The sequence below is a fragment of the Kogia breviceps genome, chromosome 3 (assembly GCF_026419965.1).
Source record: "Kogia breviceps isolate mKogBre1 chromosome 3, mKogBre1 haplotype 1, whole genome shotgun sequence".
Classification (NCBI taxonomy): Eukaryota; Metazoa; Chordata; class Mammalia; order Artiodactyla; family Physeteridae; genus Kogia; species Kogia breviceps.
In genome coordinates this window covers 64333537-64477715 of record NC_081312.1, presented here as the reverse complement: position 1 = coordinate 64477715, position 144179 = coordinate 64333537, and the positions used below count along the sequence as shown (strand labels likewise).

The 144179-nt window shown below is 38.4% G+C and overlaps 2 protein-coding genes and 1 pseudogene across 2 annotated transcripts; 1 reads left to right on the top strand and 2 right to left on the bottom strand.

The window, feature by feature from the left end:
• Window positions 1–25068: 25068 nt before the first annotated feature.
• On the bottom strand, window positions 25069–28077 carry CFL2 (cofilin 2). The gene is made up of 4 exons (XM_059056541.2): window positions 27675–28077; window positions 26313–26620; window positions 26119–26195; window positions 25069–26037 (listed from the first exon to the last, which is right to left on the bottom strand). The coding sequence occupies exons 1-4, from the start codon at window positions 27675–27677 to the stop codon at window positions 25925–25927; spliced, it is 501 nt and encodes a 166-aa protein (XP_058912524.1). The 5' UTR covers window positions 27678–28077; the 3' UTR covers window positions 25069–25924.
• A 5358-nt stretch (window positions 28078–33435) lies between these two features.
• Window positions 33436–35451, top strand: LOC131752820 (nuclear receptor coactivator 4 pseudogene; annotated as a pseudogene).
• A 9493-nt stretch (window positions 35452–44944) lies between these two features.
• Window positions 44945–143979, bottom strand: BAZ1A (bromodomain adjacent to zinc finger domain 1A). The gene is made up of 26 exons (XM_059056544.2): window positions 143852–143979; window positions 132106–132384; window positions 102450–102593; window positions 99816–99917; window positions 93113–93200; window positions 88970–89104; window positions 88069–88165; window positions 87109–87275; window positions 85088–85183; window positions 84261–84399; window positions 82799–82945; window positions 78484–78579; window positions 78143–78367; window positions 76323–76488; window positions 75977–76090; window positions 72444–72568; window positions 69049–69645; window positions 67148–67311; window positions 66276–66430; window positions 64061–64209; window positions 52530–52777; window positions 52211–52437; window positions 50244–50713; window positions 48443–48585; window positions 46387–46474; window positions 44945–45935 (listed from the first exon to the last, which is right to left on the bottom strand). Exons 1-26 carry the CDS (start codon window positions 143962–143964, stop codon window positions 45739–45741), a joined length of 4671 nt encoding a protein of 1556 aa, XP_058912527.1. The 5' UTR covers window positions 143965–143979; the 3' UTR covers window positions 44945–45738.
• Between the last annotated feature and the right edge of the window lie 200 nt (window positions 143980–144179).

The following is a 144179-nucleotide window of genomic DNA, read 5'->3' as shown; positions in this document are numbered from 1 at the left end:
TTCTTCTGCAAGATACTTTCATCCTATTATGAGCTTGCCTGTTGGATGACTGCAGAGTAGTTTTTGTGTGTGTGCATGTGATGAAAATAAAAAATTATGAACTCCCAAATAACCATGTTAATATTACACAAATAATTTTTTTTTAGATCCAATGTTCTTGCATCAGTGTTCCCTAATTATTCAACTTGGTTTTTGAATCAGTTACTTTTATGATACAGGATTCCTGGAGATAACCTACCCACGATTATCAGGATTTCATAACCCTGAACACTCTTGCCTGAATCCATATACATTGCTTGAACCTAAGTACAATGCAGATTTATTTCTACGACAGCTTTTAATTAACCTATAAAACACTGGCGTGCTCCCAGCAGTTTGGCAGGGGAGCAAAGCGTGTTTTTTCACCTTTTATAAACAGTGTATAAAATAGGATTGTAACTTCCCCATGAACATGCAGATACAACTAGAACTTCACCAGAAACAAACCAGCGTGTACTTTAGATGCATCAAATTTCCTCTGGAGGGCTTCCCTGGTGGCGCAGTGGTTGAGAATCCGCCTGCCGATGCAGGGGACACGGGTTCGTGCCCCGGTCCGGGAAGATCCCACATGCCGCAGAGCGGCTAGGCCCGTGAGCCACGGCTGCTGAGCCTGCGCGTCCGGAGCCTGTGCTCCGCAACGGGAGAGGCCACAACAGTGAGAGGCCCGCCTACCACACACACAAACACACACACACACACAAATTTCCTCTGGAAGTGGGAGGAAAACTAATATTTGCCAAAGATCTAGCATACATTAGGCGCTTGCTAGGTGTTTCCTGCACATGAGCTCATTTCAGGCTCCTATTGTCGTGCCTACTTTACAGCTGGGGAAACAAAGGTGCTCAAGGACATCCAGTTAGCTAGTGGCAGGGGGAGAAGCAAACCCAGATGTTTCTGGCCTTGTGTGCCTTTTTTTCCCCCGGGGAGCTACCCTGGTCTCTGTTCAGCCACTCTGCCACCATTTTCCCTGTCACTTTCTGGGACTGTACTTCATAGGCAGGTTCATTTTCAGTGATTCCTGGTTGTCTATATTTCGGAATTTGCCTGTTGATTGAATATGCCATCTGTTGTTATGAAACTGATGAAACTGCCCCAAACAAGGGTAATAGAGGTTTAAAAAGAAAAATGAACTTTTTTGTAGGGGTTGAATGTTGGGAGAGGGGGGTTGGGCAAGGGTGGTGAAGGGAGACTTTTGTTTTTCAGTCTTTCTGTAACGTTTGAATATTTTATGATTCGTACATATTCATGCAGTATATTTTTTAATAGAGAAGGAAAAAAAGAAACTTTCCGGGAAAATATGAAAAACCAAGGTAGGAAGGCCCACAATGCAGTGTATGTTCTATTTTTATGATATATTTATAGTAACTTGAAGATAAAGACCTCTTTTGAGAGAGCAAAAAAGAAGACCAAAGTTTCATTATATGGCTCTTCTCTTCTCTTCATCCCTCACACCCTATACTCAGAAACACAAACAAAAGCCTCTTATTGTTTCCTCTGATGGAACAATGATGACTAAGTGAATAAATCATCCAGTCACCAAAACTTCATTCCCAGTCATTTGACACCATTTAGGGACTACTATGTTGGAAATGTGCAGCTGTTCGAATCCCCACCAGCACCACCCTTTCCCATGAGCACATCTGAGGCATAGGAAAGAAGTAGTCAATACTACAGTTTCTAAATGAGCCGTGGATGTTCCATTTAAACAGTTATACTGTTAATTTGAAGGTGAAAAGGGTGGAAATATGTTCCCTTCTTTCTTCTCCTTAACTCCAGCACAGATTATTTTCATAATAAATTGAAGGAAATTAAGTTAAATTTTTTAGGGTTAAATTTACAAACTACAGCTTGTTAAATTCATTCACGGTCCTGTAAACAACTCTAAAGTAAGGTTTGTACCAGGAAACTGAAGTACGATGGTGTTAAATTTTAGACACGAAAAGGGTTAATCTCCCCCTGTTGATTCAGTATCTGCTGAGAAGAGTTTACCGCAGAGAAACTCGACAATAGGAATAGTGTCACCACACTTCTCCCTTCTCTGTTACTCATACTGCTTTGAAACCTTATTGAAGCTGGTGCATTGTGAAAGCACTATTTATTCTAGTTATTCTGGCAAAAATTCCCTTGTTAGGTAGCAAGAGCACCTCAAACCTCTTTTCAACTTTCAGCAGTCAGTATCCTACTTTCCCTCGTTCTCACCACCTGAATAACCTGGAATGTTTATGTATTCAGCAGTGCTTCCTGGGTGAGGCAAATTTTGTACATATATATTATTATATATACACATGTATACATATTGCGTGTGTACACACACGTGTATATGCATAAGCATTACACATATATGTATATATGTGTGTGTATGTTCATATGTCTATCTTAAGAAACTGAGGGCCTACAGAGCAGATTTTCCTTTTGCCTGCCTTTACTGGTTTTCTCTCTGATCCTTTTAAAATCACTGAGTTTCTTTTTATGGCTGAGTAATATTCCATTGTACATATGTGCCACATTTGTAGTGAGGTGGATAGACCTAGAGTCTGTCATACAGAGTGAAGTAAGTCAGAAAGAGAAAAACAAATACCATATGCTAACACATATATATGGAATCTAAGAAAAAAAAAAAGGTCATGAAGAACCTAGGGGCAAGACGGGAATAAAGACACAGACCTACTAGAGAATGGACTTGAGGATATGGGGAGGGGGAAGGGTAAGCTGTGACAAAGTGAGAGAGTGGCATGGACATATATACACTACCAAATGTAAAATAGATAGCTAGTGGGAAGCAGCCTCATGGCACAGGGAGATCAGCTCGTGCTTTGTGATCACCTAGAGGGGTGGGATAGGGAGGGTGGAAGGGAGGGAGATGCAAGAGGGAAGATATATGGGAACATATGTATAACTGATTCACTTTGTTATAAAGCAGAAACTAACACACCATTGTGAAGCAATTATACTCCAATAAAAATGTTAAAATAAATAAATAAAATAAAATAAAATCACTGAGTTACTGGTGGATAGATTTGTTCTCAAACTTTTCAAGGTAATCATATGTGTAAGATCTAGCTAACAAGCTGAGTGGATTTGCTGCAGTCATTGTGACTATGTTATGTTCACCTATTTGATATTTTTACTTCATTCTCTTGGTTCTCAAGATTTCTTGGCAAATATGCTTTTCAGAGAGCTTCTTCATTCATCAATTTAGGTGGCCTTTTGTTTTTAATAGTATGAACATTTATTATTTTACGTAACAAGAAGTCCAGAGGTGGGGCAGCTTCGGCGTTGGTTAACTCAGTGGCTCAGTGCTGTCAAGGACACAGATTCTTTCCACTTGCTCCCTGGCCGTCTCAACTGAATTGGTCTTTGTCCTCCCATTTGTTCCTTCATGGTCTCCTCGGCAACTTCTCTTCCTGATAATTATTCTGCATTCTCTCTCCCGTTTCCTTACCTGAAGCACTTTTGCATCAGGAGATCTGAGGTCTGGGGTTTTGCACCTCTAGCCTGGCCACCACCCTCCCCTCCAGAAGGTTACCTGATCTGACTCCAGCTGGTATAGCTCTGGGTCCCAAGGTCCCACTCCTGGCCTGGTCTTGAGAATTAATTTGCACCTTGAATTTAAAACCAGACGCAGCTAAGGGGTGGGACTCATTGTTTCTTCCTCATTACCTGGGCACCCCACCACCTGGTTCTTCTGGATCCCCAGCGTGTCCTGCTGCTTCTCTGACCTGAAAGTCTTCCAGGGTTCAGACTGGTCCTCCTCACAGAATGGTCTCTCCCCTGGGAAAGTCACCATTCGGTGGCTTCCCCTCTCTTCACCTTACCTAGGGAGAGATGCCGGTTCCCTTCTCCAATCATGGCATGTTGGTCTTGTCACCTGCATGTTCTGTCATTAGTGTGACTTGAACGTGTCCCAAGCTGAATGCCTCATTCCTTCCCCATCCAGACTTGTCACTGTGTAGCTGCTGTTAACATTTATTATTCTATTTCAATATGGTTTAAAGCTAAGATCTGAAAAATAGTGGGATTATATTCACTACAAGCCACTTCTTTAAGAAGTACATGGGCCAAAAGTGAAGATGAAAAATTGCTGCATTTAGTTATGAGGTCCACTGATGTAAATGAAAATTAAGAAAACAATAGCTCTAGCTCCAAAGGGGGAAGGCCTGAATTTCAGAGTGACTGGATGAGACATGACAATTAAATGCAAAGTGTGATTTTTTTCCCTTTTTTTCTTTTTGAAATCTAGATTAAAAGAAAAAAAAACCTACAAAGTTGGGACAACTGGGAATATTGGAATACGGACTGTATTTTAGATTACACTAGTGCATTAATGTTAAATTTCCTGAGTGAGATTCTTATCCCATGTAGGAGGAATGTCCTTGTTCTTAGGAAATACATGCTAAAGTATTTTGGGATGAAGTGTCAGTGTCTATAATTAACTCTTTTTTTTTTTAACCATAAGCTCTTTTTAAAAAAAAATTTATTTAATTTATTTTATTTTTGGCTGCATTGGGTCTTTGCTGCTGCACGCAGGCTTTCTCTAGTCGCAGCAAGAGAGGGCTACTTTTCGTTGTGATGCGCGGGCTTCTAGTTGTGGTGGCTTCTCTTGTTACGGAGCACGGGCTCTAGGTGTGTGGGCTTCAGCAGCTGCGGCTCGCGGGCTCCAGAGTGCAGGCTCAGCAGTTGTGGCACACGGGCTTAGTTGCTCCGTGGCATGTGGGATCTTCCCGGACCAGGGCTCAAACCCGTGTCCCCTGCATTGGCAGGCAGATTCTTAACCACTGCGCCACCATGGAAGCCCTATAATTAACTCTTAAATGGTTCAGCTGAAAATAAAAAATTAAAAAGCAGAAAGAGAGAATGCAAACGCAGTGAAATTCAGTTGATAAATTAAATGAACAGCATATGGTGTTCATTGTACTACTTGTAACTTTTCTGTTTGCAATTTGAAATTTTTCAGAATAAAAAGTTGGGGACAAGCAGTGACTGGTGGAGAAAATCACTCTTCTGATTCAAGGACTCTGCGTGTGTGTGTGTGTGTGTGTGTGTGTAGGGGGTATCAAGGTTTAAGTTTATATTTAGAAATGTCGGAGGTATAATCATTCAAGAAACAGATGTGATCATTGACTGTTTAAAACCAATAACAGGGCTTCCCTGGTGGCGCAGTGGTTGAGAATCCGCCTGCCAATTCAGGGGACACGGGTTCGTGCCCCGGTCCGGGAAGATCCCACATGCCACGGAGCGGCTGGGCCCGTGAGCCATGGCCGCTGAGCTTGCACGTCCGGAGCCTGTGCTCCGCAATGGGAGAGGCCACAGCAGTGAGAGGCCCGCGTACCACCAAAAAAATAAATAAAAAAAAAAAAAATAATAATAAAAAATAAAACCAATAACAGTTTGACCTGTTCTAATGCGTGGAAGGGCTGCTTAGGAATGCTTCCTGAAGACAGAGGTTGAGTCAGTCTGCTCTCTGAAGGCCTCTACTACTTGGCAGACAGCCCTGTTCTCTGGACATATGCCCCATGAAGGAATTGGGCTGCATATCTCAACTGCAGTAGCCGTGCTCAGATACAGGAATGGTCGACTGGCTCTGTCCCATGGATTGGGTCACCATGGGAGGTGGGAAGTAATGCATTGATCCTGTTAGTTGTCAGGCTCTGTTCTAGGCTTTCACGTACATCATCTCTTACCATTGCACAGCTTCCTGGTGGGGTAGGAATGATCATTCCCGGCTACGAAGGAGAAAACTTTTTTTTCTTTTTGAAAATACAGTTGAAACTAGATATGTTTTTTATTTTTTTTTTTCTTTCCAGAAGAAAGGTTTTTTTTTTTAAAATTTTAAAAGTAATATTTTTACCAGATCAAAATCTGTAACAAGAGCTGCTAGCTGTTGATACGGCATGAAGTAGTCTGATTTATGTATATTATGTCACTTGCCTCTTGCTGCAACCTTGTAGGTAGGTATTTCTCTGAAGGGAGTTTAAGTAATTCACCCAGCTCACTCAGCTACTAGGTGACAGAGGTAGAGCTGGAACTGGAACTCAGATCAGGCTAACACCAAAGCCCAAGTTCTTACTTACAGATGCCTTCTAATTATAAAAACGTATGTGTTTATTGTAAAAATATTTGAAAAATACAGAGTCTGAAGAAGAAATAAATTCCCCTGAAATCCTGTCTACCAAAAGAAATCGCCAGTAACATTGTTTTCAATCTTTTTCTCTGCATATATATCTGCACATATCTTTTGCATATATAATATATATTTGCATAAATATTAAGTGAAAAGCAAGAGACAAAACTACACTGAATAATTCTACTTTTCAAAAATATGTGGGGCACTTCCCTGGTGATCCAGTGGTTAAGAATGCATGCTTCCAATGCAGGGGGTGTGGGTTTGATCCCCGGTCAGGGAACTAAAATCCCACATGCTACAGGGCATGGACAAAAAAATAAAATAAAATTTAAAGTCTTATTAAAAAAATGTGCAAATGATAAATAAGACTCTTACTCCACATTCATTTTTAATCTAACATTATGTAATGAATGTTTCCCAATATCATTAAATATTATTCAGAAGCATGATTTTTTAATGGCTACATATTTCATTGTGTAAATTTTCTGTAATTTAGCCTTTATATTGATTCTTTTTTTCCATCAAAAAATTGTGGGAAATAACTACATAAATTTTTGTTCTATTCTCATGAACAATCAGATATATACTGAGCTCCTACTGTGTGCCAGGTACCTCTGTGCTCGGCACAAGCGACAATGGTGAGCAAAAGAAGCACGGTTCCGTCCTTCAGGGAGTTAGCAATCTAGTGGGGGAAATTTAATAAACATTAATCCACTGATCATACACAAAGTTGTAAATACATCCTGTGATGAAAAGGGAAGGCACATGTTGCTGGACGGCACACACCACCAGAAAAACCTGCCCTAGTGTGCGGGATCATGGAAGGTCTCCCCAAGGAAATAATATTGGGCTTGAGATCTGAGTGAAAAGTAGGAGCTAGCTGAGCAAGGAAGCTGGACAAGAGCATTCTAGGCAGTAGAAACAGTGGATGCAAAGTCCCTTTGACAGGAAGCAGCACAGGGCATTGGAGGAAGAGTCAGTGTGGCAAGTTTACAGGAGGGGGTACAATCCTGAAGCTGGGTTAGGAAATCTCTCTTTTTCTTTTATAAAGAACCAATTTTTACAATCTTGGTTTAACTGAAAATTTAAAATTTAGGAGTTGTTTAATTTCCACATATTTGTGAATTTCCTAAATTTCTTTCCATTACTAATTTCTAATTCCACTCCATTGTGATCAGAGAACATACTTTGTTTCAATCCACTGATTCAAACTAGAGAAGCAAAGATAATTTTTTATTTGTTTTGTTTCCCTTTAATCTCCCAAGTCTTGGCATGGCACATGGTGGCAGTAAATAGAAGGACCAAAGTATCACCCCACAGATTCGCTTACTGGTTATAGGGAAAAACACAGCTTTGTAATGAGAAGGATCAGAGTGCAATCGTATGACTGCACTGATTGATCTTGGCCTCAGTATTGGTGGGGCAACCAGATATTGTGTGCATCTGACATGATGTAGTATAAAGGACACAGCATTACCTATGAAGTATTCTCACCAAATATGTTTAACCTGAATCTAACCAACCTTGTATATCCAACTACCAGCTTACAAGGAATAGAGGAACAAGGGAAATGACATCCCAAGGAAACCATCATACAAAGTGAGAAGGTAGGACATTCTTCAGGACATACTGAGTTCAACAAGTCAATGGCATTAAAAAAAAAAAAGTGTTGGGGGCTTCCCTGGTGGCGCAGTGGTTGAGAATCCGCCTGCCAATGCAGGGGACACGGGTTCGTGCCCCGGTCCGGGAAGATCCCACATGCCGCGGAGCGGCTGGGCCCGTGAGCCATGGCCGCTGAGCCTGCGCGTCCGGAGCCTGTGCTCCGCAACAGGAGAGGCCACGACAGTGAGAGGCCCATGTACCACAAAAAAAAAAAAAAAAAAAAAAAAAAAAAAAAAAAATTGTTGGAGACTATTCTAGATTACAAGAGACTTCTGAGGAATAAAATGAAATGCAACATGTGGATTTTGTTGGATGGTGGTTTGAACACACCAGCTGTAAATGACATTTTGGGGAAAATTGGGGAAATTTTAATATAGATCAGGTATTAGATTATATTAAGAAATTGTTAATTTTGTTAGGTGTGATAAAGGTCTCTCTCTGATGCACAGCCACGGCTCAGAATCTCAGGTTCAGGCTCAGTGAGACTCAGGCAGCAGACCTGGGTGTCCACAAGACCAATAGTAGTCCTAATCTCCCTGGATTTACCTCAGCAGGGAGAGAAAACCACTGCTACAGGAATATCTCTGGATAAAAAGAAGTGGTTGCTAAACGTCTGATATCTGAAAAGTATGGATGGCAGGTCTGTAATACATAAAAATTCCAGTAAGTCCAATAGATTCTTGGGAAGCAAGTGGATTTCACTGGAGTGAAAATTGTTCTGGAGCCCCCAAGGATCCAATATTATGACTGATTCTTCAGAATGAATCAATAATAAGTAGAGTCATGCGCTGCTCTATTTTTCACCTGTTCTATGTCACTGTCCAGGAAGAAACTAACACTTCCTGTTGAAATTTTTGGTAAAACTTCAGCTTTGGTCAGTTCTCTCTCATAACTCCTTCCTCATGTCCACACACAAAATGTGGGGATGTGAAAAAGCCTGCATTAGTAAATGGGATTTCTTATTTTGCCTTAGAATAGGCTTGTTTGTGCATCATATGAGCTGAAGTTCATGCTACCTTAAAAAAAAAGTTGTGATGGTTAAAACTGTCTGTTTTGTTTCCTGTTAATTTAACTGTTCATAGAATCCATCACCCTAATAAAGTTAACCACAAATTGGACAGCTGGATCACCACAGTTTGGATGGCCACCTACCTAGTTCCACTGACTTCGGTCCAGGAATACTGCAGAAAGTAAGGTCCATGAATCTTTATTTTAGATCTCACTCCTCTTATCTTGATGTAGAGCTTGCAGCCCCAGATTCTACATAATGTTTCTAAGTATTGGGAAAAGGAGAAAAGGAGGAAATTCACATTTACTGAATAGCTATTATTGGTCAGGCATTATACTAACTCCGTAATCTATTTTCAATCATTTAATTGGGGATGAATATAAAGTAATAGTTAAGAAGGTTGACTCTAAAAAAATGAAATGAGAGAGAAAGAAGGATGGAGGGAAGAAGCAGGGATGTAATAAAACTGGTAAAATATTAACAATTATTGAATCTAAATGGAGGGTATACAAGTACTATGTACTATTCTTTCAACTTTTGAAATTTTTCACAATAAAAAAAAGAATGTCTTTAAATAGTTAAACATAGTTGTCATGTGACCTGGCATATGACTGCTAGATATCTAACCAAGAGAAATGAAAGCCTGCATCTGCACACAAAAGAACTTGTACACAAATGCTCACTGTCTCATTACTCATGATAGCCAAAAAGTGGAAACAACCCAAAAGTTGATGAATAGATAAACAAAAGTGGTATATCCATACAATGGAATATTATTTGGCAATAAAGAGGAATGAAGTCCTGATATATGCAAAAACATGGATAACTTTTGAAAGCATTAGGCAAAGTAAAAGAAGCCAATCATAAAAAAACACATATTTTATGATTCTATTTACATAAAATGTTTAGAATAGGCAAATCTATAGAAACATGAATTAAATTAATAGCTGCCTAGGGCTGGAAGTAGGGGATTGGAGGTGGAGTGGCTGTTAATGGATATGAGATTTCTTTTAGGAGGGATGAAAATATTTTAAAATTAGATTGTGGTGATGGCTGCACAACTTTGAATATAATAAAAACCACTGAATTTGGGCTTCCCTGGTGGCGCAGTGGTTGAGAGTCTGCCTGCCGATGCAGGGGACACGGGTTCGTGCCCCGGTCCAGGAGGATCCCGCATGAAGCGGAGCGGCTGGGCCCGTGAGCCATGGCCGCTGAGCCTGCGCGTCCGGAGCCTGTGCTCCGCAACGGGAGAGGCCACAACAGTGAGAGGCCCGCGTACCGCAAAAAAAAAAAAAAAGTTTGTACCTTGGGCTTCCTTGGTGGCACAGTGGTTGAGAGTCCGCCTGCCAATGCAGGGAACACGCGTTTGTGCCCCGGTCCGGGAGGATTTCACATGAAGCGGAGCGGCTGGGCCCGTGAGCCATGGCCGCTGAGCCTGCGCGTCCGGAGCCTGTGCTCCGCAACGGGAGAGGACACAACAATGAGAGGCCCGCGTACCGCAAAAAAAAAACCAAAAAAAACCCAAAAACGTTTGTACCTTGGGCTTCCTTGGTGGCGCAGTGGTTGAGAGTCCGCCTGCCAATGCAGGGAACACGCGTTTGTGCCCCGGTCCGGAAGGATCTCACATGAAGCGGAGCGGCTGGGCCCGTGAGCCATGGCCGCTGAGCCTGCGCGTCCGGAGCCTGTGCTCCGCAACGGGAGAGGCCACAACAATGAGAGGCCCGCGTACCGCAAAAAAAAACCCAAAAAACCAAAAACGTTTGTACCTTGGGCTTCCTTGGTGGCGCAGTGGTTGAGAGTCCGCCTGCCAATGCAGGGAACATGCGTTCGTGCCCCGGTCCGGGAGTATCTCACATGAGGCGGAGCGGATGGGCCCGTGAGCCATGGCCGCTGAGCCTGCGCTCCGCAACGGGAGAGGCCACAACAATGAGAGGCCCGCGTACCGCAAAAACAAACAAACAAACAAAAAAAACGTTTGTACCTTGGGCTTCCTTGGTGGCACAGTGGTTGAGAGTCCGCCTGCCAATGCAGGGAACACGCGTTCGTGCCCCGGTCCGGGAGGATCTCACATGAGGCGGAGTGGCTGGGCCCGTGAGCCATGGCCGCTGCGCCTGCGCGCCCGGAGCCTGTGCTCCGCAACGGGAGAGGCCACAACAGTGAGAGGCCCGCGTACAGCCAAAAAAAAAAAAAAAAAAAAACCCCACTGAATTTTACACTTTAACTGGGTGAATTGTATGACATGTGAATTATATCTCAATAAAGCTGTTTTTTTAAACAAAGAATGACAAGTCTGGAGTCAAGACTGCCTGAGTTTGGATCCTGCCTCCACCACTTCCTTTGTCATGTGACCTTGGGCAAGTTATTTAACCTCTAAGCAGCAGTTTCTAACCTATAGAGAAGTACTAGCACCACTACTAGCCTTGTTTGGGGGGATAATCTATAAGAAAGTGTATGTGAAGTGCCCACAATAAATGCTCAGTAAAAATTAGCTATTATCAATATTACTGGTTATCCAACAACCCTAGAGGTTAGTATTAATCCCATTTTTCAGATGAGGACTCTGAGTCCCAAAAAAGTTAATAATTTGCCTATGGTTACACATCTAATAGAAAGTAAGAGTGGTAATTCTGATGACACATGACTGCAAAAGCCAGGTTTTTCCACCATGTAATTTTGCCTGCCAGAGTAGATGTATCTTTTGTGGTATAATATGCATTTACAGAAAGTGCTTTAAGAGTCATGTAACTCATGTGAGAAATCAATATGCTGAAAAAAAACCCACTTCTAATTTTGACATAACCTTTTATGCCAAAGTGATATTATTTAATATTCCCCAGACTTCTCTAGCTTGATTATCCGATATAAAGGGGATCATTAAGACCACAATATGTCTTTGTGAGAAACAAGCAGACTTTCCCTGTATTCATGTGGTATTTCTGAATGACCCTGGGCTATTTTTACAGCCAGGTTAATGGAATTAATAACATATTATCTAAGCACAGCACTGAACACTTTCCACCTGTGTTAAAGCTATTGAATATTTCTTCTCTTTCCCTTCTCAGCCAAGCTCCTTTAGGGCAGTTAAGAATTTTATTTTATTTTATTTATTTATTTTTTGGCTGTGTTGGGTCTTCATTGCTGCACATGGGCTTTTCTCTAGTTGCAGTGAGCAGGGGCTACTCTTTGTTGCCGTGCACGGGCTTCTCACTGTAGTGGTTTCTCTTGCTGCAGAGCACGGGCTCAGTAGTTGTGGCACACAGGCTTAGTTGCTCCGCGGCATGTGGGTTCTTCCCGGACCAGGGATCGAACCCGTGTCCCCTGCATTGGCAGGCGGATTCTTACCCACTGTGCAACCAGGAAAATCCCTGGGCAGTTAAGGATTTTAAACATGGAATGTATTCAGTAAATTGTTTTTGAATGAATGAATAAATGAATGAAAGAACAAATACATGCAAGCCACACCCTTAGCAGTCATTGGCTCTAATGTGGCAATAGATTTTCCTACAGATTGGGTACTTCATACTAAGGACCAGATGGAGAATAGGATTTACAACTAAAGAGTCAAGGTCCTCCTCATCCCAGAAATGGGCAAAAAGCCATAATAATCCATATTAAGCTGTAAATTCAACTACCACTTATTTCTGAAAAATACTAAAAGTTCCCTTTAATCATCTCCCTCTCTACCCCACTCCTAAAACCAAACACATGTATACAGCTGGGATTTTCCTGTTTCCTCCTTAAACCTGTTAAACAATGTCTGATTAAGGTTAACAATCTAGAATAGGATGTACTTGAGTGGCATAAGTGGTCTATACTATGGAAAGCCTTCCAGCTACCATAGGAAACAAGTCTGTGTGAATACTTAAATACAGAAGTCTAGCCTGCTACACCAATTAGACCTGAGTTTTACACCTCCTCAGAGGGAAATTATATACCTGGCACATGTGTGTGTGGCACATACTATGCATTCAGCAGTAAATGTCTGCTGCCTGAATGACAGAAATAGTCCGCTTTTCTTTGGTTCCTATTCATATTGCCCATATTTTAGATCAGAATTCTCATTTTTCCAGAACAAATTTGAGTTCCACTGTGCGGGTTAGGGGCAATGCTATAGATGAGAAAATAAGAGGAGGTTTGAAGATCAGTCCCATTAGAAAAAGAGGGAAGTGAAGAGGTTTACGGAAAACCAGAGTCCTTTATATACTAGATTATTTTCTCAGGTTTTAACTCTCTGCCAGTCATTTCAGTTCTCCTTATTCTGTGGTCATGGTATGGCCTCAAACCTGTCTAGACTTTTGTTAATGAATGCCCACAAAGAGGGGAGAGGAGGCAAAGCAAGAGGCAAATCCACTCCCAATTTTGAAAAAACAGAAAAACAGAACAAAAAACCCTTCAAAGCACAGGTCTTACTAAGTAAAAGTCAGTGATGTCATCTTTGAAAACAGAGGGCAATGATTTAGTGCACTCAAAGACTGTGAAGATTGTGGGCCTCCCTGATAATTCCCTGACCACAGGCAAAATAAATATCCAGAGATAAATGAGGCAGGATATTCTACTGTAAAATCTGGAAACACAGGACCACTAAGATCCTCCCCAGTTCATATGAAATTTCATTCAATTGTTCAACAACCTTTTAATTAATTAATTAATTATTTTTTTTGGCCATGCCATGTGGCTTATGGGATTTCAGTTCCCCGACTGGGGATCAAACCTGGGCCCTTGGCCATGAAAGTGCCGGGTCCTAACCACTGGACCGCCAGGGAATTCCCAGCAATCTTTTAATTTAAATGCTTTCTATGTACCAGGGAACTATTTTAGGTGTTGAAGATCCAAATTAGGGGCTGAAAAGAATGTGAAACATGAAGAACATTAGGAGACAGTTGTAAGAAATAATATTGGAAGAAACCTCTCAACCCTAGGCCCCATAGAGTACTGGCTATTCTCCCTCTTCTTTTTTTTTTTTTTTTTTTTTTTTTTTTTCGGTATGCGGGCCTCTCACTGCTGTGGCCTCTCCCGTTGCGGAGCACAGGCTCCAGACGCGCAGGCCTAGCGGCCATGACTCACGGGCTTAGTTGCTCCGCGGCATGTGGGATCTTCCCGGACCAGGGCACGAACCCGTGTCCCCTGCATCGGCAGGCGGATTCTCAACCTCTGCGCCACCAGGGAAGCCCTCTCCCTCTTCTTTGACAGGTAAGCATCTTGAAAGAATAGTCTGTACCTATGTTACTGTATAGAATTATGAATAAGCATTTAGAAGCTTGTACAGCAATGTGAGACAGTCATGACACCCAAGCCTGTCATCAGTGGACCTGTCTTGTTGAAAAGAGTCTAGACCAGTTTGGCCGTCACCCAACCCTTAGGGTACCTTACACCTTGTGCAAACAGCATGCTAATCACGCACAGCCATCAGTCTACAACAGGTTAGAAATTACAGATACTGTGCTTCACCACAGACATTTGAAAAGCACAGGTTTATACCACACAGTCTCCACATCATCTCTCATTCAGTCTTCAGGCCCTTTCAATCTGGCATCTGCCCTCCTCACTCTGCTGAAAATGCCATAGGAAAGGTCACTCTCCTCTTTATGGACAGGTTTGGTGGATTCTTTTTTGTCACCATCTGTGACATCTCAGCAGCACTGACATTTTTTTAAAAATTAATTAATTAATTAATTTATTTTTGGCTGTGTTGGGTCTTTGTTGCTGTGCACAGGCTCTTCTCTAGTTGGGGCGAGTGGGGACTACTCTTCATTGTGGTGCGCCGGCTTCTCATTGTAGTCGCTTCTCTCGTTGCAGAGCATGGGCTCTAGGCACACGGGTTTCAGTAGTTGTGGCACACTGGCTCAGTAGCTGTGGCACGTGGGTTCTAGAGCGCAAGCTCAGTAGTTGTGGTGTACGGGCTTAGTTGCTCCGCGGCATGTGTGATCTTCCCGGACCAGGGCTCGAACCCGTGTCCCCTGCATTGGCAGGCGGATTCTTAATCAGTGTGACACCAGGAAAGCCCCCCCTTTGCTTCTTTAACATTGCAGAAATTGTGTTCTCCTCCTACCCCTCTGACAACTCCTTCTCTTTTTCTTCTTTCCAGGCTTCTCTTCTTCTGGCTACTCCTTGGCCTGTTCCTCATCTCAGGCTACATGCACACACATTATTGCTGGGCAATCTTATTGATGTTCCATGCCTTCCACTATATCCTGCTGACTTCTAAATCTCTATTTATAAACTTGATGGTATACTAATGTGCTGAGAATGTTTACAAAAAAATAAGTTTTAAGTTAAAAAAGCAAGATAATCAAGTTTTTTGTTTACAATTGTTTTCAAAATTACACTTTAGCCCCAGAAACCATTTTTATTACAAATGAAATTTTATATGAAATTCTAATATATAAAACAAAATAAAAGCAGTTTCTTTGAAATGGAGGTGAGCCCTATTCACTCAGTCTTTTACTTTCCTGGGGCTTCTCAGTAATCACTAACCTACAAGGTTTCTTAACCAGAGGTCTTTGGACCCCCAAGGGATCCATGGAAAGAATTCAGAGGAACCATGAAAAATTACACCTTCACTTTAACTAATCACTATTTGAAAGCTACCAGTTCCTTCAATTATAAATATAGGCCATAAACCACAGTATTATCAACAGTATCTATGTGTTCATCACCAATAGAAATCACAGACACATACAAGTCATCCTGTGTTGTTGCAGATATCTCAGAGTATCATTTACCTTCTTCACTACATATTATGGTAGTTATTACTGCCCTAGATATTGTTGTACAATGTGTTTTAAAAAGCATACATATGCAGGTATCACTTTTGATTGATACATAAGAGGTATATTATTAAAACATTATTCAGAGAAGGGATTCATGGGCTTTACCAGACTGCCAAAGGGATTAATGGCCCAAGAAAATGTTTAGAACCCCTGTGGAAACTCCGGGCTCCACGACAACTTACCCACATGGAACACAGGGCTTCCAGAGTAAGGTCTCTACTTTCACCCTAGTCCTTCTCCAAACTGATTTAATGGAAGTGGTGATAAAAAGGCCCTTTTTGTTCTTGATGTTAAGGAGATATTCTCAGTGAAGAGCCTCTTGGAACCTCATTTTAAATAATAATTTTATATTTGAAAATATCTTGATTTTAAAAAAATATTTACTCCCAGTGCTGTTTAAAACTCACTTCTAGGAAATCTTTTCTCTTTTGATCCTTCCTTTTTGCTGCATTCCCTCAATGTTTATTCAATTGGTTATCACTGAATACTTATTAGTTCACAGGTCTATTTTGTCTCTCCAGCGGGATAATAAAAGTGCCCTTGAGGGGCTTCCCTGGTGGCGCAGTGGTTCAGAATCCGCCTGTCGATGCAGGGGTCACGGTTCGTGCCCCGGTCTGGGAAGATCCCACATGCCGTGGAGCAGCTGGGCCCGTGAGCCATGGCCGCTGAGCCTGTGTGTCCGGAGCCTGTGCTCCTCAACGGGAGAGAAAAGTGCCCTTGAGAAGTTTCGTTTATTTCTCAGGATGGCCAGAATACAATTCTACAAATAGACAATAAATACTTCCTGATGAGTGTAAGGCTTCTTTTTTTTTTAAATATATATATTTTTTGATGTTGGGGGTAGGAGTTTATTAATTAATTAATTTATTTATGCTGTGTTGGGTCTTCGTTTCTGTGCGAGGGCTTCCTCTAGTTGTGGCAAGCGAGGGCCACTCTTCATCGCGGTGCGCAGGCCTCTCGCTATCGCGGCCTCTCTGGTGGCGGAGCACAGGCTCCAGACGCGCAGGCTCAGTAGTTGTGGCTCACGGGCCCAGTTGCTCCGCGGCATGTGGGATCTTCCCGGACCAGGGCTCGAACCCGTGTCCCCTGCATTAGCAGGCAGACTCTCAACCACTGCGCCAACAGGGAAGCCCGAGTGTAAGGCTTTTCAGAAAGTGAACTTACTTGCCATAAAAGCAACATTAAAAACCAATATGGCTGAGTAATTTTATTACAAGGTGGTAAAAAAAGAGGAATCTCAGATTCTGGACAGTACCTGTGAAAGGAATTAAGACACTATGTTTATATATAACTTTTATTTACTAATAAGGATTAAAAGTCTTCTTTAACAGAAAGTGATCCCTCGGATGACCTGAAAATTCCATTTTCTTTCACCAGCAGAGTGGGCCAGGCTTCCTCTAATGAGCAGATTATGTGATGAAGAACATTGCTAAATTCTTTCTAAAGTTTTTGATCCAGGAATTCAGCCATGGCTTATATGTGGACGGATACGAGTTTTACAATCAAAGCTCAAGCACAGAATAATAGAAAATACAACCATGATTTTTAAAACTATAGGATATTCCATTTCAAAGATGCTATAGCTATGGTAGATTTAAATTTTCCTTATCTATTGAAACCACTGTTGTACGAAAATTACTGCAAATCAGGCTTGTAAATCTAAATTCAAATAGCAGACCTATGACATTTCAGTTATATGATTTATTTCATGCTTTCAAAATGTTACCTTCATTAAAAATGTATTTAATATTTTTTTCTTTCCAAATTACAAATTTCCTGTTAAGTCTTTTCTGAGCCAATCTGATGCTTAAATGATCTCAAATGTCAACGATACTAAAAACACAGCTAACATTTTTCTAAACGACGATTAAAGCCTTGCACCCTCTCATTTAATTATGAAATTAATCAAGTCCTGTCAATTCTCCTACATACCTCTCAAACATACCCACCCCAAATGCACTTGCCACTGCCTCAATCCAGGCCTAATTGCCTCCAATTTCTTCACTCTCCCATACATTCTCAACATGGTCACAAAGTAATCAGATTTGTGTTTCAGAAAGATCACACCACCCTTCTGCTGAAAACCCTGCCCTGGCTCATCACCATGCACAGGTCTCTGTTTGTTAGCTCGGTAACCATGGCCCTCAGTGATCTAGCTCATACCCACCTCTCCTGCACTTCTGTTGTCACAGTGCTTCACACTAAACTAATCAGTTATAAAGAACTATCTGCAGGGCCCTGTACAGCTTTCCTTTCTCCAGGACCATCCTTTCATACTGAGTTCTGGTGAAGTCCATCATCCTTCACAACCCAGCTCAAACATGACTTCTTCTAAAGGCCTTCTTGAAGCCCATCCAACTCCAAAATTAATCACTCCCTCTTCTAAATCTTGTAACATATCATTGTACATACCATGTTGTATTGTAATTGTTTATATGCTGGGCTTTTCTACATTACTGTAAACTTTTTGAGACCATGAAAGGTATTTCATGTTTGTTAAATAGAACTGAATTAGATCTAACGATCTAACTGGGAAACAGAGATGGGATGTTTCCAGAGTGATTCATAGTGGCCAGGATGATCATGTTTCTCCACAGCAAACATAAATCTTACGTTTCTTTAATCACAGGGATTACCAGACCCTCTTGGAATGGCATACAAAACAGAAACTCTTAAATATAGATTATTTCTGGCTTAGTGTAAAATATATACATTACGTTTTATCTTAAATCTTTTGGCAGGGTACATAGTAAAGGATGGTTTACTTACACTGTGCACTAGGAACTGGCATCTATTAAACTTTATCATACACATATCAGCAAAAAGTAGACTCCTAACGATATTGGAAACTATTTTGTAAAATAATTCATTTGGGGAAGAGTAAAAATTATGCAAAGGGTGCCTATTATCACATCCCAATGGAACAAAAGTAGGTGGCATGAGAAATACAGGGACATTTTGTGGCTTCAGATATTTACAGTGGATGGCCCCAAGTCATACAGCAAGTATTCAGGTAGGTGCAATGCATAATTTTCAAGATCTAAATCCACTCCTCTGTACCTAGAGCCATGGCAAATTTCTTTCTGGGGTGAAAAATACTAAGAAATGTACACAAATAATATTTAAGGATAAAACCTCCCCTTTTACCAGCATATACTAATAACTTAAAACTAGTTTTAAATACAGGAATCTCCCAATTAGTCGTAATAATTTTATTTATTATTATTATTTTTAAATTTTATTTATTTTTGGCTGCGTTGGGTCTTTGTTGCTGACCGCGGGTGTTCTCTGGTTGCGGCGAGCAGGGGCTGCTCTTCCTTGTGGTGCACAGGCTTCACATTGAGGTGGCTTCTCTTGTTGCGGAGCATGGGCTCTATGCACGCGGGCTTTGGTAGTTGCAGCATGTGGGCTCAGTAGTTGTGGTTCATAGGTTCTAGAGTGCAGGCTCAATAGTTGTGGCGCACAGGCTTAGTTCCTCTGCCGCATGTGGGATCTTCCCGGGCCGGGGCTCGAACCCGTGTCCCCTGCATTGTCAGGCGGATTCTTAACCACTGTGCCATCAGGGAATCCCAGTCGTAATAATTTAACATAAGAAATTAACTCATGATTAACTTCCTTATTTGTTCTTTTCTGTATTTTGCAAAGGTTCTACACTGAACATGTTATTTTTGAAATACAATTATTTTAAAGAGTTACCCAGAAGAATATCAAACATATTACCTTTGCCCAATTTTTAGGGTTTTCCTGTGAGAATATCATTAGATTTTCTTTGTTTCACCTAAGGCTTAGTTGCAAAAATTCTATTCATTTCTTTTACATATTGCCAAGAGAAAATCTGAGTGAAATAAAATATCTAGCTCAGAGAAGGAAACTTTTCATTACAGTGGCAAGGACACTTCAACTAATCCCAAAACTTTTTTCTATAGCCAGGGCACAAGATATCTAATTCAGTCACCCGGTATTTCTTAAGAACTGCTATACTGTGATAGCCATAAAGCATTTTTTTTTAGCAGGTAGATAAAACAAAACTAAAATAAGGAGTGAAGTATTGCTAAATCAACAAATATAATTCTAATGCAGCAATTATTCAAAGTGTACATATTACTCAATATGGAATAGCATTAAAAATGGTAAATCAACAATTTTATTTTTTTTTTACTTTAAAACTCAGTTGAGCCTTAAAAACAAAATGAAACACACAAACAAAAACCTGGATACATTCTAAAACCTAAATATATTTCAAATTAGGAAAATGGCTAACACCAGTTTTGCTAGCTCCTCATCCCCTTCTCCCTCATGTAAAAGACTTTGAAATGGAAACTATAAAATTTCTACACATTCCTTCATAACACAGTTATCAATAAGCAGTAATGAGTAAAGGGACTATCTTTTTCTATCCTTGACTCACAGCTATTTTACACACAAAAGGTTTAATTAATTTAATCTTCACATACGATTATTTTCTACTTATTTCATAAAGTTTGCATCTCTTTCATATATTATTTCTTGTGTGCTATAGCAGAATTTTATGATCTCTAGAACAAAATACTCTGCTGTCATTTTTACATTTTATAAAACTGTGCCTAATTATGCCAATTTGGGAACTGCCTTTCTTTTTATCTGGTGATTTAGTTTGCAGCTAATAAAAAATAGCCCCATCAGCTCACAGGAACACACCGAAAGCTTTGGGCCACATGCCCAGGAATTTTGTGATTCACTCAGTAACTATCATCTTCCCAAAGGAAATATTTGAAATTCTCCTATTAAACAAGAAAAAATATGCTACTAGAAAATATACTGTTAACATAAGTGCTTTTTCATTTCTATGAGAAAATTATACATTTGAAAAAATCTGTTCCAAATTTTTGTTATGCCAAATAAAATACCAAAATATTGTACATGCATAATCAAATGAGCTGACAGAAAAAAGAAAATGAAAAATATTTATATACCTAGATGAAAAATAATCAAAGCTACTTCCAAGTGAACACGTCTAAGGTACATGTAAGAAAAATCTAATAAACTAAAAAAATGTCAACTGGCGTTTTATATTTTTAAAGATTTATCAAATGTTTGTTCTCAGATCCTACTGTTTCAATACTCTAAAAAAGCTGGATCAAGAATAAACCTTTCTCTTAATAATGGGAACAAATTCTTTTGTGTGCCTTTAATGACACAAGTACAATCAAAAGTAAATATGACTTCTTTTAATATTAATGAAATTTTAGACACCTCACTGGTTTACAGTAATATCTCTTACCTATAGCTCAGCTATTTTACAAACCTTACTGAGAAAAAAAAATAAAACCAAAACTCTGAGTCTATTCAATTCCTTCTACACAATTCTAACAAACGTAGCTTTACAAGTCACATGAGATGAAAAGTAACAATGAGAAGCTGCTATAGGCAAAGCATACTGATAACAGCAAAATGCAGTATCTGAGAATTTACAAGTATGAAAATCAAAAGGAAAGCAAAACAAACAAACAAAAAAGGCATAAAAAGCCAAAATTGACCTTTCTGAGGTTAATTACTTAAGAGCAATCATATACTTCAGCAGACTCTCAAGTTAGTGTGCTAGCACATTGTATAATTGAAATGATGACCTTGAGTCTTCAATACAATTCCTTCTATTTAATTATCACATGTTGATATCAGCCTGCTTTTTGATAGGGAAACTGGTTTGCTTGGGACTGTACCAGCTTAAGCCAAGCATAATTATTATATAATTATCTCCAGGCATAATTATTACTAGCTCTCCTTCTCACTCTCAGAAAGAATGGTTTGGACTGTAAATTTTAGAGTCATCCTACTGAATGCTTACTATGTGCCAAGAGCTATTCCAATGGCTTTCATTTATCCTCACATGGGGTATTAATTATTATCCCCTTTTTTAGATGAACTAAGGCTCTGAGAGGTTAAGTGATTTTCCTAATCACTAAGATCATTCAATTAGGAAGTATTAAAGGCCTATATTTGAACAACCCAGACAGTCTGATACCAAAGTCCTAGTGTTTAACCACCATAAGACACTGTACTATTTCTCTTTAGAAAGATGGGTAGAGGAACAGCAAGAGGGAGATATCCAAGTTTTTGGAAAAGGATTGAGAGGTATCAGCTTTCTAGAAAATGTGTGTATACAATCTGTCCCATAAACGGATTTCACAGTCCCATAAACATACAATACTGAAACATCCCATAAACGTACAATACTGAAACATCTAAGAAAAACTTTGAAGTGTAAAAATATTTCAGATTTTTATGAGCGTGGGCTTTCTTAGAAAACAAAAATTCCAAGACTATTTTTCAAGAATTCTTGAGATGCTACTTTAAACACATACTAAATAATTAGTTATGTCCTGCTCAAAAAGTCAGATTATTCCATCTTTTAAAAAAGAAAATTAGTAACTCATTGTATGTTACTCTATGAAGGCAGAATGAAAAGTCTATTGGACTGCAATCTGTTTTGCTACTCAACAGCTGGGATGTCCCTTAACTTCTCCAAACTTCAGTTTCTTCATGTGCAGCAGAGAAATATGGTTTAGCTTGTTAAGAGGACCTAAGGAGATAAAACGGATTTCAAGTGCCTTGAGAACTATAAAGGTTTACCTAAATTCAGAGTATTAGTTAATTAACTAATATACAGTCATAGATTTTCAACAACGTGGATCATAAATTTATGCCACATATTCCAAAATGATAATATTTATCTCCTCTTTTATTTTTTACTTCAAAATTTGGGGAAAAAAACTATAGCCTTTGACTGGTCACATGTGAAAAAGAAAATTACACTAAAAAGATTAAGAGCAGCCATGAACAACAACTCAGGGGCTACACTTTATACTTCATTCTGTTAAACAGACCCTGTTTACCAGGTAGTCCTTAAACAACCTATGAGATTAAGTAAAATAGTTACAATAATAAAATAAAGAGGTTCAAAGACTTACAATAAATCTTATTGTTAATGTGGTTCTTAACTATATTTACTTAGAGTGAAGTTTAAATAATTACATTTACATAGTATTTTCCTGTCTTCCAAAAAGCATTTCCATATCTGATCCTCAGCAACCAGGTATGGTAGATAGATATCATCATTCTCATATAAAGAAGAAACTGAGGTTCAGAGAGATTAATTTGCACGATTGCTTTCTGACAGGAAACTGAAGTGGAAGGATGACTCCTGATCTACATGGAAAGAAAGCAGTTATTTGGATGCTCTAGAGCAAAAGAAAAGCCTCAGACCTATTTATTGGCTGAGATGAGACACAGAACATTTATAAATTCATGCTGTCTCAAAAGCAATATCCATTGGAGCCTGCCTGCACATCTCTAGTAGCTTTAATGTTCAAAGAAAAATGAATATTCATGTTTGTTTGGGATCTCAAACTATTATTAAATTTGCAAGCAAAAACAGGACCAATGAAGAACTGAACCAGATTATTTTTTCAGAGTGGCAAACCTAATGAAAAGTACCCCAACCCCTCTATGATTTACCATTGCTGAGATGATTCCTTACCAAGGAAACACTTAAAAAATTTTTCTCCCAGAGCTCATTTGTTAGATTCCATAAATTAGCTGTTACAAAGAATCTGTATCAGAGAAATTCAAACCTACTAAGAGGCTTTTCTTCCAACCTACTAAAAAGGCACATTAAATACACAACATTGGCCACATTATTTTAGATAATGATGGAAAACAACAGCTGATAGCCAGTTTGGGACAAATGCCAACTGTTTCCATTTGTCTGAAAATGTCAAAATTAATTGCTACAACACTCAGTTTTCAAAGAATATTGATATCTCTAAATGAGAAAGTATGTCAACCAAAAATCCTAAAAAACAGATTAAAGATAATAGTGCCTTCCTGATCTGCAATATTAGTTAAAAAAAAATCTTAGTGTCCCAAAGTAAACACATCTCAACAGCTTTACATATTTTCATACACTTTATTTTTTAAACACTTATAATTTTGCAAGCTAGCCATAAAATATTGTCCTCAATATTTTACTAATTAGCACCGTATACCTTTTAAAGCTAACTGGAACATTGTTTTATTTAAATGATTGTGAAGTAAAATGATCATTTCAAATACCTGATTAGTCTCAACACATGAACCATTAATTATCATTATTTTTGGCTTTATGCACAAAGATGTATTTCAAAGATGAACTTAATATTAGTATCAGTTCTGTCAATCTAACAAATCAAAGTACCACAGTTGAAAGCAATATTTAACCTCTGAAATTATTATATAATAAAGAGGCATATAATAAAGTTGAGAAATCACTATAAAAACAAAAGATACTGCATAACTTTAAATTTAGAGTCCCTTATTTTTTAGAAGAATGAGGAAAATAATGAAAAATTTCATGGTACAAGTATCGGTTACACATATGGTTTAGTATATATATATCAGTATTCTCATGCTCTGCTTATGAGTTTGGCCTTACCAAAAAGCCATCAAAATGTCCAGGATAATTCACAGGGACAGCTGGAAGCCTGAAATAAAATCGCTCAGTGCAAAAGATCCCAAGCCATTCATATAATTTTAGACAGAAACCTGGACATTTAACTCCTATTTTTGTTTCCATCTGAAAACCCTGTTGAAAATATGGAAAAAAATTTAACTAAACTCAAATTACTTCCACATATTAAAACAAGGGTGATTTTTCATTTCCTGTTTTCTAATAAGAGCATTCTTCAGAGCTACGGGTTTAAGTTCTAAGCTACAATCCACTACTTACTAGCATGCCTGTTTTGCATACCAGTAGAATCAAGTCCAGTTTTGCCATTTGTGGATAACTATGACAAGATACAAAAGCATGTGTTTGCCATAAATAGCTCTGGCTAACAGCAAACTGCTCACACTGAACAGATCAAATTCTCTATAAGGAGAGCTGCCTGGACCACAGCCAAATCCCACTACTAATGTTTAAGACTGCTGTAACAATTTTTTTTCAAATTTGTGAAATATATTAAGAAATAGTAGCTGAAAGTTCCTAAACATGAGAAGTATTATTAAACTTTTGAAGGACATTTTACAATTATTTTCATTATGACCAAATGTGCAATAAGAGCTTCCTGTGCTTCTTCTACTACTAGTCAACTAATTAGAAATGTAAACGTGAATTAAAAAATAACTACCCTAATTTATCCAGAGAACAAATCAGATATTGAAGAGTATTTATGTCAAAGTGCAAAAAAATAATTCCTGATCATCATATTAACACATAAGGAAATAAAGCTTACAACAGTACACCTCTATAACATTAATATTTTGTATTAGTTGGCTTTAGGATAGAATATTTTTTAAACCAAATAAACACAACAAACTGGAAAATATCATGCAAGAATGTTGTACAAAAAAATTATTAAATGACCAGTGCAGAGATTAATAATAGCTGTTTACCCTAGGAGTTGCTTCACATGGTATTTTGCAAAATATCCAAGGAAAACAAGGCAACGTTCTGTAATATGCCACAATTTTTATTGCAACGTGGCCATTTTTGTGAGGGTGGGGTTTGATCTCAAAAACAATGTTCCATTTAAGGCTCTTTTATACAGAAACTGCCATCATGACTGATATTCAAAATATCTTTAGTGTCGCAAGACTTACATGGTAAACATAAAACTCCTACACTTATTCAGTAGTGTACACTCAATGTAAAACAAAAAGGCATTAATAACGCTATTCCTTTTAGGAAGATACGCAGGTTACAGGAATGAACACTGAGGTACTAGGATAAGCTGATGACACAGTTAACTTAATTGGCATTCCTTTTGGGGTGGGGGATTAAACTCATTACAAAAAAAGTGCTTTCAATGCATAGTATTATATCTGTGCTGCCATGTCACAAAAAATAGGCTTGCCAAGGCAGGTGAGGTGTATGAATGCTCAAGCCTCACAGAACTGCAATCAAGTGCAACTATAAATAATACTGAATAAAGTTTACCATCTCACCAGTGGATAATACTTTCAAGGCATTCAATTAGCTTAACCCTTTGTAGTGTTCTAAGCTATTCACATTGACATTCACATTCATTGTAGTGCTTGCTGCAAGGGAGGCATATAACCAGTTGTTTTGGCTAAAATATGATGGGAAGGCATTCCTTGGGTTCTACATAAAAGTAACAGTATTAAACAGTCTAATGGCAATCACTGATAGGCTGCTTACACGAATGATATTTCCTTCATTCATTGTGTTGGAAGGACCCAGTGGGAAGAGGAAGAAAAAAAAAAACCAGAACCTAATACTATTCCAATTGACTGAGCTGGAGAAATGGAAGCTCCTTAAGATCCAGATGGCACTTGACTGTCATTTTATAAGGGTTTTCCTTCAAGTGAAACTACTACGTTGCCTCCCAATTTCTCTCCAAGTGTTGAACGGTCCTTTATATCATCCAAGCCATTTACTTGCCACTCATGTTTAATACCTAAAAAGAAAAAACATTAACCCGTTACTTTATTATAAGTAAGAGGGCAATTCTTCTGCGCAAAATATTCAGTGTTTATACCTGTAAATTTCTTTTTAATGGCATCTTTAGAGCTAGCATAAATCATCTTGCTTTTTAAAGGTGCACTTTCAGGAGCCCTACAGGGGGAAAAAAAATTGTTGAATCCTATTTAGAAGAAAAAGAAAGGCAAAACTGACTATGTTAATAATAATCCTTGCATTTTAAAAGTACTTTTTTCTTTTGTTTTTACACACCAGAATATAAATACTAGGTCTTCTTTCTTAGACTCTTTTGTTTCGTATGTGGCATCGTACAAAGCATATCGGCAATCATTCAGAGGTAGCAACTTCACAAAAGATGTGTAGGGGTCCTCTACAGTATCACCAATGTCACCCACCAAGATCTGCTTTGCTTCCTCTACAATTATTTGTCTTTTGTCATCGCTTAAACAGAAGAGAACTGCTTTCTTTCTTTTTTTGATCTCCTCTTGCGTAGAAGATTTCCTTACTTTCATATCATTAAAAACTTTGATGACTTCATCATTCACTGTAACTCCAGAAGCCTGAAAATAAAGAAAGAACAGTAATTTAGAACAAGTATTTTGGTTTTAGCCAAAATTACTGTTTGCCTAGAGAGGATTCACTTTAGTCTGGATATCAAAAGTTGCATCATACCATGCAAGGAGTCCAATCAGATTTGCCACATTTTAAGTATCAGTATATGATGCACCTAAGGATTCTAACTCATCCTGCCCCATTCATCCTTTTTTAAAAAGGGGTTTGGAGGGTGAAGTAATTGGCAGGTAGAGGGAAAGGGACAAATACAGGCTGTCCCATCCCTGAAATGTTTCCTATTTCACTGGGTGATGTCAGAGCTTCAGGAGCAGCAGCAAAAATACCTTCTGTATTGTGTCAACCCGGCAGGCCTTAAAAAAACACTTTCGGATTTCAGTTAATGCTTCTACTATTTTTTTCTTTAAAGTCATCCTAGCCAGGGCCCTTTCCTCATAAGGAAAGAGAATCAAGTGTGAACTCCAAACCGCCCACGGCTACAACATAATTGCCTCACAGCTCAAATGCAGACGCTTCAAAACTAACGGATCGCGTGTAAAAGCTTTTTACAGCGAGAAACCGTGTTCAAGAGTTTTCCCACCTCCTTAATCTCCCCCTAAGGGTTTTACGACAGGCCCTCAAGACCCCCACCGAAAGCGTCCAGTAAGGGCTTTACAGTACGTACCAATCTGAGAGCGCGCGTGGGAATAAAATTAGCAAGGGGAGGGCAAAGGCGGCGAGCGGGGAGGGGGCAAAGCTCCACGGACCCTCCCGCGCCCCCGGCCGCCGCTCGCCCCACTTAGGCCCCGACCCTCGCCCCGCGCCCGGGCCCTCCCCGCCCCCAGGAATCCGAAGAGAGGCCGGGCCGGGCCTGACGGCGGGAGGACAGGCCGGCCGGTGGAGAGAGAGCAGCGGGGCCGCAGCGCAGAAGTGCCCACCTTGGAGGCCAAAATCAGGTTAAAATGGCGGCCTCAGGCCCAGGGCCCCGCGGTGCCGCGCGGGGGGCTGTGCTCGCCGCGCCCCGGCCCCCCGCCCCCCGCCCCCCGGTCGGCGCGCCCGCCTTACCATAGCGCCCGCGGCTGAGGCTGCGGCGGCGGCTCGGGCTCCGGCTGTGTGGCGCTGTGAAGGGAAGGAGGGGCGGCCGGGAGGCAGCGAGTGCGAGGCACGCCGGGAGTGCGGCCCAAAAGGCGGCGACCGCTCGGGGGGCTGCGGCGAGGGCGGGGCGGTCACGTGGGCACGCCCCGGGCAGGCGCTCCAGCCCGCCGGCCCCCCCGCGTTCTCGGCCTGACTCCGCGCGCGGGCGCGCGCAGCAGCCCCCACGGGTTGTGCGGCCGTGGTCCGAACCCGGGCCCCAACGCGAAGGCCTTCAGCGCCGGGGCACCACCCGTCCCGTCCGCCGGCTCCCACGGCGGGCGTTTCCACACCGCCTCCCGAGGGCCAGGGCGCAGCTCCAGGGGTTGGGTGCGTGTGAGGCGAATGGCGCTCCAAGGTGTCTCTTTTATTCGCTTGTGGTTTCCACTGAAAGGGGCTGGATTCCTACGTTGTGGGTCTTTTTGGAAACCCCCCATCAGAGATGGCGCGAATTATTTAGATCTCCTTCCATCAATTCAACGAGAATAAACACTGGTGGGGGGAGGGGGTTACCCTAGTTGATTGAATTACTCAGCAAAAACAAAATGATAAACAGAGGTGGGAAATCGCTTTCTAAAAGTCTGTGGTTGGAATAATAATAGGGGGAAATCTGGGGTAGTAATATCCCCTGGTAATATCCTTTTATAGATTAGACTTGGTAGGAAATGGATTGCACTCTCTGCTAGTAGTCTTTTCCCCAGGAGGCCCCAGCTATAACAGCTGCCATCAAATAAGTGGACCCAAGAGTAGAGTCCTCCCTCTGGCAACCACAACCTCTTCTAGCAAAACCCATATAACTGAGCCAAGGCTTTTCTCAAACTAAACCTTTTTTACACTTGTTACGAGTATCCATTGCATTTATCATAGAAAAAATTGGCACCGTATACTTTGAGGAAGTTTTTCATGAAGAGTCAATGCTTTGTGAGTGTATAATGAAAATGTTTTAAATGAAACACTTTATGTGGTTATGTTTAATAAAAGGAAGGTTTAATGAAGTATTTCATTCATCAGTGTTTGGGCTAATTTATGCTACCTTTTTTCCTGAACATTTATCATTTCTACCTTTCTTCATTTGTAAAATTGGTAATATGAATTTAAAACTCTGATTAATAGTTGAACTGATTTTGTGAAGAAGACTTGCACTAAAAAAGTAGAATTGTTGAGTGACTAAAACTGTTGGAAACAAAATAGTAAGTGAGTGCAGATAAACCTTAAGGTGAACTAAGCCAGAAGTGCAGTGTAACGGCAAGAACTTTGGGATGGGAGTTGGGAAACGAGTATTAATCTTTTTTTTTTTTTTTTTTTTTTCCGGTACGCGGGCCTCTCATTGTTGTGGCCTCTCCCGTTGCGGAGCACAGGCTCTGGACGCGCAGGCCCACAGCGGCCATGGCTCACGGGCCCAGCCGCTCCGCGGCACGCAGGATCTTTCCCGGACCGGGGCACGAACCCGTGTCCCCTGCATCAGCAGGCGGACTCTCAACCACTGCGTCACCAGGGAAGCCCCAGACCTATTTTTTATGTCCATAGTTTGTGCTTATTTTCTTAATGGGATGATTGACTTAGTTTATTTTTATTTTATTTTTATATATTTATTTATTTTTGGCAGTGTTGGGTCTTCGTTGCTGTGTGTGGGCTTCCTCTAGTTGCAGCGAGCGGCATGTGAGATCATCCTGGACGAGGGCTCGAACCTGTATCCCCTGCATTGGCAGGTGGATTCTTTACCACTGCGCCACCAGGGAAGTCCCTTGACTTAGTTTAGAGGCAAAAATTGAGAAGAAATGTCCAGTGTCTGAGCATGAATCTTAAGCAAGTAGATAATAATACTTTACATTAGGTGGTACATTACAGTTTATGAAACCTTTCCCTTTCTTGATGTCTCTTGAGGCTCCGAGAGGATCATGGAGAATGCATCTCCAGGGCTCCAGACATTTGCTCTGTATGGGTATCAGCAGTTTTCCTTCTTGAACTCTTCCTCTTAGGGTCCCCCTCCCTTCTCAGCCTTGAATTTTGCATCAAAGAGGCTACAGCCCCGGCAGAGACCAGGTCTGGGGACACGGGGAGCTAGATTAGGTGTTAGAACCTTGCCTACCAAAGCTGGGATTCTGAAGATGTTAATCCCCTCCACCACAGCTGTGATATCAACCCTTCTCCAAGCCTCCCTGTCCCTCTCCCCTTCCCCAGAGTTCACACTTCCCATTTACTAGGATTCTTTTCCTGAAGATGTTTTCTTGTCTTTGCACATATTTCACTGCCTTGTAATCACTTGTTTACATGTTCTGCCACCCCAGTAGACTGGAAGCTCCTTCCAGGATCTGAGTCCTACTCATCTTTGGATTTCTGGAATCTGGTACATAGTAGGTGCTCAATAGATGATAAAGTAACAACTTTAAGGTGCTTTAGTGCTATAAAGAGAACAAAAAGGAAGCTCCCGAAGACTGCGAGGCCTTTCTACATGCCCTTGTGAGGCCAGATCTTAGAACGTCAGAGCCAGTAACAACTCTTCACACCCGTTGTTTAAAACCAGAACTTACCGCCACTTGGTAAAGCGACAGCATTACCAAGCATTACTGCATGAATTTTGGCCTCTGTGTGGTGGAGGGATCTGAGCGTCAGACATCATGTGTATCAGTTTCCTGTGGCTGCTGTAACAAATTACCACACATTTAGTGGCTTAAAACAACACAAACTTATTGTCTTACAGTTCTGGAGGTCAGATGTGAGAAATGACTCATGGGGCTAAAAGCAGCACTTCATTGCTTTTGGAGGCTGTAGGAGGAAAATCTGCTTCCTTGCCTTTTCCAGCTTCTAGAGGCTGCCCACATTCCTTGGTTTGTGGCCCCCTGAGAGCACCTCTGCTTCAGTCATCACATCTCTGATTCTCTCTTGCCTTCCTCTTTCACTGCTAAGGACCACTGAGATTACCACTGGGTAATTTAGGATAATCTCACATCTCAAAAATCATTTACTTAACCACATCCACAAAGTCCCTTTTGCTGGACTTCCCTGGTGGCGCAGTGGTTAAGAATCTGCCTGCCAATGCAGGGGACATGGGATTGAGCCCTGGTCCGGGAAAATCCCACATGCCACGGAGCAACTAAGCCCATGTGCCACGACGACTGAGCCTGTGCTTTAGAGCCTGCGAGCCACAACTACTGAGCCCGCGTGCTGCAACTACTGAAGCCCGTGTGCCTAGAGCCCATGCTCCGCAACAAGAGAAGCCACTGCAATGAGAAGCCTGCGCACCGCAACAAAGCGTAGCTCCCGCTCACCGCAACCAGAGAAAACCCGTGCGCAGCAATGAAGACCCAACGCAGCCAAAAATAAATACATAAATAAATTTATTTTTGAAAAAGTCCCTTTTGCTATGTAGGGTAACATATTCACAGGACAGGGACATCTTTTGGGGGGTCATTATTCTGCCTACCATACCACATCTGTTCTCTTTAGCAGTTTCAAGCCCAAGGAAATGATTAACGGGTGAGACAGAAGGACCCTAAACAATCCTGTACGAGAAGGCACACGTCTAAACTCTAATTTTCCATTTGCTGGACCACACATGGTTGACGGCAACAAAAAACCATTAGGAACTAAGTGAGAGTAACCTCAAAGAGGATGGATCAGCTCTGACACAGCCGTGGTGCAATCTCGGGCCGTTTCCATTTAGTTAACTGCTCCACGGCTATTTTCTCAAGTGTAAAATGGAGCTTATGTTACCTCCTCCCTCTCAGGGTTGTGGTGAGGATCAAGAGAGATAATGTACGTAAAGCTCCTTCCAGCACAGGAAAAGGTACCCTGGGGCCATTACCATCAGTGCAGAGTGAAGGGGAGAGCGTGATTTTTCACAGGCAACAGTCATAAAGCAATCCCAAGTCTCACTGGTATTGTTTTGTAAGACTCAGCTAAAGTTTTTGCTCAAGATTTCTTAGAAAATTGGAAAAGTGAATACCCGTAATGCGTATTCTCCCACAAAACAGACTAGATGGAGTTTCTGTGGCATGTAAAATTTCAGAATCATTTTTCAAGTCTTAAGTAAAACAGTGAATCTGGAAGATTATGTAGATAAATTCTGTTCAAGCCCCACTCCCTGTCAAGACACATCATACTCAGCTCCCACAGCCACTTCCCGACAAAGACAAGTGTAAACGTAAAGATGCTCATCACTTCCAAATGTACTTTTCTACCCACATACCTGCTTCATCTGACATCTCTTTCCTAGCCCACGCCTGAGCTAAAAGACAGGTCAGGAGGAAAGTCATGCATTTTTCTAAATCCAAGTCTGAACTTAGAACTAGAAAATAAACATTGTGGGAGATGTGTGTTGGAGTCTGATCTCTATGACTCACTCCCTGATCCACAAAACTCACTTTGTGTCTTCCATGTCTCATCCTTAGTTCTTTCTAATTTAGGAAGATGACCTCACAATAAAGGAACTTAGCAGTCTATGTCAAGGGAAGAGGGGATGAGGTAGAGGGTAGCAGCAGTGAAATGTAGTAAGTAGTAAAATGTAATTCAAAATGGTCTCAAACTCTACATTTATAAATGCTAGTTTCAATTTATTTACTCACAAACACATATATCAGATTCACCTATCAGTTGTTTCTGATATTAATTGAATTTGTGATAAGTAGCAACTGGTTACCTAAATTACACAAACCATACAAAAACAGAATCTGAGAAAAGAAACTTGCTAGTAATTTATTTAAGGTGGAGAGCCTTTGTTTAGCTTACTTTATTGCGAAAGCTGTAGATTTTTATATCCCAGAAAATCATACAGACATGAAAAATGTAACATACTAAAACTGTATGTTAACAGACATGAATAAGAGTAGGCAAGAGATCGAAAACCAAATCAAGAATGAGAAGAGTTTATTCATTTCATTCATTCATTCATTCCTTTATATCATTCATTGAGCATCTCTGCTAGGGTAAAGAATGCAAGGATAAGAATAACACAGTCCCTGCCTTGAAGAAAGTCAGTTCTGTGAGAATACATCAAGGAGGCCAGTATCTATGGGACAATCCCACGCATGCTCCAGTGGGGTATGTACTCCAGTGGGGTATGTACAGGATGCCTTGGGAGCAGCAGGAAGGCCAGCTCAGTTTGAAGTGAGTTGGGTCTTTTTTTTTTTGGCTGCGTTGGGTTTTCGTTGCTGTGCCTGGGCTTTCTCTAGTTGCGGTGAGCGGGGGCTACTCTTAGTGAGTGTGCGGGCTTCTCATTGCTGTGGCTTCTCTTATTGCGGAGCATGAGCTCTAGGCATTCAGGCTTCAGTAGTAGTGGCACGTGGGCTCAGTAGTTGTGGCTCACGGGCTTAGTTGCTCCGCAGCATGTGGGATCTTCCCGGACCAGGGCTCGAACCCGTGTCCCCTGCATTGGCAGGTGGATTCTTAACCACTGCACCACCAGGGAAGTCCCACGAGTTGGGTCTTAAGGGATAAGTGGAAGTTAACTAGGCAGATAGGGACAGGACATTCAAAGCAGAGGGAACCAAATGTACAAAGCCTCAGCAGTACCAGTATAAAGCACAAGAAACCCCAAGTTGCTAGCTACGACTGGAGCCTATGAGCTTGGTAGAGAATGAAGATGGAGTGGTAGGAGGTACCAGTTCTTGTGAGCTTTGTATACAACCGTACAGTCAGAATTGTATTCTGCAGGGCATAAGGGAGACAATAAAGACTTTTCAAAGGTGTTTTTTTAATGCGCGCTCCGGCCCGCCCGTCGGACGCTGCCAGGCTCACGGGCGGGGCGCAGCCTGCGGGTTCGGGGAAACTTTGTCATCCTGGTACCGGAGAAAGTAGCGTCCTGCTTGCTGGGCAGCTTGCAGGGCAGGGACCTGGCCTGCAAGGAGGAACAGGGAGCAGGAGTACCTCACAGGACCAGAGTGGCTGCTCCAGTAATAAAGAACCCCTTTTGAGGTGTTGTGATGCATGGAGGGTCTTGGTGGAGTTCTTGGGCCTGAACAGCAAATGAAAGATAACTTGCGAGAGGTCAAAGCCCAGATTCACAGCTGCATAAGTCATCACCGGGAATGCCTTGGAAGCCATGAGGTGTGGCTGTATGAACAGGTAGATCTCATCTATCAGCTTAAAGAGGAGATGCTTCAGCAGCAGGTCCAACAACTCTACTGGTTACGGGGCCAGTTCAACTGTCTTAATCATCAGATAGAGTGCACCCAAAACAAAGATCTAGCCAATCAAGTCTCCGTGTGCCCAGAGAGACTGGGCAGTTTGACCCTCAAACCTGAAGATTCGATTGTCTTACTCTTTGAAGCCGATAATAACTGTCCTGCACCAGGCAATCACCACGTTTGGGTCTCTCGAGACCATTCAAATTCCTGAGCACCTGATGGCTCATGTTAGCTCATCAAATATTGGGCCCTTCCTGGAGAAAAGAGGCTATATCGCATTGCCAGAGCAGAAGTCAGCATCCAGCACCACAGCGGTCCCTCTCAGCGAATGGCTCCTTGGAAGCAAAACTGCCAGCGGTTGCCAGGCTCCTTACATACTCAGTTCCAATCTGCAGGACTGGGTCACCCAAAAGCAGACCTCGGAGAATAGTCAGACTTCTGCTAGAGCCTGCAATTTCTTCAATAATGTCTTAGGCAACCTAAAGGGCTTGGAAAACTGGCTCCACGAGAGTCAGCAACAAGAAGTTTCTGTTGCTGGTAAACAAGTTACCAAAAGTGTAACAGCTATTCTCCTACCAGTTCTTACTCCAGTGAAATTGAAAAGGTTGGAGATCTAGTGCTTCTTGATCAAGATGAGGTGGAGCATTCTGATTGGCTGGTGACTCCCCAGGAATCCCATAAGCTTGAGAAGCCTGGGAATGGCAGCTGTGAAACCAGTGAGAAGTTTAAGCTCTTGTTCCAGGTGTTCCAGGAGTCCTATGGTGTGAATGATTGGCTCTTCAAGACTGATTCCTGTACCAATTGTCAGGGTAAATAAACAGCCCAAAGGTGTGGAGATTGAGAACCTGGGCAATCTGAAGTGCCTGAATGACCACTTGGAGGCCAAGAAGCCCTTGTCCACTCCCAGCATGATTACTGAGGATTGGCTTGTCCAGAATCATCAAGACCCATGTAAAGTAGAGGAGGTCTGCAAAGCCAAAGAGCCCTGTACAAGCTTTGCAGAGTGCGTGTGTGATGAAAATTTTGAGAAGGAAACTCTGTGTAAATGGCTTCTGAAGAAAGAAGGAAAGGATAAAAATGGTATGCCTGTGGAACCAAAACCTGTGAACCTGAGAAACATAAAGATTCCCTGAATATGTGGCTCTGTCCATCCAGAAGAAACAGAACAAGCTAAGGCACCAAAGGCAATGGCTTCTTCTAGAATTGCTGATTCCTTCCAAGTCGTAAGGAACAGTCCCTTGTCAGAGTGGCTTATTACCCCCTCATGCAAAGAAGGATGTCCCAAGGAAGTGCCTCTTACAGAGGACAGAGCTGGCATACCAAAGCTTACAAGCCACTTGGCCACCTCCTGGCGTCCCTTTAACACAACTGACTGGGTCTTGCCAGGAAAGAAGACGGGAAATCTTAGCTAGTTATCCTCAGGAGAAGACAAGTGGCTACTTCAAAAGAAGGCCAAGGAAGTATTACTTAATTTGCTCCTACAGGAGGAACACAACTTTCCCCCAGACCTTTACGGCCTCCCAGCAGTTTGTGATCTCTTTGCCTGTATGCAGCTTAAAGTTGATAAAGAAAAATGGTTGTATTGAACTCTACAGATGTGAAGGAATGGAGTACTAGAGTCAAGCAAATTTTCTGCAGATTATCACAAATCCATGAGCTGAGTGACTGCGGCTTGCCAAATCATTGCGTTTCTGGGTCTGATGTAGTTCCTTTTCTGCCTAATTTTGAACTAGTGAAGAGACATAATAAGTCATCAAATTATGAGTTACTGTGTAAAAGAAAAAGGCTGTTTGTTGACGCTGAGGTGATTCAGTTTCTTCTTACAGAAGTATTAATTCACCCCTACACTAGAAACACAGCATCGTAGTGGGTAGGTCTTTTTCATAAGCCTCCACGGCGCCTTAGTTTGGGTTGTTGTTAGAAGTACATTAACGCACTGTAGTTTTAAAAATGAGGGCTTCCCTGGTGGCGCAGTGGTTGAGAGTCCGCCTGACAATGCAGGGGACACGGGTTCGTGCCCCGGTCCGGGAAGATCCCACATGCCGCGGAGCGGCTGGGCCCGTGAGCCATGGCCGCTGAGCCTGCGCGTCCGGAGCCTGTGCTCCGCAACGGGAGAGGCCACAACAGTGAGAGGCCCGCGTACCGCAAAAAAAAAAAAAACAAAAAACTAAAGGTGGTGGGTAAAAACTTAAGGAGCTTTTCCATTATCTTAGGTTGTAGGAAACTTTGTAGTTTTTGAGGTTTAACACATTGTGTATCACTCAATTAACATTAATCATTATGCTAATGAGTATGTAAAACACTGTTTTACAGGTGATACATTTTGTGCCTCCCTCCATTAAAAGCATAACAGCCAAAAAAAAAAAACACGTGTTTTTTTAATAGCAGCTATGTTGAGATATTGTTCCCATACCATAAAATTCATCATTTTAAAGTGCACCATTCAATGTTTTTGAGTATATTCACAGTTGGGCAACCATCACCACAATCTAATTTTAGAACATTTTAATCACCCCCCAAAAGGAAACCCCATATCCATTAGCAGTCCCTCCACATTCCCTTCTCCCCTCAGTCCCTGGCCACTAATCTAGACTTTTGTAGATTTTCCTGTTGTGAACATTTCAGATGAATGGAATCATATGTAGTCCTTTGTGGCTGACTTCTTTCACTCAGCATAATGTTTTCAAGGTTCATCCATGTTGTAGTATATGTCAGTAATTCATTCTTTTTTATGGTCAAATATTCTGTTGCATGGATATACCACATTTGCTTTATCCATTCATCAGTTGATGGGCATTTCAGTTGTTTGCACTTTTTGTCTACTGTGAATATTGCTACCATGAACATTTGTGTACAAATTTTTGTGTGAACATATATTTTCATTTCTTTGGGATATACACCTAGGAGTGGAATTACTGGGTCATATGGTAACTTCATTTTTAACCATCTGTCAAACATTTCCAAAGTGGCCACACCATTTTACAATCTCACCCACAATGTACAAGGGTTCCAATTTCTCTATATCCTTACCAACACTTGCGATTGTTTGTCTTTTCTATTTTAGCCATCCCTGTGTGTGTGAAGTGGTATCTTATTGTGGTTTTGACGTGGATTACCCTAATGGTTAATGTTGAGCATCTTTTCATGTGCTTATTGGCCATTTGTACACCTTCTTTGGAGAAATGTCTATTAATATCCTTAGTCCATTTTTTTCATTGTTATTTGTCTTTTTATTGAGTTGTAAGAGATTTTTAAAATATATTCTGGATATGTCCCTTATTAGACATATGATTTGCAGAAACATTCTGTGGATTGTGGGCTGTCTTTTCACTTTCCTAATGGTGTCCTTTTTTAAAATTGAAGTATAGTTGATATAGAATATTATATTTCTTAATGGTGTCCTTTGAAGCTGAAAACTGAAATTTTGATAAAGTCAAGTTTATCTAGTTTTTCTTCTGCTGCTTGTACTTTTGGTGTTGTAAGAAACCATTGCCTAATCTAGGTTTATAAAGTTTACTCCCAAGCTTTTTGTTTTTTGTTTTTTCTAAGAATTTTATAGTTTCAGCTTCACAGATAGGTCTATGATCTATTTTGAGTTAATTTTTTAGTATGTCAATGTAGGGGGTCCAACTTCATTCTTTTGCATGTGGATATCCAGTTGTCTCAGAACCATTTGCTGAAAAAATTATTCTTTCCCTTAAATTTGTTTTTTAAATGCTGTTATAGGTATGCTGGCAATGACATTCTAAAATGCTATTAACTCAGATTTATGATTGCTTGCTGATGAATTAAATTGACAACAAGAAAGGAATTTCTCTTGTATTTCACAAGTAGATTACTTGTGCGCCTGAAAATTAATTTCTCAATAAGCATGTCAGGACTGTAGTTTTGTTTTCTAAGTATTGAGTTTCTACTGTGCGCCAGAAAATGTGCTTGGCGCTGAGTATAAAATGAACAAAACAGACACAGTCCTTGCCTTCATGGATCCTGTAGTCTAGTGAGAAATTAACAGGGGGTCCTGATATAGTTTAGGGATAAAAGAAGACTGAGCAAGGAAGGAGCTTGACCTTTGGGGGAAAATAAAAGGCCACTGGAGCTACAATGTTCCAGACAAGGAGAGAGATACAAGATGAGGCTGAATAAGTGGTCAGGGCCGGTGAATGGAGGACCTGTAAATCATTTCCCAAACCGTCCGTGAAGGCTCCCCGGTGTCCCTGCAAACTCTCATGGGCGCCTAGCTGGCTTTGAATTTTAAGGGAAACATAGCGCCATCTGTCGGACACAAAGGGAACTACTCAGTCGTGCTGGTTTACACTTCAATTTCAGATTCCTCTACGTTCCATCCGAGGGGTTCTCCGCAGTTGGTGTGATAAAAAGCAAGTCCCTCGGGAAAATCAGTGTGGAGCTGGAAATGAGGGTGATTGTGTCCAGCCCGATTCCAAGGTTTGAGAACTTAAGCAGTCCCCAGCAGGTGCATAGCTGCTGAGACATAAATATTGTTTGGACCTAATTACTTAATAAACAGAACTGGTAGGTATTTCTTCTGGCCCACGAATGCCCTGAAAAAACTATTATGATATTAAGGCCACCGTGAACGGAGAGAAGTTGGGAGCCTCTACTGTTAAGGATTTTGGGGCTTTATTCCAAGTGTTACAGGCAGTTATTAAAAGGTTTGAAACGGAGAGTGACGTGGAGGCTTTACTTTTTTCTAGTAAAGTGATATTTTAAAAATCTAGACATTTTACCTAAAGTGATTTTGCTTTCAATTACTTGTTCAATTATAAAAATGTCTTAGGTTTAAACTCTAATTAAGGACTCCAATGTTTTCCTCCCTAACACTTTTGCCCCAAGGTGAGAGACCAATCAAGAACCCAAGCAGAGTTGGGCTTCTTTTACTGGCTTAAAATTGTTCCTCCCTCCACAAACTGTCCACAAAAAGGAGAGAAGGGGCAGGACCCACTACTCTGATGGCTCTTGGTTCACTTAATGTTGGAAAGGATGGAACAGAATTTTCAACATAGATTAGGCCTGGAAAGCTGCCTCCTTTTTAAGTTGCTTGAAATTTGTATCTTCTCAAATGGGTTTGACAATTGTAGCAGAGATTGCTGGTCCTACCAGTGTCCACTGGCCCCCTTCTACTTTAGTAAAAGAGCATCAGTCTCCATTTTATTTGGAGTTATGCCCCCCTCCCTAGCTAACAGACTGAATTTTCCAGCCTCTTTTGACTAGGAGATGTGGCCATGTGACCAATTCAACTGACGATATGTGACCTTCCCAGAGGCTGCTTAAAAGGAGCTGAGTTAGCTGGAAAGTGTATTCTCTTTGCCCTTCGGCCCTTCCTTCTTTTGGCTTGTGGCACAGATTTGGTGGTTGGAGTACTACCAGCCCTCTTGGACCATGAGATGACCTTGAGAATGAAAGCCACATGCTAGGGTGATGGAGCAGAAAGATAGGGGGAGCCTGTGTCTCTGATAACGGTGGAGCTACCATACTAGTCCTGGACAGCCTTCCTCTGGACTTATATATGTTAACCTAAAACAAACATTTCTCCAGCAAAGATGGGTTTATTCAGGATCAGCAAAAAATTGCAGTTCAGGGTCTGCAACCATGGTGAGCCACATGCAGTTCCTCTCAGGGCAAGGGAAGGAGAATGCTTTTCATTTTTATTCATTTATTTTTTGGCCACGTTGTGTGGCTTGCTGGATCTGAGTTTCCCAACTAAGGGATTGAACCCCGGGCCACAGCAGTAAAAGCTCAGAGTCCTAACTACTGGACCACCAGGGAACTCCCTGGAAAATGCATTTTATATGAAGGAAGTGGGCAAACTATAGTAAACAAAGCAACTGTGGTTTTTCATTGGCTGAGTCCTTGCGGGGCAAGAAAAGTCTTTCTTCTTCCTCTGGGGGCTCTGCTAACCTTGAAGGGCATGAGAGCTCCCCCTTTTGGTCTCCCAACTTTATTTAATTGAGGTTTCTGTTGATTCATTTTTTATATACATATTTGACAGAGAAATTTCTGTCTTTTTCAAGCCGCTGTTATTTAGCCTGGACTGTGTTTTTTGTTTTATGCCACAAAGTCTATCTTAATAGTCCTCAGGTATGATTACCCCAAATAAGGTCGCAGCCATTGAACCCTTTCCCCAAGGTGGGGATTGCCAGTTTCACAGATGGGTTTTATTCAGTATCAAAGAATTTTTTTTTTCTCTGGAAACTATTTCAGCCCCAACTTTATTCTCAATATTTTTAGCCAGTGCCCTCCTTTGCCATTATTTAGGCAGGAGAGAGAGAGAGAGAGAGAGAGAGAGACAGAGACAGAGAGAGAGAGACAGAGAGAGAGAGAGACAGAGAGAGAGAGAGAGAGAGAGACAGAGAGAGAGAGAGAGACAGAGAGAGAGAGAGAGAGAAAGAGAGAGAGAGAGATGGAGGAAATCCTTTCCCATCTTGATATAAAAATATTTTCTTATATATTCTTCAAATAATTTTGAAGTTTTGTTTTTTGCATTTAGGCCTCTAATTGAGTGACTCTGAAGGAACATCATAGAAGAGCACCAGAAAACAGGCTTTTACTGGGCTATCCAAAATGCTCAAGAGGAATGCTTGTGTGGTTGGCTGGGTTGTATGACAATCTTTGTCCTTGGAAACCCCTTTCCAGACCAATGAGGACAGTTTGCCTGGCTGTGTAGAAACATACTTTGTGACCCAAATTTGAAAAATCCCTATGAAATAGGAATAACCAAAGGAAGTACTTGAAATTATTAAAAGATTTTTAAAACCCTTGGTCTCTTTTTGACCATTTATCCTTTTTCGGCGGTTGCTCAATATTTTTAAAAATGTAATGATTGCATTATTTATCTACGTAAGATAATTTTGCTAAAGCCGTCATCTTAAAAGTTTGCCCTTCAAGATTCTGCCCCTGGAATTCCTACCTTCAAACATGCCCATTTAGAGAGACAAAGAGCTCTTGTTATGTTTGGGGTGGGGGGAGTGGAAGATGTTTTTGAATCTACTAGGAAAGAGTTCAAGCTCAGAGTCTTTGATCTGCTGGGATTTCTAACACATGTGAACCCTCAACACACTTTCTCTAATTCTACCAGATGTAGCCAAGTTGTTCAGAGAGAGTCCATCAACTCATAAGTTGCTTTAGTTACAGATCTCTTGCTTTATATTATACAGGATGGATTTCCAGATGTTCTTTTGTGGGGGTTTTTTGGTTTTTGTTTGTTTGTTTGCGGTACGCGGGCCTCTCACTGTTGTGGCCTCTCCCGTTGCGGAGCACAGGCTCCGGACGCGCAGGCTCAGCGGCCATGGCTCACGGGCCCAGCCGCTCTGCGGCATGTGGGATCCTCCCAGACCGGGGCACGAACCCGCGTCCCCTGCATCGGCAGGTGGACTCTCAACCACTGCGCCACCAGGGAAGCCCCACGATCCCATTTTTGCTGAAGAAAATAATCTGAAAAATTATACATCAAATTTATTTCTTATATATTTATTGTTTTCTATTTTTTGGACAATGACCTAATAATTAATTTTATATCTAGAAGAAGTAAATTTTTCATTTTACTGGGGAAAAAAAATAATACACCTCTAATATTGACCAAATCAAAGGCTTAAATCCCAACCTTAAATTTTACAGAGATTTGTCCATCAATACTCTGAATGTATTTCCTCAAATTTCTTTGATAGGAAGAATTACTGGTTCCCAAGATAAAACTTTAACTGAGAAAAAGAATGAATGGAAAGATTATAAAGGGTTGCTCAGTCATTTATATACCATTAAATTACTTATACACTGATGTTCCTGCATATTTTTTCTAGAGGTTTGCTTTGATATCTTTACTTAATACTACAAGTTCTCTTCAACAGTGAGTATAAAGGCTAATGTGGAATTTGTAGCTTAAGTACAATCTTCCTCTTGATAGTGAAATTAACCTAAGCATTCTGCCCATTTTTCTGAAATCAAACAACTTACCCACGTGTGTAACTCACCATACCTCCTTTGCTCTCAAGAAAAGTTCTAAAATTTTAAAATATTCTAACACTGGAAAAAAATAGGAAACAAGAGACTGAATGATATTGCAAGAGCTGCTACCTTCAAAGCTTGGCATAGGTATTAAATTTCTGCTTCTCACACGTTTCTTCATATGCTTAAATATTAATAAGGACCCTGTAGCCAAATATACATGGTAACTAAATCCAAAGTTCAGAAGACTGCAGCTTTTACAATACAAATGCACCCTTCAGTACATGAATAAAGAACATTAGGACAGAGATCCTGAGAACTACAAATAAAAAAGGAAAAGAATCATGTGTTTACAATGAATATTGCTCCAAAAAATGCTATGTAATTATCTGACATGAATAAACGTACATATACATTCTCTATTTTCCCTTTTGTCTACCCTTCTACAGTGTTCACAAAGATAAATCTGCATATTTCTCATTCTTGGAGGCACCCCAGTGTACCAGAAAGATGGAACGTTGACAGCTTGGTATCATTTACTCTGTGATCTCGGGCAAGTACTTAGAAAAACAAAATCCATCTGAGTCTAAACCTCATTTGAAAAATGGAGAGAAAAACAACAATAATAACAAAACCAATTGCCTTATTTATTTATTATTATTATCTTTAAAATAAATTTCTTTGTTTTTGGCTGCATTGGGTCTTTGTTGCTGAGCGTGGGCTTTTCTCTAGTTGCGGCGAGCAGGGGCTACTCTTCGTTGTGGTTGGCGTGCTTCTCATTGCGGTGGCCTCTCTTGTTGCAGAGCACGGGCTCTAGGCGCATGGGCTTCAGTAGTTGTAGCATGAGGGCTCAGTAGTTGTGGTGCACAGGCTTAGTTGCTCCGCAGCATGTGGGACCTTCCCAGACCAGGGCTTGAACCAGTGTCCCCTGCATTAACAGGCGGATTCTTTTTTTTTTTTTTTTTGCGGTACGCGGGCCTCTCACCGTTGTGGCCTCTCCCGTTGCAGAGCACAGGCTCCGGACGCGCAGGCTCAGCGGCCACGGCTCACGGGCCCAGCCGCTCCGCGGCACGTGGGATCCTCCCGGACCGGGGCACGAACCCGCGTCCCCTGCATCGGCAGGCGGACTCTCAACCACTGCGCCACCAGGGAAGCCCCGACAGGCGGATTCTTAACCACTGCGCCACCAGGCAAGTCTTTGCTTTATTTAACATAAAAAGCATTTCCCATAGTTATTAGATACAAAGGATAAAAACTTTTATATTAATGGGCTTGGTATGTAGCAGGATGTGTTAATTCCTTTCCCTTCTGGCACTCTCTTGCAATTACAAATCAAGTGCTGTTAGAAATATAATTTATCTGAACTCAGTAAGAGATACCCAGCTGACTGTCTCCTTCACTGTTTTTTCTCAATCATGTTTTTGGTCTACTTGTTCCATTATGCAGTCCTCTCTTCTTGAATAAAAATGTAAAAGCCAAACAGAAAAATCATGCTGCCTGCTCTCTTGGTCATGGCAATGTGACATTCTCAGCCATTACCATACGTCCTTGTGTTAACCTTGTTGCTCTGTAAAATTTCAATTACTGCAGATATGTATGGGAATAAATGCTGCTTTTTGTATATAAGACAATCTGGCTGGGAGGTTAAAAGGCAATGTCCTGGGAGTTCCCTGGTGGCCTACTGGTTAGGATTCTGGGCTTTCACTCCATGGCCCGGGCTCAATCCCTGGTTGGGGAACTGAGATCCTGCAAGCTGTGTGCCCCTCCTGCTCCCCAAAAAGGCAATGTTCTATTTTAACTGAGTCTGAGAAAGGCAACATATAAGATAAATTGCATGTTTTAAGACTGACTTTCAGACTGAATAATTCAACAATTAGTTGATCAGAAATGACCCCTTTTTATGTTTATTATCTTAGAAGAAAAACAAATATAAAAGTTACTTATTATTAAAGAGTGGAGACTATTAAGTAATCAGATAATTTACTATTAAAATGTAATTATATTTTAGAATTCTCTTTTGAATATTTAAATGCTTTTTTTTTTTCTTTTTGGCCACATGGCTTGTGGCTTATGGCTTATGGGATCCTAGTTCCCTGACCAGGTATCGAACCTGTGCCCCCTGCAGTGGAGGCACAGAGTCTTAACCACTGGACCACTAGGGAATTCCCTTAAATGCTATTAAGTAAAACTTTCTAAGAAATTTGGTTATTGGCATATGAAATTACAAATTTACCAATGGTTACAGATATGAACATATTCATGTAAAGAAGCCAGGGAATTGATCATCTCAGAGTATATGAAAAAGAAATGAAAGCAGAGGGATAACTTCCCAAACAAATGAACCTAGTTAATTAATTATTTATTTATTTTGGGCTGTGTTGGGTCTTCGTTGCTGCACGCAGGCTTTCTCTAGTTGCGGTGAGCGGGGGCTACTCTTTGTTGCAGTGCACGGGCTTCTCATTGTGGTGGCTTCTCTTGTTGCACAGCATGGGCTCTAGGCACACGGGCTTCAGTAGTTGTGGCACGAGGGCTCAGTAGTTGTGGCTCGCGGGCTCTAGAGCAAAGGCTCAGTAGTTGTGGCGCATGGGCTTAGTTGCTCCACGGCATGTGGGATCTTCCCGGGCCCGGGCTTGAACCCCTGTCCCCTGCATTGGCAGGCGGATCCTTAACCACTGCGCCACCAGGGAAGTCCTCAAATGAAGCTCGTTAAATCCTCAGGATTTTAGATGAGAAAACAGAGGGATGGTTCTGTCTCCTGACTCCCCAAAAGTCATACAGAGGATACCTGACTTCCTTCTGCATCCTAAAAAGGAACAGCTACTCCTCCAAAACTGAGGCCCCTATGTTTTCCATACCTAGGAAATAGCATTTATTTTATTTTAAAAAAATTTTCAGGGTTGTGGGTGTATTCCAAACTTTCTTTTCTCTTTTTAATGAGAATCCCTGCCATAGAATGTTACTGTTGCTGATGGGAGGTATCTTACTCAAGGGTTTGGGCAGAAAAGGATGCAAATCACTGCTATAGAGACTCAGGTACAATAAAACATTGGTTCCTATGGTCTATTTATCACATGTAGAAATCTAATTCTGATTTGTAAAAAATTCCAGAAATTCAGAATATTTGAAAAAAAAAGTATCATTTTATTTGTACACTTAAGTTGTACACAGAAACTTATAATACAGTTCTGTAAAACTGAAAGAATTGCCAGGGAAAAGGGAGGGTGTTACCTTTTGTTGACTGATCATTAAGGAAGTTAGAGAAATAAAACAAAAACACCATAAAATGTTTAAAAAATTAAAGAACATTTTCCAGGTACAAATTTTATAAATATAAAACAAATTCACAAATTACTTTGAATGCTAAATAAATATCTAGTTAATAAACTCAGACTCAATACCTCCAGCCAGCACTGGTATAGCACTTCAAGGAATAAAGTTGGATTCATTCATGTATAGTGTTGAAAGAATCTGCTCATTAAACAATTCTTAGATGTATACACTTTTTTCTAAACTGTGCTATCATGGAAGATTTATCTGTGTAGATAAATCTCCCTTAATACCACACTTCTAAAAAAAAGTCAACGACAAAATAAATCATAGGTGAAAAAATATTTTTTCAGATACTGGGACACATGAATGATCTCAAAATGCACAAAAATCTCTGTAAACCAGTACTGTAGCCAATACATCTATCAAATTTATTAGATACTGAACAAAACTGTAGCAAAGGAAATCTTTCCTACATTCTCCTGAGTGCTTAATATTAAAGTTGAGAATATAGTGCAGGCCACACTTCAATGTGGTCAATCAGTTGTTATTGCTTTATACATATATGTCTGCTTTAGAGCATGATTTAATGTTCCATTTTCATGAACAATTTATTTTCTTCAAATATACCCTTTAGAAAGACAAAATCAGATTCGTGACTTTTTTGCAGCTGGTGGTGTGCTAACTTGATCCACATTCCCAGGTGTGATGTTAAGTCCAAGTTTTTGAGCCTGAATATGAAAAAATGCTTGCAGCCTAGTTCCAGCTTTTGCTTCACTTGTGTTACGAGGGTTGTACTCAAAGCAGTTCGAAAACATTAACTCAATATCATCGATAAACTCAGCTAGAATGAAAAAACCAAATGAGATTAGAATGAAAGAAAGTAAATTATAAATACAATCTTTGTATCATATCTGGAAATGTCCTTAAGAAAAGAGAAGTCCACATTTTTCTTTAGAAATTGAAGACTCTGAAACAAGGTGGCAGAACTGAAGCTTAAAATTGTTTATAAATACTTTAAAAAACTGTTTTATTGAAATTATAAAATTATTTAATTAGATGTATTTTATATAACTAAAAAGAACATCTATTAAGATGAGATTCTATAAAATATCTTTAACTCATTCAATCCCCATCCATCTTTCATTTCCATATATGTATACATAAGCATTTTAGGGATTTCTTGGGATGCCATCTACACTATTACATTAATATACATCATTTAAATAAAAAGAAAAACAGCCTTTACCTCCTTAAAGGAAAATAATTATCAGAGAAAAACATAAATTACTCACATGCTAGTTTATATTCACATTTGTTCACTTTTTCACGAATTATATTTAAGGCAATGGGCTTTTTGATGATGTCATAATAGTCTGGGACCTGTAAAATAATTCATATATATCTCTCCTATAGAAAATTTATTGAAGATAAGTAGTCAAATACATGCAAATTTTGCCCTTAAAAGCAACTGAATATTAACTTCTGAATACTATTATTCCATTAAAATTACATAATACATTTCAGTCACTGTAATGTTGTAAAAGCTTATTTGATACTATAAAAAATGTTTAAAATGTATTATGAAAAAACAGATTATGGGTTTGCTTGTGTGTTCTCTTCCTTTCTCTGTCTCTCTCTCTCTATATATAGATACATAAATGTATTTATAAAGAAATTTCTGTAATGACCATGACTGTATTTGTAATAAAGAATGAAATACATGTAACAAAACTTAATTCAGCACAAAACTACTCAGGAAAAATAAGTTACAGTCCAACTGAGAGTTAATTTTTTTTTGTTGTTGTTAAATATTTATTTATTTATTTTTGGCGGCGTCGAGTCTTAGTTGCGGCATGTGGGATATTTCGTTGCGGCGCGTGGGCTTCTCTCTAGTTGCCCCACGGCATGTGGGATCTTAGTTCCCCGTCCAGGGATGGAACCCGTGTCCCCTGTGTTGGAAGGTGGATTCTTAACCACTGGACCACCAGGGAAGTCCCAGAAAGTTAATTTTTATAAGACGCTATTCAATGTTAATTAATCTTTCACATTCTGGTTCTAGAATTCTCAAAGTAGAATTTTGATGATGTCACTTTTTCATTCAGAAACCTTCACCTGATACTGACAAGTGAGGCCCTTTACAATCTAGTTGTGTCTGAGCCCCTCTAACACAACCTCTGCTCCATTCAAACCATCCATCATTCCCATATTCTCATTTCTAGGTCTTAACTTGTTGTCCCCTCTTCCTAAAATGTCCTCATTCCATTTCTCACTGTTAAAATTCCATCTTTCTTCAGTGACCAGATCAAATAGTTCTTCATTAAAAACCTTTCTATAATTCCTGCTATTCCTTCCCCCTGAAATGCTCAAATCAATTCTTTCTCTTCTCTACTTCTGAAAGACCATTAAACTTCTAGTATAAATAACACTGTCCTACCTCTGTTATGGCACATCATATTCTGCCACACCTATATATAAATAACAGCTCAAATCCCTTAGTTAGGTTAGGCTATCTCTGTTATTCAAGAGTACCCATTTTTTACATCAGTGTTTCTCAAAATGCTGTCCCTGGACCAGCACCATCAGCATCATTTGGGGACTTGTCAGTAATGCAAATGGTTGGGCATCATCCCAGACCTAGTGAAACAGACTGGTGTGTGGCCCAGTCAGCTGTGTTTTAACAAGCCCTCCATAGATTGTGGTGTACGCTAAAGTTTAAGAAACACTGTTTTACATAATAGAAATGCCAATAACGGTACTCAGTTGAATCAACTCTATTCATATTCATTACACAGAATAAAAAGTGAGGTTATTTCAACAGACTGTCATTATTTATAAGCATCAGTCACAGCGGCTTCCCTGGTGGTGCAGTGGTTAAGAATCCACCTGCCAATGCAGGGGACACGGGTTCAAGCCCTGGTCCGGGAAGATCCCACATGCCGTGAAGCAACTAAGCCCATATGCCACAACTACTGAAGCCAGCATGCCTAGAGCCCATGCTCCGCAATGAGAGAAGTCACCGCAATGAGAAGCCCGTGCACCACAACAAAGAGTGGCCCCTGCTTGACGTAACTAGAGAGAGCCCATGTGCAGCAACGAAGACCCAACACAGCCAAAGATAAATAAGTAAGTAAATAAATAAATAAAAAAGAATCAGTCACAGGACTAGAAGGGACTGAGGAGACTATGCTAACTCCATTTTTTTTCAATATAGGAACAAACGTTCCAAGATTTGTTTTGTTTTTTAAGTAGACAAGTGACTAAACAAGTATTTTGACTACCTTAAAGTTGCCATGCAGACTAAATCAGATAATACACATGAATATATTTTATAAAGTCTAGTAGTATTACCTGGATTTTAGAAACGAGTTTCAAAAAAGGCCAGCTGTCATCATGCCGTACCAATTCCACAACAAGTTGTTCAAAAGCGGACAATTCATGAACTCCTCCCTGTCGACCTGAACTCCTTCGATTAAGTGTCATAGGAGATGATTCTGAATAAATAATTATGTTAACTTTAGGTGATGACAAAACAAAATATTTGATCACCATAAGCTAATCAGGACATATAAATACAAACTAAATTCAAACAGAAAATCGACACTCTACACACTGAGATGTTAAATTGACTTACATTCTGAGAGATAGATAAATCTGGACCAAGTATTCGTTATTTCCTTTCGATCTTAAAAATTTCCACTTGAAATAAACACTCATTGGGAACAGATTGTAAAAAGAATATAATACAAAAGGAAATTCTAGAACACAAAGTTTGTAGGTTGTTACTCCATTTTATTAAAAATATGTTTTTAACTACAGTAAAATGAAATCCTCTGGTATTTCCTGAAATACAACCTTAGGAAAATAACCTCTTCAGATTTAGAAACTTGGCCTCTTTATAAATTACCGTGCATAACAGAAAATATTTCTCAATGATGAAATAAAAGATTATTCTTATAAATCTAATTTTATATGGAGAATTTTCTTAAAGCAAAATGCTTTCTCATAAAATGTAAGGTATATAATGAGATCTAAAGTGAATGAATTAGTAGAAAAGAGTAGTATAGTCCATATATAGATCTAGGTGTTTAAATTCTCTGCTTAAATGTTAATCCACACATTTCCCCCTTTATTTGTCCTTAGAACCAGGTTAGTTAAGTTCACAAATCAATTAACAACAACAACATTCTTTTCAGCAGAGTATTTTTTCTTTCTTAAAACAAAAATGCTTCAGGTGTACTATTTTCCAAATAGCTTGGGGTTCAGGATTGGGGAAGAGCAAAACACATAAGGGGATAGGAAAAGCTAAATTAGATCTCGGTGCAAGTTACCTGATACTACCCCCACCCCGCTGCCAAACCTGACGACCTGGCGACTGCATCATGTTCCATTCTTCCACCAGTGAATTCCTTAATCCTGTCATGGGTGTGAATAATGCAATACAAACTATCTAAAATTCTTCAAAGAACAGTAGTAGCATTTTTTATGTTTAACTTCATTTTTTGAAATATCGAAGTTTTACTACTACTGACATTAGAGAAAAAAGAGGATAGGATTAGAGATAAATGGGTAAAGAGATTATTACATGGATAAATATTACCAATTTATATAAATATATATAATATATAAACAATTTATATAATATATATATATATAAATATTAAAACAACAATTATTAGAATCAAAAAGATAGCTGGTGATCACTCCCTAACAATATTACTGTTCCCAACTCTCCCTGCCCCGAAATTCAGTATGTCAGGTGGGAACCTTATCAAATTACCTAATGTAGCTTGTCTAGGTGATGATGAGTACATGTGTTTTGAAGGAAGCAAAGGTGGAAGAGAATGAAACGTATTATAATGTGGTATACTGAGGCTGTTCAAGTATTGGCCAAATCTCTCCCTTAAACACAGAACACTGCAAATTTCTTACAACTACCCTACTACATTAGTAGAAATACTAGTACTGTAGTTTACCTTTATTCCAAATACCTGCCCCTTCCTTGAACATTATGCTTCAGGTCAGGTTGCTCCCTAATAACTCTGTATAGTGGACACCCTTTCAAAAATGATACAAAGTATATCAACATTCAATCTTTCCAAATTACTCAATTTTCTTAGGTAAGAATAGCTTAAATTAGACTTCTTCATACCTGTAGATTGTCTTTTCCTGCCTCTTCTCTTGGATTCACTATCTTGGAGAGAAAGTTTTGAAGCAACATTTAGACATCTTGACTGATCACTTGACGTTGTGGCAATGACTCTGAAGTTAGGGAAGTTGGGACTATTTTCTGGTGTATTATTAGCACTTTTCCTGCCTCTGCGTTTTCTACGAGGACTAAGTAGTTCCAGGAATACATCTGCTTGCAGTGGGCCATGACTCTGGCGAGTAGAACGACTGGCAATTCTTAAAGATTTAGTTTCTGTAGGAGGAGCAGATTTTATCTTTCTTAGGCTTCTACCAGTAGCTTTAGAAGAAACAGTTGTTTTCGGTGTACTCTGCTGACTCCTTGAAGTATATCTTCCAGGATCTTGTCGTTGGCCACGACTTGAGAAAGAAGAGCTAAATCTCCCTCTTGTTTTAATTGGTAATCTAACTTGTGGTCTTCTTCGTTTTGGTGGGCTATAAATGGTGTTAGAAAACAATTATTGTACAGAGCAATGATGAACATATGATTACTTCTACCCCCCTTGTTCTACTATTCAGCCAATGAGTTCTACATTCATAACTTTTGTGTTACTGAGACTTATCCTGTACTCAGTTCCTTAAACTTAGAATCAACAAACTCTTCATGGAAATCTAAAATGTGCTTTCATATATTTCTTTGTAACGCAAAGACAATGTTTAATAACTTCTTGGTAACTCCAGGACATCATCATGAAAATCAAATCCTAGGTTGTGATAAACTGTAATAAAATCATCAGGAGAACTGAATAAATGGACTTAAACATGTTGAAAAACTTAAAATGCAAATCTTTTGTCTCCTTATGCTACAGGAGACTGTCACTTCTCATTACTATTGATACTGAGGTAACCTACAGTTTTGGCCAATGGATCCCACAAAAGTAGGCCTTAAACCTACTGTTCTTCAACACTAAGCCAGGAATTTCTTTGCCATATTTTGATTCTTACTGTAAGATACAAAACTAGATTCAACCCTTTAATTGCCTTTAAGCTGTAGACAAGGATGATACAACCCCATTAAGCCTCCTTATATCCATCTCCCCCATCTCCAGTTTACTTAAAATATTTCCAAAAATTCTCCAAGTTCTTTATCATCTTTATGCTTAACACAATACTGCCATTACAAGCTACAGGGAAAATGACTCCTGCTAGTTGGAGCTATTGAACAACTTGTTTAAAGTAGAGGGGGTGGCTCTCTCTACTTATACTCCTCAGTCTTTGGCCTTTTGTACTGTGTTGGTTCTAGGTTGCCCTTGCTTTCACATTCATTTTCTTGATTCCACAAGAATGGAATTCAAATGTTAAAAACAAGGGGAGGTCTTAGGGACAAATAAAGGGAGACTGCCCCAGTGCTGCCATGGCAGGAATAACCAAAGCCATTCATTAGGCCTGGGTGACACAGCTTGCTAAGCTGCAGAATACTTGGCTATACAGTAGTATAGAAGTTGTTTCTAGGTGCTGATGCGGTAGGAGTATAAAAATACAATGTGCTTCCTGGCATTCCTCTCTCTCTCTCTCTGTAGACTGCCAAGATCACCAATATTTGGGTATAACCCCTTGAGAAAAGCAAAAGAGGCATCGGGAGCTGCATTCATCTCTATCTCATGAATATCCTCTGGACTGCTTATTTGTTGCTTTCAGCAAAAAATTAAGTAATATCAACCTCGATGTGGCTCTGAATTGACATCCTAACCAAACTTAAACTTACACTTGATTTTATGACCTGGCTAAGTTCACAAAGTGAATATACTCCCTTGGGAATAATTTCATATGTTTACAATACATAAAAAGCAAGGGGAACTTTATGACACTATATTGCACACTAGTTTTTTGTTTTTAAATTATGGGCCCCAACCATTCCATTTGCATTTGAAAAGTCAAGAGACGGTCTAGTTAAAGACTCAAACTCTCATTTTATTGCGTGGTAGGACTTACCTGACGTCTTCCTCTTCTTGAGAATCATCTTCATCTTGTTCTACCTCATACTCTTCCTCCTCACTTTGACCCTCTTCATCATCATCATCAACTTCATCATCCTCACCTTCCATACTATCTTCCATCTCGTCATCACTTTCCAAGGATGGTCTCTGTCTAGAGGAGAGTCTTCTGGAGCGTTGCTTTGGCCGACACTCTGGACAAAACCAATCTCCTTCAGGCACAGTCTGATAAATCACATAAATGATCATTAATCATCTGTCACTCAAAATCTCAGTGTCTCAATTCTAATCTGAGAAGCAGCAGAAGAAAAAAATACCTTGAGCTTTGGTCGAACACAGTAGGTATGATGACCCCGATCACAGCCATCACAAAGTACCATGTTTTCAGCATCACCCTTCTTTCGGCATATCTTGCAACGGGCGTTCAGTATAGACTTAGACCATATTACACTACGATCCAAGGTGGAGAGATGAAGAAAGACTTGGGATAGACTGGCAGAAGAAAGGAGAGACTCTCTCCAACGGTCCAGGACTGTTTTATAAGAACGCCCACTGTCACTGGCATCTTAAATGAAAAGGGAAAGTGATTAAACTTCCTAGGCAAACCCTAGATATGTCCTAGAACTATTTTCTTGGTAGTGTAAATAGGTTGGAATTCACAGTTCTTCTCTCCTAATAATTCACAAAAAGACCACGTTGATATTAAAAATAAAAACCTTGTGTTAAAGAAAATTTGCTGAACCACATCTTATTTATGACATAAGGAATTACTTAAATCCGTAAACCAAATGCTGGGGGATTTCAATAGTTAAAAGAGAAAAATAACTTAGGCAATGTGTTCTCAATCTAGTAATCTAGTTCTTTGTATCAAATCTTGACGTAATTTAGAAAGCTCGCTATATATGATTACAAGTCAGCTACTATTCATTTGAATCAAGAATGTTACTGCCTCATTTCAGATAAAAGATGGACTGCTCTCTAAGTATAAATCATATTTAAGTTTTCTTTTGGGGATAATGAAAATGTTCTGAAATTAGATAGTAGCGGATGGCTGTACAACTTTGAATATACTAAAAACCACTGAACTGTACAATTTAAAATGGTGAATTTTATATATGTGAAATATATCTCAATATAATTTATTAAAAATATCAATTATGTATAAATGCCAACTGTATTGTCTTCTACACCTAAGAAAATATTATTTTTAAAATAAGGTAAATTTAAAAAATGTTAATACTCCCTTAAAAAGAACTTTCAGGGCTTCCCTGGTGGCGCAGTGGTTGAGAGTCTGCCTGCCGATGCAGTGGACACGGGTTTGTGTCCTGGTCCGGGAAGATCCCATATGCCGCGGAGCGGCTGGGCCAATGAGCCATGGCCGCTGAGCCTGCGCGTCCGGAGCCTGTGCTCCGCAGCGGGAGAAACCACAACAGTGAGAGGCCCGCATACCGCCAAAAAAAAAAAAAAAAAAAAAAAAAGAACTTTCAGCACCAATTTTTATACAGAAACATTTGAACCTATTAAGAGTCATTTAGGAGATGTTCAAGATGGCGGAAGAGTAAGACGTGGAGATCACCTTCCTCCCCACAAATACATTAGAAATACATCTACATGTGGAACAACTCCTACAGAACACCTACTGAACGCTGGCAGAAGACCTCAGACCTCCCCAAAGGCAAGAAACTCCCCACGTACCTGGGTAGGGCAAAAGAAAAAAGATAAAACAGAGACAAAAGAATAGGGACGGGACCTGCACCTCTGGGAAGGAGCTGTGAAGGAGGAAAGGTTTCCACACACTAGGAAGCCCCTTCGTGGACAGAGACTGAGGGTGGTGGAGGGGGTAAGCTTCGGCGCCACGGAGGAGAGCACAGCAACAGGGCTGCGGAGGGCAAAGCGGAGAGATTCCCTCACAGAAGATCGGTGCCGACCGGTGCTCAGCAGCCCGAGAGGCTTGTCTGCTCACCTGCCGGGACAGGCAGGGGCTGGGAGCTTGAGGCTTGGGCTTCGGAGCTTAGAACCCAGGGAGAGGACTGGCGTTGGTGGCATGAACACAGCCTGAAGGGGGCTAGTGAGCCACAGATAGCCGGGACGGAGTCAGGGAAAAAGTCTGGAGCTGCCAGAGAGGCAAGAGACCATTGTTTTCAGGGTGCTGAGGAGAGGGGAATCAGAGCACCGCCTAAACGAGCTCCAGAGACGGGCGCGAGCCGTGGCTACCAGCGCGGAGCCCAGAGACGGGCATGAGACGCTAAGGCTGCTTCTGCAGCCACCAAGAAGCCTGTGTGCGAGCACAGGTCACTATCCACACCTCCCCTCCCGGGAGCCTGTTCAGCCTGCCACTGCCAGGGTCCCGTGATCCAGGGACAACTTCCCCGGGAGAACGCACGGCGCCACCTCAGGGTGGTGCAACGTCACGCCGGCCTCTGCCGCCGCAGGCTCGCCCGGCATTCTGTACCCTCCCTCCCCCGAGGCCTGAGTGAACCAGAGCCCCTCAATCAGCTGCTCCTTTAACCCCGTCCTGTCTGAGCGAAGAACAGATGCCCTCAGGCGACCTACACGCAAAGGTGGGGCCAAATCCAAAGCTGAACCCCAGGAGCTGTGCGAACAAAGAAGAGAAAGGGAAATCTCTCCCAGCAGCCTCAGGAGCAGCGGATTAAAGCTCCTCAATCAACTTGATGTACCCTGCATCTGAAGAATACCTGAATAGACAATGAATCATCCCAAATTGAAGAGGTGGACTTTGGGAGCAGAGATACATATATATTTTTCCTTTTTCTCTGTGAGTGTGTATGCTTCTATGCTTCATTGTGTGATTTTGTTTGTACAGCTTTGCTTTTACCATTTGTCCTAGGGTTCTGTCTGTTCGTTTTTTTTTTTTTTTTTTAGTATAGTTTTTAGCACAGTTATCTTGGTGTATTTGTTTTTTGGTTTGGTTGCTCTCTTCTTTCTTAATTACTTTTTTTTCATTTTTAATAATTATTTTTTATTTTAATAACTTTATTTTATTTCATTTTACTTTTTTTCCCCTTTCTTTCTTTCTCCCTTTTCTTCTGAGCCATGTGGCTGACAGGCTCTTGGTGCTCTGGCCAGGAGTCAGTGCTGTGCCTCTGAGGTGGGAGAGCCAAGTTCAGGACATTGGTCCACACGAGACCTCCCAGCTGCAAGTAATATCAAACAGCAAAAATCTCCCAGAGATCTCCATCTCAATGCTAAGACCCACCTCCACTCAATGACCAGCAAGCTACAGTGCTGGACACCCTATGCCAAACAACTAGCAAGACAGGAACACAACCCCACCCATTAGCTCAGAGGCTGCCTAAAATCATAATAAGGTCACAGACACCCCAAAACACACCACCGGACGTGGTCCTGCCCACCAGAAAGACAAGATCCAGCCTCATTCACCAGAACACAGGCACTAGTCTCCTCCACCAGGAAGCCTACACAAACCACTGAACCAACCTTAGCCACTGGGGACACACCAACAACAGGAACTACGAACCTGCAGCTTGCAAAAAGGAGACCTCAAACACAGTAAGTTAAGAAAAATGAGAAGACAGAGAAATACACAGCAGATGAAGAAGCAAGGTAAAAACCTCACCAGACCAAACAAATGAAGAGGAAATAGGCAGTCTACCTGAAAAACAAATTCAGAGTAATGATAGTAAAGATGATCCAAAATCCTGTCAATAGAATGGAGAAAATACAACGTTTAACAAGGACCTAGAAGAATTAAAGAGCAAACAAACAATAATGAACAGTGCAACAAATGAAATTAAAAATTCTGTAGAAGCAATCAATAGAATAACTGAGGCAGAAGAATGGATAAGTGACCTGGAAGATAAAATAGTGGAAATAACTAGTGCAGAGCGGAATAAAAAAAAAGAGCAAAAAGAATTGAGGTCTGTCTCAGAGACCTCTGGGACAACATTAAACACACCAACATTCGAATTATAGGGGTCCCAAAAGAAGAGAAAAAAGAGACTGAGAAAATATTTGAAGAGATTATAACTTGAAAACTTCCCTAATATGGGAAAGGAAATAGTTAATCAAGTCCAGGAAACACAGAGAGTCCCATACAGGATAAATCCAAGGAGAAACTTGCCAAGACACATATTAATCAAACTATCAAAATTAAATACAAAGAAAACATTAAAAGCAGCAAGGGAAAAGCAACAAATAACATACAAGGGAATCCCCATAAGGTTAACAGCTGATCTTTCAGCAGAAACTCTGCAATCCAGAAGGGAGTGGCAGGGCATATTTAAAGTGATGAAAGGGAACAACCTACAACCAAGATTACTCTACCCAGTAAGGATCTCATTCAGATTTGATGGAGAAATTAAAACCTTTACAGACAAGCAAAAGCTAAGAGTATTCAGCACCACCAAACCAGCTTTACAACAAATGCTAAAGGAACTTCTCTAGGCAGGAAACACAAGAGAAGGAAAAGACCTACAATAACAAACCCAAAACAATTAATAAAATGGTAATAGGCACATACATATCGATAATTACCTTAAATGTAAGTGGATTAAATGCTCCCACCAAAAGACACAGACTGGCTGAATGGATACAAAAATAAGACCCACATATATGCTGTCTACAAGAGACCCACTTCAGACCTAGGGACACATACAGACTGCAAGTGAGGGGATGGAAAAAGATATTCCATGCAAATGGAAATCAAAAGAAAGCTGGAGTAGCAATTCTCGTATCAGACAAAATAGACTTTAAAATAAAGACTATTACAAGAGACAAAGAAGGACACTACATATTGATCAAGGGATCAATCCAAGAAGGAGATATAACAATTTTAAATATTTATGAACCCAACATAGGAGCACCTCAATACATAAGGCAAATGCTAACAGCCACAAAAAGGGGAAATCAACAGCAACACAATCATAGTAGGGGACTTTAACACCCCACTTTCACCAATGGACAGATCATCCAAAATGAAAATAAATAAGGAAACACAAGCTTTAAATGACACATTAAACAAGATGGACTTAATTGATATTGATATGACATTCCATCCAAAAACAACAGAATACACTTTCTTCTCAAGTGCTCATGGAACATTCTCCAGGATAGATCATATCGTGGGTCACAAATCAAGCCTTGGTAAATTTAAGAAAAGTCAAATTGTTATCAAGTATGTTTTCTGACCACAATGCTATAAGACTAGATATCAATTACAGGAAAATATCTGTAAAAAATACAAACACATGGAGGCTAAACAATACACTACTAAATAACCAAGATATCACTGAAGAAATAAAAAAATACCTAGAAACAAATGACAATGAAAACACGATAACCCAAAACCTATGGGATGCAGCAAAAGCAGTCCTAAGAGGGAAGTTTACAGCAATACAAGCCTACCTCAAGAAACATATCAAATAAACAACCTAACCATACACCTAAAGCAATTAGGGAAAGAAGAAGAAAAGAACCCCAAAGTTAGCAGAAGGAAAGAAATCATAAACAGCAGAAATAAATGAAAAAGAAATGAAGGAAACAAGAGCAAAGATCAATAAAACTAAAAGCTGGATCTTTGAGAAGATAAACAAAATTAATAAAACACTAGCCAGACTCATCAAGAAAAAAAGGGAGAAGACTCAAATCAATAGAATTAGAAATGAAAAAAGAGAAGTAACAACTGACACTACAGAAATACAAAGGATCATGAGGGATTACTACAAGCAACTATATGCCAATAAAATGGACAACCTGGAAGAAATGGACAAATTCTTAGAAAAACACAACCTTCTGAGACTGAACCAGGAAGAAATAAAAATATAAACAGACCAATCACAAGCAATGAAATTGAGACTGTGATTAAAAATCTTGCAACAGGGCTTCCCTGGTGGCGCAGTGGTTGAGAGTCCGCCTGCCGATGCAGGGGACACGGGTTCATGCCCCGGTCCAGGAAGATCCCACATGCCACAGAGTGGCTAGGCCCATGAGCCATGGCCGCTGAGCCTGCGCGTCTGGAGCCTGTGCTCCACAATGGGAGAGGCCACAACAGTGAGAGGCCCGTGTACCGCAAAAAAAAAAAAAAAAAAAAAAAAATCTTGCAACAAACAAAAGCCCAGGACCAGATGGCTTCACAGGTGAATTCTATCAAACCTTTAGAGAAGAGCTAACACCTATCCTTCTCAAACTCTTCCAAAATATAGCAGAGGGAGGAACCCTCCAAAAGTCATTCTGTAAGACCACTATCACCCTGATACTAAAATCAAAGATGTCACCAAGAAAGAAAACTACAGACCAATATCACTGATGAACATAGATGCAAAACTTCTCAAGAAAATACTAGCAAACAGAATCCAACAGCACATTAAAAGGATCATACACCATGATCAAGTGGGGTTTATCCCAGGAATGCAAGGATTCTTCAATATACGCAAAACAATCAATGTGATACACCGTATTAACAAACTGAAGGGGAAAAACCATATGATCATCTCAATAGATGCAGAGAAAGCTTTCAACAAAATTCAACACCCATTTATGATAAAAGCCCTCGAGAAAGTAGGCATAGAGGGAAGTTACCTCAACATAATAAAGGCCATATATGACAAACCCACAGCCAACACTGTTCTCAATGGTGAAAAACCGAAACCATTTCCACTAAGATCAGGAACAAGACAAGGTCACCCACTCTCACCACTCTTATTCAACACAGTTTTGGAAGTTTTAGCCACAGCAATCAGAGAAGAAAAAGAAATAAAAGGAATCCAAATCGGAAAAGAAGAAGTAAAGCTGTCACTGTTTGCAGATGACATGATACTATACATAGAGAATCCTAAAGATGCTACCAGAAAACTACTCGAGCTAATCAATGCAGTTGGTAAAGTAGCAGGATACAAAATTAATACACAGAAATCTCTTGCATTCCTATACACTAATGATGAAAAATCTGAAAGACAAATTAAAGAAACACTCCCATTTACCATTGCAACAAAAAGAATAAAATACCTAGGAATAAACCTACCTAAGGAGGAGAAAGACTTGTACTCAGAAAACTATAAGACACTGATGAGAGAAATTAAAGATGATAAAAACAAATGGAGAGATATACCATGTTCTTGGATTGGAAGAATCAACATTGTGAAAATGACTATACTACCCAAAGCAATCTACAGATTCAATGCAGTCCCTATCAAACTACCAGTGGCATTTGTCACAGAACTAGAACAAAAAATTTCACAATTTGTATGGAAACACAAAAGACCCCAAATAGCCAAAGCAATCTTGAGAAAGAAAAATGGAGCTGGAGGAATCAGGCTCCCTGACTTCAGACTATACTACCAAGCCATAGTAATGAAGACAGTATGGTACTGGCACAAAAACAGAAATATAGAACAATGGAACAGGATAGAAAGCCCAGAGATAAACCCACGTCCATATGGTCACCTTATTTTTGATAAAGGAAGCAAGAATATACAATGGAGAAAAGACAGCCTCTTCAATAAGTGGTGCTGGGAAAACTGGACAGGTACATGTAAAACAATGAAATGAAAACACTCCCTAACACCATACACAAACGTAAACTCAAAATGGATTAAATACCTAAATGTAAGGCCACCCACTATAAAACTCTTAGACGAAAACATAGGCAGAACACTCTATGACATAAATTACAGCAATATCCTTTTTGACCCACCTCCTAGAGAAATGGAAATAAAAACAAAAATAAACAAATGGGACTTAATTAAATGTAAAAGCTTTTGCACAGCAAAGGAAACCATAAACAAAATGAAAAGACAACCCTCAGAATGGGAGAAATATTTTCAAATGAAGCAACTGACAAAGGATTAATGTCCAAAATTTACAAGCAGCTCATGCAGCTCAATATCAAAAAAACAAACAACCCAATCCAAAAATGGGCAGAAGACCTAAATAGACTTCTCTCCAAAGAAGATGTTCAGATTGCCAACAAACACATGAAAAGAATGCTCAACATTACTAATCATTAGAGAAATGCAAATCAAAACTACAGTGAGGTATCACCTCACACCAGTCAGAATGGGCATCATCAAAAAATCTACAAACAATAAATTCTGGAGAGGGTGTGGAGAAAAGGGAACCCTCTTGCACTGCTGGTGGGAATGTAAACTGATACAGCCACTATGGAGAACAGTATGGAGGTTCCTTAAAAAACTACAAATAGAACTACCATATGACCCCGCAATCCCACTACTAGGCATATACCCTGAGAAAACCATAATTCAAAAAGAGTCATGTACCAAAATGTTTACTGCAGCTCTATTTACAATAGCCAGGACATGGAAGCAACCTAAGTGTCCATCAACAGATGAATGGATAAAGAAGATGTGGCACATATATACAATGGAATATTACTCAGCCATAAAAAGAAATGAAACTGAGTTATTTGTAATGAGGTGGATAGACCTGGAGTCTGTCATATAGAGTTAAGTAAGTCAGAAGGAGGAAAACAAGTACCGTATGCTAACACATATATATGGAATCTAAGAAAAAAAATGTCATGAAGAGATTAGTGGTAGGACTGGAATAAAACACAGACCTACTAGAGCATGGACTTGAGGAGATGGGGAGGGGGAAGGGTAAGCTGTGACGATGTGAGAGAGTGGCATGGACATATACACACTACCAAAAGTAAATTAGATAGCTAGTGGGAAGCTGCCGCATAGCACAGGGAGTTCACCTCTGTGCTTTGTGACCACCTAGAGGGGTGGGATAGGGAGGGTGGGAGGGAGGGTGACGCAAGAGGGAAGAGATATGGGAACATATGTATATGTATAACTGATTCACTTTGTTGTAAAGGAGAAACTAACACACTATTGTAAAACAGTTATACTCAAATAAAGATGTTTAAAAAAACCCAAAAAACAAAAAAACAAAAAAAAAATAAATAAATTGATACAGCCACTATGGAGAAGAGTATGGAGGTTCCTTAAAAAACTAAAAATAGAACTACCATATTACCCAGCAATCCTACTACTGGGCATATACCCTGAGAAAACCATAATTCAAAAAGAGTCATGTACCACAATGTTCATTGCAGCTCGGTTTACAATAGCCAGGACATGGAAACAACCGAAGTGTCCACTGACAGATGAATGGATAAGGACAATGTGGCACATGTAGGCAATGGAATGTTACTCAGCCATAAAAAGAAACGAAATTGAGTTATTTGTAGGGAGGTGGATGGACCTAGAGTCTGTCATACAGAGTGAAGTAAGTCAGAAAGAGAAAAACAAACACCGTATGCTAACACATATACATGGAATCTAAAAAAAAAAAAAAGGTTATGAAGAACCTAGGGGCAAGACAGGAATAAAGACGCAGACATAGAGAATGGACTTTTTTTCCTCATAGCTTAAAGGTTTAACCATACATATGACTTTATAAATGATTAAATTATCAACTTAAACAATTCTCACGTTACCTAAAATCATTAACTGAAATATGATTATATTCCCCAAGCTAAAAAAGCCTAGATTTATCAATGCAATTCATCACTAGCATAAGAAGGACATTCTAGAGAAGGTGGAACATAAGTAGAAATTTTATTCTTACTTGCTTCCTCAGAAACTGAAATAATTTCTGAAGTTAAACTGGGAAAATTCCTACTATAGTTAATTTGCTATGTTGAAAAATTATCAAGAGAATGGAGGATTTTAATAAATATTCTATCTCAAACATTCATGAAGTGGAACCCCCCTTTCTCTTCCGAATTAAGGATATTCTTGATTACCTTGCTCCAAATATTCAGACTATCTTAAAACTCTAGAGGTACCTCCATTTCCTGCGGTCTCATTCAAAACAGACCGTTCAAAGGCTTAAACATAAAGAGTTACAGACACCAGTTCTTCTATTAACTTTGAGGCAGCAATGGTAGATGGTAACATTCCATATTACAAATGATCAACATCTGACTCTGACCAACATTTACAAAGTAAGTAAGATAAGTTGAACTTGTCTTATTTCATTTATTTTTTTAAGATCCCACATTAAAATTGTTTCTATGTCTCAGGATGAAATGAATGTTCTAATGCTGCTGTATACAAACAAGCATAAGGAACACTATAGTTCTCCGCTCTTACATAACCTATGAGATGTAAGTTGCAACATCTCTCACTGTTAACGTTTTCCCTTTGTGTAAATATTTAATAAAATGTACTGAAAAAAATACAAACACATTAAATAATTAATTTGATCCCCCCCAAACTTATAAATAACTTTAATTGACGGCAATTTCAGAAGTGGAAAAATCAGCAGAATTGCAATTTATCCCTCACCCCTTTAGGAATCACAGAATTAATGAGTAGTAATAACATCTTACATTTATAAGAGCTCTATGACTTAAAAATAACTTCTAATTGAAGTAATTGTAAATTCACATGTGTTTGTAAGAAACAATACAGAGATCCCTTGTACACGTAATTTGATTTGAACACAGAAAATATTAAGAAATAACTGAAGACAAAATAGCAGTGATACAACAAACTTGAATATCTTTATGATCATATGTATTTTATTTCTTACAAGTGCTACTTTTGATGTGAAAATGAGTTATTAAGCTCATGGTGGAATTATCAATTTATAAAAAATATAAAAATATGGATAGGTTTATTAGAACAATGAGACACTAGCCACAAATCCTTCAATTTAAAAATAACATTTTACAAATATATTGACATTCCAAAATTGCTCTGATAGCAGCACCATCTATTTATGAAAGCTTTGTTCTTACTACTCAACAGAGTAACATTCAAATCATTTTTAAAGGATTTTCGTCTCCTCAAGTTGCTCTCTCAATATGAGACCAAAAAGATATGGTTTAAAAAAATTGTTTCTTCTAGTACCCCACTATTGAGATACAAACTATCTCAATATGATGAATTATAAATTAATTCCATTTTTCAGAAAGACCACAGGGGAGTAGAGGCAGTTATGACATGAAAATTGATTTGGAACTTGACACATATATTTTCCTAAAGACATAATGAGTATGTTCCTAGATTAGTCCCTAAAAGCATATTAATTTCACAATTGCTGAAACACATTCCTGATAGAATTATTTCTGTCATCCTAACCATAAATTATAGAGCATTTCCTCATCTGTGTACCCTTCAACACCTGGTATTTCTGATTTGGTACTTCATACACAGTGCTCAGGTGAGTGACCACATTATTAAACCATACCCCTAATGGGGGACATTTAAGTAGCTTCTTTGAGGTTCTGTTTTAAATAACAACAACAACAAATTTATGTATAGTCTTTGATTATTCAGGGTCTGGCTAGTCACAGGATGTGGTAATCTTTCTTCAGAAGAAAAGTTCATAAAAGAAGAGATTGACAGAAATAGTTAAATAGACATTCATTAAAATGAATGAATACCTAGAAAAAAATTTTTTTAAGTATTTATGTATTATTAAACAAATAAATCTCACCTGAAAGAACTCATATTTTATTTTATTATTATTTTTTTTATTTTTTATTTTTTTTGCGGTATGCGGGCCTCTCACCGCTGTGGCCTCTCCCGTTGCGGAGCACAGGCTCCGGACGCACAGGCTCAGCGGCCATGGCCCACGGGCCCAGCTGCTCCGCGGCATGTGGGATCCCCCCGGACCAGGGCACGAACCCGTGTCCCCCGCATCGGCAGGCGGACTCTCAACCACTGTGCCACCAGGGAAGCCCAGAACTCATATTTTAAAATGAAAATGCAATCTTAAAATTTTCAAATTAGTCAATAAATTTTATTATGTCAGCCAATAAAGTTCTATCAATTAAAGGGCAATTCAAAAGCATTCAAAATATAGCTAATATTTTGAATTAAAAACAGATACTTACCAAGTGGAGCTTTGAGAAAACGCCGCTCAATACCCTGCTCTATTTGAAAGAGTGCCATTGCAAGATAATGAACCACGTTGCTCACTGACTGCGGTGTACTTGCATTAGTTGAGACAGTACTTGGAGATTCTGTTTTTATGCCCAAAAGTCTACAATTAAAACATTGAACAGTGAGGACAGGGATTATCTTATTCCCCATAGCACCACACATAAAGTTTTGTTAAGAGCAAGTCTTCAATCGAATCCACAAAATATAGGCAATTAAGGAATACTTGAAAAATACTCCCAGTTTAAATCTGTCATATCTACAGCCACATATAACAAGGATCTCACACGCAGGGGTGCAGGTACAGTGACTCACAATATTCTCTCTCCTCCCAGTAACTCAGAATATGATTGATAAGGCTGGGCTAAGAATTCTTTCTCTGAAGCAAACTTGAATAAGTAGAGAGTACTGTACAAAGTAAGCCAGTTCCATCGTTCAGAGAATTTTTAAATTTTGGGTAAGGCATTTACTAATACAAATTATCTTTCAGCTTTCTTTCCTAAACCATAGGTCTTTCTGCTGATTTTCAGAAGTACATATATATATTTCAAACTATGATTACCTTCAAGGTCTTATATGTTGAAGAAATCTTGTTAACAGAATAAAAGAATAAAATTATATTTATATTTGTCATAAAAATTTCCCATCAAAGTATATATCTAATATTTTAACCCATGGTTGTATTTTTTTTCCATTTATCATTAATTTTCAGATTATTTCATACTTTTCTATTTTGTGCTATAAAGATCATATTCACACACACAAAAAAATTGAAGTTTTATAGTACTTAAAAACACTATTAGGTGAAACCTGAATCCACTTATTCATCCAAATGCTTACTTATACCTGTGTAAGAAATAGTTTCCCTCAATCTCTAGGAGTTCTTGTATGCTAATAGGAAAAGGAGATAAAAACATGAATCAAGAGCTAAACTAACTATCAAGTCATTTAAGGACGTTACAAGGGCAAATATCAAGAGGAGGGAAGGTGGATGAGACAAAGCTTAGGGGAAAGGTTTCAGAGAGGACCTTAAGGGATAAGTATCTCAGGCAGCTTATCTCTGTTTCTCATGCTTCAACTTTTACTTATAGCTGCCTCCTAATTAACCAGTTCCTTCGCCTCCAATCTTACTCCCTTTGCAATAAATCTCCATGCTGCAGCTAAAACGATCATTAGAATGGACTTGAGGACATGGGGAGGGGGAAGGGTAAGCTGGGACGAAGTGAGAGAGTGGCATGGACTTATATTTACTACCAAATGTAAAATAGATAGCTAGTGGGAAGCAACCCCATAGCACAGGGAGATCAGCTCGGTGCTTCATGACCACCTAGAGGGGTGGGATAGGGAGGGTGGGAGGGAGACGCAAGAGGGAGGAGATAGGGGGATGTATGTATATGTATAGCTGATTCACTTTGCTATAAAGCAGAAACTAACACACCACTGTAAAGCAATTATACTCCAATAAAGATGTTAAAAAAAAAAAGTACAAGCTCATTCACTCAAAGCCTTTGGTATAATGTCTTCCCGCCCAGTCTCATATCCTTTCCACCTTTAGATCTCAGGTTCACAGTCACTTCCTCTTGCACTTCCTTTTCTGTTTTCCATATTCTATCAAGATAAGAAGGCCTACTATGTGTTACATTTGCATTGGGTATTTACTGCTTCCAGAACTCTGACCCTGTTCTATAATTGTTAGCTTCATGTCTCTCCACCATTTCCTTCTAGACAATAAAACTTATCCTTAAGGGCAGATACTATCCAAAATAACTCTGAAAAAGTAAAAGTATCTGTCTATAGATAAATAGGTTCTGATTAATGGCTCAAATAATATATTAGTCTATTACGGTTTACTAAGTTTTCCTACAGAAAAATGGACAGTGTAAAGCTACTTTCTGAAATTAATAAAACCTTAAGTTCAAAGACTTTTTAAAAACGTGAGTAACTATCAACATCATTATCCTAACAAGCTGTCTTTCAGCTACTTTAGTACTAAGTGGAGTGACAGAGAACCTGTGGTTTAGCAAAATCATCACTTCAGTGGTTACGAATATTAAGGTCCTCACAATAAGATTTTAAAACAATTATTTGAAGAAAAAGAAACATTTACTTAAAAAAAAGTATAAAATGGCAAGGAAAAGTGATGATTACTTTAGAAAATCCTTTTTGTACCTGTCTTTTACTATGACCTTTGCTTGCTCATCAATTTCCATCTCCTCTACATCTTCATTCACAGTTTTAATTATACCATTTTCCTTGTTTTCCTCATTTAACAGCTCATACCGTCCACTTTCTAATGCTGATCTCCAGACGCTTCGATCTGTAACCTGTAACAAAACCCAAATTTACTAACCCTGAAAAATGACATATACTGTTCCTAAGAAGTATGAGGTTCAATGTACATATGAAAAAGTCATGAATATTCTAGAACAGATTGTGAATCAAAAAGGGATCTAAAAATAAGGTTACTAAGTAGCCAAAATGGAATTCATATCATTCATAGATGGAAGCTTTAATACCTTACTCTCTATATAGTGAAATCATAAACAATTCTAAGATTGGTCACCTGACAATAGCAAAAAAGTGACAGATGATAGCAAAGGAATGAACAGAACACACATACCAAGCATGAATTACTTACAGATTTTAAAAAGGTAACAAAGAAACCAATAAACAAACCAGACTCAGCAGAGGAGGCAGGAGCTAGTCAAGGAAGAAGAAAATATCCTTACACATTTCAACATCTCGGATGAAAATACCATAAAACAGATATTTTTTAAACACCAAAAGTTAATATTAAAAAAGGTCAATTATGTTCATTAAATTCTGTTTAAGAAAGCAGATAGTCATATAGCATATTTAAGAAAGATTTCTATCTATATATAAACAATTTGATACAGGGGAATAAAGATAGTTTTCATAAAAAATATATTACTTCCTGGTATTTATTCAGAACACAAATGCCTTGACTATATCAAATAAATTAACAAATATGGCCAAAATTCTGGTAATTCGGCAAATTTAAAATGGGAACAGGTACAAACCTTGATTGCTCCTAATGTTCCTTGGTAAATTCTGTCTTCAATATCCAAAAGAAAATCTCTCAGCCTCAACTCAAGCTGCCTTTCTGCAGACATCTGAGATGGATCGTATGCATTGGAAGATCTTCCCCGACTATATGTAGGTTTGCTATCAGTTTGAGGTTTGTCTGAAATAGTTATCAAATATCTTTATTATTATTTTTTCATTAAAATATACAATTACCCATCTGACTGCATGATTGTGAGACAATGGATATAAAAACACTCAGTAAATCCTCAAGTGCAGGGGGATAAAAAAAAGGAGAAAATGTTTGCACATCATTTATCTGATAAGTGATTTGTATCTAGAATATGTAAAGAACTCTTACAACTCAATAAAAAGACAAATAATACAATTAAAAAATGAGCAAAGGATCTGAACGCACTTTTCTTTCTTTTTTTTTTGGCTGTGTCGCAAGGCTCACGGGATCTTAGTTTGCCAACCAGGGGCCCACAACAGCAAAAGCTCTGAGTCCTAACCACTGGACCACCAGGGAATTCCCCTGAACACACTTTTCTTTAAGGAAGATATACAAATGGCCAATAAGACCATGCAAAGATGCTCAAGATCATTAGTCATTTGGGAAATACATCAAAACCACAATGAGATACCACTTCATACCTCTAGAATGGCTAGAATCAAAAAGTCAGATAATAACAAGTGTTGACAGGGACATGGAGAAATTTTAACCCTCAATATAAAATGGTGAGCCACTTTAGGAAACAGTCTGGAAGTTCCTCAAATGATTAAACAGAATTACCATACGATCCAGTAATTTCACTCTTAGGTATAACCCAAGAGAAATGAAAATATGTGTCAGCAAAAATTTGTACACAAATGTTTATAGCAGCATTATCCGTAATAGCCAAGAGGTGGAAACAACAGAAATGTCCATCAACTAACATATGGATAAGTAAAATGTAGTATACAATGAACATTAATTGGCCATAAAAAGGAATGAAGTACAACTTAAATGAACCGTGAAAACATTATGCTAAGTGAAAGAAGTCAATCACAAAAGACCATATACTATATGATACCAGTCATATAAAATATTCAAACAAGGAAATTTACAGTGACAGAAAATAGATTTGTGGTTGCTTAGGTCTATGGGGGTGGCAGCTAAAGGGTATGGGATTTCTTTATGAGATGATGAAAATGTTCTAAAATTGACTGTGTGATGGTTGCACATATCTTAATATACAAAAAAACACTGAATTGTACACTTTAAATGGGTGAATTGTACAGTGTTATGAATTAAAATCTCAGCTTTAAAGCTGTTAAAGAATTGTGATCAACAGTTTTTAATCCTGAAGAGAATTAAAGTAGTCATGGTAATAATATGACCCTAAATTTGAGTTCTCTACCTAAAAAATTTCATTTACACCTAAAAATGCCTTACTGCTTTCTCTTATCTGTCATCAATAGACCAGCCATCAAATAAATATTTCTACCTGATCTGTCCTTGCAGCCCATCTCCAAAGGCGTGATCACTAATGAAACCTGTCCCTGGACCCTCAGCCAAAACCTTTAGTGAGTGACCTCACTCACTATTAGATCTCAAAAACCGATGGTAACCTTAGTGCCTCAGGTATTTAATCTACTGATCAAGGAATGAGATCAGGAAGAGTACATAACTTCTCACATTGTCAGCTGTGTTTCTCATAATTCAAATGGAAGCCAGTGGAATCTAGAAAATCTTATTTCTCTAACTGGCAAACTTTTCCTAACTTAGGAACTGAGAGCATAGTCTAAATGAAAGAGAAGTTGTTTTAAACACAGCTCTCATAGTTTGAAAAATGTTTAATCCTGAGCCAGATATTGGGAAAGAAAATAAAGGAAATAGGTTCCATTGAAAATTTACCTGAAAAATGAAATTTCTCTTCAGAAAAACGGGCTAGCTGTGCACATATTCTGCGTTTCTCTTGCAACAAAGTTTCTTTTAAGGCACTTTCTCTATGTCCTCTAGAATTAAGAGCTTCAATAAGCTGGTCCAGCTGTTCACACGAACTGTAAAAGCACCACCGATTTGGCTTATGCACTGGTTTTGGCAGCTGCACAGAATCATCACACGGACCTTGGTCAATGCTGGAGGTAGATTCAGACATCAAAGAATCTCCAGTTTTAGTGGATACCTGAGGATCTTGAGGCTGTACATTATCCTGAAATGATGAAGGTCTAGGCAACAGCATGTCTTCAGTGAGACCAGAATAATCCTCTTCAATAAACAATCCAGGAATAGAAGGGAAAATCCAATACCGCCTATACATGCGATCGCGGCCCAAGGGAAAGATATTGGTACATGCTATGGCACTTTGGATTTTTTCTAAGAGCTCTTTCTCTTTTCGTTGGTGTTCCTGTTTTAAAGCTTCTTCCTCATCAGCAGTAAGAGGCTCTCTTGCTACACAGTTGACCTCTTCTTGCCTTGTACATTCTTTAAATCCATTTTGTCCCCTTTTCCCTATAATTGAAACAACCTTTGATCACCATCAACATACTTTAAATTTTCATTAGAAAAATATGATACAAGCTACCCCAAGTTACTATACGTTTTGGACTAAACTGTATGTGCCACCCCCCATACCCCCAATTCATAGGTTGAAGTTCTAAACCCCAGTGTGACTGAATTTGGAGACAGGGCCTTTAACAAGGTGATTAAGGTTAAATGAGGTCATAAGGGCAGGGCCCTAATCTGACAGGACTGGTGTCTTTAAGGAAGAGAGACCAGAGCTCCCTCTCCACTTGTGGAGGAAAGGTCATGTGAGAACACAGTGAGAAGGTGCTATCACCAGCTGAGAGAGGCCTCACCAGAAATCAACCCTGCTGGCACCTTGATCTTGTACTTCCAGCCTCCAGAACTGTGATGAAATAAATTTGTTGTTTAAGCCACCCAGTCTGTAATATTTTGTTATGGCAGCATGAATAGACTAATATACTATGTTAATAAGAAACTGCCACATTTAAATATAAAGGGACACACAAAAATCTTCCATCTCCATACTGGAGAGTGTGGGCACAGTCTGTTAGTTATTTTGCAACATACATTCAGTTCTTCCTCTAAGGCAGGAGTTAGCAAACTACTTTTGTAAGGGGCTAGCTAGTAAATATTTTAGGCTGTGTGGGTCATATGGTTTTTGTCACAGCTACTCAACTCTGCCACTGTAGCATGAAAGCAGCCATAGACAATATGTAAATGAATGAGCATGGCTATATTCAATAAAACTTTATTTATGGTCACTGAGTCTGAATTTCATGTAATTTTCACGTCACAAAATATCATTCTTCATAAAATTTTTTCAACTATTTAAAACTGTAAAAACTCTTTTTAGCTCATGGGTAATATTAAAACAGGGGGCAGGGCAGATTTGGCCAATGGGCTATAGTTTACTAACCTTTGCTTTAAGGTACAGAAACCTTAATTAGGCACCTAGCAATCCAAAAGAAGGAAAACATTTCCCAGACCCTCTTTCCTTAGTAAACATGGGTACATTAGAAACTACTGGTCAAAGAGGTGGGAGCAGAAGCATTATATGTAACCTCTGGGTTATGCCTCTTTTTCTTCTTTCCCTCTTCCAACTAGATAGAATGGAGACAAGGTGATAAATCATTTTGGAACATGAGGATGGCAGCAAAACCCTAAGGATGACAGTACCAACAAGACAGAAGGAGCCTGGATTCCTGGTGACCTGCCTGGATTTTTATGCTGTGTTGAAGAATTAGACTTCTCTCTTGTTTCAGTCATTGTCGTATTGCTTAAATGGTTGGGGAGTGTTTCTTCTTTCTATTTCTTTTGCCTGAAAGAGTTTGTGTAAGACTGGAATTATCTGCGTCTTTAAAATTTGGCAGAATTCACCATAAAGTTGCCTAGGACTGATGTTTTCCTTATAGGAAGGCTTTTACTATGAATTCAAGATCTTTAATGGTTTAGGATGATTCACATTTTTAATTTTTTCTTTAATCCATTTTTTGCGGTACGCAGGCCTCTCACTGTTGTGGCCTCTCCCGTTGCGGAGCACAGGCTCCGGACGCGCAGGCTCAGCGGCCATGGATCACGGGCTTAGCTGCTCCGCGGCATGTGGGATCTTCCCCCGGATCCGGGCACGAACCCGTGGTCTCCTGCATTGGCAGGCAGACTCTCAACCACTGCATCACCAGAGAAGTCCTAATCCATTTTTATAATTTACACTTTTCTAGGATTTTGCTCCTTTTTGGCCTCTATTTTCAAATTTACTGCTATAAAATTATGTTATCCCCTTATCTTAAAATTTTTGCTCCATCTGTAGTTATGTTGCTTCCATTTTTAGTCCTAATTTTTTATTGTGACCCCCCCCACCAAATCAATTTCAACAAAGGTTTATCCAGTTTGTGTCTTTTTCAAAGGACAAACTTTTGGCTTTGTTGTTCTTCTCCACTGCAGTTTTATCTTCTATCAATTTCTACTCATATCTACTGTTTCCTTATATTTGGGGAGATTATTCCAGTTTCTACTTCTAAATTCTTAAATGAATGCCTAGCTCAATTTGCCTTTCTTCTTTCCTAATTTGTATTAAAGCTATATAAGTTTTCCTTTAAGTAGAAGGACTGTATCCAACAAGTGTTAATATGAAGTATTAATTGGTTTAAAATATTTTCTAATTTCCATTAGGGTTTCTCCTTTGACCCATTACTTGGAAGTTTGTTTTAAACTCTAATAATATGAGGTTTATTTGCTTTGGATTTCTAAATCAATTGCATTGTAATCAGACAGTACAGCCTCCATTATACAAGAGATTTTCTGTCTACTTACAATAACCATTTAGAAAATAAAGCAAAAAAAAAAAAAAAAGATACCATCCAAATTAGAGGTACAGAATAAACTTAAGGATCTCTTTTAATAGTTATCAAATGAAGACGGTTAGAGATCCTCAGAAGTAACTTGTACCAAGCTTTCAAAAAAATGTATTTCCTTTGATCCAACAATTTATGAAATTATTTTAAGGCAGCAGAGATATCCATTCCCAGCAATATGACACCAATTACAAGCATTACTGATCTCTTGTACCTCTAGCAACTAAGACGCATTCAATGCATGCAGAATGAGTATGTTATAGAATAAAAATTTCTGTTTGGTCAATATAAAGTAGTAAATATGAAAACTCAACAAACACACCTTGGAATCTCAAATGGAAGCAATCTAATATATATTTCAGAATAGTGAATTTATAAAATGCCTTATCAATTAAAAACAAGCAAGAACACCCTTAAGAAATTCTGTATTACCCCTTCTGCTTCTTTTATGTGATCCTGGGTCATCTTCATCCTCAGTAACTGTGTCTTGATCTTGTTCCTTTTGCTCTATTTCTTTGCTCTCAGTGCTAGTATCTAAATCTTCCCTTTCTTCTTCCCTTAAGGATGAAAACAAAAATTATATTCATTAATGAATATATAATTCCATTCATGAAATATTTATTGCCTGCATATGAAGTGCCAGGCATTATGCTTAGGAAGTAGTGAACGAGATAACAGAGTTTACAGTCTTGCAGAGAAAACTGATAATTATATAAATCATTGTAAAATTAAAATATGTAATAAATACTAAAAAAGGAGAAGTTCAAAACGCTATGAAAGCATTTCCAGGAGAACCAAATCTAGTCTCAGGGATCAAGAGAGGCTTGCTTAAAGAATTGACATTTAAACTGCGAGACTATGCAGATTGGGGAGGGGTAAGGCAGCAGGTAAGAAGAAATCTTCATTTCTAGCAGAGGGGATAACATGCTAAGGCACTGAGCTCAAGGGAAAAGGAAGGAGCTTATAATTTTGAGAAGGTGTAAAAAAAAAGAAGTAATTCAAGATATGAATGAGAAAAAGCAGGGCTAGGTCATACTGGGCCTTGTAAGGCATCAGTCAAAAAGCAATGGGGGGTTCCCTGGTGGCGCAGTGGTTGAGAGTCCGCCTACCGATGCAGGGGACACGGGTTCGTGCCCCGGACCGGGAGGATCCCACGTGCTGCAGAGCAGCTGGGCCCGTGAGCCATGGCCGGTGAGCCTGCGCGTCCGGAGCCGGTGCTCCGCAACGGGAGAGGCCACAACGGTGAGAGGTCCGTGTACCGCGAAAAAAAAAGTAATGGGAAAAAAGTGGACGAGTTTAGAAAAGGGAAATGACATGATTAGAAGGCACTTTTGCTGCTATGTGGAAAATCATCTGAGAGAGAAAGTAGATGAGGGGAGACCAGTAAAGAGGTCACTGTAATAGTCCAGGTAGCTGGCTGGGAGGTGATGGTGGGTCAGAGTATAAAGGAGATAAATAGACAAACAGTGGAGGAGAGAAGCAGACAAACTTCAGATATAATAAGTAGGAAGAATGAACACAATATGGATGTTTTATCTAATCCACTATATTGTCCAAATCAAAACTAAAGTTGTATGAAACCTGAGTTAATTCTACCATTTATGTTCTACATTCAAAGACAGTTTTGTAAACTCAAATGTAGTCAGGAACCAGAGAGATAATGTAAACGAGTGAGGCTAGATGAGTACAAAATGTATGAAGGTGGGATCTGTAACATGCCTATTTTCCCTTTTTAATAATTTGAGGTATTACAAGGAAAAAAAATTTGTAACTATGTGAGGTGATGAATATTAATGAAACTATGGTAATCATTTCACAATAAATGCATTTATCAAATCATTGTTTTGTATACCTTAAATGAATACAATATTTTATGTGAATTACATCTCAGTATAATTGGAAAAAGTTTACAAAATGTAAAAAAAATTGAGATATAATTCACATACCATAAAAATCACCATTTTAAAGTGTACAATTCAGTTGTTTTTAGTAATATTAACAAGGTTACACAATCATTGCCTCTATCTAATTCCAGAACATTTTCACCATCCCAAAAGAAAAACCACATAGCCATTTTCATTTCCTCTTCCCCCAATGCCCCTGGTAACCACTCATCTACTTTCTGCTATGGATTTGCCTATTCTGGACTTCTCCTATAAATGGAATCATATAATACATGGCCTTTTGTGACTAGCTTCTTTCACTTAGCATAATGTGTTCATCCATGTTGTAGCATGTATCAGAATTCCATCAAATTCCATTCCTTTTACTGCTGAATAACATTCTGCTATATGGATATACCACAGAAGGAATATATCATTTTGTTTATCTATTCATCAACTGATAGACATTTGGGTTGTTACCATTTTTTGGCTATTAAGAATCACGCTGCTATGAACTTTCATGTATACATTTTTAAGTGAATGTATGTTCTTAATTATCTTGGGTATATACCTAGGAGTGGAACTGCTGGTCACATGGTAACATATGGTTTAAATTGTTTGATGAACTGCCAAACTTATCCAAAGCAGCCACACCATTTTATACATCCCTGTGAGCAATGTATGAGAGTTCTAATTCTTTCATATTCTCACCAACATGTTACTGTCCCTCAGTTGCATTACAGCCATCCTAGTAAGCATAAAGTAGTATCTCATTGTGGTTTTGATATACGTTTCCCTAATGACTAATGATGTTAAGCATCTTTTTATGAGCTTCATGTATATCTTCTTTGGAGAAATGTCCATTAAAATCCTTTGCCCATTTTTTAAATTGGGCTGTCTTTTTATTGTCAAGTTGTATGAGTTATTTATATATTCTGGATGTCAGACCATCATCAGATATATGATTTGCAAAAATTTTCTCCCATTCTCTGGGTTGCTTTTTTTACTTTCTTGATAGTGTTCTTTGAAGCACAAAAGTTTTCAAATTTGGTGAAGTCTATCTATTTTTTCTTTGGTTGCTTGTACTTCAGGTGTCATATCTATTAACTTTCTTTTTTTTTTTTTTTTTTTTTTTTTTTTTTTTTTGCGGTACGCAGGCCTCTCACTGTTGTGGCCTCTCCTGTTGCGGAGCACAGGCTCCGGATGCGCAGGCCCAGTGGCCATGGCTTATGGGCCCAGCCGCTCTGCGGCATGTGGGATCTTCCCAGACCAGGGCACAAACCCGTGTCCCCTGCATCGGCAGGCGGACTCTCAACCACTGCGCCACCAGGGAAGCCCTATTAACTTTCTTAAGGTATCCCAATAAATTCCTTAAAGTATTACTGATGGTCATATAAAATATAACTGATGCACGTTTGTGACCTATGATCTTAAGACGTAGTAGGTATTTTTACATGAAAGTATAATCAAAAGTCAATACACTAAATTTGGAATACTGAGATTTTTAGAACTTCCTTGGCAGATTTTATTTAAAAATGATTATTTCTGCTAAATTTGAATATGATTTGCCATCTACAGTATGGGAAAAATTCTGACTTGTCTTCACAGCCAATCTTCATCCCTAATATACTGAAATGCAATGAAATACTTAGGCAGTCACTAAATTATTTAAGATGCTGACATCCTCTCCCTACACCTTCTACCAAAAGCTCCAATCTCACCTCTAATCCTTAAAAGGCTTGAAGGAGCTCTGTAAACACAGTGTACAACTCTGATGATGATGGTGAAGAGGAGAGATCCTACTAGTAATGCTAGAAACTGGTTAACAATAGCCTATTGAAAGTTTTCTGGGAAATTATAATTTATAACATTAATTCTATGAGAAAATGAGTTCTAGATTCCCTGGAAGTGTTTTTTTCTTTTTAAACATAATATATGTATATCTGAGGACTGTGTGTATGTAAATTTCATAGGCTTGCTGACTCTATTATATGTTTTCTAAAAATTTTGAAAGCATTTTAGAGTTTTAGGTGATTTTTATTCTTTATGTGATCCATATAATCAGTATAATTCAAACCATACCCAATAGATATATCTGCAACTGAATTTCTTTGCTCATCTTCCTTTAGTTTTTCTTGTTTCTCCTTCATTTTTTGTTCTTGCTCCTTAAGTTTTTCTTCTTTCCTTTTACGAATTCTGAAAGTTAAAATAAAATATTATAGTCTATCTGATACTTTTAACTTTTAGTATCTTGCCTTTAATCATAAAATTATAGAAAATGCTCCAAATGTTATCACAAAACCATAAAGTAGTTAATCTATTTGTAACCTCTCGGTGTGAGCCAATGCCACACTGCGGCCCAACGTGGTTTCAGATGCAAAGAAATAAACAGCTTTCATTAGCACAACTGACTGTAATTATTTCTTACCTAGCAGCTGCTTCTTCCCTCTCTTTTCGATGTTGTTCTGCTTTTAACTCCCGAAACTCCTGCTTTGCCTGTCGTAATATGTCAACATAATCTTCAATGAAATCCCTAGTAGAAACTAGGGTCAGTAGTTTCCCACAGAGAGCATGAAGTATCTTCATTTTTTCTCCTGTCAAAAATTGGTAAATAACTTCTGGATTATCAATGACAAGAAAAATTTAATTTGTGGCTCAATGTGAAAATGTTTAATAAAGACCAGGGAAGTTTCTTAAGATCAAACATGCCAATGGCATGTATGGAAAAAAGCAACTTTGAATCCAATTAACAGTTATGTGATAGACAAGGCATTTCAAATACTAATGACTACGTTATATACTAATTAAACAGACATGAAAAATTTTCTAATTGCAAAGAATTAATTTTCAGGCTCATGTATGAAGTTCAAATCGAAACTAAGTTATAACCACATGAATTCTTAAAAAAAAGGCAATATGCAAATTGTTACTCTGAAAAGACTGCACAAAAACACTACTATAAATTATCAAAATTATATGAATGTTAGATCAACTATATCTCAATAAAAAATTTTTTTAACTATATGAATCTTAGGAATTAGGTACTCTTATTATATGTTCTCTTAATTAAGCACATTAAATTCAATTCTATATATTTGTAATTATAATTTTTTATTTAGAAAAGGAAGGGAAAAATAACTTCATTTATTTTTACATATTGTGCCTCATATGTAAAACTGAGGCACAAACACTCAAGTGAATATTAGAATTTTGCAGCTACATCTTAAATTTCTGATATACTAATAAGTAAAAGTGGAAGCTAGCTACTTCTCACTTATCCTTCTAAACATAGTAGATGTAGTAAACTAACCACAATTTGTTTGTTTTTTTTTTTGGCCTCACCACGCAGCATGTGGGATCCTAGTCCCTAATCAGGGATTGAACCCACGCCCCCTGCAGTGGAAGCGCGGAGCCCTAACCACTGGAGTGCTAGGTAAGTCCCCATAATTTTTAAAGTAATAGAAAATCCAAATAGAAAAAGAAAAAATCATAAATAATTAAAGCTAATATGAATAACAACAGTAGTTAATTTACATCACTGTATTCCAACAATTTTTTTAAAAGACTACTTTCTCTTTTTTAAAAAAATAAATTTATCTATTTATTTTTGGCTGTGTTGGGTCTTTGTTGCTGTACGCGGGCTTTCTCTAGTTGTGGCAAGCGGGAGCTACTCTTCATTGTGGTGTGTGGGCTTCTCATTGGGGTGGCTTCTCTTGTTGTGGAGCATGGGCTCTAGGTGCGCAGGCTTCAGCTCGTGTGGCACACGAGCTCAGTAGTTGTGGCGCACGGGCTTAGTTGCTCCATAGCATGTGGGATCTTCCCAGATCAGGGCTCAAACCCGTGTCCCCTGCATTGGCAGGTGGATTCTTAACCACTGCGTCACCAGGAAAATCCCTCTCCTTCTCTTTTAAAACTGAATATCGGGCTTCCCTGGTGGCGCAGTGGTTGAGAGTTCACCTGCCGATGAAAGGGACGCGGGTTCGTGCCCCGGTCTGGGAAGATCCCACGTGCCGCGGAGCGGCTGGGCCCGTGAGCCATGGCCACTGAGCCTGCGCGTCCGGAGCCTGTGCTCTGCAACGGAAGGGGCCACAGCAGTGAGAGGCCTGCGTACCTCAAAAAAAACAAAAAACAAAAAAAACCCTGAATATCACCTAAAATTTTCTCATCAGCTACCAAGTTTTCTGGGCATAAGAGGATAAGAGGGTAGGAAGTAGGCAAGTTATACAAATTCTAACTTGTAAAGTTTACCTGGTGTCAAATCATACACTGAAGTGCTTGACAGTTTCTTCACTAGACTGGGGTTGCTCAAACGAAGCTCCATACAGGCATCATCTGTAGCATCAAATCCTCCTCGTTTCTGATACCTGTACTTTGCATTTGCTGATGTTACATCAGCACCTGAAGCTAAGATGTGTAGTCTGAGGATTTCAGAAAGTGTGCAGCTATCAAGATCCAAGCTTTTCAAACTGCAGCCTATAGTTGTTAAAAATGATATAGTCATTTAGAATATAAACAATAAGTCCTCAGCAATGTAAAATATACCTTTATAAAAATAAAAAAGCAAACAAAAAAATAAAACCTACACATACCCTGGTGCAACTGCGGCCATGCAGCTGCCAAAGATGCAACTGCAGACAGTGCAGATTTTGTGGGGTCTGCATCTTCATCCAAAGCCTCCGTTAAATCTTTAAGGAAATAAACACTTTATTCTAGTGCAAACCAAAGCTTGAATATTTGGGAATAATGCCCTTTTAAAATGATGAAAGAAACAGCAAACAGCTTAACGTTCAGGAACCTCAAAAGAACCAACACTAGGCACAACAAGCATCCTTCACATTCTGCCTAGTATCCAACTAAAACTATAAATCCTAAGACATGCAGTACACACTAATTTTTCCCTTACTTAACAGAGAGAAGACAATTTCCAAGTTACCAACAAGATGCACATACACATTCTAAAAAACAAAAAACAAAAAACAGTGAAATACACTTTAGAATGAAAAACAAATCTCCTTGCTCAACATAACTTTAGAAAAGTCTACTTTGAAAATAAGAATCTATTTGAAGATATCCAAATCTTTTATAAATATTTTCAGATTGAATCATAACAAAGTATAAGTTGTAATCATCACAAAACCAGCACAGAAAAAGAGGTAAAAGAACTTAAAGACAGTTCTGCTATCACTTAACCAGAGATTTATCCTCTTCATTTAAATTGCTTGTTTTTATTTTGAACTCACTGATCCATGAAACAATAGGAAGATATCCCTGTATTTTCTAAGTAAATTCCTTTAGCTTTGAAAACAGTGCTTAGCCTACAAATAGGACTAAAGAGCAAATCTACTGGCACAAATGTATTTAAACCATTAGAATATATAATTATTCCTTACACAGATAATAAAATTAAAATGTCACCTATGAAAAAACTTTAAGCTGATAAAAAGCCCTTCTGTTATACCAAAGTACAGCAGACACAGCTTCAGACTAACAGTCAGATAATGTATATTCTAGTCTTAACTCTGCCAATCCCTAGTTCCTAGTTATGTAGGCTTTAGACCAGTCACTTAATTGGCTTCATTTTTCTTACAGAGGTAAGTCTAGATTGGCAGTTTTCAAATTCTTCAAGTATTTCTTAGAAGTACAATATAAAAGAGATAAAAGATGCCCTTGTTAAAGTAGGGAATAGAGATGACAATCCTGCCCATTCATTTTTCCAACTCTGCTGCAGTAGCACAGAGGAATCCCTGTACAATTTGGAGAGCTCCATGGATTAGAGTTGGAAAATCACTGGGCTAACCTAGTTCTGTGGTTCCTTCACTCTCTACTATATGATTCCCTCCCCAAAGTTCACAAGCTGAAAAAAATGAACCTTAGAGAACAGAAGTGCTGTCCTTTACTAAAGGCAAAAGGTGGCTCTGGGATTATGTCTGATTACAGTCATTGACAATTTCATGGCATTTAAAGCATAAACACTACCATATAGGAGAAGTTATCTGACTAAATGTTACATATATGCATAAGTTATTCCTAGCAGGCCATGAATCTAGTCAAAATGACAGACATTATATTCTTCCTCACTAGGGAAATACTAGACCTAAAACTTTTTCAATTTTCATTTTACATATAAAGCCAAACGAATTTAAAATTAATACAGGCAGTCCAAAATTAACAACAGTACTAGCTACAGAGCTGTATAAGTGTACTGGTTCTCTTCCTTTGTGGCAATTCAACCTATTTTATCTATAGTTAAGTTATAATTTTCCCAGGACAAAGGCCTTAGGAAACGGACAACCAACAAAATGACAGCTTACTTTTAGTTGTATATAACATGTTAAAATATGTATTCTTTAACTCAGTTATCTACCAAACTGCACTCTCAAGAAACTGTAAATATCATTCTAGGATTTGCCGAGACAGTCACTCAGGTACATCATACCAAGAGAATATAGCTGAACTGTATATGGCTTGACTATGTGAAACATACATTTATCACCATCATAATCTAGAATTAGGTACACACAATTTCAACACTAAACAGTAACATCTCAGCAAATACACAAAACTATTCTATATAAGGAGAATGCTCTTTTTCCTGTACTTTGAAAGGCATTTAAGTTCATGATGTAAGACTAATGAGAGGAACTGATATTTTTAATAGAAGAGTTAAAAAATTGCTGGTCAAAATTTCCAAGATTTGATATAAAAACAGGGAGACCAAAGACCAAAGAAATTAGATGTTCTTGAAGACAGATAATTACTTCTTTGCCATATAATAAGGTAATATAACAGTCATTATGAGGCTCTAGGCCAGAGTGCCTGAGTTTTTATACTGTCACTTTCTTATTAGCCAAATGTCTTGGGCAAGTCAATTAAACTCCTTAAGACTAAGTTTCTTTATATGTAAAAGGCAGAAAATAATTACATCTTCCTCACAAGGGTGGTATGAGGATTAAATGAAACAACGCATATACACTGTCTTACTAGCTTTGTGGTCACTTAACTATTTTGTGATCTTCAGTAAATAACCTCACTGAACCTCATGCTTTTATCTTCTGCCCAATTTCCTGATTTCTAAAAATAGCAAGAAACACCTTACATAATAAGACTAGCTAAAGAGGAAGTAAAAGAATATTCAATTCCATTTGATTATTCAGTTGCTTTCAGGAAGACTACGGAAGAGCTTTTTTGTTACTGAGATGGGAGAACATATGAAAAATATCCGGGGGAACCAGCCTAGGGCCCTTAATGAAAATGAAATAACCATTTAAAATGTGGCCAATAATAATACGCAAGTGAGAGAAGGGTGAAATTCCTGTAGTATTTTTTTCTCCCTCCCTCCCATTTAAATAGTTTCAAAAGGAGCATTAAAACCTTTATTTAATGGTCAATACTTATTCAGAGGTAGACTTTATATTTATAGACAGTTCTGCATAGGAGCAGAGCTATAAAAATTGCAGATCAAACAAATCATGAATAGAAAATATAATGGCAATACAAACGTCAACAGTTACATATATTTTTCCTTTACATTAGCCGATTTTCCAATACAATTTCCTTTTGACTCCACTGTTTATCATCAAGATTTCCAAAACTACAAAATTCACCTGCTTCAAATCCTGAATTTAAAAAAGCTTTATGTCTTGTATTAAGGTCAGAATTTGGTCAATAACCCTGTGATGTTATTGGTCATTAAGAAAACCTAAAGGCTAAAAGAACGAATATATGTTACACTGTCTCTTAGATAATCCATCTTTAGTGCTAATACTTGTCATTAGAAAATCTTTAGATGTTTTATAAATGGATTTACCCTTCTGTCTTCCCTTTAGTAGAGTTTCATTTAATTGACTAAATCATCTGAGATGACAATGAGGACCACATTGCTAAAATGGCCTTGACAAGGGACCTATGGTGATTAGCACTCAAGCTAGAGAATATATTTTGCTTGAACTCAGCCTGTAAAATCAAAAGGCAGCTAACATTGGCTACATACTTATAATTATCCTATTGCTTCATCGACCAGGCATAAAGGAAATTAGCTCAAATTATCTATGGCCAACCATGCTATCTGAATGGAGGAATGTCCCATTTTTTTCTACCAAGATTCTGCTATCAAGATGTCTCCAAATAGTTATCTCTTATTGTAAATATTTATGGAATACACTGAAGTATTGTTTAATAGTCCCATCTCATATGTGGCAAAATTCACAGAGAGCATTATTCAGGAAGTCAAATCAACCTTTTAATATAAGGTTGAGGTAATATAAGATTACCTTAATATAAGATTGAGGTAAATCCTAAATAAAACAGTGAACATACTCTACTCTGTATTAAGAATAAAAAAGGATTTCCCCAAGAATTATTCCTACATTAATATGTACCACATGCTGACTCTAGATACTTAACTGTATAGAATTTAAAGAGCAAAATTTCTAGTTCAAACCAATTAGTGAAATTTAAAAAATAAATTTTACTTAACTCTGTTCTAAAAATTGTCAGATAGGAAATGAAATCAGTGGTAATATTTTCAATTTAAAATATTAATAACAACAATTGAAATAATTCCTTACGTGGGGAAAAAAAATCAGTGCTATTTAGTAGAATTCCTTGGAATTACAGATACTAGTCAATGAAATCTGTAATGCTCCTAAATAGCAGGAGAAATCTAAAGGAGTAAGAAGTAAGACAGATTGGTGGGGTGGGAGCTGCAGCATTTTTAAGGCCATCAGAAACAGGATACATTAAAACAAAGTTGTTCTAAGACAACTGATGATGCGTTGCTAGTATATGACTCAAAAATCAAGTAATTTTATAACTGTAAAAGCCAAGTAAAGTTAAAAATTAACTAACCAAAAATTAGTTTCACTACAAAGCTACTATCAGCAAGCAATAACACTGAATTCTGACCTTTGGTGTCAGCATCAGTTATTTGCTCTTTGGCTACTTCCTCTTCTTCTTCAGCTATCGCCTGGAAGATGGCAGTCAGGAAGAAAAAAAGCAATTCACATAGTGGGCCTTCACTGTCATTTCCTACAAGAGCTTCCTCTAACACTTCTGCGAATAAAATGTTTAAAATGAATTTAAAGTTCTGGTCATGTACTGAAAAAACAACTCCATTGGAATAATAAACATTTTAATCAACAATAGCCTGTGTAACTATTTTCTTAACTGCCCATTTATCAAAGTAGAGCCAAGTATTATTCAAGCCAAAATCAAAAATAATTTAAAATGATTACAATAAAATACAATAAAATCATAAGCCAAATCACTGCATTCAAAGAAAGCCAAATTAGTCTCAGTAGATTGATACAGTATTTCATCTAAGTTTAAATTTGAGACGCAAATTAAGACATATATTAAAAATTATAATTTTACTCTAATTTGAATAACAATGCCAAAGATTTGTTATTGTTGTCCCAGTGTTCTGAAGAGCTACGTGGGACATGACTGTTTACCAAATAGTGCACATAAGAGGTAATCATCAGCATTAGGTGTAATCTTAAAATTGTGTTCAAGTCATAAATGTTTCTCATCTAATTCATCTAACCTAAATTTCTTACCTAAACCAGCATTGTTTAGACCTTCTTGATCTGTAAGGCACAATGATTCATGCTTCACCTAGCTCACAAAGAAAAACTGAGGGAATGTGAAAGCGCTCCTGAAGAATTTACTCTTATTAAAATAAGAGTGGCATTATAATTCTGTCTTTGAGAATCTTTATTTGGATCTTAAGAAAATTATTTTGCTATTGGTCAGCGAAAAATCTAAAACGGAATCCAAAGCCCTTCTCACACTAATTTAGCTCTTATAAATGATGTAAATAAAAAGTAATAGTATGTAAGTGCAGAGGCAAAACAGAATCACAAATTAAAGTTAGGCAATAACTTGTCTCCAAATATGGCTGTCAATTTCTCCCCTCCCTGCACTTACATACCATGCCACCCTCAAGAAGGTCTCTTCCTTTGCCTCCTTGAATCCCAGCAGGCCTAACTAATGGAATATGGCAGAAGTAAGGCTTGCTAGTTCAGGCCTGGCCTTTAAGAAAACTGGCAGTTTCTGCTTCCAGCCTCTTGGAGCACTCAGCTGCCACATAAGAAGTGCAGGCTACTCTGATGGAGTGGGACGCCATGTGGAGGAGCATCGAGGCATCAGGCACGTGTGTGAAGAAGCCATCTTGAACATCTAGCCAGGTGAGCCTTCAGATGACTCCAGTCCCAGCCACTGTCTGACTGTAATCACATGAAGGACCCCAAGAAAGGACTGGACAGCTGGATCCAGTCCAGTGACTCCACAGAACTTTGAGAGAGAATAACTTGTTCCTTTAAGCCACTAATTTTAGCATGAACTACAACACAGCAATAGCACTTGCCTAGGGTAACTCCCTCAGGAAACTCATCTTGAAGGTCAAAAAGCTCCCCAAATGCGTTAAGGAACTCCAAAACCATCAGAGCATCACCAAAGATTTCAGGAGGTAGTCTAGTTTTCACTGGAGTTGGTTCTGGAAGTTCCTGCAAGATTAAACAATTTATATAACTATTTGAACCAAGTACAGGAAATTGTAAAAGATAGATATGATATACTCTTTACCAAAAAGAATAATTTCATGTAAAGAATTATTTCATGTGGTTCTCAACACTGGATGTTTATCATAATCCCCTTCGGAACTTTAGATGCTGTGGCTTTATTCCAACTTTACTAAATCACAGTCTCTAGGGACTTTTTCCTTCATCGAACTAAGAATATAACTTTAGTCTGAACTATACTTCTGACTACCTTTCCTAGTTAAGAAGGACTCCTAACCTAGATTCTGAGGTCAAGGCATTAGCCATGTCAATATGATCTTCAATGCAGTATTTTCCTTAGGATACGGAACAGAATTAATCCATCATCTATTGACTTAGAAATGGTTCCTTATAAACTGAGATGAACAAGTTTGGTTTGGATACTTTGGTTAGTTCTGGAGATGAGCAGAATCTTTGTCTAGCAATCAAACTAAATGTATGCCTGGCCCCGGTGGTTACTGGACTACCAAGGATAGCACAGATGACCAACTATTTCCACAGAATAAGAATCATTATCAAAGCTTGTTATAAAATACTAACAATGCTACTTTGGAACTCTAAATATAAGCATTTGCTTAACTGGCTATTTCCTCTGTTACACAGGTGTGTGAAACATCACAGAACATGCTCATACCTTAAGATCATCACATTCCATATCTTCTCTAGGTTTACTCCACTGTTTTAAGTATTCCATATACTTTTTCTTTTCTTCACGCAATTTCTCTCTTTCCTATAACAAAAGGTTAATAAAAATTCTTATAAGAAATTTATAAGGCAGCATCAGCATCACCTCAGAACTAGTAAGAAATACAATTACTTGAGCCCTACCTAGACCTATTGAACCATGAACTCTGGGGTTGGGACCCAGCAACTGATGTTTTAATAAGCACTTCTGGTGATTCTGATGCACACTAAAGTGTTAAAACCACTGATGAAAACAATGCCTGCCTGATAGAACTGCTACAAAGATGAAAAATGTTCAACACATAGCAGCTCCTGGATAAATATTAATTCAATCCAACCCTGTCTATAGCAGCTCTCACTCTACTTTAAATCAATTAGATCTTAACTAAAGAGGTAAGAAGTTATTAGAGTACCTAAAATAAAACCTCCCCTTATATTTGTAATACATTTGTTTTCAAGATTCATTTAAACCTGACTAACTGCCTAGAGACACACAGAGGGGACAGTATACAATTGGTGAATTTTTCGCTCACTTGGTCTTTTGAAACCCTTACTTCTTGTTTCTGGTATTTGAAGCTGCAAGAAAAATACCCTAAAAAGTCTCTAATAAAGCAAAATGTAAACAAAATATTTTATTATAATTATTTCCAATAAATATATGTTAATGTATGTAATAATATATATGTTTAATATACATTAATATTCTTACTTTGAAATTTAGTAACACTGAAAGTAAACAGATATACACTTATCAAATTTAACATGAAACAACTAGATAGTTACAGAACTTATTAACTGTGCTTCCAGCGGTCTGCTGAAATAAGCTCCCCCTCCTCCAGATAATTCTTGAAGGATGTAATGAGATGGGTATTTTCATTCACTGTTGCTAAGTGAATATACATAAGTACATTTGGCAAACAAATACCTATGTCCACCATGTACAGAAAGTTTAAAAAATGTTTTTACCCTTGACCTATTATTTCAGTTCTACAAATTTATCCAGAGATACAATCCAAAAAGAGGAAAGACTTTTGTTCATAAATTTGAACAAAGTATCATTATTTATGAGCAAACATTTTTAAACATTTACCTATATCTATTTGATTAACGATTATATGCAGTCACTAAAAATTCCACCTCACTTATTTAGTTTATTTAATACCATGATGGAATGTTTATGTTAAATAAAAAATATATATACAAAATTATAAATACTGGATCTTATTGTTTAAGGCCCAGAATAAAGACTAGAAATAAATTAAGCAAAGCATTAACGCTATCTCTAAATGTTACCATTTAGATTACAAGTGGGTTTTTTTTTCTTGTTTTCTACATTTTTCTGGAGTAAACATGTATCAGACACTCCCTACTCCCACCCAAGGGGCTATATGAGGTAATTCAAGAAACACAGGCAATTTAAATGAGCACAATGTGTAACACCTAGGCTACTTGTGAATATCCCAGAAAACCAATGACAATGACTGACTTTAGAAGAAACCAGCTATAGAATTCGCTAAGGAATATCTACCGCTGAAGATTATAATCAAAGATTTGCTGAAATACCTATTATCACAGATACCTTATTCTTTAAGGAGAATAAGAACACTGCACTAATTCTTATTAATCATGCATTTTACTGTACTTTTCTAATGATGTATTTTACTTTTGAAAGTTTTACATATATTGTATTCCCTAAATATGGAAGTCTAAATAATGAAGAAAATCAACTTTGTAATTGTACTTTAGAAGAGGCTTTGAGGTGTAAAGGCATGCATATATGTTGAACCGTAAATCATTCATTAAATCTTCCAGAGCAAAAGGGAGATAAACCAGTACTGTTTATCAGTGCTCTATGCGCAACTATAAATGTAAATGAAAGTGATAAAAGCATTTGAAAATTAACCATGAATTTAAATATATAAAGTACTATTAACTATCTGTGGAGGGCGTAACTAATATACTTGAGTATACCTTTTCTCTTTCTATTTTAAGCCTCTCCTTTTCTTCTTTCTTCTTCAGTCTCTCTTCTTCAACAATTTTCTTCAATTCTTCCTTCTTTTTCTCTTTATCTTCCTTTTCTTTCTTCTTTGCCTCGAGGGCATCTGCTTTTTCTCTTTTTAATTTAGCCTTTTCCAAAGCTGTGGAGAAGGTCAAACTTAGAAAGGTACACAGACAGAAAATAACACATTTTTTTAATGTAACAAAAGAATCCCTGAAATATCTTAAGGTTAAATGAGATCAAGAGAGACTCCCAGGGGTTGTAAATTCCTGGAGGGAGTCAGCAAGTGATTAAAATGGGAAGAACAAGTTGGCTGTGTTTAACACAAACTACTGCAGTGGGACAAACATATACCTGCCTTTGAAAGCCCTGCTATTCAAAGTGTCGTCCTAAGACCAGCAGCAAGGTATCACCTTGTTGCAAATGCAGAATCTCTTCTCCCACCCAGGTCTACTAATTTAGAATCTTCATTTTAGTAAGATTTCTAAGTGATTCCTGTGTACAGTCACATTTGGGAAGCAATGTTTTATAAGGCTGTAGGAATCAAACAAAAATGGCCCAAAACAGTTTGAAAGCCCTAGAAACTGCCAACTGGTGCTTAATCTAGCATTAGGTCAGTTTAACAGGGGATATGTTATAACCTGAAATACTGTTTTAAGAGATAAACAGAGGTCTCATTTAGTAAAGAAATTCATTATAATCTGAGGGAAAAAACTATGCTTAAGAAAAACAAAAACATAAATATGCCATTTTAGAAACACCCCCTGCCTAGACACAGAGAAATAGTCTTTCCTCTAACTAACAGTTTTTGGAGAGAAAAAAGGTGTTAAGAAGGCAGACAACAAATGAAGGTGAAGGAATTGGAGAACTAACATTTATTAAGCCTGTTTTTTCGCCAAGATCTTTGGTATATCCTTTACATTAAAACTTACCCAGTGACTTCATTTCTTGTTTCAAAAGTTTGTCTCTTTCTTTAGTAGCTCTGTTCCTATAACCTGCAACAGTCTGTTTATTAGCAATGCTGTCCTCCTAAAAAAAACAAACCAAAAACAAAAACCCAGAAAACTAAAGTTGTAGAACCACTAAAGTTGTAAACTGATGGTCTGTCTGCTTTGTTCTGACAGTAAAAATAAAAACAAAAAATTCAATTATACTTTATACTAAGGTTTTATTCTAAAGTATAACAGAACATTTATTAACTCTAATCATAGTAACATACAGAATATGAGTTAATCCTATAGTTCTACAAATTAGTACAAAAACCTCCCAGAAAAAACAACCAGTAATATATAAGAGGAGCCTTAAAAATATGCATTAGAAAAACAAACAAAAATCTTCCAGGGTACTTTAGAAACTAGATGGTGTAGACGTCAAATAAGAAAGAGACAGAGAAAAGACATGTCAGAGACATTTTTGTAGCCAATATTAAACATGTCAAAAGTTTATTTTTACTTTATTTCTTGGGAGATTAAGGTCTCTAGCCTGTTTAATTGTGATATCATTATCTCGTATCTTTTAAATTATCTTTACATTTCAATTTCATAACTTATTCCCTGTATTTCATTCTGCTTTACATTTTAGTGATTGCTTATAGGCTTGCTTCCACTTCAGTATAAAATCCCTGTGGCATGAGAATCATGTCTAATTCACACTTGAAACTTCTACAAGCCTCACTGCTAAGCAGTTATTAACATACAGTACCCACCTTTTTTGTGTGTGAAGAAATGTGTTCCTTCTTACAGGCTACAGAGGGGAAGGGAGCCAAATCCCACTCTTAATTTTGGTTAGTTTTATTAAGGACTACAATGAAGCTTTTATCTATTCTCTACTTACCTGACTAACAGATACTCGTTTGGGAGGTCTCCCTCTTCTTCTGTTACCCAGACTGATGATAAATGTGGGTGGATCATCAGGGAAAAAATAAGAAAAATCTTGTTCTGCTATTTTATATGTTGAAAGAGATGATGCCTTCATTAAAAAAAGACACAGGGTACAATAATAACACATTAGTAAACCATATATAGATAAGCTCTAACATGTCATATGACTACTGTTAAAGACCAGGTCAAAACCATTAGAATTTTATGTGTATTATGCAGTAACATATATTTTATTTCTTGATCCTTTTAAAAACTATATAATTAATCAGATTTACCATAAAGAAAACAACAATTCAAAGGACTGCTTCACCATAAAGTACTCAAGAATGCTTCAACAGTTTCCTGAATTCTAAAACTATCTCAAAATTACATTTATACAATAATCTTTTTTGTTTGCTTTTGACTAATTTTGTATGAGATTTTCTATGTAAATAAATAATCCATATATTGAATATTTTAAAATCCACTGTATTAAACCAATACATTCTTAGCCATTTCTAACTGCTGAACATTTAGATTCCCCCCCAGTTTGGAGTGATAACTTAGATACTTTATGTATCAAATTTTAAAGTTGGTCTGGATAAAAGCGGAAATATTGATCAATTCCTATAAAGTTTCAACTCAAAATTAAGTTCAGAGAAATCAACCTCATCTTTACCAGGAGTGGTGTGGTTCTAGGATAATTTGCTAAAATCAAGAGTTTCTCTCCTTCTATTTCGTATTTGGAACTTGTTCACCTTTCATCCATGTCCAACTCTAAACTTCTTCTTCTTTTTTAAAAACATTTATTTATTTAATTGGCTGCATCAGGTCTTAGGTGTGGCACGCGGGATCTTTGGTGCGGCATGCAGGATTTTTAGTTGCGGTGCGCAGGCTCCAGAGCGTGGGCTCTCTAGTTGTGGCGTGTGGGCTCTAGAGTATGCAGGCTTAGTTGCCCCGTGGCATGTGGGATGTTAGTTCCCCAACCAGGGATCGAATCCACATCCCCTGCATTGGAAGGCGGATTCTTTTTTTAAATAAATAAATAAATACATAAATAAATTTACTTATTTATTTATTTTTGGCTGCACTGGGTCTTCGTTGCTGCACGTGGGCTTTCTCTACTTGTGGCAAGTGGGGGCTACTCTTCATTGCGGTGCATGGGCTTCTCATTGCGGTTGCCTCTCTTGCTGCGGAGCATGGGCTCTAGGCACGCGGGCTTCAGAAGTTGTGGTGCATGGGCTTAGTTGCTCCGTGGCATGTAGGATCTTCCCGGACCAGGGCTCAAACCCATGTCCCCTGAATTGGCAGGCGGATTCTTAACCACTGCACCACCAGGGAAGTGGAAGGTGGATTCTTAACCACTGGACAACCAGGGAAGTCCCTAAACTTCTTATTTTTGATTAAGCAATTCTAAAGATTACATCTGGTCTAATGGCCAAGATTATCACTCTTTCTTTCTCTCCAAAAAAAAAAAAAATGCCATTTACAGAAATACAGAAAATGTGATGATGCAAAATTTTAAGTTATTAACAAAATAGGAATGCTTCTACTTGGAATTCAATTTTTTATATAATATTTTGACTTTTGGTAGAACATAGCTTTTAACACCTAAAAGTCAATCAGTTCTGGTCATCAGAGTAAATCTAGAGTCCATTAAGATGGCTGTCTACTATCCCACTTAAATAACCTGTGAATGTAGAAAACTGCCCTTTAAGTATGAATGGGTGGTTTCTTCTCAAATACATACCCCAAAAAGGTCAAAATAGGTTTTACTATATTAATTGCCAAGGTGTCCTCATTCACACACACAACACACACAATAAACAAAAATACCACATCTTTGTGTTCCTGCAGGTACTCGTAACAACAGTCTACACTCACACACAGGGTATCAAACTTTGTTGTTGTTGTTATTTACTTATTTATTTATTTGGCTGTGTCGGGTCTTAGCTGTGGCATGCAGAATCTTTCATTGCGGTGCACAGGCTCTCTAGTTGTGGCTCACGGACTCCAGAGCACACAGGCTCAGTAGTTGTGGCACATGGGCTTAAGTTGCCCTGCGGCATGTGGGATCTTAGTTCCCCGACCAGGGATAGCACCCACGTCCCCTGCATTGGAAGACAGATTCTTTACCACTGGACCACCAGGGAAGTCCCCAAACTTTGTTGTTTTGAGGGGGTGTGTGCGTGTGTGCAAGTATACTAGAATATCCACTAAACATCTTTCATTATACTCTAAGAGAAAAATGTTTACTGTCACCTTAACTTTCAATATTTATTAAGTAAAGTTGAATTTCTTTTCATGTTTACTGACTGTTTTCCTTGGTGAATAACTGCTGATGTCCTTCGACATTTTTTCCCTAATTAGGTTGTTTTTGTTCACTGATGTGTAAGAGATCTTAGAAAGTTAGGTGAATTAGCCAACTGGCTATTTATGATACACATATGCAACTATTCACATATTCACTGACTGCCTATTGAGTGTCAGGCACTGTTCTAGCCACTTATCACAAGTATCTAAATCAACTTTTTGCAAGCATCATTCTATACATGGCTACCTGTTCAATACTATATAGACAGAATGCTTAAATTATGTTCTCTTATCAAAGACAAATATTTTAAAAATTATTTCTTTCAGATGATTCTATCTTATGTGTTTTCAAGTTTTAATCCTTCATCCACTGTGAATTTTGACCATGTTTTGATCATATTTTTCTAATGGGGTGCTTATGTTTTATAATTGATTTGAGCTCCTCACTGTATTCACTGAAAGTATTTTTCCTCCAGTACTTGCCCTTGAATATATTCATGACATTTTTAAACCTACATAAGTTTATATTGTCAAATCAATCTCATCTTAGGTACTTCTTTTCTACTGCTCCTTCTAAGTACTTCAGCATAAATGACATTAATAGTTATCTCATGTCCTTTTTTTTTTTTTTGAGTTAGACCCAACTTTATTTTTTCAAATAGTTAACCAAGGGTCTCAGTTCTATTTATTAAATAATCTATTTTCATCTCTAGATTTGAAATGCTACTTTTCACATACAGCAAATTCATCTATTCTTTTACTTCATATCTTTTCTTTTGATGTAACATTTACATATGATGAAATGCACAAATCTTAAGCATACAGTAGATGATTTCTGACAAATGCATACATCTCTCTAGCCCATTCTTTTGCTTTTTATTTTATTTATTTATTTTTTTGCAGTACGCGGGCCTCTCACTGTTGTGGCCTCTCCCGTTGCGGAGCACAGGCTCCGGACACACAGGCTCAGTGGCCATGGCTCATGGGCCTAGCCGCTCCGTGGCATGTGGGATCTTCCCGGACCGGGGCACGAACCCGTGTCCCCTGCATCGGCAGGTGGACTCTCAACCACTGTGCCACCAGGGAAGCCCTGCTTTTTTACTTAGTGTCTCTCTCCCAGTATGAGTTAAATATTTCTCATTTAAAAATATCAGTTTTAGTTTCACCATTTAACTTTTTACTTAGTATACAATGTGAGGTTTCTAAACTTGATTTTTTCCATCTGAGTGGTTATGAATAAAATATAATCTATCTGCTTAGTATTGGTCTCTGAGATTCTTTTTATTATATATATATTGTTTTCCTATCTAGTAGGATCTATTTTAGCACTGTTCTTTGAATCTGTTTTTGTGAGCCAGTACTACACTATTAGAAAGCACTAGTTGCCCTACATGCATAACTTTTTTTTTTTTTTTTTAGCCACGTGGCTTGCAGGATCTTAGTTCCCCAACCAGGGATTGAACCCACGCTCCCTGCAGTGGAAAGGTGGAGTCCTAACCACTGGACCACCAGGGAATTCTCCCCATAACTTTTCTTTCTCCAAGTTTTCCCTCTATTCTCATCTGTCTTGGTTGATCTTTTTTATACAAGGAAAAAAGTGGAAGTACCTGACTCAGCAGTTCTAGCAATTGCAAAAAACAGTATTTAATCCAATGAAAATTACTAAAACTGGCTCCAGATAAAAAGAGAGCTATTTTCAACCAAATTTGGAGTAACATTTCTGCAATGTTACAACTTTATAACACTGCTCATTTTTCCCTTTTTCCCCCTTCTTTCCAACAAATAATATCACTGTTCTGATTACCTTAATTTTAATGACTCCATCTTGTGGTTCACAGTGTTGCTTCAGAAAAAGCTTTAGTTTATCACGAGAAAATAGGTGTTTTCTCCGGCTACAAGGGGAAAAGAAGGAGAAAGAAGAAAGTGTTAGTATCAAAAAATTCAATCTGAACTCCGTCATCTCTTTTGAATGCATAGCCTCAATCTCAAGCCTAGGAAAAGAAGAAAATTTCATTTTCCAATAGCAGTTATGTAGAAGTTACGAGAAACTTCATATAGAAGTATTTATGTAGAATGTTATAAAATCAGCTTGAGTGGATCTACCGTAAAAGTCCATTACTAAAACAGCATATGGGGCTTCCCTGGTGGCACAGTGGTTGAGAATCTGCCTGCCAATGCACGGGACATGGGTTTGAGCCCTGGTCTGGGAAGACCCCACATGCTGCGGAGCAATTAGGCCCGTGAACCACAACTACTGAGCCTGTGGGTCCACAGCCTGTGCTCCGCAACAAGAGAGGCCGCGACAGTGAGAGGCCAGCGCACCGCAATGAGGCCCGTGCACTGCAATGAAGAGTGGCCCCAGCTCGCCGCAGCTAGAGAAAGCCCTCGTGCAGAAACGAAGGCCCAACACAGCCATAAATAAATATTTTTAAAAAATTACAAAAACCCTTTCCTTCCCCCACCCGCCGCCATAGCACTTTGACCTCTAAAAAAAAAGAAAAAACAGCAAATGCATTTGTTGCTTAGGAACCACTTAGAAATCAAATAAACCTCAAGGAAAATATACCACAGAGTAAACCAAATTTAAAAAAATTAGATGATCATTCCTACAAGTATCACCATTAAAATTCTTAACATAATTAAAATTCATAGACTACCAGATATTATCACATAATACTATGTAAATCAACATTCAAAAGGATATTGTGAATAGAATTGAACATGGGTTTTTATCAAATTCTAAAATATTTTGTATTTAAACATCATATGGCAGCCAACAAATTCATGGGATTAAAATTAAAGGGAGTTAGAGTTATTATGATTCTAAAAATATACTATTTTTCATTTTCCCTTGCTCCCAAATTAAAAAACAGCAGCACCACCACACAAAGAGCAGAACAAAAAAATAACAAACAAGTATTTCTGGACAGGTTCTGGAAAGAAAGCAAATGTTTCAACTGAATCTGAAGTATTCCTTTCAAGAAAAAGCCAAGTTAAAAGCTTCTATGAGTAAACAAACAATATAGGAATTTTTAAGTAGTAGTCCTCCCCCAAATATATATTCTTTTCCGAAACTACAGGAAGGACTATGCGAATAAAAGGATCTGAAAAAGGATCCCAGCACCATACAGTAGCTGAGAAGGTAATTATCTTTTGACTATTGACTAAATATATTAGTCCTCAAGAAATGTATTGTCCTGCCTGGCACGTATTAGTAATATACATATATTTTTAAGACTTTTTTGATGTGGACCGTTTTTAAAGTCTTTACTGAATTTGTTACTATATTGCTTCTGTTTTATATTTTTGGTTTTTTGGCCAAGAGGCTTGTGGGATCTTAGCTCCTGGACCAGGGATTGAACCCACATCCCCTGCATTGGAAGGTGAAGTTTTAACCGCTGGACCACCAGGGAAAGTCCCTGTTGTTGTTTTTTTGTGGTACGCGGGCCTCTCACTGTTGTGGCCTCTCCCGTTGCGGAGCACAGGCTCCGGACGCGCAGGCTCAGCAGCCATGGCTCACGGGCCTAGCCGCTCCATGACATGTGGGATCTTCCCGGACCTGGGCACGAACCCGTGTTCCCTGCATCGGCAGGTGGACTCTCAACCACTGTGCCACCAGGGAAGCCTTGTTTTTTTTTTTAATAAATGAAATTAAAATTAAAACTTCAGTTCCTATTACTAGCCACATTTCCACCATACTGGATAGCACACATATAACCTTTCTATCATTGCAGAAAGTTCTACTTGTCAGAGCTACTCTATCATATCAAGTCTTCCTTACAGGAATATTAACACCTCTTTATTATAGAAACAGTATTATCTTTTTTTTTTATCAATAACTCAAATACTTCCTCTTTTTCATATTATGTGAAGCATATTCCAGACATCATATTATTTCACCTGTAAGTTTTTCAGTATGTATCTTTAAAAGAGAGTGGCTCTTTAAAAAACATAACCACCAAAGCATTATGTAAAATATTATAAATTAGTAACAATAATTCCTTAATATCATCAAATGTCCTTTCAGTGTTCAGATTTAGTTGTTTTTCTTCATTTGTACAGTTAGTATATTTGAATCAAGATCCAAATAAGCTCTGCATATTATGATGGGTTGATCTGTCTCTGAAGGTTCCCTTCTACCTCTTTATTTTTAAACGTTTTTATTGGAGTATAATTGCTTTACAATGGTGTGTTAGTTTCTGCTTTATAACAAAGTGAATCAGTTATACATATACATATATCCCCATATCTCTTCCCTTTTGCGTCTCTCTTCCTCCCACCCTCCCTACCCTCCCCTTCTAGCTGGTCACAAAGCACCAAGCTGATCTCCCTGTGCTATGCGACTGCTTCCCACTAGTTATCTATTTTACATTTGGTAGTGTATATATGTCGATATATACACTACCACTCTCTCACTTTGTCCCAGCTTACCCTTCCCCCTCACCATGTCCTGAAGGCCATTCTCTAGTAGGTCTGCGTCTTTATTCCCATCTTGCCCCTAGGATCTTCATGAGCATTTTTTTTTCTTTTAGATTCCATATATATGTGTTAGCATACGGTATTCATTTTTCTCTTTCTGACTTACTTCACTCTGTATGACAGACTCTAGGTCCATCCACCTCCCTACAAATAACTCAATTTCGTTTCTTTTTATGGCTGAGTAATATTCCATAGTATATATGTGCCACATCTTCTTTATCCATTCATCTGTTGATGGACACTTAAGTTGCTTCCATGTCCTGGCTATTGTAAATAGAGCTGCAATGAACATTGTGGTACATGACTCTTTTTGAATTATGGTTTTCTCAGGGTATATGCCCAGTAGTGGGACTGCTGGGTTGTATGGTAGTTCTATTTTTAGTTTTTTAAGGAACCTCCATACTGTTCTCCATAGTGGCTGTATCAATTTACATTCCCACCAACAGTGCAAAAGTGTTCCCTTTTCTCCACACCCTCTCCAGCATTTATTATTTGTAGATTTTTTTGATGATGGCCATTCTGACTAGTGTGAGATGATATCGCAATGTAGTTTTGACTTGAATTTCTCTAATGATTAATGATGTTGAGCATTCTTTCATGTGTTTGTTGGTATATCTTCTTTGCAGAACTGTGTATTTAGGTCTTCTGCCCATTTTTGGATTGGGTTGTTTGTTTTTTTGATATTGAGCTGCATGAGCTGCTTGTAAATTCTGGAGATTAATCCTTTGTCAGTTGCTTCATTTGAAAATATTTTTTCCCATTCTGAGGGTTGTCTTTTTGTCTTGTTTATGTTTTCCTTTGCTGTGCAAAAGCTTTTAAGTTTCCTTAGGTCCCATTTGTTTATTTTTGTTTTTACTTCCATTTTTCTAGGAGGTGGGTCAAAAAGGGTCTTGCTGTGATTTATGTCATAGAGTGTTCTGCCTATGTTTTCCTCCAAGGGTTTGATAGTGTCGGGCCTTACATTTAGGTCTTTAATCCGTTTTATTTTTGTGTATGGTGTTAGGGAGTGTTCTAATTTCATTCTTTTCCATGTAGCTGTCCAGTTTTCCCAGCACCACTTATTGAAGAGGCTGTCTTTTCTCCATTGTACATCCTTGCCTCCTTTATCAAAGATATGGTGACCATATGTGTGGGGATTTATCTCTGGGCTTTCTATCCTGTTCCATTGATCTATATTTCTGTTTTTGTGCCAGTACCATACTGTCTTCATTACTGTAGCTTTGTAGTATAGTCTTGAAGTCAGTGAGCCTGATTCCTCCAGCTCCGTTTTTCCTTCTCAAGATTGCTTTGGCTATTTGGGGTCTTTTGTGTTTCCATACAAATTGTGAAATTCTTTGTTCTACTTCTGTGAAAAATGCCATTGGTAGTTTGATAGGGATTGCATTAAATCTATAGATTGCTTTGGGTAGTATCGTCATTTTCACAATGTCGATTCTTCCAACCCAAGAACATGGTATATCTCTCCATCTATCTGTATCATCTTTAATTTATTTCATCAGTGTCTTATAACTTTCTGCATACAGGTCTTTTGTCTCCTTAGGTAGGTTTATTCTTAGGTATTTTATTCTTTTTGTTGCAATGGTAAATGGGAGTGCTTTCTTAATTTCACTTTCAGATTTTTCATCATTAGTGTGTAGGAATGCAAGAGATTTCTGTGCATGAATTTTGTAACCTGCTACTTTACCAAATTCATTGATTAGCTCTAGTAATTTTCTGGTAGCATCTTTAGGATTCTCTATGTATAGTATCATGTCATCTGCAAACAGTGACAGCCTTACTTCTTCTTTTCCGATTTGGATTCCTTTTATTTTTTTCTTCTCTGAGTGCTGTGGCTAAAACTTCCAAAACTATGTTGAATAATAGTGGTGAGAATGGGCAACCTTGTCTTGTTCTTGATCTTAGTGGAAATGGTTTCAGTTTTTCACCATTGAGGACAATGTTGGCTGTGGGTTTGTCATATATGGTCTTTATTATGTTGAGGTAACTTCCCTCTATGCCTACTTTCTCAAGCATTTTTGTCATAAATGGGTGTTGAATTTTGTCAAAAGCTTTCTCTGCATCTATTGAGATGATCATATGGTTTTTCTCCTTCGATTTGTTAATATGGTGTATCACATTGATTGATTTGTGATATACTGAAGAATCCTTGCATTCCTGGGATAAAAACCCCACTTGATTATGGTGTATGATCCTTTTAATGTGCTGCTGGATTCTGTCTGCTAGTATTTTGTTGAGGAGTTTTGCATCTATGGAATAGTATTATCTTTTGGTGCTAACAAAGAGCTGCAAGTCATTTAAGTTTTCTATTATCAAGTATAACTTTCCACCTTATAATTCTTTGCCTCACCAATTAAGAAGAAAATGAGTTAATACAACTGTAACCAAGATCTAGCAGAATTATATTTACAGTATAAGTCAAAAAGTAAATAGAAAAGTGAAAAGTATTAAATAGGGAGTTACATTACATAAAAAACATTTCTTGAACTAAAACCAAAAAAAAAAGGAAAAAACTCAACAATGAATAAGCAAAACATTGTCTCAACTATGCTATTCATTAGCCCATAAACTGAATAAATTCAAAAGTTTGAATAATTCATGAACATTATCTTGGAAATGCTATTTTTCAATATACAATAAAATGGAGAATGCTCCAGAGATCTTACATTAATGATAGGCCCCCAAAATCAAATAAAAAACTGCACAGACAGATACAGTTTATAGAAAGTAATATACCTGACTCAGGATCCACTCAATAATTATAATATTGTTATCACTTTTCTTTAGACACATGAGTATATGGGTGGGGGGGGCAACAGGGATGAGAGAATAAGTAAAATTATTTTACATAAAACAAAATGCAAGACTGATTCCTAGGTGGCAAGTTGATAGTTGGCTGATGATGTCAACTACTTACTTTTAGGTGACTAAGAGACTAACCTCAACAGGGATTTTCCTAAAATATATGAATGTAACCTAGAGCCAGTTCTTTTAAATATTAACCATTCAGTACCTCTCTCTCTTTTCTTTTTATTTTTTTATTTTTAAAATTTTATTCAAGTATAGTTGATTTACAATGTTGCATTAATTTCTGCTGTACAGCAAAGTGATTTGGTTATATATATATATATATATATATATATATTCTTTTTCATATTCTTTTCCATTATGGTTCATCACAGGATACTGAATATAGTTCCCTGTGCTATACAGTAGGACCTTGTTGTTTATCCATTCTATACATAATAGATGTATAGAATGCAAAGCATCTACTTATCCCAAACTCCCAATCCATCCCTCCCCCATCCCCCTCCCCCTTGGCAACCACAAGTCTGTTCTCTATGTCTGAGTCTGTTTTGGTTTTGTAGACAAGTTCATTTGTGTCATATTTTAGATTCCACATATAAGGGATATCACATAATGTTTGTCTTTCTCTGTCTGACAATTTACTTAGTATGATAATCTCTAGGTCCATCCATGTTGCTGCAAATGGCATTATTTCATTCTTTTTTATGGCTGAGTAGTATTCCATTGTATATATGTACCACATCTGCTTTATCCATTCATCTGTCAAAGGACATTTAGGTTGTTTCATGACTACCTCTATCTTTTGATTAGGTCACAAACAGGAATTTTTAAACATACTCATTTTTTATTATTTAACTTCCTCAGAAATGGGCAGAGACTGATCAGATGTTTGTGTCTAATGAACGAAATATTACAAATGTGACGTATTTCTAAGCACCAGGTTCCTCAGCTTTGAAAACTGTGTTCTCTCATGAGAAGTGCTTCATAAATAGAATCCTTCTTAATTTTTTAGATGTGAAGACTATTTGGAGTTAGTTACAAAACTAGACAAAGGGCTCATGGTTCATTAGGAATCACATTATCAGTCTATGAGCATATAAATATACATGTATTTTAAAAAGGGAGCAATCACTCACTACTACCCATTTGTTCCACATCAAATCTCCTTAACTGAACATAATTATTCTACTTTAAACCACCATACAGAAGATATGGAATTTTACCTGATCTGTGTTGCTTTAACAATAGCACACTCATACAATTCTTTTTTAGTGGGTTGCACCTTGTACTTGAATAATAAGGGATCGATTGTATCTTTCTTCTTCCTAAAAAGAGCAAAGACACAAAATAAGTTAATAATTTGTTTGGGGGACTTCCCTGGTGGTGCAGTGGTTAAGAATCCACATGCCAATGCAGGGGACACGGGTTCAATCCCTAGTCCAGGAAGATCCCACATGCCGCACAGTAACTAAGCCCGTGTGCCACAACGACTGAGTCTGTGCCCTGGAGCCCATGCACTGCAACTACTGAGCCCACGCGCTGCAATTACTGAAGCCCATGTGCCTAGAACCCATGCTCTGCAACAAGAGAAGCCACCGTAATGAGAAGCCCACGCACTGCAACGAAGAGTAGCTCCGCAACTAGAGAAAGCCTGCATGCAGCAACAGAGACCCAACGCAGCCAAAAATAAATAAAAAATTAAAAAAAAATTTGTTTGGAAACATGATATTTTACATGAAATCTAGTTTCTAAGGACATACTATAACATAATCTAATGCATTTTAATTTTAATTATGATTTTATAAGTTACTGATATGCCTCACTATTTTATTAGCCAAAATAGTACAAAGCACTATTTTATGTTAGGTAGGTACTTTAATTACTCATTCAATAAATTTTCCTTGGGTGAAGAAATTAAATCCAGATGAATAAGCAGACTATTCAGTTTAGGTTACATAAATTTATAAACAAACAAATAGCTCTTAGATTTATTTTTAAACCTTTTTTAGCTATGTAATCCAAGAGCAAAAGTGGAGATAATGTAGTTTTACCCTGTTTCAAGAACTAGCAAAGAGGCTACACATTTAAGTCCCACCCCTACCAATTTCTCATTTTTTCTTCTCTTTTGAAGAGAAGAAAATTCATTCATCCATCCATTCACTAAATAGTTAAGAGCCTACAGTGTGCCAAATACTAAAGAATAAGGATTCACTGGTGAACAAAATAGAAATACAGTGGGGAGACAAAATAGACAACAGGGTAGGTAGTAAGTGCTATGAAGGGAATAGAGTGCATAGTGAAAGGTCTCTATTTCATATAGGGTGATGATCCCTGATAAATTGACCAGGTAGGCATTCCAAGAAGTTGACATTTAAGCAGAGATCTGAAAAAAATGAGGGAGCAACCCATGAAAAAACTCTTGGGGAAATGAGTTTTTAAAGGAAGAGAGAAAAGAGTGTGTAAAGGTCCTGAGCGGGAAGCATGCATGGTTTGCACAAGAAGCAGAATAAACAGGGAGAAAAAGAGGAAGGTTCAGTCAGAGAGGCAGCAGGCAGGGCCAGACTACAGGTTATCATTAAGGGCTTTCAATTTTACTCTGAGTAAAGACACCAGAGGAGGGACTTCCCTGGTGGCGCAGTGGTTGGGAATCCACCTGCCAATGCAGGGGACATGGGTTTGATCCCTAGTCTGGGAAGATCCCACATGCCTCAGAACAACTAAGCCCGTGTGCCACAACTACAGAGCCTGCGCGCCACAACTACCGAGCTCAAGTGCTGCAACTACTGAGGCTCGTGCGCCTAGAGCCCGTGCTCTGCAACTAGAGAGGCCACCACAATGTTCGCACACCACAACAAAGAGCAGTCCCCGCTCGCTGCAACTAGAGAAAGCCCTCAGGCAGCAACGAAGACCCAACGCAACCAAAAATAAGTTAATTAATTTTTTTTAAAAAGAAAAAAGACACTGCAGGATTCTGAATAATAGGGTGATAATGATTTAACTTACACTTCAGAAGGATCATTCTGGCTGGGATGAGGGGAACAGAGTGCAAACAGGGATACCAGTTAGAAAGCTAATGCAATAAAACTAAGTGAGAAAAATGTTGGCAGTACAGACTAAGAGGGTAGTGGTGGCAGCAGAGAGAAATGGTTAGATTCTGGAAAAGCTGCCTCTGGGAATGCAATCGTATATGTAAAGGGGATATAAGTGGGGGTTATAGAAAAGAAAATGATATGAAAGGATGATGAAGAGAAGCATTGGGCAATTGGGTTATGAAAGTCAGATACAGTCAAAGAGATATAAATACAGTACACACACTGCAGACAGTGCCAATCTATATGGATTTATATGATTTTTCTCCAAGAGCACTCAGCTGACCAAAGCTGTCAATTGACTAAATCTCAGAAACTTACAGAGTTTCTTTACTATATGCACCATAAAGTGAATAATAAAAGACAGAATGAATTTTCCCAGGTAAACAAAAGTGGAATGTATAACTGAGTGAAGTGAGCTTCAATTGTTCTTGAGCAGCTGACTAGAATTAACTAGGTAAGTTTCAGTTTTTGCAAATTCTAAGGTGTTGTTGAACCATATTGTTTAGATGCATAGTATACCAGTGTATGACTAGAAAGGAAGAGAAAAAATTATTTCAATGGGATATCAGTACCCAATCTGACATACATACATACTTAAATAAATAAATAAATAAATACATATATACATACATATTTATTTAGGCTGTGCCACATGGCTTGTGGGATCCCAGTTCCCTGACCAGGGATTGAACCTGGGCCTTTGGCAGTGAAAGTATGGCCAGCCACGGAATTCATACATTTAAAAAATTATTAAAAATCACTTACCCATTTTGAAAAGAACTGTTTTGTGTTTCTGAATCATCACTATCACTGATGATAATAGTTTCTCCATCTATATTGCTGACATGTCCATTAGCAAAACCATTTTGGTGTGATGGAGGGAGGACTTCCAAAATCCTACACTGCAACCTGAAAGAAAATGATACATTTAAAAATGCAAATCATTTGATATTTTATAATCAAACATTTCAGAGCAATCTACTTTGAACAAATGAAAAGCAATCTTGTAGAAACTATGGCTGATTACTATAACCAATTTAAGAGAAAATCTGTAACATCCAATTTAAGTAAGGGTTAGCTATGAGTTAACACAATACAAGACTATTTTAAAAGTCAATTTATCACGATTCTTAGCAATTATATTAATCACTAAAGTTACTGTTTAGAAAATCAAGTACTGGCATAATATCTCATTATACAGATTAGGCCTTACAAGAGTTTTTCAAAGCATTCAATATTTAAAATTTTGAAATTCTCCTGATCATAACCTTTTTTATTCTCTTTGTAACTTATATTGTGATTTCTGATCTCTGGAAAGCTTCCTATTCACTAACTCTACCCTATTTTGGCTTCCCTTACCTCTGCCTGCTGTATCTGGATTTTATAGGCTGCAATTTCAGACTCACTCACCACAACTGAAATATTTCTTAATCTAATTTTTACTGTGCCAATTTTCAAAAGATAAATAATTTAAATTTGCTATAGCCATACAATGGAACATTATTCAGCAAAAAAACAGGAATGAAATACTGATGCACTGTGTAGTATGGATGAATCTTTAAAACATTATGGTAAATTAAAGAAACCAGACGGAAAAGGCCATATAATATACGACTCCAGGGACTTCCCCGGTGGCGCAGCGGTTAAGAATCCGCCTGCCAATGCAGGGGACATGGGTTCCATCCCTGGTCCAGGAAGATCCCACATGCCGTGGAGCAACTAAGCCCCTGTGCCACAACTACCGAGCCTGAGCTCTAGAGCTTGTGAGCCACAACTACTGAGCCTGCATGCTGCAACTACTGAAGCCCACACGCCTAGAGCCTGTGCTCCGCAACAAGAGAAGCCACAGCAATAAGAAGCCCATGCTGTGACAAAGTGAGAGAGTGGCATGGACATATATACACTACCAAACGTAAAATAGATAGCTAGTGGGAAGCAGCCGCATAGCACAGGGAGATCAGCTAGGTGGTTTGTGACCACCTAGAGAGGTGGGATAGGGAGGGTGGGAGATGCAACAGGGAAGAGATATGGGAACATATGTATGTGTATAACTGATTCAATTTGTTATAAAGCAGAAACTAACACACCATTGTAAAGCAATTATAAACCAATAAGGATGTTAAAAAAAAATTAAAAAAAGAAGTCCATGCACTGCAATGAAGAGTAGCCCCCCGCTCGCCACAACCAGAGAAAGCCGGAACGCAGCGACGAAGACCCAATGCAGCCAAAAATCGATCAATAAATAAATTTTTTAAAATTAAAAAAGAAAAAAAGATTCCATTTATATGAATTATCCAGAATAGGGAAATCCATAGAGACAGAAAGTAGACAAGTGGTTACAAGTAGTTTGCCCTTTTGCCTACATGTTTTCAAAATACATTTTTGCATTTACAGCCAAAACAGAATCATACAATTCCAGAAAGACAAACAGTATATTTAGAGCTGATTCATTTTGGGAAGCTGGTGGATTTTTACAAGGTAATTAATTGCACTTATTTTCATTAGTGTACATTTTACTGTATGCTTGCTTATATTCTCCTTTAGGAGAACATCTTTAGTATCCCCAACAAAGTCTAATATTGCTATTAGGCACAGAGAAAATCAGGACCATGGATTTCCTGCTAGGAACTTTGCACTATACACAAATAGAAGAAACTAAATGGTTCCACAGCACCCTGAGGTTTAAGAATCAACAAAATGTAGACTATGTGGGTGAATCTAAAACCGTCAAAGCATCTTATCTTCCCCCCTCAACTCACTTCCCCTCACTCTGAGACTTATAAACATTCAATTAAAAGTATCATACATGGGGATTTCCCTGGTGACACAGTGGTTAAGAATCTGCCTGCCAATACAGGGGAAACGGGTTTGAGCCTTGGTCCAGGAAGATCCCAAATGCTGCGGAGCAACAAAGCCCGTGTGCCACAACTGCTGAGCCTGCGCTCTAGAGCCCATGCTCTGCAACAAAGAGAAGCCACCGCAATGAGAAGCCCCCTCTCGCCACAACTAGAGAAAGCCCGTGTGCAGCAACGAAGACCCAATGCAGCCAAAAATAAATAAATAAATAAATTATTTTTTTAAAAGTATCATATATGACTCCTTAATAATTTGTTCCTAAAAAAAGAATTGAGAAAAGAGAGAAAAGACTCAAATTACTAAAACCAGAAGTAAAGTTGGAAAAGATTATAAGAGAATACCATGGACAACTATATATGCTGACAAACTGGATTAACCCAGATGAAATGGACAAATTCTTAGAAACACACAAATTGACTCAAGAAGAAATAGAAAATCTAAATGGATCTGTAACTATTAAGAGGATTGAATCAGTAATCAAAAATATCCCAACAGGGGCTTCCCTGGTGGCGCAGTGGCCGAGAGTCCGCCTGCCGATGCAGGGCACACAGGTTCGTGCCCTGGTCCGGGAGGATCCCACATGCCGTGGTGTGGCTGGGCCCATGGGCCATGGCCGCTGAGCCTGTGCATCCGGAGCCTGTGATCCAGAACGGGAGAGGCCACAGTGGTGAGAGGCCCGTGTACAGAAAAAAAAAAAAAAAAAAGATATCCCAACAGAGAAAAGCCCAGGACCAGATGGCTTCATTGGTGAGTTCTACCAAACTTCTAAAGAATTAATACCAATTTTTCTTAAAATCTTCCAAAAGATTGAAAAGGAGAGAACAGTTTTTAACTCATAAAGCCAGCATTACCCTGATACACAAACCAGACAAAGATATGGCAACACATATAAAGAACTCTTAAAACTCAAAAAGAGAAAAAAATCCAATTCAAAAATGGGCAAAGAACCTAAATAGACACTTCTCCAAAAAGGATAAAAATGGCAATAAGCACATGAAAGAAATGCTCAGCATCATTAGTCATAAAGGGAATGCAACATCAAAAGTGCAATGAAATACCATTTCATACCCACTAAGATGGCTATTATTAAAAAATATTGAAAATAAAGAGTGTTGGGGAGGATATTGAGATATTGGAACCCTCATGCATTACTGGTGGGGATGTAAAATGGTGCAGCTGCTGTGAAAAACAATATGGCAGTTCCTAAAAAAATTAGACACACAATTACCATATGACTCAGCAATTCCCCTTCTATGTATATACCCAAAAGAACTGAAAATAGGAACTTAACAGACACCTGTACACCAATGTTCATAATGACATTATTCACAATAGCCAAAACACAGAAACAACTCAAGTATCTATCAACAAATGAATAGACTAAAAAATGTGGTATATACACATACAATGGAATAGTATTCAATCATAAAAAGGGATGAAATTCTGATACATGTTACAACACAGATGAACCTTGAAAACATTATGCTCAGTGAAATAAGCCAAACACACCAAAAACCAAATATTGTATGAATCCACTTACATGAAGTATCTAGAATAGGCAAATTCATGGAGACATAAAGTAGAATAAAGGTTACCAGGGGCAGGAAGGAGGGAGAAATGGGGAGTTATTGCTTAACGGGGACAGAGTTTCTGTTTGGGATGATGAAAAAGTTCTTGAAATAGTAGTGATGGTTACACAACACTGTGAATATACTTACTGCCACTTAATTATACACTTAAAAATGACTACAATGGTAAAGTTCATGGTTATTTACCACAATTAAAAAAAATTTTTTTTTTGTCCTAAGAGTAAAGCTGAAGAAGGCCCAATTACCAAGCCTACATTGGTAGCAAATGGAAATGGTGTCAAAAGAACTGCAGGCTAACTTTCGCCACTGGCTGATAGAAATAAACCAGTGTTTCTAAAGAGGAACAACTATAGGAAATTATATCAGGCAATTATGTAGTCTAATGGTTAAAAGTTTCTGTAATTTAGTGACATGAACTGCATGAAAATAAGGAAAGAATCAAATGGACTCACTTTTGAAGGGCCTAGGTATGACATCCAGGGATCATATGGCTCAGGGTTCCAGGAGGCGATAAAGGAAGCTTTTCAGTGAACCTGTGACAAGGTTCTTCAAGTTAGAAAAAGAGATAGTTTTCACTTGGCAGAGTCCAGGTGAGTGTCCCTAAGTGGCAGTAGTGGTTGTCATCAGAGAAAAAGTAAACGGGTCTACGCTGGGCACAGGAATGGTTGGTGTGGTGCCTAAAATGGTCTGACAGACCATTGAAGGGAATAGTCTATGATCCCAGTAGGGCCCACAGAGCTACAATAATTTAAGAACGAATTCATTCAAAACTAACAGAAAATTAACAGAAATACAATTCTCGGATAGAGGAATAAGGGAGAAGGAAACCAGCACAGCTTAGAGACATTGTCTATAATGTAGTAAATGTTTTATATATAAATTATCCTAGTTATTTTCAATGCTACTATTAACTTTGTACCACACCCAAACCACAGGTCAATTCTTGCTAATCTAATCAAGGCTAGGCCTCTCACTGGTGCTTAGCTAAACTTCAGTTAACTGCAAGATGTCAGGTCAACGCGTTCTAACAGATTTCCAAAGAGACTTAGTCTATGTCTTTCAAATCCACTTGCTACAATTTCTTGGTCCTAGGGAGTCCAAAGAAGATTGGGGTGTAAAAAAGGTTAAAGAATCACGAATTAAGACCCAGCTAGTGGGTCTTGGAGGGTACAGAAACTCTAAATTAATGTTATGCTCCATTCTTTGAGGACAGACTGGAGGCTGACAATCAAAGAAAGGTCCTTATTATTATTAGCGTTCCTGTGTGCCAGATAAGTATATCACTTTCACATATTTCTCTCTTCATATCAACTCTGCAAGGTACATGTTTTTCAGTAGATGAAATTCAGGGTCAGAGAAGTTAAAGCATTTGTTTATGGTCACACAACCAGTAACGGTACAGCCAAAACTTTACCTATTTGACTCTGAAGCCCATATATTTTCTAATCTTCCACTCTACTACTGGAGTTGAGGGGTAACACAACACTATATTGACCCAAGGGTATTTCAGAGCTTTAAGTCCAGGTAGTCAAGAGGCACTTTTGGAGCCTCTCCGAAACACATTTCAAACTTAAACATGTTTCAGAGTGAAAGCAAGTCTGTGGAACAGCAGCAAGAGCAGAATGAGGCTAGAGCGGAAGTTAGCCATAAATTTCTAATAGTGACCAGCTGAACATGGAAATAGCCTTTTATGAGAATATTCTGGAATGGTATATATATCTCCCCCCAAAAGTTGTTTTTGTTTTACTAGTCATTTAACAATAGTTATAGTTCAATTTATATCTCAAAATACAAATTCATTAAAACAAAAGCAAATTCTAGAATTGAAATATATGCAGAATATTACAAGGCATTTGGGTAGAAGATAAATAATTAACAGCAAAAGGAAAGAAGAATAGAAACCTGGGAAGACCTACCTGACATAAAAGGACTGCCCCTCTCTGTTTGGGTCTCTAAAAATAGAATATGCTGAATCTATGGCATGCTTCACACCTGCTCATCTGTGCTGCCTCATTAACCTTTTATTTTCTTGTAATACAGGTGTCAAGGGCATTTATTTTAAAAATGCTATGCTTGAATAATTATTTCAACTTTATAGGTAGAAACAGAGTAAACTTGCTTAATCTGAAGTTTAGAGTTAAAAAAAATTCAAGTTAAGGAGGTTAAGTGATACCTCATTTTAAGTGGAGGAAACTAGACCACTCAACAAGTCTGCCTACTTCAAACAAAAAGACTGTGAATTATGTTGATTAGTTGTCAGTGGGGAAGAAGCAGTCAGAAAACATTGCTTTTGCTTTGTTCATAACCTCTCACTTCTTAGACAAACTGATCAGAGCAGCTCAAAGAATGTTTCATTTTGAACTGTTCTGAGACTCTTTATGGACCAGAGAACCACATCTTATTATTTCTCCAGTTGGCATTTGACCTATTATAAGCCTAAATATCAGAAGACAACTGGAATCATTAGATTCTTGCTAAAAACTAAATCTGTTATTAAAAGATATATATAATACAAATAAAAATCTTTGGAAAGAAAATTCTAGATATAAGATATATGGGTTAAATCCTACATATCTCTAAAGTTTCAAACATCTGGATATTATCAGTATACTCTTTAAATTCTTTAGTATTCAAAATTATCACCTTAAAGCCACTTAAGTTAGTTTGGTTAAGGTATCAACCAAATTAATGAAAGCCTCACCAAAATACTTTAAAATTCCAATTAGTGTATTCAAATTAATAGATATTCAAAGTGTTTGTAGTCTCAGCTTTATGCTGGCATCTGACATACTGATGCCAACAGAGATGATACCCATGTGAAGAGGCAAGACAAACACACGCAGATCAGAGAAAACAAAACATTAAATATAATGAAAAGCCACCACAGACTTAGCAGCAAGTGACTTCTGTTTCAAAATGATAATAGTATTTTAGAACACTTAACTTGGCCTCAGTGTGAAGGATGGATAGGAAAGGAAGAGAAGCAGGCTTCTTGCCTTTCCTCTATCTTGCTGCCATCCTGAACAAGGAAAACAATGGTCACAACCTTGGGACGACAGAGCAGAAAACAGGAAAAAGCCTGGGTTCCCGACAACTTTGTAGACCTGCCCAAACACTACAACTTAAGTACTTAGTTCTACATGAGAAAGAAATTTCTATTTTGTTAATGCCCCTAAAATTTTTCCTATTATAGGCACCCAAGTCAAATTCCAGCTGAGGAAAAGCAATATAAGCAATCTATTAGGTATACTAGGTATTTTTATTAAACAGTAATCAGTTTATACCTGATCTATGTTAAATTTATTTTGAGTCAGAGTACTGCATTCTTCAACTCAGCCAAAAATGCTGAATAAGATTTTCAAAATTGAAAGTTACCGTGTCACTGGCAATACAGATTTTTCAAGTCATATTTGTTTCAGAAAACAAAGTCTGAAGTAGAAAAATAAATTTAACAACCTATGATTTGCGGGTGTGGCATAAAAGAGCAATATGAGGGATCCCTGAAGTGACAGAAATATTCTGTACCATGACTATATTAATGTCAATATCCTGGTTGTGATACTGTACCACTGGGGGAAATTCTGTATTATTTTACAACTCTATGTGATTCTACAGTTATCTCAAAATAGAAAGTTTAGTTTAAAAATGATAAACATTAGGAAAATATTAACTCCAATTAAAAGCATACATTTCACATCACAGGGGAAAAAATCAATAAAAGACGAAAGTAATGTATATGTATCACTAAAAAGCTACAGTAAATAATGACATTGTAGTTTTGGCAGGATAGCCATACAGCTCAATAGAAGGAATCCAGAAATAGAACCAAAATTCCATTTATATTCATATTCTGGAAGGGGCAAAATTATAAGGACAGTAAACAGATCAGTGGTTGCTAGAGTCTAGAAAGTGAGGGCAAGGGGTGACTACAAAGAGGCACAAAGGCCACTGGAGGGAGTATGGGTTCGATCCCTGGTTGGGGAACTAAGACCCTGCAAGCCATGCAGTGCAGTCAAAAAAAAAAAAAAAGGGCACAAAGGAAGGTAGTAAAAATGTGTGATGGGTTACACGACTATGCATCAAAAGTCAGAGTCAGAGCTATACAATAAAAAGGATAAATTATATCATAAGAAAGTAATATACTTTAAGCTTTATTAATTTAGACTACTTAAGATAAAGGCCTATCTGAATGTTAAGTTACTTAATTTAAATTATCCCTTAACTTAAAAGTAAAACATTTATTCCTTTTCTTAAAACAATATATATGAAAATGGCTAACTGAAGTAGGCCTACTTGTTAGAACTTATTGAAGTATAGATGGGTCCTGCTATACTTATCAGAAGACTACTCAGAGAGTTCTTTGTAATGCAAAAAACTCCATAAAGGGAGTCCTTTTCTATAATTTGTTTCCATATCAACTATAAACATAATAACAATTCATCTTAAAATCCCTATTTTTCATGGAAAGAAGTTCAGTATATTGGTGTTCTCTCTTACAACATGAGATAACCAAATCAAATAAAGTCAGATGATTTCTGTACATCAAAATACAGTGCATAGAGCTTCCCTGGTGGTACAGTGGTTAAGAACCCGCCTGCCAACGCAGGGGACATCGGTTTAAGCCCTGGTCCGGGAAGAGCCCACATGCCACGGAGCAACTATGCCCGTGCACCACAACTACTGAAGCCCACGCACCTAGAGCCCGTGCTCCGCAACAAGAGAAGCCACTGCAGCTAGAGAAAGCCTGCGCACAGCAACAAAGACCCAACACGGCCAAAAGTAAATAAATCAAATAAATTAATTTTAAAAAATACAATGCACAAAAAAACTACAAGAATTTGCAAAGAAATTATTATATAACTAACAAATTAAGATGACAAAATTATACTTATTACTTCCTTCATTCTCGAATTTTTTGAGCTGGAAGCTCAAACAAAATAACCCAAATATTTTCTATTATCCTTATGGTCAATAAGCATTCTTAATATGACAACAATGAAATCAACATGCTGACTGACTGACTGACTAGAAGTAGATAAAGAAAGATACAAAAACATCTTTATAAAGATAAACGGTAAACATCAGCCCATTTTTTTTTTAACATCTTTATTTGAGTATAACTGTTTTACAATAGTGTGTTAGTTTCTCCTTTACAACAAAGTGAATCAGTTATACATATACATATGTTCCCATAACTCTTCCCTCTTTTGTCAGCCTCCCTCCCACCCTCCCTATCCCACCCCTCTAGGTGGTCACAAAGCACAGAGGTGAACTCCCTGTGCTATGCTGCAGCTTCCCACTAGCTATCTAATTTACATTTGGTAGTGTGTATATGTCCCTGCCACTCTCTCACATCGTCACAGCTTACCCTTCCCCCTCCCCATATCCTCAAGTCCATGCTCTAGTAGGTCTGTGTTTTATTCCCATCCTACCACTAATCTCTTCATGACATTTTTTTTTTTTAGATTCCATATATATGTGTTAGCATACGGTATTTGTTTTTCTCCTTCTGACTTACTTAACTCTGTATGACAGATTCCAGGTCTATCCACCTCATTACAAATAACTCAGTTTCATTTCTTTTTATGGCTGAGTAATATTCCATTGTATATATGTGCCACATCTTCCTTATCCATTCATCTGTTGATGGACACTTAGGTTGCTTCCATGTCCTGGCTATCGTAAATAGAGCTGCAATAAACATTTTGGTACATGACTCTTTTTGAATTATGGTTTTCTCAGGGTATATGCCCAGTAGCGGGATTGCTGGATCATATGGTATTTCTATTTTTAGTTTTTTAAGGAACCTCCATACTGTTCTCCATAGTGGCTGTATCATTTTACATTCCCACCAACAGTGCAAGAGTGTTCCCTTTTCTCCACACCCTCTCCAGCATTTATTGTTTCTAGAGTTTTTGATGATGGCCAATCTGGCCAGTGTGAGACGATATCTCATTGTAGTTTTGATTTGCATTTCTCTAATGGTTAGCGATGTTGAGCATTCTTTTCATGTGTTTGTTGCCAATCTGTACATCTTCTTTGGAGAGAAGTCTATTTAGGTCTTCTGCCCATTTTTGGATTGGGTTGTTTGTTTTTTTGATATTGAGCTGCATGAGCTGCTTGTAAATTTTGGACATTAATCCTTTGTCAGTTGCTTCATTTGAAAATATTTCTCCCATTCTGAGGGTTGTCTTTTCATTTTGTTTATGGTTTCCTTTGCTGTGCAAAAGCTTTTAAGTTTCATTAGATCCCATTTGTTTATTTTTGTTTTTATTTCCATTTCTCTAGGAGATGGGTCAAAAAGGATCTTGCTGTGATTGATGTCATAGAGTGTTCTGCCTATGTTTTCCTCTAAGAGTTTGATAGTGTCTGGCCTTACATTTAGGTCTTTAACCCATTTTGAGTTTATTTTTGTGTATGGTGTTAGGGAGTGTTCTAATTTCATACTTCTACAGGTAGCTGTCCAGTTTTCCCAGCACCACTTATTGAAGAGGCTGTCTTTTCTCCACTGTGTTTCCTTCCCTCCTTTATCAAAGATAAGGTGACCATATGTGTGTGGCTTTATCTCTGGGCTTTCTATCCTGTTCCATTGATCTATATTTCTGTTTTTGTGCCAGTACCATACTGTCTTGATTACTGTGGCCTTGTAGTATAGTCTGAAGTCAGGGAGCCTGATTCCTCCAGCTCCATTTTTCGTTCTCAAGATTGCTTTGGCTATTCGGGGTCTTTTGTGTTTCCATACAAATTGTGAAATTCTGTGTTCTAGTTCTGTAAAAAATGCCAGTGGTAATTTGATAGGGATTGCATTGAATCTGTAGATTGCTTTGGGTAATAGAGTCATTTTCACTATGTTGATTCTTCCAATCCATGAACATGGTATATTTCTCCACCTATTTGTATCATCTTTAATTTCTTTCATCAGTGTCTTATAGTTTTCTGCATACAAGTCTTTTGTCTCCTTAGGTAGGTTTATTCCTAGATATTTTATTCTTTTTGTTGCAATGGTAAATGGGAGTGTTTTCTTAATTTCATTCTCAGATTTTTCATCATTAGTGTATAAGAATGCCAGAGAATTCTGTGCATTAATTTTGTATCCTGCTACTTTACCAAATTCATTGATTAGTTCTAGTAGTTTTCTGGTAGCATCCTTAGTATTCTCTATGTATAGTATCATGTCATCTGCAAACAGTGACAGCTTTACTTCTTCTTTTCCTATTTGGATTCCTTTTATTTCTTTATTTTCTCTAATTGCTGTGGCTAGAACTTCCAAAACTAGGTTGAATAAGAGTGGTGAGAGTGGGCAACCTTGTCTTGTTCCTGATCTTAGTGGAAATGGTTTCAGTTTTTCACCATTGAGAACAATGCTGGCTGTGGGTTTGTCATATATTGCCTTTATTATATTGAGGAAAGTTCCCTCTATGCCTACTTTCTGCAGGGTTTTTATCATAAATGGGTGTTGAATTTTGTCAAAAGCTTTCTCTGCATCTATTGAGATGATCATATGGTTTTTCTCCTTCAGTTTGTTGATATGGTGTATCACGTTGATTGTTTTGCGTATATTGAAGAATCCTTGCATTCCTGGAATAAACCCCACTTGATCATGGTGTATGATCCTTTTAATGTGCTGTTGGATTCTGTTTGCTAGTATTTTGTTGAGGATTTTTGCATCTATGTTCATCAGTGATATTGGCCTATAGTTTTCTTTCTTTGTGACGTCTTTGTCTGGTTTTGGTATCAGGGTGATGGTGCCCTCATAGAATGAGTTTGGGAGTGTTCTTCCCTCTGCTATCTTTTGGAAGAGTTTGAGAAGGATAGGTGTTAGCTCTTCTCTAAATGTTTGATAGAATTCGCCTGTGAAGCCATCTGGTCCTGGGCTTTTGTTTGTTGGAAGATTTTTAATCACAGTTTCAATTTCAGTGCTTGTGATTGGTCTGTTCATATTTTCTATTTCTTCCTGGTTCAGTCTCGGCAGGTTGTGCATTTCTAAGAATTTGTCCATTTCTTCCAGGTTGTCCATTTTATTGGCATACAGTTGCTTGTAGTAATCTCTAATAATCTTTTGTATTTCTGCAGTGTCAGTTGTTACATCTCCTTTTTCATTTCTAATTCTATTGATTTGAGTCTTCTCCCTTTTTTTCTTGATGAGTCTGGCTAATGGTTTATCAATTTTGTTTATCTTCTCAAAGAACCAGCTTTTAGTTTTATTGATCTTTGCTATTGTTTCCTTCATTTCTTTTTCATTTACTTCTGATCTGATCTTTATGATTTCTTTCCTTCTGCTAAATTTGGGGTTTTTTTGTTCTTCCTTCTCTAATTGCTTTAGGTGTAAAGTTAAGTTGTTTATTTGAGATGCTTCCTGTTTCTTAAGGTATGATTGTATTGCTATAAACTTCCCTCTTAGAACTGCTTTTGCTGTATCACATAGATTTTGGGTCGTCGTGTCTCCATTGTCATTTGTTTCTAAGTACTTTTTGATTTCCTCTTTGATTTCTTCAGTGATCACTTTGTTATTAAGTAGTGTATTGTTTAGCCTCCATGTGTTTGTATTTTTTACAGATCTTTTCCTGTAATTGATATCTAGTCTCATAGCGTTGTGGTCAGAAAAGATACTTGATACGATTTCAATTTTCTTAAATTTGCCAAGGCTAGATTTGTGACCCAAGATATGATCTATCCTGGAGAATGTTCCATGGGCACTTGAGAAAAATGTGTATTCTGTTGTTTTTGGATGGAATGTCCTATAAATATCAAGTAAATCCATCTTGTATAATGTATCATTTAAAGCTTGTGTTTCCTTATTTATTTTCATTTTGGATGATCTGTCCATTGGTGACAGTGGGGTGTTAAAGTCCCCTACTATGATTGTTTTACTGTCGATTTCCCCTTTTATGGCTGTTAGTATTTGCCTTATGTATTGAGGTGCGCCTATGTTGGGTGCATAAATATTTACAATTGTTATATCTTCTTCATGGATCGATCCCTTGATCATTATGTAGTGTCCTTCTTTGTCTCTTGTAATAGTTTTTATTTTAAAGTCTATTTTGTCTGATATGAGAATTGCTACTCCAGCTTTCTTCTGATTTCCATTTGCATGGAATATCTTTTTCCATCCCCTCACTTTCAGCCTGTAAGTTTCCCTAGGTCTGAAGTGGGTCTCTTGTAGACAACATATATATGGGTCCTGTTTTTGTATCCATTCAGCCAGTCTGTGTCTTTTGGTGGGAGCATTTAATCCATTTACATTTAAGGTAATTATTGATATGTGCGTTCCTATTACCATTTACTTAATTGTTTCGGGTTGTTCTTGTAGGTCTTTTCCTTCTCTTATGTTTCTTGCTTAGAGAAGTTCCTTTAGCATTTGTTGTAAAGCTGGTTTGGTGGTGCTGAACTCTCTCAGCTTTTGCTTGTCTGTAAAGGTTTTAATTTCTCCATCAAATCTGAATGAGATCCTTGCTGGGTAGAGTAATCTTGGTTGTAGGTTTTTTTCCTTCATCACTTTAAATATGTCCTGCCACTCCCTTCTGGCTTGTAGAGTTTCTGCTGAAAGATCAGATGTTAGCCTTATGGGGATTCCCTTGTGTGTTATTTGTTGTTTTTCCCTTGCTGCTTTTAATATGTTTTCTTTGTATTTAATTTTTGACAGTTTGATTATTATGTGTCTTGGTGTGTTTATCCTTGGGTTTATCCTGTATGGGACTCTCTGTGCTTCCTGGACTTGGTTGACTATTTCCTTTCCTATATTAGGGAAGTTTCCAACTATAATCTCTTCAAATATTTTCTCAGTCCCTTTCTTTTTCTCTTCTTCTTCTGGGACCCCTATGATTCGAATGTTGGTGCATTTAATGTTGTCCCAGAGATCTCTGAGACTGTCCTCAGTTCTTTTCATTCTTTTTTCTTTCTTCTGCTCTGCAGTAGTTATTTCCACTATTTTATCTTCCAGGTCACTTATCCGTCCTTCTGCCTCAGTTATTCTGCTACTGATCCCGTCTAGAGTATTTTTCATTTCATTTATTGTGTTGCTCATCGTTACTTGCTTCCTCTTTATTTCTTCTAGGTCCTTGTTAACTGTTTCTTGCAATTTGTCTATTCTATTTCCAAGATTTTGCATCATCTTCACCATCATTATTCTAAATTCTCTTTCAGGTAGATTGGGTATTACCTCTTCATTTGTTAGGTCTGGTGTGTTTTTATCTTGTTCCTTCATCTGCTGTGTGTTTTTCTGTCTTCTCATTTTGCTTATCTTACTGTGTTTGGGGTCTCCCTTTTGCAGGCTGCAGGTTCGTATTTCTATCTATTTTTGCTGGCTGTCCCCAGTGGCTGAGGTTGCTTCAGTGGGTTGAGCAGGTTTCCTGGTTGGGGGGACCAGTGCCCCTGTTCTGGTGGATGAGGCTGGATCCCGTCTCCCTGGTGGGCAGGTCCATGTCTGGGGGCGTGTATGGGGATGTCGGTAGCCTTACTGTGATTCTAGGCAGCCTCTCTGCTAATGGATGGGGCTGTAGACCTGTCTCGCTCTTTGTTGGGTATAGGGTGTCCAGCACTGTTCGTTGCTGGTCCTTGAGTGAATCTGGGTCTTGGTGTTGAGATGGAGATCTCTGGGAGATTTTCGCCGTTTGATATTATGTGGAGCTGAGAGGTCTCTTGTGGACCAGTGTCCTGAGGTTAGTTCTCCCACCTCAGAGACACAGCCTTGACACCTGGCTGGAGTGCCAAGAGCCTTTAATCCACACGGCTGGTAGTGATCTGAAGTTTTGGTAAAGCCTCAGGTTGGAGAACTTCTTCCATTTGACACCGAAGGAATTCTCATCAATGTGGGTTTTAAACAGATTCCAGAGGGGAGTCACTGCATGCCATGCAGGGCCAAAGAGGAAGCTCCAGGTTTTGGTCGGGTGGCAAAGACAGGAGCAAGAGGAAACTCTAGGCAAGAGCCTTTAATACGGTTTCTGAACTTGAGTTTACTCGGGAATAGGAAAGGAACCGCAACTCCAGAAGGAACAATGTTGAAAGTTACACGCCAGTCTGAAGAGTTCAGGATGAACTGTATTTATCGCGAAGGAGCACAAAGAGCCCATCAGCCCATTCTAATGGCCAATTGGAGCACTAAATTAATTTAGCATTACAGTACTTTTTATTCATTCTATTTCAATGTTAGTGATATATTCACTAGTCAAGTAAGACTTACCTATGCCCTTTATTTCCAGCTTTATTGACAAATAATTGACATATATCACTGTATAAGCTTAAGGCATACAGAATGATGGTTTGATTTATACATATTGTGAAATTATTACCACAATAGGTTCAGCTAACATCCAGCAACTCATATAGTTAAAAAAAAATGAAAGAAAAAAAATTCTCCTTGTGATGAGAATTCTTAGGATTTAATCTCAACAACTTTCCTATATATCATGTAGCAGTGTTAACTATAGTCATCATGTTGTACATCACATCCCTAGTACTTACTTATAACTGGAAGTTTGTACCTTTTGACTACCCTTCCTGCAATTCCCCTCCCCTCTATGTCCTCTTAATATATTTATCTAATTTAGTCCTTCATTAGTCATTCATATGTATTTTACTTATCTTTGCCCTACAAATTCTATTCCTACTACCAACAGACTATATAATGCTTGAGAACAATAAGTACTAATGCTTTTCTCATATTTGATTATCTGCTTGCATCTAACACAATGGTTTTTCAGAGAAGATACTGAATTTAATTGGCTAAAACAAAAAATGACTCAAAACTATCCCATCAAGCTTTATTTTCTTTACAGCACTAATCAGTACCCGAAATTATCCTGATTTGTGTTTTTCTCTCTTGCACTTGAATATAAGTCCCTACTCCTTGTCTTATTCACTACCTTCTTCCCAATACCTACAATAGCACTGAGCACACGTTTATTGAATGAATCACAAAAAAACTGGCTTTGTGTATACTTTAAGTACTAAATCAGAATATTCCCTACCACCTCTAAGAAAAAGTCATAAGTAATTGCATTTTTCATCCCTGGAAATTGTGCCAAGAGATAGAAAAACAATAAATAAATAAAAATTCTGGGACTTCCCCGGTGGTCCAGTGGTCAAGAACCCACCTTCCAAAGCAGGGGACGCGGTTCGATCCCTGGTCGGGGAACATGCCGTGGGGCAACTAAGCCCACGTGCCACAACTACTGAGCCTGGGTGCTCTGGAGCCCCCGTGCCACAACTAGAGAGAAACCCGAGCACCCCAACAAAGATCTCGCGTGCCGCAACTGAGACACGATGCAGCCAAATAAATAAATAAAAATAAATACTTTAAAAATCCTATGAAAAAAGTACATTTAAAAAATTCTATTTTTCCCCATGCTTGCAGTCACCTTTTGTTGCCACTAGATAGCATTCTTCACCTGCAAGCAAAATATTTGAAAAGAAGAAAGCTTAATCAGCTCAGAATGCAGAAGTAAAATAATTAAGGCACCCTCTGATGAGCACAGTGGTTAAAAATATAAATAGCAGGAGAACCTGTTTAAATGAAGGAGCTTTTTTCCCTTTGAATAAATGATCATAAATTGATGCTGATTTTCAGACACTCAACAATATGGATCACTCAGAGTGAATGATCAAAAGCTTAATCTAACCACATTATATACAATTCTATGTTGCTTCACACTGACAGAAATTATAAAATGTGCAAATAAAGTGAAAAGTAAATAGTGAGTAATCAATAAGTACATTCAATTTATAATCTTTCAATCCTGCTTAAGGGCTATCTTTTAGTATTTCTTTCACACTCATTCTGCCCACACAGAAGCACTGCCTGTGCTTGATAACTTCATCACTTGTGACCTTGGGCAAGTTTTAGTTAATTAAGCTCTGTGTATGAACTCCTCAACTGTAAAATAAGCAAATGAGCACCTATCACATATGGCTGTTGTGGAAATTAAATAAGATAGTATAAGTAAAAAGCTTAGAACAGTGCCTGGCATATAATAAGCTCTCAAAAGTTTACTGGTATTGTCATCATCTCCCCAAAATGACATATAGTGAACTCTGAAGAACAGTGACTGTGATGTAAGAAAATTAGGGACTGGCTACAAAAAAAAGATGAGTCATCACAGCTGGCAGGATCTTCACTTGTCCCTGACAAGCACAGGAAGGATCTAACATTTACTGAGTGCTTTATGTGCCAGGCACTATGCTGGGCTCCTAAAAAATATTAACCACTGTGACAGACTGTTGCAGTTATGGCCCCACTGAGTCACAGGCCTCCTTGACCCCCTGCCCACACACTAACTCTGGATTTGCTCATGTGACTTGCTTTGGTCAATGGAACACTAGCAAACATCAAGCAAGCTGAGGCTTGATATGTGCTTGCACATTGCAGCTTTGCCTTCTCTTGCTGCTGGGAACTCTATTCCTACCCTGGGAACAAGTTTGGATTGGCCTCCTGAAGGATAAGAGGCCACATGAAAATACCCACCCCAGTCTGAGGCCTCGGACATGTCAGTAAGGCTAGAGTAAGTGACCTAGACAATACAGCCCCAGACAATAAGAACATTCCAGCCCACTATGGAATCATGAGACTATTGATTTAGGCCACTAAGTTTTGGGGGTGGTCTGTTATGCAGCAAAAGCTAACTAATACAACTGCTCTATGAATGTAGATATTATTTGCTTTACAGATTAGTAAAGAAGATTCCCAGAACTAGTCACTCAGTTTGGCTCCAAAGGCTTTTTCCACCATGCCAAGCCACATCTACATGCCGTACTCTGAGGTTCTAGATTAAAAGGGTGTCTCTGGGGACTTTATTCTTTAACCCTTATTTCAGCAGAATCTTTCCTCTCTACCAGGAGTCAGCACACGATGGCCAATGGGCCAGATTCAACTCACTGCCTGTTTTGTGTGGTCTGCAAGCTAAGAATGGCTTTTACATCTTTAAATGGCTTAAAATAAAAATAAGAATATTTTGTGACATGTGAAAATAACATGAAATTCAAATTTCAGTGTTTATAAATAAAGAATTACTAGAATACAACCATGCTCATTCATTTATTGTCTATGGCTGCTTTTGCACTATAACAGCAGAGTTGGCTGGCTGTGACAGAGACCATATGGACATCAAAGTCTATAATATTTCCTATCTGGCCCTTTATTTTTTAAAAAGTGTGCCAACCTCTACTCAGAATTATTCACTTGGCATGTTTTTGAGTTAAACAAAGGATTTTGCCTGGCCTTTAGTGATGAGCAGACTTTTTTTGTACTTTTATCTCTCCTTTTCCTTTCATTGAAAATTATTTTAGCTTATGTCATTTCTCTTAGTTCCCTTTTAACTTTTATCTTTGGACAATCTCTGAATTTGTCTAAGAAAGGCAGATAGCCCCATTTTATTTATTTATTTTTTTGAATTGTATTTATTTTTTTATACAGCAGGTTCTTATTAGTTATCCATTTTATGCATTTTAGTGTATACATGTCAATCCCAATCTCCCAATTCATCCCACCACCACCCCCCGCCGCTTTCCCCCCTTGGTGTCCATACGTTTGTTCTCTACATCTGTGTCTCTATTTCTGCCCCAGATAACCCCATTTTAAAAATGGTTATTCATGGGCTTCCCTGGTGTCGCAGTGGTTGAGAGTCCGCCTGCCGATGCAGGGGACATGGGTTCGTGCCCTGGTCCGGGAAGATCCCACATGCCGCAGAGCGGCTGGACCTGTGAGCCATGGCCGCTGAGCCTGCGCTCCGCAACGGGAGAGGCCACAACAGTGAGAGGCCCGCGTACCGCAAAAAATAAAAAAAAATTTTAAAAAAAGGTTATTCAGAATCACTGTGATCTTATATTGGCTGAATGGAACAGACCATAAAGGAGGTAGAAGATGATGTAGGAGAGAGACTTTATTCAGAAGACCTCTAACTTCCCAGACCTGAACCTGTGTAATAACCATGTAGAAATGGACTTCCCTTTTATTCCTAACAGGGATTTCAGGACAGAAGTAGCTATACATAGTCTTCTCTCTTTTGTGAGATTTGTCTCTAATATTCTCCTGCCATAGTGAACTAAGAACTTCAGGACTACTACTAGTCTACTTCACCATCCTGCTGCTAACCAGTTCAATGAGACACAAATTGAAGTAAACATTGTTTTCCTTTCATAATAGAAAAGAGGTGAACCTCAATTTACTTGCTATCCCCCATTTCACTTTTCTTACTACAGTAAGACTCCCACAATAAAGACCTTAAGTCTTGGTAGAGACTCAGCTGACTCTCTGCACTTGGTATTAGTGCAGAGGATCAATAAAGAGGTTGCCATAGAAACCAACCACCCTCCTCCAACATTTACCATTCAAAGACTTTTGAGAGGCATTAGGCAGATTCTCCTAATGGCCAATGCAAATTTGAAGGTCCTGAGAACACTGAAGAAAATGAATATATTTGTATGATCAGTCTAAACTTCACTGAACTATTTTGTTAAGAATCGAGCAGTTGAATCCATACAGAAATATTTACAACAGAAGCTTTATATGTTATTTGAATTAAACACGTTTAGAAAAACAAATTCATTTTCATTTATTTTTGTGGCTACTTAATAGGGGATTTTAGGATATAAAAAGGGTTTCCCAGGATGGCTTCCAATTTATATTATTATACAAATAAATAAGGATTCTAAATTTTAACTGTTCAACTTGCAACAATCCAGCAGTCAGTCAGGCTGTAAGTCTGGGTCTCTGATACATACAACAATACATATCTAAAGAAGACTCTAACTAGGAATTCCAAAGAAAGAACAGCTGTCCCAAATAGCCTCTTTTTTTTTCTATTAATAATTATATCATCAGCATACTAGGGTCATCAGTAACTAAAGACTGAAACAACAATGAGGATGTTCCTTAGGACTCTCCTTGGCTAAGAACCAGGAATTTTGACCTTAAAAGGGCAGTAGTATAAGCTGACCAACAGAAAGCCTTCTATTTGAAAGAACTATAATAAACTTAATTAATATATGTTGTTAAAAGTTATATATTATATTTGCACCTAAATAAGAAGCCTTCCTCCTCAATCCTTTCTACTAATTTATATTTTTCTCTGTCTTCAAATTTCTAGTCAAATAACCCTTTTCCAAAATCTTATTGGATTAATCCCACCTGGATCCACTCACTGATATCCAAGCATGTATGTTTAAATCAAAATAACTGTACTGTTCCTCACTTACACCTTTTATGTTCACCTTACCTCCTCAATATATTTAGTATTTGCCTTTGTCCTCAACATTAATGCATTTTAATTAATTATGATTCACTAATATCATTTAGGTTAGCAATACAAAAAAGATCTCAAAGATTAAAAAGTCCATTTTCTCATTTCCAATTCTAATATATAATAAGTACCTACTCTCTATATTTTAGGTTTTTATGCTAATTTTCTTTTATTCATTAGACTAAAGTGCTTGAAGCATTCCACCAATGCAACATAGAAAGCCACAGGGAATATACTTTGATATCTGAATAGATAAGAGCTCTAGGTGGCTGGTCTCTATTTGATGCCAAAATTGATATGTTTGTAAGATTAAAAAGTATTTCATAATCTTCATTTTACAAGGCAGTTCTAAAAACAATACTGAACTGTAGTATCTTATGCTTCTTGACTAGGTAGCATTTCTAAATGTTAAATCTAAATAGTATGGGGATAATATTTGGGAAAATCTAGCTATCAGTGAAACTCTGGTGCAAATCCAATTCTTACTATATTGATTTAACCTACATTGGAGAAAAGGTCTGTCATTAAGTCATAGGTCAGAGATTATGTGGAAGAAAATGCAGTTCATTATTTTCAAAGAGCAAATTCACACAAGGCTAACAAAAGGAATAATTTTCTCCATCCTCAGAAAAAAGCAATATTCCAAGTAAGCTTTTTAGGAACACACAGTTTAGCGAGTTTATGCAAAACCAATTAGAAATGGTGCATGTGGTTTTCTAATGTAAGAAGACATCCAAATCATTACTAAGTGAAAAAGCTACTTTTTAAAAAAAATTTAGTGTAGTATAGAAAAAAAGAGAACTATGAACTAATTTTTTGACTGTGGTTATCTCTGAAAGGAACATTTGGGAAATGCACTCCAGGCCTTCACCTTTTACTTTTCTCTCCTGTATATAAATTTTTATAGGAAAAAAAAGCAGATTTTTAAAAAATTATAAACTTCAGCCTTGATAAGCAGAGCATATAAATTTTTTTAAAATTTAAAGACTTTGGGGCTTCCCTGGTGGCGCAGTGGTTGGGAGTCCGCCTGCCAATGCAGGGGACGTGGGTTCGTGCCCCGGTCCTGGAGGATCCCACGTGCCGCGGAGCGGCTGGGCCCGTGAGCCATGGCCGCTGAGCCTGCGTGTCCGGAGCCTGTGCTCCGCAACGGGAGAGGCCACAACAGTGAGAGGCCCGCGTACCGCAAAAAAAAAAAAAAAAAAATTTAAAGACTTTGGTTTTTTAGAGCAGCTTTAGAGTCACAGCAAAATTGAGAGGAAGACAGAGATCTCCCATATACTCCCTGCCCCTGCCACATGCATAACCCCTCTATCAATATCCCACGCCAGAGAACTAACACTTGTTAACAATCGATGCACCTACATTAACACATCATTGTCACCTGAAGTTCATAGTTTATATTAAGTTTCACTATTGGTGCTGTACATTCTATGGGTTTGGACAAATGTATCCATCATAGTACCACCGGGTATTTTTACTGCTTTAAACATCCTCTGTGCTCAACCTATTCATCTCCCCTCTACCCCATTCAACCTCTGGCAATCACCCATCTTTTCATTGTCTCCATAGTTTTGCCTTTTCTAGAAAGCCATATAGTAGGAATCATACCATACATATCCTTTTCAGATTGGCTTTTTTCACTTAGTAATATGCATTTAAGATTCGTCCACGTCTCTTCATGCTTGAAGGCTCACTTCTTTTTAGCACTGAATAATATTCCATTGTCTGGATGTACTGCTGTTTCTTTATTCATTCATCTACGAAAGGATATCTTGGTGCTTCCAACTTTTGGCAATTATTAATAAAGCTGCTATAAACATTCGTGTGCAGGTTTTGTGTGGACATAAGTTTTCAACTCTTACAGGTAAATATCAACAAACAAATAACCTTTTCAAAAATTCTGGGTCACCCATCAATATCATGAGAATTAAAATGAAAGCATCTAGCACACTGCCTGGCATACAAGAAAAGTTCAATAAATGCTAGCATATTTTTATTCTGCAATGTTTTCTAACATTACCAAATTATATACTGAGCCAGGCCAGTATACTTTGTAGTTAATGTTTACTCTATCTCCTCCTTTGCTATAAGGTGCCACTTCTTGCTTCTATCAGTATATCTGTTGGGTTGGCCAAAAAGTTCGTAACTTCTTACAGGAAAACCCGAATGAACTTTTTGGCCAATCCAATACTTTTAGAAGTACCTTCTTACCTGCTGCTTCACATTTCCTATGAATCTTTCAGCTCCCAGAACATCTTGACTGTGCTTATAAAATGTCTGAAAACAAGTTGCCCAAAGCCTACTTTAAAAAAAAATTACCAAATACACAATTATATTCTGACTCATTTTTAAAAAATTCTTTCAAACTCTAGTCTTTTCTTTACACTGAATGATGACTCAACAGTCCAAAATGTTTTTTGTTGCGTGATTTCTACCTCCTTTTTCCTGATTCAATTCACCAGTTCTAGGGCTGGGGAGAGAAGACGAGTTTATCATTATCACGCAATTATTTGAGTTCTAGCTCACCATCCTCCCGATCCTTTATTAAACAATGGTTATCAGGCTTGTCAAAAAAAAAAAAAAAAAGATAAAGTTACTTGAAACTTGGATGTCTTGAAATCTGCTTGTGTAGCATTTTTAGAAGATCACATACAAATGAGGGATGATTGTCTTCAAAAACAAACAACTATGTCTTTCTAAGACACTGATATTGTTAACTATGGGGTTTCCGCTCAGAGTTGCAACAGAGAAATTTGATTCCAAGTTACAGTGTCCCAGGCAGCTCCTGTAGCCTCACATCACTACTGGTGATCCCAACAAACAAACAAAAACAAAACAAAACTGCATGACCACCAATAAACAGATCCAAATACTAACAAGACACCTACATCAAAAGGCAATATTGGGACTTCCCTGGTGGTGCAGTGGATGGGACTCCATGCTCCCAATGCAGGGGACCCGGGTTCGATCCCTGGTCAGGGAACTGGATCCCACACCCATGCTGAAACTCGGAGTTTGCATGCCGCAACTAAGGAGCCTGCCTGCAGCAACTAAGACCCAGCACAACCAAATAAATAAATATTTTTTAAAAAGGCAATATTATATAATACAGCTTTTAAAAATTCACATTCATTATGTCGTCCTGTGAGGCAACCCTGTAAGGCGGGGGGGATCCATTTAACACATGAAGAAAGACTAACACTTAAGAGTTTAAATTACTTGCACAGAACCATACAGCTAATCACAAATGGCATAATCCAAAACCAAGGACACAGTGATACTGAGAAAGAAATGATTTTGTAAGTCAGCCCTATCTGAATTTAAATCCTACAATTTACTACTTTTAAGATTAGAATGGACACTCCATGACTTTGCTTTGTTCACTGCTGTATCTCCAGTGTCTGGAACAGTGCAAGTATCAATAAATAGCAGGTACCATTAAATACATGGTAAAAAACTATCAAAAAAAACACAACTTCTTTGGATCTGTTTCCTCATCTGTAAATAGAAACCATAAGTCCTTGGGCTTCCCTGGTGGCGCAGTGGTTGAGAGTCTGCCTGCCGATACAGGGGACGCGGGTTCGTGCCCCAGTCCGGGAAGATCCCACATGCCGCGGAGCGGCTAGGCCCGTGAGCCATTGCCGCTGCGCCTGCACGTCCGGAGCCTGTGCTCTGCAATGGGAGAGGCCACAACAGTAAGAGGCCCGCGTACCACAAAAAAAAAAAAAAAGAAACCATAAGTCCTTGTCTCATATCTGCTGATATAATGTATATACAAAGCATCTGGTAGTTATTTAAGAATTAACAGACCTGACTACCAGTTTAGTGTTTTCTTCACAAGACCAGCCATCCTCTCACTTTCCCCATAGGCTCCAAGGAAGCAGCAGAAAACAAATGGCAGCATGATTGGCAGGCAAGCTGGTGGTAATCAGGATGGGGCATGTAAAGAACTAAACTGGTGTGGTTCAGTCAGGTAGTCTGCTGTTCTCTTCACTTCATCTGCCATAACAATGACAAAGGATCTTCTGGAAGAATCTGTCTGCAGATTGCCAATTTCAAAACAGAAAGTCTTGGTGGGGAGGGAAGCACCTAATCTATACTTGTAAGGTGCAAAAAGAAAAGACGGAGGGATATCTAAAGGTAGATGAGACAATAAGAATACTGAAGTGAGAAGATCCAGAGTACCCATACTGAAATAATTCAGCCTAAGAATGGGCCCATCCACTTCTCTGTAACATAGCATATTCTTTCCAGTAAATCTAATCCAGTAATTCTAATGGATGAAGAAGTCTTTAGGACCACTGGTAAGTTCTGCCAACATAGATAGAAACAAAAGGTAGATGTTATTGACAAGTAGCACAAAAGTTAAAAGCAAAGGGAAATGGTGCTGCAAATGGTACCATAAAGAATGTGAAAAGACAACTCACAGAATGGGAGCAAATATCTGCAAAGGGACTTATACCCCAAATCACAAAGAACTCTTACAACTCGGTAATAAAAAGATAAATAACCCAATTTAAAGATGGGCAAAGAACCAGAGAAGACATTTCTCCAAAGAATATACACAAATGATCAATAAGTACATAAAATGATTCTCAACTTTATTAGTCACTAGGGAAATGCAAATCAAAACTACAATGATATACCACTTCACACCCACTAGGATGGCAAAATAAAAAAGACGGACAGGGGGCTTCCCTGGTGGCGCAGTGGTTGAGAGTCCGCTTGCCGATGCAGGGGACACGGGTTCGTGCCCCGGTCCGGGAAGATCCCACATGCTGCGGAGCGGCTAGGCCCGTGAGCCACGGCCGCTGAGCCTGCGCGTCAGGAGCCTGTGCTCCGCAACGGGAGAGGCTGCAACAGTTTGAGGCCCATGTACCGCAAAAAAAAAAAAAAAAAAAAAAAAAAAAAAAAGACGGACAATAATAAATTGTCCATACATATGGCTTGGTGAGGATGTGGACAAACTGGAACTCTCATACATTGCTAGTAGGAATGTAAAATGATGCAACTGCTTTGTAAAAGTTTGGCGATTCCTCAAATGCTAAACATAGAGTTACCAAATGACTTAGCAATTCTACTTCTAGGTATATACCCAAGAGAACTGTAAACATATGTTCACACAAAAACTTGTACAGAAATTATTTGTAACAGCATTATTTATAAATGTCCAAAAGTGGAAGCTCAAATATCTATTAACTGACAAATGGATAAACAAAATGTGATAGATCCATACAGTAGAATTTATCAATAAAAAGAAATAAAATACTGATACATGCTACAACTCAGATGAACCTTGAAAACATTATAGTTAAGTGAAAGAAACCAAACACAGAAAGGTACATACTTTATGATTTCACATATATGAAATGTCCAGAATAGGCAAATCCAGAGAGACAGAAAACAGATTAGCGGTTGCCAGGGGCTGAGGGGAGAGTGCAGTGGGGAGGGCCTGCTAACTGGTACAGGAGTTATTGGGGTGATGAAAATATTCTGGAATTAGTGGAAATCATCACATAACTAAAACCCACTGAATTGTATACTTTAAATGGGCGAATTTTACAGTGTGTGAATCATATCTCAATAAAGCACATTTAACTTAAAAAGCAGAGGGAGATGTATGTCCTGTGGAAGCAAATTCTTCTAACGTCACATTCTAACTTTCAAAGAGTAGGAAGTGGGAGTAGGAGCACAGACATCTCCTACTGTGGATCCTATGGGTGCCGTGAAGATAGTAAGTGCCTGCTATTTCTCAGCCACTGGGAGAAATCCACTGAATTCTCTAAATAGCCCTGTAAGGATAAGCCTCAAGCCACAGTCAGATACAAAGGGCACAGGAGCCTGCAGATAAAAGTCAACAGGGATACTGAGGAAACTGAACCTGGAGCTCCTCTCATCACTGAAGCTGGATTTGCCCTAGTTGACCCCCTGAGTATGCCAGAACCTTTATCACTAGCATCATCACCTCAAAACTGAACTCAATCCCAAAGTTACACAAGTAGATGTGAAGCCAGAAGGGACACATGTTCCTTGGGGTCTAGAACACTTTCCAAATGAAAAACATCATGCCAAGTCCTCTCCTTGTATCAGTGTAATAGAATAAGAGTTTACAAGCATGACAGAGAACCAAAAAAATCAAAATGGAAAATGATGGACTCCTTTTACTTGTCATTTATTGAATACTTGCTGTGTGCATGGAACATCACATACAGCACCTCAGTCAATCTTCACAATAATTCTACTACATACACAAAGAAGAGATAAGTGATGTTAAATAACTTCCCCAAAAGTTACACAAGTAGTACGTAGATGGGAGAGGTACAATTCCAACCAAAGGAAATCTAGTCAAATTTATATATTTAAGTTATTTTAACTGAAATTTAAGTTAAAAAGGTGAAAGGATAAAGGTGTATGCAGGAACTAGTATCAAAAGTTGCAGAAATCTCAAGTCAGGCTTGAAGCTTAATTATAACATAAAATAATAGAAAACCTAGCCAATAATAGAGGAAAAATACTAACTTCCATATAACCCTGTTGGGCCAACAGGAGCATTATTCCCCTAGTAAAATGCCACCATATTCTACTTATATAGCAATTCAAAAATGTGCACACCCCCCCCCCACACACTCTCATTTTAGTCTCACAATAACTTGAAAGGATGTCACTGTCCAACAAGGTCAGTCTGACTCCAAAGCCTAAACCCTTCACTATCACACAATTCTGCTTCCCATAAAACTAAAAAACTTTTCTCAAATTATAAACAAACATCAAAGATAAAGGTATTCTATTAAAACCAAGTGTTGAATGTGGATTTATTGAAGTTTTATTCATTATTCCTTAATTCTATCATTATTCTTTATACATATTTTTAAGTCCTTTTTACATTTACTGCACATTTCAGAAAAAGCAAAAAATGAAACAAAAATATTTGCAACAAAGTGACAAAGAGTTTAATATGCCTAGTATTTAACAAAGACCTTTCATAACTCTACTGATGACAAAAAAGCCAAAAGAAAAATGAGCAAAGGACCTGAAAAGCAAATAAATACTGAGATATCATCAGATTTGGCAAAGATGAAAAGACTAAAATAACCAGTGTTAGTGTGAGTGTAGGGAACCCAGACCTAGCCTCTATGGCACTCTGGACCTGGATGCTCCTGAATTACCTCATTCATACGTTTATTTTAATACCCGGCAAGTTGACATGTTTGTCTCTCCCTTCACTGAACTCTTTAAGGACATCTTACTTAATCCCTGCTATATCCCCAGTAACTAGTGTCTAGCCTCTAAGTGACACTCATGAATCACCTAAGCAACATGTCCGTGAAAGGCAAAATCAGAGCAATCAGAAATATCTGGGTCTGAGATGAGAGCAAAGAAGGCTAGACTCTGACAGTATTACTTCCTGAGGCCTCTTCATCTTACCATCTACCCAGCTGCTGAAGGCAAAAAAGTCAATGAATCATCCAAGATTTCTCCTTTCCCGCACAAAGATTAAGAATGGCCAGTATGTATCATGAAAATTAAGCCTTAAAAATTTTTCAGAAAAGTACCAATTTCTTATACTTTACAATTTAAAAGCTTCATAAGCCAGAAGAAGTGTGTTTTCTTTTTTTCTTTTTGAGGTTCACATTGAATCCACTATAGGATTCTTTTTTTAAAAAAATTAATTAATTAATTAATTTTGTTTTTGGTTGCGTTGGGTCTTCATTGCTGCACGCAGGTTTTCTCTAGTTGCAGTGAGCAGGGGCTATTCTTCGTTGCGGTGCATGGGCTTCTCACTGCAGTGGCTTCCCTTATTGAGGAGCACAGGCTCTAAGCTCATGGGCTTCAGTAGTTGTGGCTCACCAGCTCTAGAGTGCAGGCTCAGTAGTTGTGGCACACGGGATTAGTTGCTCCGCGGCATGTTGGATCTTCCCAGACCAGGGCTCGAACCTGTGTCCCCTGCGTTGGAAGGAGGGTTCTTAACCTCTGTGCCACCAGGGAAGTCCCAAGAAGTATGTTTCTAATGAATAATCAATAAAATTGTGACTCTCAGATTTCCCATTTCTACAGTGTACCCTAGTTTACTACTGTCATTAAAGCTACAACTATCTGAAGCCCATTTTTAAGGTACAACCAAAAAAAGCTATACAAAAAACACTGAACAACTATATTTCTAGATGTAAGCAATATTAACCTAATGTTAAAGGTTAACATATCCCAATGATTTTTAAGTTAGAAAACACTTTTGGCATAAGTCAAATAAAACAATGACTATAAGGAGAAAAAAAAAATTGTCCTGGTACCCAAACAGGCCCTATTATTCCTTTTGGTGATACAGATTGATATGTTCTTGGTGGGATTACTGGTGACATATCAATCTTTCCTCTTGAAAATAAAAATTTGTTTTCTGAAAAGTCATGAGACAAATGAAAAATCCTTCAATTTTTACCATTTGTTGCTTCTACAATTAAAAAAAGAACTTTTTCAATTCTTCACAAAAATCAAATCCAAGCAAATTCAGATCTTAATATAAATACCTCCTGGATTTTTAAGATTCATGCAGAGTAGCATTTAATAACTAAAATGGATTATATTGAAGACATTATTCTGAAATTACATAAAAACTCATGATGATTCTCCAAAATAAGATAATAGAGAACATAATTATTGACATATAATTAAGAACATATATAGTAAGTTTTGACTGCTAAAGTTTAAAATTCAAAAAGAGGGACTTCCTTGGTGGTCTAGTGGTTAAGAATCAGCCTTCCAATGCAGGGGACGTGGGTTTGATCCCTGGTCTGGGAACTAAGATCCCACATGCTGTGGGGCAACTAAGCCTGTGTGCCACAACTACTGAGCGCGAGCGCCCCAAAGAAGAGCCCATGCGCCACAATGAAAGATCCCACATGCTGCAACTAAGACCCAATGCATCCAAATAAATAAATATTTAAAAAAGAAAAAGGAAAAAAATTTTCATTCAGGTTAACAAAGGGGGAAAAGCATCCCAAAATAGTCACTGCCTCAAAAGTCAGGAGGCTATAAAAAGGTTTAATGCAAATAAGGTTTACTGTAATAAATATCAGTGGCTAGCCAATCATAAATGCTTAAGATTTCAGGAAAGCAATGATACTTTTTAATTTAGTGCCACAGATAAACTCAATTTAACTTTGCAATATGAAAAACTCACTTTTTCCTTGAAGACCTGGGTAAAGGAGAAGAGAACTTAGTAGAGTATATAAAATTCACTCTTCATCTTGTCAAAGAACTACTAAAACCCAGCAAGAAATACAGGCATATTTAAACTAATAGGTAATGTAATGAGAACACAGTAGTTATCTTTTAAGATTTTTTACTCTTAAATAGAGGTGAAACTTCGATATAATAGAACATACAGTAAATAAAAAAGAGAAGGAAGGTGGTTTATAAAGTAATGGACTAATCTTCAATATATTTTGAGTGAAAAAAGGTATAAACTACAGTATGTTACCTTTCACGTTGAAAGGAGCAGGAGATTGTGTGTGTGTGTGTGTGTGTGTGCGCGCGCGCGTACATACATGTTTTTGGTGGTCTATATAAAAGTTAGCTTTGGAAAAATACATAAGAAACTGTTAACACAAGGGCTATCTTGGGGGAGGGTAACATGGTAGGTGGAAAATAGTAAAAGGTAAGCTTTTCCTCAGTTCATCCCTGTGTGTACTTTGAATTTGATCAATGTGAATATATGTATAACAAAAGAAAAAATTAAAAGTACTTTACCTTGCACCATTGTTCCTAATGACTTCCACAGTTTCTTCAACAAAATATCGATCCTTGACATATGCAAAAATATCATCACAAATTTCATGTAAGCGTGAACGATGGGTAAGGTTGGTCAAGTATAAAACTGGAATAATTAGTGGTTCTGGAAAACTCTGAAGATTCTGTCTTGCTTTTTTTTCTGACTCAAGTGCTTCCTGATAGGTCAGTCCAGGTCTACCCGTCACAGCACAACTCCACACCAGACTGTTGCACAGAATGGTTCGTTCAAAAAAGTCACTGATTAAAAAACAAAAACAAATATCCATTACCTATCATTTCACAAATTTTACATTAAAAGCTGATAAAGGATTGTTCCTTTATTGCAAAATTTTACATAGACTCATAGAACTCAAACAAAAGTTTAGTAACTGGTCAACTTACACATTAATATTACAAATATAAGAAAAAGTATATTTAAACTAGACATTTATATTTTGCAATTTACAGGTACATTCAGCCAAAACTGGACTTTGATTTCTATCAGTTTTGAAACTGAAGTGAAACAAAATAAACTCAACCTTTCTTTTTTCCTTCTAATTTTTAAGCTTTTTGTTCCAAAGCAGTCAAAACATTGTGAATTCAAGCACTTAACTATGAATTTGAAAGGCTTTAACATAATAGTGAAAAACTCGGAAATCTAAGCATCAAACAATAAGAGAAAAGTTAAATAAATTATAGTACTTCAAATAATAAAAAATCAGTCATGAAACAGAAGGAGAGTTCTTAAATAATGTAAACAGGGAAAACAACTTTCCAGTCTGCTTCCCTCCTATATTTTTTCAAAGTAAAAGCTTATCCAAACAATATATATAATATGGTCCCACCTGTGTTAAAATTTAGAAAGAGAAAGGAAGAAAAAGAAAGGGTAGAAGGAAGGAAAGAAGGAAGAAAGGAAGGAAAGTAGAGAAAGATAACTTAAGGAAGCATAAAATATTCCTGGAATGTTATACAAAAATCAAGTTAACAGCTACAGAATGTGGATGGGACTTAGGGAAAATTCTACCCAGTGCTTTTCTGCACTGTTGGGATTTCTTACTACAAGCACTAATTTCTTTTCAAAAACTCTATTCAGTCATTTAAAAAATGCGAGAGATCTACTATATGGAAAGATTTCTAAGGTATATTAAAGAGAAAAAAACTCAAAATCACTGAATGACATAATTCCATATGCATTAATTACAATAATAGCAAAAATGTGCAAATGTTTGTATTTATACAAATACCATAAACAGATGTTCCCTATGGAGAAAGGGAGGGACTGGGAAGGAAGGAAGAGGAAAATCTGTTATTCTAAATATTTCCATATTGTTTGAATTTTTATAATGAGCATGTATTCATATTGTTTTTATAATAAAAATATTTTTTAAACAGAAGAGGTTAGACATATGCAAAAAGATTAACAGTAGTTGCCTCTAAGTGGTTAAGATATGGTTAAATATTTTGCCCGCCCCTATATTTCAACCTACTTTTCAACAGTTATATGTAACCAACATAATTCACTATTCTCTAACTTTTTCTCCTTCCTGAAATACCCCTTTCCATCTCATCATTCTAAAAATTATTAAAACTGTTATATGTTTATTTCCTTGTTAGTATATCTGTACAGGTCACCCCTGTAGCAGTCTGATCTCCAAAGAAGATTTGGAGTAATTCCATTAAGATAGTTCATTTGCATATTTGTCTGTAGATTCTACGAGAACAAAAAAAAAATGAAATCTATGGAAGTAAAGAGAAACTAATCATACCTTAACATAAATGAGATCTAAAGAGATAATATACATATGCCAACTTACATGACTAATTCAGTACAAGGGAAATCCTTTTGAAGTATGTACCCTTTAGTAATGGAGATAATGGGTGTATATCACTAAAATACAAAGTAAAAAGTGATTATCTTTACAAAACAGAGGCAGATATCCTTTGGGAATTCAGGGGAAGGGAAGGAGGAGAGGCAGGCACAAAAGATCAAGAAATGCTAGATCATCTTTGGGAGGAACTGGCATGAAGAGTTAGGATGAAAAGGAAAAGTGGAGTTGAAGGAAAAGAATGCCAGAGAGAAAAAAAATGAATATAATCTGATTCTTATAATAAAATCTATGTCAGATAAATAGCTAGGTGAGAGGCAACAGACATACCCAATAGAGGGTTATCAACAGGGCAGAATAAAATGAATGAATGGATGGATCTTGAAAGAGGTCTTATTTAATTTTTACTGCCTAAAACTGCAGTTCACTTAGAAAGCTTTATAAAAGTTTTAAACTTTTTCCTTTAGAAACAAACACAGATTCCCAAGCCACATATATAACGTGTGTGAGATATTCTAATAATCTAAACTATTTATCTAGTACTACAAGTGACCTTTGAACTATGGGGGGAGGGGAGGATAGGGGTGCTGATCTCCACACAGGCAAAAATCTGTGTATAACTTTACCGTCAGCCCTCCTTATCCATTGTCAACTGTAAGAAAAATATATTTCAAATCTAGATATGTTATACATTAACTAGTCTCTAAGCTAGTGCTATCAAAAGTAGAAAGCTAGCTACACAAATAATTTAAAATTTTCTAGTGGCCACATTTAAAAATTTTTAAAGACATACTAATGAAATTAATATATTTTATTTAACCCAATATATTCCAAAATAGTTCAATATGTAATCAATATTGAAATAGTTTACTTTTTTTTTTTTTTGGTACCAAGTCTTCAAAATCCAGTATGTATTTTACATTTACTGCGCATCTTAATTCTGATTAGTCACCTTTCAAGTTCTTAATAACCAATGGCTCCTGCATTGGACAGCACAGCTCTAGCCATAGCAGGTGGGTATTTGATAGCCTGGGGTATTTGGTGCCATGGCAGGGGGACAGACTTTAGACTGAGCTGCAATAAACACTATTTAGATTTGTTACCATTATTCAAAATACCAAGGAGAAGAATGGCACAAGTGCCACAAACCTCCACTAAACATGTGGATAGACAGTAACCAGCGACAGTACAGCTACCCTTCTTCATCCAGGTTCCCACAGCCTCCTGCAAAGTGTTTGTTCTGTTTGTTTCCTTTGTGTCTCTCTACCCTACAAAGGTCTTACATTATAGTCCTGCTGTGCACAAAGATCCACCCTCAGGAGGAGGGAGTCAGGACACACTACCACAGCGGCCATTTTTTAAAATTAATTTTTATTGGAATTTTCTTTCACAGTGGCCATTTTAAAGCAAGGGAAATAAAGCCCAAGGCTACTTCTCCCTATTCATCACTCCCTATTCATCATGGCACCATCTCTAACATTATATACCTTCACTTCACCCATTCATCATACACATTCAAATGTGCAGGATTTTGTTAATAATGCTGAACTCTAGGGGATAGGTTACAGTGCCTCTTCAATTTCAATATTGTAAGAATATAAATAACAAAAACTTTACAAGCAGCACATTTTTATTATTGTGAGTAAAACTTTATAAAACACAAAGTACTGGGCTTCCCTGGTGGTGCAGTGGTTCAGAGTCCGCCTGCCAATGCAGGGGACATGGGTTCGTGCCCCGGTCCGGGAAGATCCCATATGCCGTGGAGCGGCTGGGCCCATGAGCCATGGCCACTGAGCCTGCGCCTCCGGAGCCTGTGCTCCGCAATGGGAGAGGCTACAACAGTGAGAGGCCCGCGAACCACGAAAACAACAACAACAACAACAAAACACAGTACTATTTTACATCAGTTTAGACTAATACGGGTTATTATGTCTCCGATTTATTGCTACATTCCTTCAACAATCCTCTTTACTACAGTTGGGTGTACTACTGGCCCGGAGGTCAAATCCAGACTTCCACCTGTTTTTCGAGTTTTATTGGAACACAGCCACACCCACATCTTTAGGTATTGCCTATGACTGCCTCCTCACTACATCTGTAGAGTTGGGTCAGTGCAACAGATATCTAAATGGCCTGAAAAGCCTAAAATATTGACTACCTGGCCCTTTAAGAAAAAGTTTGATGACCTCTGCCCTTTGCCATTATTTCTTAAGGAAAAATTGCTTCTGAGTTACCAGGTCAAGTACTGGTAAGAATACACTTCTAAAATAAAGTCAACAAATTAAGGAACAAAGGGCAACATACTGTTAACTTGCTGGGTATTTGGAAAACTAAAAACCGAAGAGAGTAAGATTAAGAATGAAGTGACATAAAAACCAGAAACCAGGGCTTCCCTGGTGGCACAGTGGTTGAGAATCCGCCTGCCAACGCATGGGACACGGGTTCGAGCCCTGGTCCGGGAAGATCCCACATGCCGTGGAGCAACTGGGCCTGTGCGCCACAACTACTGAGCCTGCGCTCTAGAGCCCGCGAGCCACAACAACTGAGCCCATGTGCCACAACTACTGAAGCCCAGGGGCCTAGAGCCCGTGTTCCACAACAAGAGAAGCCACCACAATGAGAAGCCCGTGCACTGGGACAAAGAGGGGTCCCCACTCCACATAACTAGAGAAAGCCTGCATGCAGCAACGAAGACCCAACACAGCCAAAAATAAATAAATAAAAATAATAATTAAAAAAAACAACAAAAAACAAAAAAAACAGAAACCAAATACAATTCAGAAAAGATAAATGCAAAGCATACTCTATTTACTTAATGGCCCAAAATGTATTAACTAGATGTAAAACAAGTTAAGAAAGATACAGCCCAATACTGCAGAAAAGATCTAAAGGACATAAGCAAACTCCTCTGTCTACAAAATAATTAGTAACTGAGAAATGCAGCCATAGGTTAAAAACTTACACAATTCCTGACTAAAACAGCATATGGTATGCAAGAGAAGGAAAGTGTTTTATAAGCTTAGAAAACTAGAAATTGCTAAAAGACAGCATGGGTTGTTCTAACAATTTCTTTCACTGTAGGGGTTACAAGAGCAGGAGATTAGGTGATCATGGGCATGGCAGACTATACATTGCTAGATGAAAATTACATTTATTCATAAATGGTGAGGGGGAAAGTTCAATTATAAAGCTTAGTTTAAAAAACACTTTACTATTACTTTGTACTTTACTTAGTGCTGTCTCAGACTAACTTAGATAGTGACATACAAGGCAGGCTCCTAAAATCTGCAGGTGACATTAGGTGAGGAATAGTAATACAGATTTTTAAAATCTAGACACTGAAGACTTAAGTAGAAATCAACAAAGGTGAAACATTATAGCTCCATCTTTCAGGACCCAACTCAGATGTTATCTCCTATCTGAGGGCTTCCTCAATTCCCCAGCAGTTATCAGTTCCATTTTCTATGTTTCCATTACACTGGCTCCTCAGCACATATGTGATTTATGCCACTGTGTTATAGATATACATTCACTTCTCACTAGAGGGGGACAAATTATCTCAGCATCTCCAAAGACTTTCCAGAGTACAGTGTCAAGAATAAGCAAATATATTCTCATTGGTAGTCCACATTTACTTTTATGTGTATCTAAAAAGAGAAAGTACACATGTGAATGGGACGAAGAAAGGAAAGTATCTGAATCTCAGCTTTGTCACTTGTACAATATGACTTGGGTAATTTATACAAACTTCAATGAACCTGGTTCCCCTCCTGTAAAATGGGGACAATGTGTTCCATAAACAGTTAATATGAAAATTAAATAATAAAGTATGCCCAACATACTATATGTGCATTCAATAAACATATCAATTCTTACTGTTTAGGTACCCTATTCGCAGAGATCCTAGAAGAATACACAGAAGAATAACCTGTATGGTAGAGCAACAATGTCTGAAGAATACATATAAGACCTGAGAATCTTTGAAGACAAAGCTTGGCATTGGGAAGGAGGGTAGGAAAAGGGATTAACTGTAGAAGGATTATCAGGGAACATCCAAAATCCAATCTGGATGACCCAAGTATAAAATCTTATCAGCTGCATAGTGGTAGACTATTTGCAAAGAGGGTTGAAGGTGTGCAGCCTCCTTAGAAATGACTTTCATACTCCTCCCACATGAGGTAGAGTATATTTCACCACCCCTTGAATCTGGGCTGGACCTGAGATTGGCTTTGACCAACAAAATACAGAAATGACATTGAGAGATGTCTACTCTCACCCTCCTGGAACCCTGAGACCAAGGTCTCAGGAAGAAGAAGCCCACGTTAGCTTTCTGAGGATGAAAGACCACATGGTGAGAAATGCCATCCCAGTATATTAAATTATCACATAGTACACTTTAAATATCTTACAATTCTATTTGTCAATTATGCCCGAATAAAGTTGGAAAACACACACACACAAAGAAAAGCCATCCCAGCTGAGGTCCCTGACATATGACTGAGGCCACCTCTTACTCCATCTAGCCTCAGCCAAGCCTGATTTCATCTGACTTCACCTAAATGAGAGAGCACAGAGAGACGAGCAGAAACCACAATGGCAACCCAAAGAATAGTGGGCAAACAAAATGGATGGCTGTCTGAGCCACTAAGTTTTAGAGTGGCGTGTTATAAATAACTGATAGATATATTCCGTCTGCAGAAAAGAAACATGGTAGCCTGCTAAGCAGATAAAAGGTTAAAATGCAAAAAAAAAAAAGTATTTAGGAATCTCTGTTATACCATCCACAGAAAAAGGACTCATAGACCCAAATACCTGGGCCATGTGGCAGACTTATTCCTAAAGAGGAGCTGAACATCTAATTTGAAGATGCTAGCTATTAAGATTATCCTACTCTCTTTGAAAACCCTATTCTCACAAAAGGGCCTTCTGATAATAACTAGATTTCATACATAGCTGATTATCAGTTTGGGGACTGGTCTATGTGAAGGGCATTTTTCCCTACTATAAATTAATGGCATTCTGGTTTTCACATATAGTATCTAGAATTTAATCACTTGGGAGTGTAGTAAAAAAGTCAAATGTCTGAGCAGACTGTAGATAATGGTACCTACACAAAGATCTAGGCAGCCAGCTCGAATTCCAAGCAATGCCCCTATGTTTTTGGTGCATGCTTATGCAAACTTTAACAAATATTAGGAAGAATTCTCTATAATAAGCACTATGTGATGGTAAATATGAACACAAACTCTAGAGTCTTAGGTATGTGAGTGAGAACTCTAGTGTCACCAATTGCTAGATAGGTAGTTTTTGAACTGATCTTGGACTTACTCTTCCTTCCTCAATCCCAACCTCCTCATCTGTAAAAAGAGGACAGTTGAAAGGACTGAATTAACAAGTGAGGAGCTGATGAACAATGAAAACAGGATGCTTTATGAATTAGTCAAACACTTTTCCCTGGACAGCCAGGTTGAAACATAAGCTGGTCTGTCAGTGATGTTGGGGAAGAGACTCTTACATTGTATATGAAAAGTGTGATTCACTCGCAGATGGGAAATACATTCCAATTCCAAGAGTCTAAATGCCTAAAAAAAGAAGTCATTTTATTAAGGAGATTAAAGTCACTAGGTAATACGAATCATTTTCCTGGCCCACAAATCTAGAATTTCTGGTATTCAGACTTGACTGCTCCTTATTTGAACAATCCACAGACAAAAAAAAAAATTTTTAAACAAAATTGTTGTCTGCTAACTAAATTACAGAATAAATTTTTATCTCCTTTACAAGATTAAACTATGCACTTTATTCTGTTCTCTTTATGTACAAGCTTCATTTTTCTTATATTTTTTCCCCTAGATTCCATATATGAGTGAGATCATACAGTATTTGCCTTTCTCTGTCCAACATTTCACTTAGCATAATGCCCTTGAGGTCCATAGGTATTGCTGTAAATGGCAAGATTTCATCCTTTTTTAAGACTGAATAATATTCCATTGTGTATATGTACATCTTCTTCACCCATTTATCCATCAATGGACACTTAGGTTGTTTCCATATCTTGGCTATTATAAATAATGCTGCAAAGAACATGGGGGTGCACATATCTTTTCGAATTAGTGATTTCATTTTCTTTGGATAAATACCCAGAAATGGAATTGCTGGATCAATATGGCAGTTCCATTTGTAATTTTTTGAGGAACCCCAATACTATTTCCCATAATGGCTGCACCAATTTCTATTCTTTTTTTTTTTTTTTTGCAGTACACGGGCCTCTCACTGTTGTGGCCTCTCCCATTGTGGAGCACAGGCTCCGGACACGCAGGCTCAGCGGCCATGGCTCACGGGCCCAGCCGCTCCACGGCATGTGGGATCTTCCCGGACCGGGGCACGAACCCGTGTCCTCTGCATTGGCAGGCGGACTCTCCACCACTGTGCCACCAGGGAAGCCCCAATTTCTATTCTTATCAATAGCACATGAGGGTTTGTTTTTCTCCACATCCTCCCCAATACTTGTTATTTCTAGTCTTTTTGATAACAGCCATTCTAACATGTGTGAAGTGATATCTCATTATGGCTTTGATTTGCCTTTCCTTGATGATTAATGATGTAGAGCACCTGTTGGCTCTCTGAATATCTTCTCTGGAAAAATATCTGTTCAGATCTTCTGTCCATTTTTAAATCAAGTTGTTTTGGTTTTTTTGTTATTGAGTTATATGAGCTTTTTGTATATTTTGAATATTAGTCCCTTGTCAGATATAAGATTTACAAATATTTTCTTCCATTTCGTAGGCTGCCTTTTCATTTTGTTAATGGTTTCCTTTGCTGTGAAGAAACTTTTTAGTTTGATGTAGTCCCACCCACTAGTTTATTTTTGCTTTTATTGCTTTTGGTGTCGAATTCAAAAAAAAAATCATTGCCAAGATGTATGTCAAGGAGCTTACCATCTATGTTTTCTTCTAGGAGTTTTAAGGTTTCAGGTCTTATGTTCAAGTCTTTAATCCATTTGGAGTTAATATTTGTATATGGTGTAAGACAGTGGCCCAGTTTCATTCTTTTGCACTTTAGCTTATGCATTCACCTACAGTTAATGTGCTATTTTTAATGAGTCTTCTTTATTTATGGAAAGCAGGTCAAACAAGAGCTAGCAATTAGTTAAAGAGCATATAGTTTAAAAATAAATAAATAAATAAATAAATGAGTTTGAACTGTATAATCACCAAGTAACCATCTTTGTCATAGCCCCGCCTCAAAGAATTCAGGATCTAGGAAAAGAGAAAATGTGATGCAACAAATACATTGCATTACTGTGCAATAACTGCAGATGTTGCACTAGATAAAATGAAGGGTGACCGTTGCTGCTAGAAGGACAAAGGAGGAAGTGTCAGGCTATAATACCAGGTAAGACACACAAAACACTATTTAGCAATTAAAAGGTCACTGGCAACCTGTACTAACCAGAGTTAGAGACAGTTACTTTGCATTATGCTGGGAAGTGAAAAAGGTGCGGAGGTGTAGTAAAACTCTTTGAGAATGATTAGAGAAAGTTATATTCAAGAAATCAAAAACCTGAGCAAATAGGTGAGCATAGTGGTCTTCAGACAAATACAAAAGAAAAATATTCAAAATAATGTACTTAAAGGATAATCTTCAAACAAATTCACGTAAACCAATTTGTGATTTAACGAATTAGTGAAAACAGATGTTTCCTTCATAGTTTCTCCAGACTTGTGGCAAGGGTCAGATTACCATAATCTGCATACCACCATATACCATCCACCATGAATGCATTTTTAGAAAGATCTCTTTGTAATCATCTTAGAGAAAGTAATCCAAATTTTAACACAATTAAATGGCAGTCTTCCAGTTTTGTGCCAATTCAAAGTCATAAACGTTAATAGCTAAGAACATCAGTAGTTCTGCTTTGGTCAGGGTAAATGATGAAATATCTTTGCTACCAAACCAATCACCTCTCCTTAAACTGCTTGTAATTTCCAAAAACCCAAAAGCTTCAGCACAGAGCAAAGAGAAAACAAAACATTTTAATTTTAATGTCATAAGACTACAGGGGACACAGTTCCTTAACATTAATGGAAGGTAGGTTTGGAATACCAAAAATCTCTTCCTTTATCATCAAGAACCTAAGTATCTGAAAAGTGTTCAAATTCAAAGAGGCTAGGGGCCATATTTACGCTCCCTTCTAAAGTGAGAAGAGTGTCTCAAAAAGATAAGGCTGCTTACATAAAAGAAGAAAAGTTTAAATTTAAGCCCATTTCCTATCTTGTTGGCACTTTTAAATACAACTTCTTGAAAAAATTCAGAATTACCAAGGATTTTAACCTAAATCTTCTTTGAAAATAAGACATCATCCTTGTGAAGTTACTTAATCCAAATTCACTTAAGTAGTTACAAGACTGAACTCTATTTGAGTAACAAAACAAGTCTGTACAGGAGCAGAGTAAGATGTGCACTCCTATTTAAAAGTACTGTCTGCTGAAAAACTTCTCTAGATATGACATGTTTACGTGTAACTCCTTCTGTGGAGCCGAAGAAAAAAGAAGGCATGCTTAAAATAAAAGCTCAAAGGAACTGTCCTTTCTAACTTCACTAGTCATTTCTCAGACAGGTGCAGAGTTTGCTTAACGCCCTCCCTCCAGCAAGCCCCCACTCAGAAAAGGTGCCTCATACACACAATTTATTTGGTTGCTGTAACACTTGGTTTCTAAGCCACAAAGGGACTACTTCTTAGTGGAGAGGATAAAGCATAAGAAAAAGGGAGGATCAGGCTGTTTCAGGAATTGATCAATTCAGGTTCTCACTTGGAGATCCTGTTTAAACACAGAGCTCCAAAACGCCCCGTTATTTGGTGTCACGGGACAAGGGGATCTCCTGGGATAAACCAGGCAAGGGACTAAAAATTGAGGGGTTGAAACTACACAGGCAGCAGCTCCGGATTCTTGTCAAAACAAAAGCGAGTGGCACATGTCAGGCGGCCCCATGCGCAGGGGGATAAAGAGGAGGCTGGCTGGGGTTGGAGTTGAACTTGTCTTAGCCCCCTCCCCCAACTCCCACCGCCCCGCTCCGGGCTACGCAAAAGCGAAAACGAGGGGGCGCCCAGGGCCCTGCTCTCTCCCCCTCCTTTTCCCCCGCCCAGTCCCGACTTCTTCCTCACCCGGTCTCCCGGGGGCGGAGACGCCGAGTTCCCCGGGGCCGGGAGTTAGTCACCGAGAAGAGGCGGTGACAGAGCGCACGGCTCGCTTCGCACACTCCGAGGCCTAGCCGCACCGGACCAGAGGCGGCCGGCGGAGGCTCTAGCGTCACAGGCTTGCCGGGGAGCCCCCTCCCCGGAGTCTCAACTCCGCACCCACCCCACCCCCGCCCCTACCCTGGGCAGCTCCAACGTCAGGCTCCACTCCCTACCGAGGAAACGACGCCCAGCCCGGCCGTTTCCTGCCCCCGGGGGCAGGGATTCCCTCCCCGGACCGGGGGACCGCGGCTCCATGCCGCTGACCCGAGCGGGGATCCCCTCGGCCGCCGGGCGGGGATCCCGGAACTGGCCCCGGAGCGCGCGTGTGGCCGCGGCGGGGAGGGGCGAGGCGGGGAGTTTCCGCCGCTCAGCGGCCGGGCGGCTGCCGCGACTAGAAGCTGTACCGCGGCCGGACAGGGACCCCAGCCTCCTCTGCCCTGGCCAGCTCTCCCCACGCGTGCCTCGGTCGGTCGGGCCTCCCGGGGGCCCCACGCCGTCACCGTGTCGGACTCGGGGGCCAGAGAAACGCGGGCCCGCGGCCACCCGTCACTTTACAGTCGCCCCGCCAGAAACCCGGGGCTTGGAAAAGGAGAGAGACAAAAGGACGCTGGGGAGGGAGTCCCCACACTCCCTCGCACCCCCCGCGCCCGGCCCTTACTCGTAGTGGCGGAAGATCTCGTTGGTGACTTTACAGTAGAAAACTTCCTCGTCGGGCCGCAAGTCCGCGGGCGGCTTCTGTCTCACAAACGGCTTTCGGTGTAGCAGCGGCATCTCGTGTCCGCCCGCGGGCTCACCCGGACCCTCGGCCGCCCGCGCCGGCCCCGCTTCCCTATCAAAATTGGAGGGAAAGAAAAGCCGGTAAGGTGGGGAGCGCTTGGCGGCGGCGGCGTGGGCCGGTCCGCGCGGCGGGGGAAGCTCGACTGCCTTTTGTGTGACTGACGCGCTGCGGCTGCCACCCGAGCCGAGGTCGCTTCTGTCGCGGTCGG

What these genes read in the sequence shown, in the direction of transcription:
- CFL2 (XM_059056541.2), bottom strand. An exon ending in GACCTAGTATTTATATTCTG is followed by an intron (nt 26,196 to 26,312) that starts GTGTGTAAAAAC and finishes TTCCCCCTGTAG; the next exon opens with GGCTCCTGAAAGTGCACCTT. An exon ending in CATTAAAAAGAAATTTACAG is followed by an intron (nt 26,038 to 26,118) that starts GTATAAACACTG and finishes TTTTCTTTTTAG; the next exon opens with GTATTAAACATGAGTGGCAA.
- BAZ1A (XM_059056544.2), bottom strand. Translation starts at nt 143,964, where the DNA reads ATGCCGCTGCTACACCGAAAGCCGTTTGTGAGACAGAAGCCGCCCGCG. An exon ending in GAACATTAGGAGCAATCAAG is followed by an intron (nt 66,431 to 67,147) that starts GTTTGTACCTGT and finishes GTTTTGTTACAG; the next exon opens with GTTACAGATCGAAGCGTCTG. An exon ending in GTGTTCGACCAAAGCTCAAG is followed by an intron (nt 52,438 to 52,529) that starts GTATTTTTTTCT and finishes GTGATTTATCAG; the next exon opens with ACTGTGCCTGAAGGAGATTG.